This window comes from Dryobates pubescens, chromosome 15 (genome assembly GCF_014839835.1).
Source record: "Dryobates pubescens isolate bDryPub1 chromosome 15, bDryPub1.pri, whole genome shotgun sequence".
Classification (NCBI taxonomy): Eukaryota; Metazoa; Chordata; class Aves; order Piciformes; family Picidae; genus Dryobates; species Dryobates pubescens.
Window position 1 is genome coordinate 16,263,274 of NC_071626.1, and position 144,179 is coordinate 16,407,452.

The window sequence follows — 144,179 nt, forward strand, 5'->3', positions numbered from 1 at the left end:
AAAGTGTGACAAGCAAACAAATCAGAGATCTGGACAAAGAACAGAGCCAGGAACCTGGGAGCAGTGTACTTTCTGCAACCAGCTATTTCCCATTTTAATTAATTGAACCCCACTGTGTTTTCTAATGTTTGTGATGAGAACAGAATCCCTTAGTTTCAGTTGCTGCTTTTATAGCACCACAGAATCACTGTCTTGGAATCTGTATGGTCTGTATAGTCAAAGACAAAAGCAGGTTTAGGTTCAACTATCAGCACTCAAAAGTAAGATTCAGGTCAAAGTCAGATCCCACTTGCTTAGGCAAGAAGAATGTCCTCAGTGGAGCAATTTTTTTGGAAACCAGGCAAAGGATGCCCCAGAGCAGAGCGCAAGTTTATGAGCTATGCAGTTATGGAGAGCAATCACATCCTTGATGTTTTTTTTTTCAGTTCTCCTGAACTTTAAAATCAGACCTACATGTTTTTTTGCTGTGCTTTAGCATTCATTACTGCCCATTTGGACTTAATCTCTTCCTTAAAGATGATCTTCTTTAATTAAAGAATGTATTCTTTAATCCAGTTGGTATGAGCATGTGGTGGGTCGAAGTTTCCCCCAGCATTAACTTTTAAGCCAGACCAACTCAGTCAGAAGCAAATGAAGCTGTGTTTACAAGCAAAAACTACGCTCTACAATGGAATGCAATGAATATGTACAAAATATACAGTGCAGTAACCTAGAAAGAATTATAGGCTCTACATTTGATATAATAAGTGATTTTAAAAACATTTCTCTCATGAAATCATTATTCCTTCTTTGAAATGCTAGCATACGCTTTTACCATTAGAGGGCTGTGTTGTTTGTTACTTTTTTTCATCCGTATACTTATTCAGATCTGTCAAAAGCTGCCTGTAATAACATAACCGTGACACATCCAAGTGTCTTGCCTTTCACCCCATAAGTGGTATGTGTCTCGTTCACTATCAATATCAGGACTAAAGTAGAAAGAGATAAAGCAGTAAGTGTTCCATAAAATTCCTTGGTTAACCTTAGAGGTTGTTTCTGCTATATGCTGATAGCTCAGGTGGTGATTGGTTTACTTTGTCAAGGGGAAACAGACTTCTATAGTGAAATCCAAGAAGGAAGTCTCAGAATCTGTCCCCACTGAAGCCAGGGAGGAATTAAGCCACCAAACTGGGTTCCAGTTTTCTCTTGCTCCTCTCCTAATGCATTAGAAGTCAACATGGAAAATCCCTACCAATAACTGAGGAGGTTAAGATGAAACTTTCTACACATAAATGTATCTACCTGTAACACGCCTGGTTTAGGATTTATTGCCATTTCCTCTGATAGATTTGGGGTTCTGACCATCAGTATCCAATAATGGCACAGTTTGAATGGGGAGAGAGAGGACAGAGGGGGATTGCAACAGTTCATACTTTCTATCAAGAGGAAATCATGCTTTCTGCTGAGAAACAACTTCAAAGAGGACTTCAATGAATTCATACAGACAGATCAATGTTTTGGTATGTAAGCATGATTTTTATACAGACCAAAGGTGGTCTGGCTAAGCAATTCCATCAGGGATTTCTTATGGCAGTGGCTGTACTGTATTTTCTGACCATTAGGAAGCACAAATGATTTAAAATTGTGATTGAGTTATCACTGCCAGAGGAAGCTTTTTGCACAGTGGAGTTAGCAGAGATGTTCATCAGTTAGAAACTTCATATATATATATATACACACACACACAAATTAAGGTGAAGCAGGTAGCACTTTCCAAAGTTACCCAAGCAATGCAGTAGTAATCGAACTCTGTACATCTGGTTATATAAAAAGACAAAATTATTTGATATTTGCCATGACAGTGAGCTCACTGGGCTTTGTTAATGGACTTATCTCATGCATCCAGATTAGAAAATGTCAAACCATTGACTGCCTGCACTTCTGAGCAGTCAGTGTCAAAACAGCACTCCACTGTCTTGCTGGGCTTCAGGGGACGTTTTCAAAGACCAAAATGACACATGGATCATGGCTTTCATTATCTGGACTAGAAATTTTTTCAGAGGTTAGGGACATTAAGCATTGGTTGCTATATAAAAGGAGAAAATTCTATCAAAGTATCTTACTAACCAGGGCACACACATGAAAGATTATCGTAGTTCTTCATGTATAAACCTACGTTCTCAATTCAGAAAAATCTTTTAGAGACATGATTATGCCCCTTGGTGTTCAGCAAGGCACTTTAAGAGAAAACAGCAGCCATCTAGAGAGGCACAAATGTTGGCAAAACTATAAAATCAAACCTTGATATTCCACATCAAAATTAAACTAAAATGAAATGAAATAATTTCTTTTTAAAGCCAGTTGCTAAAAACACCAACATGCTTGGTGGAGCCAGCAGGAAAGTTTGCTCCTTAAAAGTGCTGCTCTTGGTGCCATGGTTTACTCATGAGGTCTGTGGTGACTTGATGATCTTTGAGGTCTCTTCCAACCTTGGTGGTTCTGTGATTCTGCTGGGTTTACCTTCACGGAAAATGGCAGAACAAAGGACACCAAGCTACCTATGGTCCCTTTTGCTTCCTAATATTAGACTATGCTATAAGAAACAAAGCTTTCAGAAAGAGAGACGCAAATTTAATGTACCTTCCCATCACATAGACCAAAACATGTCTACCACGAGCCATGGCATTTACTTCTATGCACACTAGCCACATAAAGCCATGGGTGAGGACAACAGTCAACCCAAAAAACATGTCCCTTTTGTTTGTTGCCTAAAGGCAAATTTATTTTTGACTTTGTTTTTGACTGACAGCATACTAACATACGGATTAACTCCCTCTTGTCATTATTGGCAGAAATGCTAATGTGTCCTTTTAACACTTGTTGTGTCACCACATTACAGATTGTTTTAGAGAAAATTTTCAGGAACTGTTGATAGAAAAATTCTGCCAGAATTCAGGGCACACAAATTAATGCTGATTAGTTTGTCATGGCAAAAAAAAACCCCAACACTAACCACATTAACACTGTATTGTCATCATCAGGAAAGTTAAAAAGGAAGAAAAAAAGCAACCAACAAAACCCACAACCCACCCCTTGGTAATATATTGGTTAAAATCTTCTAATAATTTTGTCTACTTTTGTTTTATTTGTTTGCATTACCCTAGGGTCTTCATATTGAAATTCTAGTGATAACTCAGAGTCCCAGTGTATCAAGTGCTGTAGACAGTGGTGTTGTGGACATATAAACCTGGCTTTTGCTCAGAGAGGCAAGAATTATACTATATGACAAAACAGATGGACAGAAACAGATGGGAGGAGTAAAGGAAAACAATGAAGCAACATTTGTGGGTGTGCTTGGCTTCTGATCTCAGTATTCCAAAAGCCCACCTATCCCCACTTTTGTCAGCACCACATCAAAGAAGAATGATGGTTTAAGTGGTGGTTTGAAATGGAATAACACAAACTTCTTTGGAAGATTGTAGGATATAAAAGATAGTTTGAGATGTTAGAATCATAGAATCAACAAGGTTGGAAAAGGTCTCAAAGATCATCAAGTCCAACTTGTCACCCAAGACTTCATGCCTACTAGACCATGGCACAAAGTGCCACGTCCAATCCCCTCTTGAGCACCTCCAGGGACGGTGACTCCACCACCTCCCTGGGCAGCACATTCCAATGGCTAACAACTCTCTCTGTGAAGAACTTTCTCCTCACCTTGAGCCTAAACTTCCCCTGGTGCAGCTTGAGACTGTGTCTTTCTTGTTCTGGTGTTACTCAATATCTGAATATATGCTGTTCAGAATTTAACATGAGTGTGATGAAAGTTGACCTCAAAGACCACCTAGAGCAGGGAAATGGCAACTTGATATTGTAATAGGACGTGAAGAGCTCGGAGAGTTAACAAAGTACTTTCTTTGGTGCGGCACAGAAGGGGAGAGCCATTGCAGAATGTGAAAGCAAAGGGATGGACTAGGAAAGTTATCTTAGCAGCAGCCTTTTACATGCAAAGTAAAACTGCCCTTGACAGAATAGACAACTTGATACCAAGCAATGGAACTGTAAGATGGCAAAGCTTTATGTGTTTAATTGACAATAAAACTGTATCTTTGTAGTGCTCTGCAAGGTCCCACTTCCACTGAAAAAAGAATCTGCCATGTTAATGCTAAATACATGTTAATGCTAAATAGCACTTGAAGATTAGACCCACCTTACAAACCTAAAAGATAGATCTCTTGCATCTGCAATCATACAGAAAAGGAATGTCTCAGAGGTAAAAGGTAACCATGCATTTGTAAGGAAAAACCTTCAAGGGTTGTAGAGAAAGCATTAGAAAGGGGAAGATAAAGAGAGTATGAGGAAGATGAGTTACATAGTGAGGCTGTTGGAACAAGCAAAGGGAAAGGGCAGTCAAGAAACCTCTGTTTATAATAGGCAAATGTAAGAGTTTAAGAAGATGAAGACAAAAAACAATGCAAAGGGACTCTGATCTGTTGAGAGGCTGAGAGAAATATTTGTGGAACAAATAAAACACTGGCTAATGTAGGGGAGTTCTTTTAAATAGTGACAAGGTTATTGATGGGAGAAGAGTTATTAGCTGGGGAAGACAGAAAAGATGTAGCAAATGTTTTGTGGCAATTCTTCCATAAATGCTCTGAGTATAGAAAGGGGAAAATGTAAGGGAGGTAAACCAGAGTTTGATTCTACCACAGATTCCAATGGAGAAGAAAAGGTTTAATTTAAAAGGTGGGCTGAGGAGAATCTCACGAGGTTCAGTAAGGCAGAGTGCAAGGTCCTGCACCTAGGTTGTGATAACCCTTGCTGTCAACATGGGTTAGGGGGTGATGAAATTAAGAGCAGCCTTGAAGATAAAGACTTGGGAGTACTGGTGCATGAGAATCGGACATGAGCTAACAATGTACACTTGCATTCCAGAAGGCTAATTGCACCCTGGGCTGCATCACAAAAAGGGTGGCCAGCACTTTGAGAGAGATGATTTTGCCACTCTGCTCTGGTGAGATCTCACCTTGAGTGAGGTCCCAGTTCTAGGACCCTCAAAATGAGAGACATGGACCTGCTGGAATGGGTCTAGAGGAAGGCCACAAAGATGGTTAGAGGGCTGGAGCACTTCTCCCATAAAGACAAGTGGTTCAGCCTAGAGAAGAGTAGGCTCCAGGGAGACTTCATAGCTACATTTCAATACATGATGGGGACCTACAGCAAGGCTGGGGAAGGACTGTTTAGAAAGGCTTGTAGTGATAGGATGAGGGGGAATGGTTTTAAACTGGAGCAAGGTAGATTTAGGCCAGACATATGCAGGAAGTTCTTCACAGTGAGAAGAGTAAAATACTGGAACAGGCTGTCCAGGGATGTGGTTGAGGCCTCATCTCTGGAGACTTTCAAGAGCAGACTTGATTTGGCCCTAGGCAGCCTGATCTAGTTGGTGGTGTTCCTGCTTTCTGCACAGGGGTAGGACAAGATGGCCTTTGAGGGTCCCTTCCAATCCAATGCAATCTGTGAATTTGTAAGTATGAAAAAAAGCTAAATCCTAACACCTATATTAACAGAGGGAGGAGCATAGAAGGGAAATCAGGAAGAAGAACAAGCCTACACAAGGGTACTCTACACAACTGTATAGAGTGGGAGGAAAGATGAATGATGGCTGGAGCCAGTAAGTGCCTATGTGACCTTAAATGAGCTATTTACTCCAGAAGGTTTTTATTAAAAAGTACCTAAAAAAGAAATATACCTAGTGATTGCCAGTAACAAATATCAAGGGGTAACTGAGTACAAGATAGACACCTAAACTAGAATACTTATGAACAAGACATCCTTTTTCTGACAGGACAATAGATAAATATTACATAGCACATTTTTGCCTACAGGACAAGGGAGAGACACAGTCTGGCATGAAAGCCATGAGCCCAGATCTGCTGTAAAGGTTAAAAGTTAAGATTAGATAAACAATGAAAATTTCATCATGAAGCCAGTATTAAGAGAATGTGATGGGCAATGGAATAAAAGATACTTTAAAAAACAAAAAGCAAAACCAAAAAAGGTCATTTTGTTATGTTCTGTTGCAGTCCCCATATAACACAGAAGAAAGGAACATTTTAAAATTAAATGTCAAAGATTAATCTAGGCTGCGCCAGCGAGTGTTTGCCACCTTATTATTTCTGGATCTCAAATTCATTGCTCAAGAGTTTATATTTGGAAAGAAATGTGACTCAGAGTGAAGTAGGTATAAAAGTGACTCAAAAGGGAGGAGACAGGGAAGGCAAACACTCGTGCTCAGTTTCTTTGGCGTGAGAATGTATCTCCTTGTGTGCAATGACAGTTGTATGAGATGGCAATTGATGTTTTCAGAAGTGAGCTCTACGTCTTCTCAAATCGCTCAAATCTGACCACTATCCTTCACTACCTGGATGTTATTCCATGCTTAGTCCATAGTAATTTCAAATTCTTCTAGTATGTTTTCCATTGACAGTGCTCTGCATTCAGGGTCACCTGCCATTGTTGTTCTCTTTTCTAGTCCTGCATAGCAAATTTTACCTCATTTTCTTGAACCATCCTATGGAATTTGTACAGAGGACATAAATGCTGGAAGTGAGAGGAAAGCAAATGTGTAAGTATTGTTAAAAGACTGACTGAAGATACTTCAGAAATATTCTTGCAATAATATTTCACAAATTTTCTCAAAAGGTTCTTAAGACAGCAGTCATCACTAATACATCACTAATACATCACTAATACATCACTAATTTCTGGGCATTTCTAAACACAGTGAACAGGAGAGGCTGATCCTTCTTTCTGAAATAATTTCTTCTTCTCTTTGGTTAGAATACCCATGCTGTCTCACTGAGCTAGTAGTTGGATGATAGGTTGGACTCAGTGATCTCAAAGGTCTCTTCCAACCTGGTTAATTCTATTCTATTCTATTCTATTCTATTCTATTCTATTCTACTCTACTCTACTCTACTCTACTCTATTCCATTCCAGCATGTGAAAAATCTCATTCTCAATACTAGTAGTAATTCTGCAGCCACACTTCACAGCCGGTCACCTAGGGAGGATTTGTTTTCTCTAGTTTGAGTCGCACACAGCTAAATGTTCAATCTTTAAACTGCTTTTCTAGGCTGCTTTTACAATTTCTGGAAACAGAAATATACCTTCCACCCTTGCTGTGGCACAGGAATTGTACCTGGGGACTTCCAGAATATTAAGCTATTTTCTGCATGTTTAACTTGATAAAAAATTAGCAAAAGTGCTGCTGTAGGAATTCTGCAATATGTAGAGTATGTAAGGGTATTACAATGAGAGCAATATATCCCAGGAAGAGTGGAGATAGGTTTTGGTTTTATGTTTCATTGTAATAGTTAGTAGCATTTTATGAAAGCATGCAATTACTGTTAACTACATCTTAAAGGTATCCCAATTAAACAAATAAAAATGTGAAAAATATCAAAAATTAAGTTTAGTGTGACTGTCTACTCAAGTTTTTTTCCTTTTTACAAATTATAGGGATAAAGAACTTTGATTTGGCCTTTCTGTCACTTCTGTAGGAAATCATTTGGTCTCACAGTTTTTATCTGTTATTCCTTCACAAAATAACAGATGTCAGCCCTCAGAGTTGCTGTACAAAGAAATTAATTAGTATTTATAAGTCACATATTATAAAAGCATAAAGAACATATAAAAGCAAACACATTTTCTTGTAGGCAATGTAGCATTTTCAGTACTGCTACTATCTGTGCAAAAAAAGAAAAAAGCTAAAATTAGGGAAAAAAAAGAGAAATTTGGATTTCTTTCAATTTGAAACTTCAAGCCCCAGCAAATAAAAGTTGATGATAATTAATAAGCATATAATAAAAACTAGTTTATAATAGAATATATATTCCCTTAGGCTCGTGAACTTTAATTGAAGTTCTGGTTTATGTACATGAAGTATGGAAACTCCTTGCAATTTACTGTCTAGTAGTGACTGACAAAAGTGAATCAAGTTTCAGGTTTGTGTCTGAAGGAACCTTTAAAGCAGCATTAGAAGCATTCAGTAGCTCATTCAGCACTACTCAGTGTTTTCTCCCCTCTTAATCAAACAAACAAGAACCACTAAAATCAATAGAAGGAGAAAGAAATAGCAATTTGTACTGATCTAGCAATTGCAGGACAGAAAGCATAGAATATGAACAGCAAGGAGGATTCAAAGTCATTCTGCAAGTTTTAGTTGCAGGCATAGGCTTTAAAAATGGGGATGCAAAATTAGGTTTCTGAAGTCTCTAGTCACATGCTTACTTGATTTTCCAAAACATTCAGAACTCAGCAGTTACTGATGAGATGCATGCCTAAAAGAGCAGATCCATTATCTGGACATGCTCTGTCCCATTGCTATGATCCCAGTGACTTTGAAGTCCATGGTAACAGTGGGCATTCAGGAATTTGGTAAATCATATCATTGCTTAAATATAGTCTTCAAAGTCAAAATTAAAGCTGCAGGTTTCAATGAGTGTTGCACGGCAACAGAGGCAGGGAAAATGCTCAGTGCTGAAGAAATATTCATAGACTGTAGTGACTCAAGCTACAGACACCGTACCAAACTGTGCAGTCCTTGTTGCTGGAGCCAAAAAAGTGGAGATATGATTAGAAATAACTACCAAATGAGGTTAGGAGAAAGGAGTATTGGGGAAACAAACCCTAAAGAATAAAAAGAAGATATTAATACATATTAAATATCTAATCTGATACCTTTCAAACACCTAAGTAACCACAGGTCAGGGAGAAAGAGTATCAAGTGTCTTAGGGAATTTATTGGCTGAAGGAGATGTTGATGAAATGTTAAATGTCTAGACTTGCACTTCCAAGGAAAGAATGAGAGACACATGCTATAAAAAACAGAAAATATTGTTTATTCTTTTAAGAAAAATTAAAATTGAGTTAATGTCTTAGCACATGGAACTAATAGAAAGTAGGAAATAGGATGGGGAAAATATTAAGTATATTGTAAAATTATCCTGAAATTTGTGACTGGACAACACAGAGCCATGACCTTAATTAGGAAAAATCCAGTTGGGAGAGAGTGGAGAAAATGTAGTAGGGTACCAAAACGCTGTGTTGTATATGTTTAGTACACAGAAGAATCAGTTTGAGAAATAAAAGTTGCTTTAAGAGAAAAATTGTAAACAAGGTGTTTTTTGATACTTGGTAATCATAGAACCCTTTAGGTCAGAAGAGACCTTTAAAGGCCATCTAGTCTAACCCCTCTGCAGTAAGCTGGGACATCTTCAACTAGATCAGATTGCTGAAAGGCCAGTCTAACCTGACCTTGAAACTTTTCAGGGATGGGGCTTGTATCACCTATCTGGGCAACCTGTACCAATTTGTCAGAAATGTCTTCCATGCATCAAGTCTAAATCTACCCTCCTTTAGTTTAAAGTCATTGCCCCTCATTCTGTTGCAACATGCCTTGCTAAAAAGATTGTCCTCATCATTCTCATATGCCCCCTTTAAGATCTGAAAGGCTGCATGAGTCTTCCCTTCAGCCTTCTCTTCTCCAGGATGAACAACTCCAACTCTCTCATCCTATCCTCTATTGCTTAGCACTAATTTAATTTAGAATTAAGTAAAGATCTTCCTGAGTAGCTAACAGGTGATTGACTTGTATAGAGGTTCAAGTCACTTTGAAAATAGCAAATCTGTAGCCACTGATGGTATTCTTAGTTACAGCTGGGAAGGAAAAAAGCTTCTCATTTAAAGTCTAGCTGCACTTACAGTTACTACAAGAACTACTGTAAATGACCTTTTAAATAGTTTGAATTAATTTTAAAAAAAGGCAATTTACACAAAAATTTGTTTTAAAATGCAAAGAGTTCTTCTAATTTGAGACATGGTATAGTCTTCTTTTTATTACATGAAATGTAAACCCAAGGTTGATTTCTATGTTTCAGGATCAAGTAGCCTGGTAGAGTGGACTCTCAATTAAGATATGCTATCTTTGCCTTTCTACCCTTTGTAAAGTGATAGGAGATGAAGTGTTAACACTAATTCTTAATATTTTTCTTTCCTACAGAAGAGACAGAGGGCAGCCACTTACTGTCTTTTGAGAGCATCCATTTATTTCAATGCTTTAGAACACTCCAACTGCCCAAGGAATGCAAAAGGTCACTTCCACATTGATTACGTTGCATGATAGGGGCAATCTGAATGTAATGCTTTCTGATATGCTGTACTGAAAGCACTGTTTCTGTGAAGATAAATGCCTACTGTATTCATTTCATGTTGCTTTACTGCTTTCTACTTCAAGCAGTTTCTGTCTGCAGAAGTGACATAGATCTCTATCCATTACTAACTTGAAAATCTGATCTAAGGCTCTGTGAACCTGGAGGCAGTGCTCACTAAATTGGTATTAAAACCCATATGAAGAATTACATAATCCTTTAAAGAACGTTTCATTTGCCAGTGACCTTTTCAGCATTGGAACTAGCTGTTTGTTTGGCAATGATTTTTGCTAGAATAATCTTTGATACTTGTGTCCACCCTTTATCTAGCAAGAACCCTGATGTTTTTTTCCACAGCCCTGCTGCATTATGCTATGCTATACCAGGTAGACGGCTTTCATACAACAAATATTACTAAGATGTGTTGGATCTGTTGTTAGTCAACTATGAAATGTTGTCAGTAGGTGCAGATGATGAAGCACTAGAAGTGGTGTGCAGTTTACTTATGAAACAGTTCCAGAAGCAATCTATTGGGCAGCAGCTTCAAACCCTCAAAACTGGAGTCTCATTGATATTAAATCTGTCTAAAAGAGTCCAATGGCATGAGATTTAAGACATCTAAATGCAAGGTTCTACACATCGGCCACAACAACCCCATGCAGTGCTACAGGCTGGGGTCAGAGTGGCTGGAGAGCAGACAGGCGGAAAGTACTGGGGTACTGGTTGATAGTAGGCTGAACATAAGCCAGCAGTGTGCCCAGGTGGCCAAGAGGGCCAATGGCATCCTGGTCTGGATCAGGAATAGTGTGGCAAGCAGGAGCAGGGATGTCATTGTGCCCCTGTACTCAGCACTGGTTAGGCCACATCTGGTGTCCTGTGTCCAGTTCTGGACCCCTCAGTTTAGGAAAGATGTTGACTAGCTGGAATGTGTCCAGAGAAGGGCAACAAAGCTGGTGAGGGGTTTGGAACAAAAGCCCTATGAGGAGAGGCTGAGGGAGCTGGGGTTGATTAGCCTGGAGAAGAGGAGGCTCAGGGGTGACCTTGTTGCTCTCTACAAGTACCTGAAGGGAGGTTGTGACAGGCAGGGGCTGATCTCTTCTCCCAGGCAACCAGAACCAGAACGAGAGGACACAGTCTCAAACTGTGCCAGGGGAGGTTCATTGGAGGTGTTTAGGAGGAGTTTTGATGGGGTGCTTGGTGCCATGGTTTAGTTGATTAGATAGTGTTGGATGATGGGTTGGACACGATGATCTTGAAGGTCTCTTCCAACCTGGTCTATTCTATTCTATTCTATTCTATTCTATTGTATTCTATCCTATTCTATTCTAAAAAAGGAAAGAATCAGATGCAACAGGTCTGGGTAAGTGTGTAGAACACTGGCTTATGCAAGGATGTTTTCCATGTGATTTTGCAGTATTTTCCTGCTAAACATGTCAAGTAAGCAGTCAGAGGAAATTAAGTCTGTGCTAAGGTGAGCAGAGATACTGAGCTATATGACATCTTGATTTCATCCTCCACTGATGGTTCCTCACCTTTAGTAGAATGCTTATTAAAATAATTGCTGGCATTTTGTTTCGAACTGAGATGCTGCAACAGCAGCAAGAAATATTTATTCCTTCTGAAATTGTCTGAAGGTCCTTGGCTGTGCGACCATTTTGCCAGAAGTGTCAGAATGAATCAAAATCCCAGGTAACTCAGAGTTCAGACCAAGACCTTTCTTTTTACAGGGACATTTTAGAGATTAAAAACAAACAAGAAAAAAAAAAACCCAAACCAAAAACAAGCCAACTTTTTTTCAACCTTGAGATCTTTGCAGCTGAAATCACTGACATACTGTAATGCATTTACATATTGAGAAAGACAGTGACAAATATTTTTTTCAGAGAGTGTTATGAAGGACAGCAGATAATACATTGTAATTATACCAACAAATTTAGCCTCTCCAACTATACAGGAATAACTGCTGTGCATGCTTCTAGTAGTCAAAACCCAGATCTAGTCTAATCATTATCTCAGACATGCTACAAGATCCTTCAAAAAAGGGACACAGACATCTATTTTCAACCCCAGTGAATATATCTGTCAAATGCCACTCCAAGTGTGTAAATCCAATTTATCTTGTTAAAATCTTCTCCTAGGTAATTTTTCCAAAAGGTTGTCCTCAGCAGAGAATTAGGGAATGAAATAATTTTGGTGACTATTATTTCTCTAATGTGAAAGCTCCCCAGTTGTGGAGTCAAAAGAATACTTAACACAATGCTTTCAGCCTTAAAAAGGTTTTATTGACGTTATCTTGCTAACTTTCCCACTACTTTTTCTTGGAAAGCCAGAAAAAACACCTCTCTCCTTATGGGAAGATAATATGTGCTATCAAGGAGGATAAAAGGTGAGTCAGGAGAAGGCACTTTTGAAATACTGTTTGAGAGCAGCTCACAGCCTGTTTTTCTCCATTGGCCTTTCATTTAGATGAAAATCAATTAAATTAATAACACCTAGTGCATAGGTAGTATGTACAGCATTAAGTCATTGATTTTACTAAGGTGTTATGTACCTGTGACAATTATATCACAAGTATTGGTTATCAAGTCCCTCATCATAGACTTCAGCTCAGTTCTAAAACACATATATTTGCAGTGTTTAAACAAGAAGCTATGAAGGTGAGCTTAAAAATCGCTCATTATTAGACTGTAAAACCACATAATAATTTTATCAGAACTTACTTGTTTTCTTCATTCATTTGGTAATATTCAATTTGGTTTTAAGATTGTTGAATTTCCCCCCTATTTAAAACCCCATGCTTTGTTCTCACTTGAGAATTAGGTTGGGATTCACTTCAGATGAATCCCTTTTTCCCTACCACAAGAGAAATCTGTATTAGCATCTTGTTGCCATGTCAAAACTGTACTGCAGAGGAATTGGAAATTAAATTCCAGTGGTTTAAAACAATCTCCAAAGTGTGACTGGTTCCTGCAAAAATGCCTAAATATACTTGAAGAATGTATGCCAGTCAGGTGAAATAATGTCCTGACACATGGCAGTCATTTGCACTGTGACATCATTTGCACAAGTCTCATACTTGGATGCTCTTTCTGTGGCAAAATGACAATGATGTCCATTACCTGTGAGTGTTAGCAAGTCAGACTTAAGACCCTTCTGATACTTTCATCAATGTCTTGAACCCTGCCAGCTATTTCTGATAGAATTGCATAGAGGGAATAAGTGGTTTGCATTTGTGAGGGCTGTAAGAAAATAAGGTCATTTCATATATTTCAGTATCAGGAAGAGACTTGAAAGGCAGTTCCTGAAGTGTGACAACTACTGGATGTCTATTCTATCTTCTCTCCACTCTTTTCCTTTCACATGCAGAGATGCTCTTCCAACTCCTCTAGGCTTCTATGTTATGCATATTAAAACCTGATAAAGACCACTAACTGAGGCAAAAGCTCTCCTCATTTTTCACCCCATCCAAGTTTCAGGGAAGAGCTGTCTCCCCAGTATCTAGAGGAACACAGCAAGGAAGACCTCAGAGAGAGAACTATAGGATAGGCAACAACGGGAGGAGGTAACTGGTGGAATACGAGGCCACAACACTGTTGCAGCACCAAATCCGTTGGGAAAAGCCAGTAAAAGGTTGCTGAATACTGTTCTTGTTATTAGACAATTTGGTGTGATAAAGATGTCTTGTTCTTTTCATTTAGCAATAGCAAAAATGTGTAGCATAGAAATGTTATTGCAGGCAGGAAATTGAAGGTTCAGAGTAATGGAAAGAAAAAGATTTAGGTTTCTTTTTTTTTCTTTCTTTCTTTTTTTTTTTTTTCTTTTTTCTTTTTTACATAAAATAACCAAGGTGGTAAAGGCTGAGGGGACGGGGGGGGGGGGGGGGGTTGGGGGGGGTGGGAAGGGTACAAAACAATCTAGCAACAATATTTTAGCAATGCACTAACCAAACTGGAAAATTCATGAAGTAGCAAAGCTCATTTTCATAACGGTAGAACAAAAAGCAGGGGAAAAAAAAAATGGAAGTGAATCCCTTCTCATCCAAAACAATGCCATTTGACTTTAACTTATCTATATTTCAATGTGGCAACAGAACCTCTGTTCTAACAATAAAATGAATAAAAGAGAACATTGGAGACAAGTAAGTCACCTAGAAAATTAGTCTTCACCTATTCTAAAGTGTTTTGCATTCTTCTTGGAATTCATTATGTGAAATGTTATTGCATACTTCTTCACAAGACAAAACCCATTTATTTCCATGTTTATGAAATGTTATTTTCATTTATTCTATTGCTCTCTTAGCAGCTTTTTATTTTCTTATGCCTGGAAAAGTACTTTTTCTGTCTAATCTCCTTCTACTACCTGTTTCACTTAGTATTTCTTTCTTCCAGTTAAACAGACCAATAAGATTTACCAGGAAAGAGAGGTGAAGTAGACTTGGGGTTACAATTCCATATATATCTAACTGTAACTACAGGGGACAAGACAAAACGTTTTCTGTCAATATCTGATGTTTTCCTTCACTGGTCTCATTCAGTTTTGACTTCAGGACTTGTTTGTGAAATAAGGTAGTTCAACATGTCTGGAAACTAGGTTGTTTTAATATCTACTGTCTCCAGTGTACCAACTTAACACACAGAGATGGAAAAAGAATCTGTTAGCACTCCTTATTCATCTTGGACTTGAACACTGTATTCTGCCTGCAAACCTGATATTTGTTTCTTGCTTTGTTGCCCTTTTTCCCATTCATTTGTACTGTAGTCATTCAATCAGCCATTTTCATCTCTATTTTCTTCTGACTATTTCCAATTCAAGTCCATGAGTCTCCAAGTGCAGGTTTGTCTTGATGTTTAAATCAGTAAATTGAAGATTTGACAAAAGATGCATGAGAAGGAAGGGTGATAGGACTATGCCACCAGGCTAAGATAAAGTGATGTTCTGTGAATGATATTAGGCCTCTTTCCAGTTTAATAATTACCTGCAATTCTCAAATAATATGGAAACAAAACTGTACTGAATTAATCTCCAAGACACTAGATACATTCTGGCAGTAGACAATTCATGCAAATATAGCTTCTTTAGTCAATTTTTTTATACATTTCTACAAAAAGCTTGTGGTAAATTAACCTCTGTTTAAAGAATTATTTTTTCTAACTGCTAGCCCTGTAAACCTGATCTGAGACAGGAAAGGCAAGTGAGTTCTTACCAAAAGAGGCATGGTCAGCCTCAGTAGAGAAAACTGTGATTCAGACTCACTTCGACTACTGCTTTTTCCCTGTTCAAGTGCAGCTCACTCCCCTGGAGGTGTGCTGGATCAGAAGGACTAAGTAGAAGTAAACAATGCCTTTAGGCTTTGATGCATAATCTCTATGTTCTGTCAGAAATGCCTTTCTTTCTGGGTGCTTCTCTGAAGGGTGCTCACTTCAAAGACCCATTTGTCCAACATCCTGTAAATAGATGCAGTTATATCTATTGCTACACAGATCAGTGCTGTTCATTAGTATTTGCCAGGGGTTAATATACAAATACTCAGTTCAACAGCTACAGCTGAGATAAAGGCTTCAGTATAAATAGTGTCTGCTGGGTACATTGAGCTCATTTGGTCGCAAAGCTCCCAGTGAGTAGTCTGTTAAGAAGCTACTTTGTGTACAGGACTTGAAATCCTGAGGTACAGAAATAAAAAGTTGTGTAGCCTGTGTATAGCTGAGGGTGGGAAGCAAGATTTTGGATGTACAAGGCAGGAAAACAGAGAGGGATCCTGACCATGGGAAGGATGGGTGGTAGTCTGAAAAGACAGAGAGGGGGATGTGAACGCTTGCAAGAGTCTGGATATGCAGTAAATTAAACAAGAAATGTCATGATGTAATATAACCTGGGACTGTAGGAAAATACGGCGTATCTCTAGGAATGAGCAACTGCAAATGGGAAACTGACTAAGCTATCTAGACTGCCCTTTAATTTGGAAAGAGAAATGAAATATTCTTTGGGAAAGTATGAGATACTTCAGGCTGCTAGATAGTCTTTGAAATTCTGGGCTCTAACTGTAGGAGAAGAATTTTCCTGTTGAGAGCATGTTCATTGAGATTTGTGAGCAATCACAAACAGTAAACACAAAAGATCCTTGAGTGGTGTTTCCTTATTAGATTCCTATCGCTATAATGCCAACTGATAGCTGGAATGTGTGAGATTGCAAAATGTCAAGTCCTAGTAAAACAAAAGCCCAGGACTAATGAAAGGCCTTAAAATTATGTTAACATTATTTATTATTCATGAGGTCCTTCTTACAGCAAAGAGGCAAATAATGCCTCAAAACATTCCACAGAGCATGAAGAAATTGTTACATCCTGTTCTGAAGAAATATTCTTTATTAAGAAAAAAAAAATCATATTCTGAATGTTTTGTATTTAATACACCAGAATTATGCCCAAGATAATAAAGGAAAGTAATATATCTTACTGTATCAGACTGCAATTGCTTAGTATCAGAGCTGACATCTTGCTTCAAAAATAGGCAAGTATAGCTGGTCTGGTTTGGCCATGCTGAAGTTATAAATGCTTATGCCCCTCAGGAATTAGTGGAATAGTGTTTCAGTTGTGAGGTGATCTTGCAGGAGGAAAAGGGAAAGACAGGAGTAGATATGTATTTTTTTAAATTATCTTCTTTCTGGCTTGTATTCTCTACTACATTGCTTTGAGTTTCTTACTGTTATACCACGATGAAATAGGTTCCTAATTGCAGTAGTCTTGGTTTGCAAACTATTTATGTCTATTAACTGGACATGAACAAAACCTGACACCTTCAAGAATTTTTACTGGCAAGTTACAGGCTGTGGTAATGTTTATAAAGTTGTATAATTTATTAACTAGATTGTTGGTACAAACAGCATTCTAAAGAGATTATCCAACCAAAGACCAAATTATCCATGTTAGACATGGCTTTAAAAGTCTGGAAATGTGTCTAGATTTTAATACTTTTCAAGTTAGAGTTATTTTTATTTATATTAACTCTCATTTCTTTATATTATGGCTCCAGAGGGGGAACAAAACATCAAAGCATCCAGAATTGTTGTCCTTACAGTAGAAATTAAATGTCAAGGTCTGGCTGTGATCTAAGTAAATGAATTTCTATTGTATTCCTGCTCTCCATGCTTTGCTAAGTGAATTTACTGCTTATAAAAGGTAACAGATTGACTGCCCTGTGAACAGAGATCTTCTATTGATCTTCTGAACAAATGTGTCACTGTGAGATGCCAGATGTTGTCTTGCTGATGTACCACTTTCTGACCGAATAGAGCACCACAAGGGATCAAACAGGTCAGCTGCAGTTCCTGCTTTTTATGCCCAGGTACTTGGTAACTCCAGAGGAGCTGTGGGTGCCGATGAGTTTCTGTCAGGAACATGAATGAGATAATGCTTTAATTTCACCACAGGTTGCTGACCTGCCCTAAGACCTGAACCACTCAACAGAAATTGAAAATAAATGTGTCAAGAGGTAGGGCTAGGCTGGCCACTAGGCAAATGACAAGCATTCTCTATTAACCTCTTTCCCTTTCCAGAAGGGGGAAGAGAAAGGGAATAAAGGAGAGACTTGTGGATTGGAAAAGAAAACTTAAACAGCTGACAACATAAACAGCTTTAATTAAAATAATAAAAATAAAATATATACAGCTGTATACAAACCCGATATTGAACCAAACCCCTCTGACAGAAATTATATCACCGTCACTGCTGATGCTGCAGGAAGGGCACTGGGCTCAGTGGCAAAAAAGAAATGGATTCAGGAAGCAGATTTAGGAACTAATTCACATGTACCAGGAACAAATAGTGTTCTTATCAGACACCAGACATTGGAGAAGAGGGCTTAACCCTTGTGATCCCTTGGCTATATACTGAACATGGCATGGAATGGAATAACTCATTGGTCAGTTCTGGGTCAGCAGTCCTATCTGATCTTCTCTGCAGCTGTGACCTCTTACTACACCCCCAATGCAGCAAAAAACCTTTATCGGTGACCTTATTCTCCATAGAAGCAGGTATAAACAAAAGTTCTGCCTACTAATCCTTAGTAGTGACTATAAGCATTGTGTTGTCATTTCTCGAAACAGAGACCATCTGCAAAAATATGCAGTTAACTTCAGAATGTGCAGTTGCTTAGAAGAGACTTAACTGAAAAGTAAAATCACTGCACAGAATTAATTCATTCTGCTCTAACTCAAACCAGGACATATGATTATATTTGTATGTGTACGTGCCTCTTCTACAAAGTCAGGCCAGGGGAGTTGGGATTGTTCCGCTGGAAGAACAGAAGGCTCCAGGGAGACCTTTATAGAAGCATTTCAATATCTGAAAGGAATCTACAAGAAAACTGGGGAAAGACTATTTACAAGGGCATGTAGTGATAGGATGAGGGGCAATGGTTTTAAATTGGAGCAGTATAGATCTATGTTGGATACTAGTAGGAAGTTCTTTACAATGAAGGTGGTGAAATACTGGAACAGGCTGCCCAGAGAGGTAGCAGATGCCCCATCCTTGGAGACATTCAAGGTCAAACTTCATGGGGCCCTGAGCAAGCTGATCTAACATTAAAAATCTTCCTGCTTACTGCAGGCAAGTTGGACGAGATGACCTTTGAACATCCCTTCCAACCTGATGCATTCCATGATTCCATCTGTTCATTATTTCATGTCTAGGTGTTCACTTTACCTGAGCCCTACTTTTAAAACTGAGGAAAAATGTCACTGTAAAATATGTGCCTTAACAAACTAAAGACACCAGATTTTCAGGTTAAAAAGGATCTGTGAAGCCTCTATCATAAAACTAACGTCTAGATGAAAATTCTAACTTGAATGTTTGGAGAGTAACCATGGTTGAATTCACAACAGAGATCTTTGATTTGTTTCTGTTTTACTGCACAAATATTTTTCCTAGTGAGTGTTGTGGGGTTTTGTTTTACCTGTATAATAAAGCTGCAGATTTTATTCAGTTTTAAATGGAAGATGACTTCTCAGCAATAAGCTGGCATTTTACTTTAAGCTTATTTGGACCCTTCACCATTCACACTGCTAAGAACTTGAGATAATACTTGGAATTATGATTTTCTGGGTTTGTCACCCTGAAAGCTACCTGAGCAAAATCTTGGGTCATTTGCTAAAGCAAGACTTAATCTCGCTTCTTTCCACATCAGCTGCATGGGACTAAGTCACTTAGGCTGAGCAATACACTGAGAAAGAGATACCTCACTACAGAATTGGCAGAGTTCCCCGGTTCCAGTATTGAAATTAGTTACTATCCACAAGGTTCTTTCAGCTAAATGGTTGTGAACTCTTTCTCCCCTCCTTTATGGACAAAGTTACTTTAAAGGTGAAAAAGTGTCTCACCATACCATAAAATACACAAGACCTCTTGATGTTGAGCTTGCATAGAGCATGAGAGAAATAGACAGACATGTGAGTCTCCTATACCATCACAAAAGACAAAGATCTTGATTTTTCTCTCTTTGACATAGTGTTTACTACCAAGCTACTGTTACACCAAAGTAAAAACCCAAAGGACCTGACTAATTGTGATGAATTGACATTAAACAGTAATGGTTTCTACCTGTACAGAGAGCTTCAGAAGTGTCAGTCCCTCAGCTTATCAGAAATGCTGTCTGCAAGGTTCTGGCCATCCTGGTATTTCCATGATGCTAATTGCTATCATTACCAAGTTGCTGCCTCATCAGAGATGCTTGTAAAAGATAAGGTCATGGGATTGTTTTTTGGGTGATAAGTGTGCCATCTGCTTTTCTTTTATAACCCCTAGACAGACAGATTTATCAGTGCTGCTTTAAAAGTGCCAAAGAAGGGGTTCTTTTCCAGATGTTACCAAATATTTTATGATAGGTGAAAAGCTAAACTGAAGGTGATTAGAAAATTGTTACATTTTTACTATTCTGGTTATATTTCAGAGGAATGTTTTCAATAATAGCTACAAACTTCAAAAAAAGCAAACTGTCAGGCTAATCAGGTCAACATCACATTAAAAGGACAAATTTATGCATTTTTAAGCCATTTCAGCTTGTGGTGGTTGAGAGGCTGCTTACCTGTGTGGTGTCACTCTGGCAGGAAGGGCTCAGCAGAGTGTCTGAAAATATCAGAGAAATAGCTGTGACTCAGCTGTGCTTCTCCTTTCAGTCCCATTTCCCTTACGCTGTAGTAACTTCGTTTATCTGCACTCCCCCAGCTACTGTGAGCCACAGGGGCAGTGATTTAAGAAACCTGAAATTCCACATAGGACAGGATTATCTGAAACTAAATGTCAGGCCACTGCAAATTCCATGACTATCTACAGGTACCAAAGACCTAGTGAGGGAATTGAGTTTCACTCCTGAAAGCAAGTGATGTCAACCCCCTGGCACACAAAATTAAGGGAAGGGCAGTGCAAATTGCTTTTTGGTTTTGTGGCAAGGTACTCTGCTTATCACAAGAGACTGTCCATGGAAGCTCAGGTAAGTCTTTTAAAGGGAGGTATTGATACTCCAGGACACCAAGGGGAAGGTACAAGCTTGCAAGTGCATTGAGTATTATTCAGGATGTTTGCTCATCTTTAACTACCAACCGCTGCTGAGCAGTGAATTGAATAGAGAATATTGTCTATAAAAGCCCGCCCAAAGATGGGTAAATTAAGGAGCAAATGTGGATTCAGATTCAAGTTTCACTGCTGCTGAATTGTCATTTAACTGAATATATGTAGAGTGAAATTTCCTGAGCTATGAAGCTTGCAGCTGGGGACATGAAGCTTAGACCCGAATTCAAATTTTCCAGGCTCTGAAAGCGAATTCAGGTTCTTAATGGGCTTGAGGACTCCCGCTACCCTGCCCATGGCCCAGGACCCATTTCAGCTGCCATGGCTATCAGCCCTTGCCCTAGCAATGCAACATCAAAGCAAAACTTCAGCTGCTCTGTCTGGCTGTGGGCCTCCTAAGACAGTCCTCTCCACACAGTCTGACACAGGCACCTCATGGATGTGTCTGACTGAGGGTGCCTCCAGCACATGGTAGAGTGTAACACATGCTCATTCACAGTAATAAACCTCAGTGCTTCTTACTGAGAATGGTGGAAAACCAATTTTCCTGCATGCAGTTTTCTGCCTGAGCAGGGCACTACAAGGGCATGAAGAAACTCATTAATTTTAGAGTTCTGCATTGACATGGTGCTGTTGAAATTTTATAACATTGAATGCATCTTTTCCAAGCACATAAATATTGTGGAGATGGTATGTGGGACACGAGTGGATATCTGCAAGAGAAGTAATCCTGCTTCTTTGTTCAAAAAAACACATTGCACAACAAAACAAAAGGAAAAAATATTATGTTTCTGATGTGTTTTAATGGTAGCATGACTCCTTCCCACAGAAAGTTCACACCTTTTGTAAGTGTTGTGTATAATCTTTAATGCTCTATTAAAGGTGAGTAAGTCTAAAAGGAACTAATTATTATTAAATGGTTGCTCTGGCAACACAAAGAGGGTTACCATAGTAGCCTCTTCTATGCAAATTGGAATATGGCCAGTCTAAAAGCATCATAGAACTGGGGATTTTAAAACCAAAGAAGAACATGTTAATTTCTTCCTTCACCTAATGAGCCACTGCTGTTACATAAAATAGAAGCTAGGTCAGACCCTGAGATTTTTGGTGTTGTCTTTTTCCAGCCGTAATATTTTGTTTGCTTGTCCCCTTCAGTGGAAGTTTGAGGAAGGAAAATAAAGGAGGTTAAATTGCATAGTATTTGGTCCTGCTCTGCTGGGGGAAATAGTTGGATTCAATGATCTTTGGACGTCCCTTCCAACTCCAACATGATCCTGTGATCATGTAATTTTCAATTTTGCCACACTTGCTTTGTGACAGATGAGGGAGGATCCAGATATCTGCAAAGTAATAAAGATTTGTGAGCTAATTATTTTTTTCCATGGGACAATACAGAAAATGATACATCTCTCTCTATTCCCACATCACACCAGGTCAGAGAATGGAAAACCCCCTTATTGCTTTGCCTTGTGATCAGTGCCTATCATCAGTAAATTATCTAGACACAGTTTGACAGCATTCATATGGAGCTCCAGAAGCCTCTCTGAACCAAGAAGGCATGCAGTATTTTTCACAGTATCACTGCGAGGTCAGTAAGTAACTTTGTCACTGGCAAGAGATGACTAAACCATTAGGAAAAAATAGTGTGCCCAGAGGGTCACAAACCCCTGGTGGGTCTGAATGCTGCTGCTTCTGTCACTGTGTTTTATTCATGTCTCCTCCTCTGTTTTCCTTTATCTGGAGTCAGTAATAGCGCATGCCACTGGTCATTTTGCAAAGACTTCAGAAATACAGCTAAACCATTTCCTAATGTCATGATAATGCCACTGCTGTTGAATCACATTTTTACAAATTCTTCAACATTTAATATTTTCCGTAAAGCCAGAGTATCCCAACTCAGAGGTCTATGCAAGAAGTAGTGTTTTTTTTGAAGCTATGAAATGGGTTTCTAGTCCATCAGGTTGTGGAGAAAAGCTTAGAAAACTTCTTCGGAACCTTAATAAGTGCTACATGCTCAGTCCCTCTTCTCTCGGTCCATGCCCTCATGAGAAAATGAAATTAATCCCCTATGCAACTGAAATAGCACTAATAAGCCCCAAATCACTTTGTTTTCCTAAGGACAGTGTCACACTTCCAGAAAGCCTGCATCATTTTGTAATAGTCGATACAGAAAAGCTGAAATTCTTAATTTTCGCTCTGATGTGCCAAAGTTAGCATCCCAATATTAACTTCAAAATTAATCTCTGTTTTCACACAAAGTTTCACACACAAGTCACTTCTGAACAATGTCTTCCTTCTTAGTCTATCTGCAGCAAAACAGTGAAATTTGCCATGGAGTACCACTCTTTAGGACTCTCATCACCAAGGTTTCATTTCAAAAGGTGATTTTCAGAGACCACAATCATGCACCAATCCTCTCTGTAACTGTTTGCATTGCAGCTGAACAGCTGCTGTGGAAACTGGTGAAGCCCCTGCAGCTAGAAAGGAAAAGCAGGTCCTCGTGAAACTCCAGTTGTGGTCTTCAGTTTGCTCTGACTTCAACGCAGGTGGAGGGGTTTGTGCTCCCTCAATGTCTTCTCCGAGTGCTTAATGCCTTCAGGGTAACTGAGCTGCTGCTGTCACATGAGGGAACCTGTTCCCATCAGCAATTCTGCACAGTCAGACAATATGCCCACCAGCAAGTGCATGTTGAACTCTTCTTTCTGGGTGCACTTGCCTTGATCAAACCCAGAGGCTTCTTATGATGGATTCCCATGAGAAATCAGCCTCTGACAGGATAGCTGTGGAAAGAATCACAAAATCATAGAACACATTGGGTTGGAAGATACCCTTGAAAGTCATCTTGTCCAGCCTCCCCACAGTGAGCAGGGACATCTTTAACTAGATCAGGCTGCTCAGAGGCCCATCAAGCTTGATCTTGAATGTCTCTGGGGATGGGGCCTCCACCGGGCAACCTGTACCAGTATTCCACCACTTCATGGTAAAGAAGTTCTTCCTAATGTCCAATCTAAATCTACTTTGCTCTGCTTTAAAACCACTGCCCTTTGTCCTAGTGCTACATGCCTTTGGAAATAGTCCCTCCACAGCTTTATTATTGCCTGCCTTTAAATACTGGAAGTCTGCTATAAAGTCTCCCCAGAGCCTTCTCTTCTCCAGATTGACAATCCCAACTCTCCCAGCCTGCCTTCATAGGAGAGGTGATCTGATCATTTTTGTAGCCCTCCTCTGGACCAACTCCATCAGGTCCATGGATGCAGTGATGCTACATGAGCACAGCTAAAAAGACACCAAACAGATAAGTATCATATTTATGCATTTAAATCTGGTGAAATGAAAAACTAAACAAAAAGTTTAGTCAATCATAACTAACCTAATCATAATTAATTACAGAAAGTTTTGCCTGTAATATTTTATGCTGCACATTAAGCAGACTGAGCAATTAGAATGAAGCAATTATGACTCGTGTACCTTTTGTTTCCTGAAAAAAAAGAGCAGGAGCTCCCTTTAAACCCTGTGTTTTCTAGGAAAGACTTAACATATATGAATGTAATTAGTTCTTGGGACACATGTAGAAGTTGCTCAGATGATTTTTGTGCATAAGAAGTACTAGTCAATTAATGAATCCAGTTTGCATTACCAGGAATTAGGACAGAAGTTAAATATATCCTAAGAGAACTTGGTGTACTGTGTGTGGTGTAAACGGATTCTGCCAAGAACCTGTAAAACTAGAATATGCATATATGATAGAAAGATAACAAACACATTTCTGCCACTTTTTTTGTTTGTTTATGGTGTTTTATACAATTGATAAACATATATATATATATTTTTAATAGTGGTATGTGTTTGATGAAGATGTCACAAGTCAGAAAAACTCACTGGAGATAAAAACAACCCCAGGCTGTTCTGCTTCTATTCTAGAATAGTATTCTCCTTAGCAGCTTCAAATATAGAAGAGACCATGTCCTCTGAGGGGAATAAAAAAAAAAGAAGATAAACTTGTTGTCCATCCCTAAGCAAAATGAGTGTGACTCTCAGACTCTGAGCTTTTAATGCACCAGCATAGAGAAGGGCAGTGGGTATGATTTTCAGACTCTTTTGTGCACTTCCAGGTTGCTCTGATAGATAGTTTCCATCTCATTTTTTCCTCTTTACCCAGACATTGACTCCTGCCTGACTTTACTGAGGTATCCAGGAGCTCACCACAATGGCATTTAAGTGGTGACATTTAAATAGCATCCTGAGTATCACTATTCTGAGATGAGGCTTTGCCCCACTGCACATCTCCTACTCTGGCACCACACCTGGAGCAGAGCTTGAGAGGCACCCCTATGAGCTTATCTCCCACACTGGCTGTGCTGCAGAGGCATTGTCCTGAATAAATAATGTTTTTTGGATGCCTTTGCATGCTGCTTTAGCCTTTTTATGCATGCAAATAGAGCAAGGATGCAGCTGAGGGCCTTACTCAATAAATCAGCTTGGAAGATTGACAGTTTCTAGCTAGTGTAGCACGCACTTGAAACTGGTCATGTGCTCGAGGCACTCAGACATGCAGCTGAAACACAAATAAATTGTCCAAAATGTCTTTTATGTCTGTCTGATCTATATATGCATGTGGAAAGTGAAAGTACTGTCAGAAATATGGCTAGGCTTTATAGTTTAAATAAAAATTGAAAAGAGTTCTGCTTAGAAGAAATCTTTTCTCTGAATTTTTGGAGAAATATGAGAATCTACTGCTGCTGATTACAGCTATCCACTTTGCTGCAGCTCAGGGTCAGCTGCAAGTGTTTGAATTGTGAATCAAATATCAAAAGTTACAAGCACTGATTTCTAGATCTAAGATTGAAAAGACAAAGGAATGTCTTTTTTGTCTTTTTATTCTGCTTGTGGGCAGATATTCAAGCTTTTCTCGGTGGCCAGGAGAGATAAAAGCAAATGTTAAACCAACAAAAGGTGGGGTTCTTGTGCAAAATCTCAGGTTATTTTTTTAAACCAAAGGCAGGTAAAATTTAAGAGAAAAAAAAAATATGAATTTAGTCTGACAGTGAAGGTGAAAATTAAAAGCCTTTTTAGCAGTCAATTTTACCAACGGAATTCTCAAAGGAATTGGAAGTAATGACAAAGTTCCTCTGAACCTGGAAGGCATTTCAAGTGACACAAGAAGAAAGAGAACTTTTCATTTGTTTAAGAATGAACAAAGTTTTTACTTGCAATATTAATTGAATCATTCTTTTTCAATCTTTTAAAACTGTTTGTTTGTTTGTTTGTTTTGGAAATATTTGGCTAATGTATCAAAGACTAACTTTTGTTCTTGAAATACCACTTTTCTTTTTAAATGCACATTATTAAATGGGTCCAAAACATTTCAGTTGGATCAAACTGTTTTGAGTTGACCAACTTTTTTTTTTTCCTCTTATTTCTCCACAACCTTTAAATTACAAGCTTAATTTCAGCCCAAGATATTCTTCTGTCTCAATCACTAAATTGAATGTTAACTGCTTGTCATTTCTGCCTATGGCTAATTTAAAAGAGTAAATAATACCGAGTTCTTCTATAAAGGCCATTATCTTAGATATTTCTCCAATAGTTCCTAATCAGATTCATCTGGAAAAACAAAATTACATGGTTTCAAACACTGTTAGTTCAGGACAATATTTAAAAATAAAGGCACTTGAAATACTAAAACAAAGGAGGATTTAATCCTATTCCCTAAAGAAGTATCATTTTGGAGCTGGTTGACATGCTAGAGCTGACACAGTTGGTTGTCCTTGCAGTACCAACATTTGTGAATGTACAGTGCTAGAAGATATTACTTAAAATACTGAGTTGTTGCTGTTGAAGGGCAGGTTTTCAATTATACACTCAGTTATTCAATACTACTATTCACCATGATGTAATTGAGATAAAAATCTGAACCAGGGCATTCATTAAATTATCACTTTGACTTATTCATTGAAAAAGAGACCAGCTCTTTCATACAACGCATTTCTCTAAGGGCCTTACAGAAACATATAAGTTAATTAGCTTCAAGTGTGATAAATGAAATGGAATAATGTGTGCTTGAATTAATTATGGAATTTTGTGAGAAATCATAGCTGAAGTACCAATGAATTAGTGGTCTTTACAGAAGACATGAGTAATTGTAAATGAATGACCTTGGTGAATACTTAAAAGAGGACAATCATTTACTAAGATCCCTTTAAACTGAAAAGTGTCTCACATATATTTTTTTTAAGTTCTTAATCTTATTTGTCTCAGAACTATTTCTGACATTATTTTTTTTGGTCCCTATTTTTACCATTGTGGTTTATAACACTTGCACTGAAATTTCTGTCTTCAAAGTTCTCCTTCTCCTTCTCCTTCTTCTTCTTCTTCTTCTCCTCCTTCCCCTTCCCCTTCCCCTTCCCCTTCTCCTTCTCCTTCTCCTTCTCCTTCTCCTTCTCCTTCTCCTTCTCCTTCTCCTTCTCCTTCTCCTTCTCCTTCTTCTTTTTGTGATAGGTAAGGTGAAAAAATAACTTGGGTACAGGGCAAATGGTTTCATTCTGTTCTTAAAGATATGAAATATTTTAGAACAAAGCTGAAGGAAAGAGAGCTGCAAGCCATAGTCATTTCTGTGTAAAGAATGATTTTAAACTAACCAAATTTGGGTATTTTATAAAACAAATAGCTTTTTGAAATTGCAGTGCCCCATTGGTTCTCAAATTTGTGTTCACTCCAGTACAGTAATGATCATCCTTTTCTCTTGGCAACCCTTACGACTTCAGAACTTGCATTTAACTATCCATATACCACCTATACATGTATATATATTTTTTGTTTTCTCTTAAATCACTTAATGTGGAAATGTCAACTGGTTCTACTAAGGATGAAACTCTATTTAATATTTTTTCCCCAAAAGAATCCAAAGCAATGTTACTAAATATTATACTCTGAAAAATAATTTTACAATAACCCAAACTCTAAAAATCCATAAAAGCCTCATTTTCTGTAGTGATTTGGCTACCAACCTGTCTTGCTACACCTAGTCTAGGAAGGTGTTTTTTAAACACAGCTTTCATCTCTGGTCATTCACAGGATGACACATAAAGCTACTCCTCCTTTCTCAACCTGTTTCCTTTTATTCAGAAGAAAATGTCAGCCTGTCCTGCCAGGATGTTAATGTCCAACTGTCAGGCATTTAGACAGATGCCTGGCATCCACCACCTTGAGGATTAGGTTAAGTCACAATTAGAGTGTCTGTCTGCCATTGCCTTATGGATCCTGTGCACTCTTCATTCTTTCCAGTGGACTCATTCTGGTTTGTTTGGGTTTTTTTTATGGTATTTTTCTCAACACCTCTGGAAAGCAGCATCACTATCCCCACCTCTGAAGTCCATAACCCACACTGAGTTTCTTCATCAGTCAGCACACACGCCACATATGGTTTGTTTGGCATAACCCAGCACCCTACTCCAGCCCAGCAACCATGCAAAAGAGCACAGCCGGGGGGCAAGTTCCGTCCTCTTGGTACTGCATACAGGTATTAACATGGGGACAACACTCACAGCTTCCCGACTTCATCATTTCTGCCTGTCCCTCAGAGCAGCCAATGCCCTTGGAATACTGCATCCATTCTGCTACCAGACAGGATAGTAAAGTTTATATGGCCTGCATTCCTCCCTATCCTGCTGCCCTGGGTCCTTCTGTCCATACTGCATCTCTCTCACATACCTTGAGGTCCTTCAGCATCACATATTTTTGTGTGGTCTCCATATACAACTGATGTTTTTATCGACACAGCTTAGTGGCACAACTTTCAGGGAAGGCGGGTCAGCAAGACTAAATGCTTTTTCATAACGAAATAACAGTTTTACCCAGAAATTACTTTTGACACTAAAACCTCCTACAGTCCTATTCCACATGTAAGTAGAGATTCCTTGCAAGGATGTCAGGCGAGGTCCTGTAATTCACATTAGCATTCACTTTATTCTCTACATTACAATTTAGTGTATGGCACATATCCTGTGAAGAGGTTTTCACAGGCCCACATCAGGACCTTGAAGAAATCAAAAGCTTTTAGTTGCAGGCTCATGTGCACTCCCATCCCTCCATTGCTGGCCTCCAGGGCTATCTCAGCCTCTCCCAGAGCTCTACCATGGAGTAGTGGTTTCCATACTCATCTGCTGAGTGGCCCTTGGTCCTGGCTCCCTGGCTTGCTGCTGACAGACAGTGCAAGCACAGGTGGTGGGAAGTCGCCCCTGATTCATGCCCTCCTGAGGCATCCCCACATGCTACTCCAAGGCACCTCCCACTCCTTGATTTTTATAGCGGTAAAGTAAAACAAAAGACTTGACAAGGACATAACCCTGATGAGTTTCAGCTAGATTTCTGTTTAATTGCTCACCCAGATGTTTGAAAGCAGCCAAAACACACTTCCTGAGGGCTGCCCAGAAACCCTGTAATTATCTCTCTGGTGTTTACCAGTTGTAATCTCTTGACATTGGTGACAACTGACATCAGTTAAGCAGAAATGACAGAAATCTATTCTTAGAGACACTGCAAAAAGTTCATTAAAAATACACCACCTGAATGTTACTGCAGAAAGAAGAGAGTCAGCCAGAATGAAGAATACATGGAGAACACATGCAACCTTCATTTTTTCTTTACATATGCCACCCTCATCTCAGGTTCCAGAGGTCAGGGGGTTTTGTTTGCTTGTTTGTTTGTTTCCAGAATTAGAGTTTTGAAGGTAAATTCAAAGTGATTTCTATCTGGAGTCCTACTACATAAATCCTTGTGATATAAGGGAAGGCAGTTTGCATTCAGGTCTTAAAGATCACTGAAGGTTGTGAAGAAAATTCAGGTTATTTGGCATCTTTTAGATCATTTCTTCTATGTAAAGTGCTCTTGAGATGACAGTGCAGATCAGGCAGTTCAGTGTACCATATAATGTTGATTCTTGTTTTTCTCATCAATTCCAGTCAACACCAACTATGGTTTAAACCAGAAAATTCAGATGTGTGTATGCACTAATCCACGCTCTTAGTCAAGTTGTTTTGCAAGTGGTATAAATTTGCTGATCACCACTTAAGTTTAGACTTCCTTGCTACTGCTTAATCTATCCTTTAGCTGTAAAACAGGTAAAATGCTAAAGTTGTGTTGAGATCAATTACAGCTAAAATATATCTCACACCACCATTTTTTTCTGTTGCATTTTGACTATGACAATACTGAATCTAAAGGTTAAAAAAACCACCAAAGACAATGCTTAAACTGTTATGGGCTGAAGCCAGTTTTATAAATCATGTAATATTAAACCCTTTAGAATTTCATGGGAATGCTGTTTTCTGACTGGATCCCCTTGAAACCCTTTTATCACTTCCTTTCTTCCTTGACTGCCTGATATGGCAAAGATTCCTAAACAGTCTGGCAATGAAAAATAACACATTGTGTTCTGTAAACCACCAAACAGTGTTTCTATAAGACTGACCTATTCCGTGTCTCCTTAACCTGTTTTCATAGGTATGAAATCTCAGGCCATTTTTATTCAGTTATTTTTAGCTGTCATTGAAAGAAGTCAAATATATCACTGTGCTGACAGGGGAGAATGAGCTGATAGAGATGTTAATACAATTCTTTCCATCACAATTTGGCATTGTTCTTTGTGACTAGAAGCTATTTTATCTATTAGATTGTAAAAGCTTGCTGATCTTACTAATAACAACATATTTATGCATATTCTTTAATGATTAACAAATAAGAGTGTATAGTTAAGAAAAGCTAGACAAGATCCATAATGAGAAAGAAGTCTCAAGTGCATTTTTATTGCCTGGACCATTACTGCTCATGATTAGAAAACAGAGCAGTGGCTCATCCTGTCACTGTCTCCTCTTGGAATATCATATCCCTATTAACTTTGATTCACTTATAGTGGTATCCTGAATCAGGAAGGGAAGAATTCTGCTTTCTGTAGCCTAAAGGAAGAACACCAAACCAATGGATGGTGTATCCACAGGAAGACTGCACATTTGCTATAGGAAATTTGCACAAACTGTTTTGTTGTACCTCTTAATGGAGCCTGTATCTCATATGACACAATAAGGTGTTTCTCACAAAAAGGAAAAGTACCACCCTGTATGCCTTTAATGGTCCAGAAATGGGCTGCAAAAATGATCAGAGGACTGGAAGTCTTGTCTTATGAAGGAAGCCTGGGGGAACTGGGTTTGTTCAGCCTTGAGAAGAGAAGGCTTAGGGGAGACCTCATAACCATGTACAAATAAAGGGTGGCTACCATGAGGAGGGAGACTCCCTTTTTACAGAGTCACATGGTAAAGAAAAGGGGCAATAGGTACAAATTGCTACTGGGGAGATTCAGACTGGATGCCAGTAAAACATTAGAACTGTTAGACATTAGAATAAACTCCCAAGGGAGGTGGTGGATTTCCCTACATTAGACAGAGTCAAGGTCCAGCGTTCTGGGCCATCTCATTTAAATTATATTCTTACCCTGAAAGATTGGACTAGATGATCCTTGAAGTCCCTTCCAACCTGGTATCTATGAAACTAAATTGCTTTGAATGATAATGCAGTAGAGAGATTATAAGAGTGCAACCAAGGGAAGGCTTTGAAGCTACACCGTTGAGTGCTCCAGAGATGAATAGAAGATCCTTCAGCTCTGGAACACTCTGTTACCACTCTGTGAAAATATAAACGATTTAAACCAGGATCTGGATATATTCTAAATTATATTGAATTGCTAAAAAGCCTTTTCTTTAGCCTCCTGCAGAACTGAGCAGATGGATTTGGCTACGCTTTCCTTATACTGAAGAAAAGTACCCTTCATGCCCTGCTGTGGGTGAGTGTTTTCCTCTGTCTCTCAATAGATCATTTAGCTTTCACAGCTCCATCAGAAATCCTTTCTTTTTCTTTTTGACACTTTGGTCTGTCTTCAGCTAGGTGGGAGTGGAGAAACACAGAGACAGCTCTGGGGTGAAATTCCTGAGGATTTATCAGATATGTGGCTATATGTAACATGAAATAGCCTTCTCTCCACCAAGTATTGACTTGCTGGTATTGACAGCAAAATTTACCATTGAGAATCTGGGTAATTGCTGAAAATAATCCTGACTTTCTTAAAGATGGACGAACAGGCACCCATACTCTTTTGCAGCAGAACAATGCTTTTCATGCTCTAGAGAGCAATATTCCAGTCTCATTGTCTTTCTAGTTTTCCTCTGTTCTCTCACTGATTGTAAAAGTCTCTGACCACTCTCCCTTGTTCACTGGCCAGTTTCCAAACTAGAGCATATAACCCTATCTGCTTGTATTTAGCATCTGTATCCTTGGAATCATACAGAGGGAAAAAAAGCATGGTTACAGATGGTAGCAAAACTGATTTTATTCTACATGAGACATTGAATACCTATCTTTACTGCATTATTAAACTCTATAGACCTTCTGTTTCAGTGACAGGAAGCTATTGAAACATATTCAGTATTGCTAATGCTTAACTAATACACCTGTGGTCAATCTAGAGTGTTTATAATTTATGCCCAGTTCTCTCACCACATTCTACAGCAGAATACTCTTACTTCTGTTAATGGCTTCCTTGCTTCACTCAGCACTGCCTTTACTAATAAAACCTCATTAATACTGCTGCAGTGGAAGGACTTTTGATGTTGTGAAGCTAGTTAGCAGGAAAACAGAATAGGCTGTGCTTATTCGTGAAGGCTTTTTCCTTAAAGATAATACATTACAGAACCTCAAATTACTTTTTTTGTGTTGTCATGACTGTTCAGCATAGCCCTTCTATAGTAGATTTTCTCCCTGTTTTATTCCATGTAGGACTCTCTGGCATGTCACATTTAAATGAATCCATTGCTAAGGCTTCTGTCTACTCTGAAGTCTTTCTTCCTTTGTTCTCTGCTTGTCTATCCATTCTCCCTCAGCTATGCTATTATGACAGTGATCAGCCCTCTGAAATGGTTTAGGATTTACCAAAGGCCACACTCTGGTAGGCTGACATAATTAGCAATGGTACCATTTTTCTTTTTCCAGGAACTGGTGGGGTTTAGCCTGGAGAAGAGGAGACTCAGGACCTTGTTGCTCTCTACAACTACCTGAAGGGAGGTTGTAGACAGGCAGGGGCTGGTCTCTTCTCCCAGGCAACCAGCACCAGAACAAGAGGACACAGTCACAAGCTGCACCAGGGGAGGTTTAGGCTAGATGTTAGGAAGAAGTTCTTCACAGAGAGAGTGATTGCCCTTTGTAATGGGCTGCCCAGGGAGGTGGTGGAGTCACCATTACTGGAGGTGTTTAGGAAGAGACTTGACGGGGTGCTTGGTGCCATGGTTTATTGATTAGATAGTGTTGGATAACAGGTTGGACTTGATGATCTCAAAGGTCTCTTCCAACCTGGTTAATTCTATTCTATTCTATTCTATTCTATTCTATTCTATTCTATTCTATTCTATTCTATTCTATTCTATTCTATTCTATTCTATTCTATTCTACTCTATTCTCCAACAGTCTAAAACAGGCACGTGATATCCTCCATTATCTAATAAATCACAGCTTGTTCTACGACAGGGGAGCTTTAAGAAAGTTCTGAGGAGGACAGAACAAATACTACTCTGGCATGAAAATTTAAGGTACATACTTACCAGTCCCCCCTAAACATCAAGCATATACTAACTTGCTCATGTGTAGTCACTACATGGGGAGTAAAGCTGCTGATTTTTGGATATATCAGTCCATTTAAGTTGTCTCAGAAAGTTTAGAAAGTGTGCTAGTCACTGAGAATTATAAAATGGCAAATATCAAGTTATGGAGTCAACATATACAAAAGCAGCATTGAGGGAACTGGTAACATTGCACACATACCTGCTTCCAGACTTCCAGGAAAGTGAAATAACATTTGCTATCTGCTCTCATGATGATCAGTTTCAGGAGTATGGAGATTAGATCCTAATCTTAAAACACAGAATTTCTGTTGACACATGGAGGAATGAAGCTTGTAACAGGAAGAAAACCCCAATGTAATGCGACCTTTGATGATATAATTAAATTCAAAACAACAAATACCCCAATCACTGAGACAAAAAGATAAAAGAAAACAGAAGCAGACAACCTTTAAGTAAACTTCAGATCTGAAGTCAACTGTGTTGGAGAAGAGTCTTCACCAAGAAATAAAAAATAGTTTGCAATAGTTAGAAGAATGTAATCTCCATTCACAAAAATTGTGAATGTTAACTATCATTACTAACAATGGACAGTTCATTAGACAACTCAGACTCCTTGTGGCAGTGACTTCATGGATAATGATAGACATTATTCCTAGGAAATACACCCCAAGGGCAGGCAAAAAGATAACTAGATGGTAGTGGACAGGAAGGAGCCTAGGGTAAGTTTGCTTTTTTATTCCAGGACTGTTTCATACCTTGTGAAGACTGTGAAACGCTCTAAATCCCAGACTATCCCTTCTCCTGTCCTGCTCTTGAAGACTCCTGAACTGGAACCAACTTTCCATATATGAACATTGATCAAAAGTTTTGCCAAAGCATTTTACAAAACCCCTTTATGAGAGTTACACATTTGTGTATCTTTATAAGAAGATAACTTCAAAACAGAACAGAATGTGACTTTTAATTTGCTCTTTCACTGAGAGAATTAACAATCTTTTCACACCTTGCTTTATGCAGGTTGTGCTAACCTAAGCACTCTCTCCCACTTTGTGCACTGTATATAGACTGAAAACACAATGAGCTGCAGACTGAGTATATTCTTACTCTCTGAGGAATTCTCCTATCGATTAGAAAGGAAAATCTCTGAACATCAAGATTCTCTGCTGGAAATCTTACATGTAAAAGCTTTGGTATATGCAGATTCTGCTGGTCTAGTTTTCTGAAGCAACAGAACATTGATTTCACAAGCAATCAAAGAAAGTATCACAAGTGATGTGTGTGGGTATGTTGCTGAAATGTTTAGGAACAATGCATCTGCATGATTACATGGTAGTCTGTTCAAAAGAAAGGCTTTTCTGGGGAATAATTTCTTCTTGGGAATATCATAGTTTAAGCAAAATTGCAGAAAGTGCTTGCTGTGACAGTATTTGATGTTCAGTCTTGTGGGTATGCAGCTTCTTTCAGAGTGCATTGCTGAACAGCTGTCTAGAAAACAGCTGGCACTGTATGTGTTAAAATCATACCAAAATAATCACACAAAATAAGCCTGAAAGAGAAGATTTGTGCTATATCTTCCTGTCATGAACTGTACAACATCCATCTGTGCTCTTTCATACTTACCCAGCCTGACATTCTTTGGGTGATGGAGACTCTACAACCTTCCTGGGCAGCCTAATCCACTGCATCTCTGTCTTACCTGTCAACTTTTTACTGATATCTAAATTTCCTCAGATTTTTCTTTTTATTTTGAAAGACTCTCAGCATGAAGGCTCATCTTTCTTCAACATATTTCTTGTAGTTGTTGAGTTCATTAAATAGTTTGAACCTGGTTTTGCCTTTTATAGTTTGGAGCCCTAGAATTGTAAGCAATTTTTGACATTTTCTTCCAGTTGCTGATGCTCCTCAGTGTTACATGCAACGTAGTAAAACCCATACATCAAAATAAGAACAGAGTAACAACTGAATTAAAACATAACATTTATGATAAAATTTGATGTTTGTAATAAAAAGGAATATAATGAAAAAATGGAGAAAAAATGATCAAGAAAAGACGAGTGATACACAATGCAATTGCTCACCATCTGTTGGAGAATGTCCAAGCAGCAATTCACCTCTTCCAGCCATGTTCCCTTGTTTATATACTGAGCATCATGTCCTACAATATGGAGTACCCCCTCATCCCTGTAATATGGACTATCCCCCTTTGTGTCAGTTGTGCTTGCTATACACCTTTTCAGCTTCTTATACTCTTGCATACCAGCAAAACATGGGAAGTTGGCAAGTCCATGATTTCCTAGCAACAAGTAAAAATGTCAGTATATTTCAACATTTTTCTCTTGCTGAATCCAAAACATGACACTATTCTAGCTATTAAGAAAGAAAATTAGCTATATCCCAGCTGAAATCAGGGCAACATATATGATACCTTTTCTCACAAGAGGAGAAGATCAGGTAGATGTTACCACATATCCTTTTATAAAGCAAACAGTCTGTTATTGTTTTAAGGATCATCTTCAACTACAGGACACAGTCTCAAACTGCACCGGGGGAAGTTTAGGCTCGAGGTGAGGAGAAAGTTCTTCACAGAAAGAGTTGTTGGCCATTGGAATGGGCTACCCAGGGAGGTGGTGGAGTCACCATCCCTGGAGGTGTTCAAAAAGGAATTGGATGTGGCACTTGGTGCCATGGTTTAGTCATGAGGTCTGTGGTGACAGGTTGGACTTGATGATCTTTGAGGTCTCTTCCAACCTTGGTGATTCTGTGAGTCTACAAATTGTTCTAAGGTATTGCAACAAGTCAGGTCCAAGGTCTAACAGACAATGTATTTTAGGCATACAAAACCCTGGTGGAGATAAGCTTTCAGAAAACATGGCAAAATTCTAAGCAAGGCTGAGAAAAGCGAATAACATTTTGGTGCTTACAAAAGTCTATTCTAGTACTGGTGTGTAGATGCCTAAAAGAAGCTTATTGGATATGAAAATGTTTCCATTATTTATCCTGTCATTAATGTTCTTTTTTTCCATTGACTTATATAACCGAACAGTAGTTCCACAAGTGCCCTTGGCCTTTTCTGCTTGAAAACCATTTATTTAACACAGACATACAATCCCAAATGAGCACAAACAATTTAATTTGGATTGCTGTAAGAGTTTAGAAATATTTCATAATAATACCAGCGACAACAATAACATTCATAATCCTCAGCTTCTCTTTCCTTTTGAAAACTGAGATCTAGGATGGATTTCAACCTTCACAATCACACAAGTTTAAAATAATTGAAAATAAAGGCTTAAAAGCTCCTGAGGACCGAGAAGAGCTCTCAACTGATATCGCCTCAATAGAGAAAATTTTATTGAAGCAGAAGATAAACATGAAAAATATGAAAATCTCCTGTCTTGAATGAAGATACTGTTATACTTTGGACAGGTTTAAATCCATTCCATGCCTGATCTCTTGTCTTGAATGAAGATACCGGTTATACTTTGGACTTTACCTGAATGTGAGAGTAGCTGTAGATTAGACAGATTGCACTCCATCCATTTTTTTCTCTTTCTCTTTTTGAAGGCAAAATGAAGTGGTACAAATCAAGTAATTCCCTCAGAATTTGTGCTGTGATATATTAGCCAGCAATCTCCAGGTAAAAGTATGAACTATTGCTTTTCTTTTATTTTTTCCTCACAGATAATAAGTATGCTGTTCAGGAAACTGTTCCTTCTATAATAAGGCCATGACTTCTTGAGATCTTGCCTGAATAATGGTAGAATGAAGGGAAAGGGTAATTACTTTTAGCATTTAAGAGAAAGCAAACAAAGGAATTGTGATATAATTTCACAGATATCAGTGGGGCTGCTCTCTAAAAAAGTCTGGCTGAGTTGGAACAATAATGGAAATAAGCCATAAAGTATTTCACAGAATCACAGAATCAACAAGGTTGGAAAAGACCTCAGAGATCATCAAGTCTAACCTATCAGCCAACACCTCATGACTAACTAAACCATGGGTTCAAGTGCCACATCCAATCCCCTCTTGAACACCTCCAGGGATGGTGACTCCACCACCTCCCTGGGCAGTTAATTCCAGTGGCCAATTCTTCTTTCTGTGAAGAACTTTCTCCTCATCTCGAGCCTAAACTTCCCCTGGTGCATTTTGAGACTGTGTCCTCTTGTGCTGTTGCTGGTTGCCTGGGAGAAGAGACCAAGCCCCACCTGGCTACAACCTCCCTTCAGGTAGCAATAAGGTCTCCCTCGAGCCTCCTCTTCTCCAGGCTAAACAATCCCAGCTCCCTCAGCCTCTCCTCATAGGGCTTGTGCTCGAGACCTCTCACCAGTCTCGTTGCCCTTCTGTGGCCACATTTAAGCACCCAGTATATGCTAATGTGCTCAGGATCACTATGCATTCTTACAGTCAGAAATCTCTCTACATTAAAACTCTGAATCATGACCAATATAAACTGACATAACTCTAAACACTTCAATAGATTTCTGGCTCTGGGGAAGAATAAAATGAGAATTCACTGTCATGCAATATGTATTGGAAGAATTCTTCTTATCTCACTCATGCAACTAAGGATCCAGTGCAAAATTCCCTCTTTTAAGAATGTTTATGTCTGTGTATCATGATAGGGAGTAAAGACTTCTGATATTGAAATGCAGCTACACTGAGCTCTGAGAAAAAAATGACATAGAGGTTTTTTGGTTTGTTTTGTTTAAAATCAGCTACATATTCTGCTTTAACTGATCATTGGTGTTTGATTGTCATATAGTAAAATGTATTTTTGGCTCTTTTTTTTGACCAGCCCATCAGTTACTATGGTATAAGTTCATTAAGTGAATAGTTTTTTAGACTGATATGCAAAGTTGCAAAGGCAATTATAAAAATATTATAACAAATATTAAATATTTTTCATAATAATTAAATATTACAACAAAATTATCTTTTGTTCTCTGGAACTTTCTGACGCTAAAAACAAGGCCGCATTTTATTCTGCTTGCAAACCCTGTCTTACTTTGCAGTAGTCAATCTAAATTATAGTTACCAGTCAAATATTAAATTGCACCTAACACAGGTAATCTTAAATAAAAGACAATCTAGCAAATTGTTCATTACTTAAGGGTGTTGTTTTCATTATATAACAGCACTGAAACATACCATGCAACAACTGGTCATCAAAAATAATCCTTCCAGAAAACCCCCACAGTTTATACGCACTCACTGCATAACATGGTTAAAACCAGCACTTTTTGAGGTACCTACAACCCACACGAGACTACAACAACAAATAAAACAGCATTTCACAGCACCTAATAGATGTCATTCTACTCCTAGTCATAGATGTACTTTCTGCCTACAGAACATTCATACTCAGTATTTATAGAACGCTGATGCAATTGCTTTTACTCTGGGACTGTTCATGTTTTTTCTGAACCTTCTCTGCATATTTAACAAACAGTGTTTAAAGTAAAAAAAAAATCTGATAGAAGATATTTGTAGTTGCTGAACCAAATAAACCAGTGTGAATTATGGATGATGGACCGCTGAAATTTAATGCTTATAACAATATTTCCTCTTTTGACATTTCTAAGCCTCATGATTTTAGCCCAAACAAAATAACAGCTTTCTCATCTCAACTTCCTGTCTGTGCACCATAACTCTGTAAGCTTGATAACCATACACACAATTATATGTTTCTTCATCCATTTGTAATGATGGAATTTGTATTGCCAGGAGCAGAAGTTGAAGAAGTATCTTTCATGTTTGTTCAGACATCCAAGAAGTTTGTGGCTTTTCACGTATCTATGAACACAAAAGGTTAATTCTTCTGTCTTAGACCTGCTATTTTTTTCCTGGTAAATTCAACAGTGTCATCACAGTAGACAACAGGAGCATACCTGAGCTGTGAAGTAACCCCAGATACCCTAAGCCAGAACCACCAAGTCAGTGTACACACACACTCACAGTGTAAATCTATGGACATGGGCAGAATCTTTGCATCTCACACTTACCACACTGAAACTCTTGACTAGCTCCAAAACAGTCTCCATAAGTAGCAACTGTTGATCCCTACACACATTTTGCTGCATGGGACTGATCGGCCCTGCATTACTTTATCCAGACTGGTAATTATGTAACTCAAATATGTGCAAATATATGCTACTTATGTCCTTAAACCCAATGAAAGAGCTGTCAAGATGCTGTCTAATTCTCCTGATCTCTCAAGTTATCAAAAATTCATCAGTCAAATCTCCATTCATATGAGTGTCAGATACTAATTTCTGAATGTTGGTGTTATTTGTCCTGCTAAAAAGAACTTTTTTCAAGGGCTGTTTGTGTTAATGCCATATGTGAGCCATAAATTTGAATATTTTTTTCTTTTATTTCATCCTTTAGAAACATCCAATTAGTTCTATTTTTGTGACTGAGTAAAAGTTATGTGCCAGCTTTTTAAATTCATCAGGATTATTTCACTAGAATAGAATAGAATAGAATAGAATAGAATAGAATAGAATAGAATTAACCAGGTTGGAAGAGACCATTGAGATCATCAAGTCCAACCTGTTATCCAACACTATCTAATGAAATAAACCATGGCACCAAGCACCCCGTCAAGTCTCTTCCTAAACACCTCCAATGACAGTGACTCCACCACCTCCCCGGGCAGCCCATTCCAATGGGCAATCACTCTTTCTATGAAGAACTTCTTCCCAACATCCAGTCTAAACCTCCCCTGGTGCAGCCTGAGGCTGTGTCCTCTTGTTTTGGTGCTGGTTGCCTGGGAGAAGAGAGCAGCCCCTGCCTGTCTACATCCTCCCTGTTGTAGACAGCAACAAGGTCTCCCCTGAACCTCCTCTTCTCCAGGCTAAGCAACCCCAGCTCCCTCAGCCTCTCCTTATAGGGCTTGTGCTCCAAACCCCTCACCAACTTTGTTGCCCTTCTCTGGACACATTCCAGCAAGTCAACATCTTTCCTAAACTGAGGGGCCCAGAACTGGATACAGTACTCAAGGTGTAGCCTAACCAGTGCAGTGTACAGGGGCACAATGACCTCCCTGCTCCTGCTGGCCACACTGTTCCTGATACAGGCCTGGATGCCATTGGCCCTCTTGGCCACCTGCCCACACTGCAGGCTCATGTTCAGCCTACCATCGACCAGTACCCCCAGGTCCCTTTCTGCCTGGCTGCTCTCCAGCCACTCTGACCCCAGCCTGTAGCACTGCATGGGGGTGCTGTGGCCAATGTGCAGAACCCGGCACTTGGATGTGTTAATTCACAGTGAATCAGGGAACTGGTATCCTTTCTTGTTCCTCCCCGTCATGACCAATAAATCATGTAGGGGTTTTATGTTCTTTTGGTCTTTTCTTGAACTGCCATTTATTTAAAAACCTAGCAATTTTATATATTTAGGAAGTGGGTTGAAATTTATGACATAATCATCAGTAAGATTTATGTGTTACAGAATACTTCACAGAGTGTGTATTTGCGTTGGCTCTTCTATTTGCGGGCAGGTACCTTCAAAACCAATACACAGGGATACTCAATCTACTCCATGCAGTAAAGATAAAAGGGAAGGCAAGTTAAATGAGATGAGATGTTTATCCTTCCAAAGTAAATGTAATTATTATTGGATCTCACTGGGTATAACTGGAAGCTAGAATTTCAGTTTCAGTATATAAACAAACCTCTCTGATTCTTTAACTATATTCATACTTTGGTTCCTTGCACCACATTCAGTATTATAAACCCATGTCATTTTGAAGTCACTTCACATGGCCATCTACCTATAGAAAAATAGTCTCCATGTGCGTTGCCACAGAATCACCAAGGCTGGAAGAGACCTCAAAGATCATCAAGTCCAACCTGTCACCACAGACCTCAGGACTAAACCATGGCACCAACTGCCACATCCAATCCCCTCTTGAACACCTCCAAGGATGGTGACTCCACCACCTCCCTGGGCAGCACATTCCAATGCCTAACGACTCTCTCTGTGAAGAACTTTATCCTCACCTCGAATGTAAACTTCCCCTGGCACAGCTTGAGACTGTGTCCTCTTGTTCTGGTGCTGGTTGCCTGGGAGAAGAGACCAACCCCTTCCTGGCTACAACCACCTTTCAGGTATTTGTAGAGGGCAATGAGGTCACCCCTGAGCCTCCTCTTCTCCAGGCTAAACAATCCCAGCTCAGCCTCTCCTCGTAGGGCTTGTGCTCAAGGCCTCTCACCAGCCTTGTTGCCCTTCACTGGACACATTCAGTGTCTCAATGTCCTTCTTAAACTGAGGGGCCCAGAACTGGACACAGTACTCAAGGTGTAGCCTAACCAGTGCTGAGTACAGGGGCATAATGACTTCCCTGCTCCTGCTGGCCACACTATTCTTGTCTTTACACTGGTTCTTTAAGTAGAAATTAAATCCTGTCAAATCAAAAGGGGCATATGGTTAAGCAAGAACAAAAGCAGTGAGAAATGGAATGCAGTAGCTGGAGGAAGCAAAAGTGTTTGTTTAACATGGAATGTGTGAGAGTAATTTGTCATATTGTACAAAGCAGTAATTGATTTGTTGTTGGTTTGGACTTTTTGTTGTTACTATAGAGTCACAATTTTTCTGAATTAGAGTAGGAAGAAAAAAATGTATGTATAGAACAAGAGTGTGGGAAAGTAGAGTTAGTAAGTACAGACACATACATACCTGAACAAGAAAAGGGAAAGGTGCAGCATGATAATGGTCATATTACAGTGATTGACCTATTGAGGATTGAAGTGAACCCAGAATGCAGGCATAGATAAAGTCTGAGACATGGATAGACACATTTTTGGCAGTCTAGTGCAACTCCTGACAATGATAGTTTATTGAAATGTATTTTTGGAGGTTCTACCTCTTCCAGTTTTGCAGACAAAAGGGAAGAGATTTCTATCATGAATTTTGGGGTGTACTGTGCTCTAATGGAAGTAATTGCATTCTACACATGTAATTATAATAGAACATACTCAATTTGAGACATGAGTCAAATGCTCAAGTCATACACTGCTTAAGTATCTTCATGAATCAGACCTTTAATCTATTCCAACAAATCAGGAAATCTAAATCCCTGACTAATTTTTACTGTGCCTTTTTCAGCAGTCTCTATTATGGAAATATCTACACTAATGAGAATGTTAGATTCTGTGCCCAGTGCCACCACAATGACATGCACAACTAGTACTTCCTGTCCTTTGCTGAAAGGCTCCAATTTAATCATTGATGCCTCTTCTTTATTTTTTTCCCCCCAAATGGCCCCCAAAACTGTTTCCAAGCCATAGATTGTAGGCAAAACCTCATTGAGTTTAATGAAAAAGATATTTTCTCTGAAGAATAAATTGTGCTTTCTGTAATATACCCCAAAATGAGAGTTTTTGTTTCGTTTTGTTTCCTGCTGGTTGCTCATATTTGGTTTGCAATTCATTGTAATTCACTGCACTTTTCCCACAATACTGCCAATAAGCACTGAGTTCCCTGTTCTGTAATTATGCATTTTTCATGTTGTTCTTAGAGATTTTACCCTTGTCTTTACCTAATTTTCTCTCCTTGATTTTAGACTATTTATACAACTTGCTGAGATAATTTTGCAATCTGATCCTGTCTTCTGAATAGTTGGGGTTTTTGTCTGTTCTTCTTTGGAGTCATCTGTGTATTTTACATTATCTTTTTCCTCATCAAAATCATTAATGCAAAGAATGGCACAAATTCAGGCATAGGAGAGACTATGATTTGCCTTCCTTTTTGACAGAAACTCTTTCATTTACAGGCTTTCCCAAAATAGATTTCCTTACTCAAATTATACTTCCTAATTCTGTGAACAGTAAAGTTAAGCAATACTGCATCTATGTTTATGTTTTTACTAGTAACTATGCTAAAATGAACTAATTGATTTGCTTAGAGAAATATCTTCACAAAGTGTTTTCTCCTTTAATTACTCCTTGCTGTCTTCTATATGCTTACATATTATTCACAGAGAGAGTTGTTAGGCGTTGGAATGGGCTGCCCTGGGAGGTGGTGGAGTCACCGCCCCTGGAGGTGTTCAAGAGGGGATTGGACGTGGCACTTGGTGCCATGGTCTAGTAGTCATGAGGTCTGTGGTGACAGGTTGGACTTGATGATATTTGAGGTCTTTTCCAACCTTATTGATTCTATTCCTATTCTATTCTATTCTATTCTATTCTATTCTATTCTATTCTATTCTATTCTATTCTATTCTATTCTATTCTATTCTATTCTATTCTATTATTTTAAAGAACATTTAAGTCAATATTCTGTTAATGAAGTTAATCTGAATCATCTTAATTTTAAGACTTTATCCCACCCTATATAGATTTTTTTTTAATGAAACCCCAAATTTATCCAGTCTCCTGGGCCCTCCTCTCCCAATAACAACAAAACGCTAAGTTCAAGGTCTAGTTTAACTAGTTCTCTCAATGATTTTCATCAGGCCTTTAACACTAGATAACCCCCTACCATCAAGTCTGTAATACATGGAAATGATCTATTCTTTTCTTCCTACTCTGTTCTGCACACCTGTGCATTGTTAATGTAATTGCATAAAGTATCTGGCTGCATCTGGACATCTTCATATAAAAATTGAATCAGGGAGTTTACAGAGTACATAAGCTTGCATCACTTGGTGCTGAGCTTCCTGCTCTATTAAGTAGTGAATCTCGTTTTGTTTTTTCTTCCTTTCACTTAGGGAGTATCTGCAAAGCCTTTTATAGGCCTTGCTGCTTATGAATCTTTTATTATTATCAAAGCTCTAATTGTCTTCCAGATCCTGAAACAAGTTTCAGTGATTTCCTGGCTCCCTCCTTCCCGAGGTCCTCTGCTTAATTATTAATATCCCTAGCTTCAGCACAGGGAAATGTTTTGCTGGAGGCACAATTTGAAGAGGTATATGGGATTTAATGTAAAATGTACGAATCACACAAACAAAATAAAGACCTTCCTAATACAGTCTTTGGGAGTTAGAAAAATAAGGGCTATAATAGTGTGTGTTCGGCCTACTACTGTTTGCAAGATGATCTGACTAGACTGTAAGACAGTACATGACAAATCACTTCTAAAGTCTTTTAAGGTATGTTGTATTATTCTGTATAATTTTGGTTTTTAATTATTATTTTTTTCTACTTTTCCACATTTACAAGAATAAATGTCAGCAAACCATGAAGCTGCAATGTTGATCATGGCATATTATCCTCATATGGCACAACTTTTGAGCTTTGTCTTTTCTTCTTTTGCGTGAACTTTGCAACCTATATTTGTGGAGCGTGAACAACTTGAATACACTCTGTCATGGGGGGTGGGGGGGAAACCCCTGTATCTCAGATTTGATCTTTGCTTTTCACATTTCTTTAGCAGTATGAGATGTATCAATAGCATATTGTTTAATCTGATTCAGTGTTGTGACTTTGAGAACTATGATGCCAAAAGTTTCATCTTCTCATTATTGTGCCTAGGTGAAATTATTCAAAGGATTAAACCCAGCCATGGAAGCCATCTCTTTTGCTGTACGTTGAATCAATACTTGCTCACGTCACAAACAATGTTCATAACAAAATCAAGTTCTGGAATTACAGTAAGGGTATTTATCCTAACAAACAACTTGTATCATCACTGTATCCATGACTTCACTGTGTTTAAATGACATGGAAATACTTTTGCTTTCAAGAAACCTAGAGTGATGGAAATTTGCTTTCAGGTTTTGCTTTTCTTATTAACAATATTGTCTTTCCTTTCAAACATGTTGCAAGTACTTAACCTTTCAGAATAGTGATTTTTCCTTTACACTTGTAAATGTCCTATCATTTTCCACTGTCTATCAATGAATGCAATCAACAAATTATTTTCATTTTTCCTTGGAAATATTCGAGACAGTTTGGCTTAATTCTAATTTTGACTTGGATATCTTATGAAGTTTTCTCTCATATTCCTCTGTGCATGCATGTTTACCTTCTCAGCTCTCCAGGCTAGAAATGGCAGTTGTCATGACAACATAACACATTTACTGCTCTTGTATTCCTATGATTTTTGCTTTCTTTTTTTTTGATGGTATCAGCTGACAGCCTTTTTTAAGAATCATAGGCATATAAAGTCATCCTCCTGTATTTTTTTGCATGTAGATGATTTCAAAAGTTATACAGTTAAGTAACTATAATTTGATTCCTTCTCAAATGTGGCCAGGGAGAATCTTTCCCGCAAACATCTAAAAAGAACACAGTATTACAAAAAACAAGCAAACAAACAAAAAACACAGAGGTAATTCCATGTACAAGATGAAAGTTTATAGCTATAGAATGGATTGTTCAATGCATAGATAGATACCTAAATTTGCAATTTGGTCTGAGTTGATACTGGTCCTGAAAATCCAGTTTGCACATGGAAATGCTGTTTTGCAGATATAGTTGGACACTTTGGTGAAAAATATCCTGTGTGTAATATTCATGGAAACCTCATGTGCAAGAATTGTTGCAGCTGAATTACAAAAAAGTTCTATTCAGTTTTTAACTTTGTTAGCTTACATTTTCTTTCTCTACATGATCCTTTATTCCTCCTCCTCTTTCATAGTTATGTTTTACTACTATTTCTAGAGAAAATGAGTCTATACACTTCATTGTTACATTTCCCCTTCATTGATTAAATTATTAGTTTCAACTAATAGTTCTTCACAGAGAGTGTGATTGGCCATTGGAATGGGCTGCCCAGGGAGGTGGTGGAGTCACCATCACTGGAGGTGTTTAGGAAGAGACTGGATGGGGTGCTTGGTGCCATAGTTTAGTTGATTAGATAGTGTTGGATGATAGGTTGGACTCAATGATCTCAAAGGTCTTTTCCAACCTGGTTAATTCTATTCTATTCTAGTCTAGTCTAGTCTAGTCTGGTCTACTCTACTCTACTCTACTCTACTCTACTCTACTCTACTCTATTCTATACTACTCTATTCTATACTACTCTATTCTTAATTATATATGCACCACAATATTTCTAGGACTAGTAATTGCTGAGTAATTTAATTTTTTTCCCCCCTGTTGTCTGCAAAGCTTTGGTAGCTTTAAGTCAAAAATGGGCAAAATTAAAGCAATGCCATCTGGTCAATTATCTTATTATCTTTCTAAAATGTAATAACTTTTGCTCAGACTATAAAAAAACAAACAATAAGGAAAAGGCAGAATACAGTTATATTAATAATAAAATTCCAACCATACAAAATTATGATAATGAACAAAAAAAACAACTTCAGGAAAGGCTGTAGAAGACTGGATGCATAATTCTCAGATAGCAAATTCAAACTTTTAAAGCCCTGCAACTTAAATCTTCCTTTAAAATACTGTTCTGTATACAGCAAAGACTCCATAATTTTTTACACCCTTGCACAGAAGTACCAAAAATACAAAGCTGTCATCATATCACATTTCCCAAAGGTTACTGTTCCCCTTCAGAGGTAGGTATACTAAACAGTACAGCATTGAGCTGCACGAGAAAGAGTGATGGATTGTGACAGGGTGACTTTTTTTCTTTCTTTTTAATGAATGTTCATTTTATCTCTTCCCACTCCCAGCCTGCAGGCCCCAAGGCAATTCTGAGCTCAGGTGCAGGGTGATTTACATGTTAATGCAGCACAAACAGGCCGTTGTCACAACTACTTACTTATTCTGCTGTAACTAAAGTGGCATAAATATGCTTGTCCTTCATATCTGAGGTTCACTGGTTGCTATTCAGGGAATAAAGAAACAATGAAACCACCAAGACCAAAAAGAGCAGGAAATCTTCTTGTCAGCAAGTATATGCATGTCTCTGCCAGCCCCATGGACTCAACTATTAGTTGTTTCTCTACACAATACTGAGAAGCAGCACTTAACCAAAATTCCAGGTGCCATGGTAAAAATATCCTATATAAAAATATTAAATCAGCAATCACTTCTCACCTTTCCAAAGCCAAGATGATAATGAAGTGTGGCCCAACCGTCATTCACTCTCCTTAGCAACAAAACACATCCTTATCCTTTATTATTCATCAAGATGAGCCCTAGGACAATGGTTTTCTTGTCTACTTGTGTGAGTACAGCACCATTCCCCGTGGTCAGAGCATGGCTCAGAAAGAAGCAACACATGGCAGGCTTACTGTTTCTCACTGTGGCTGAGAAACTAAAAATAGCACAAGCAGTTGCCTACCAGGCAGGAGATTAGAGTGGTCTGGCCATAATCTATGAGTTTTTCAGTTGTGTGATGTGAGGAAACACTAATGTTTTCCAAGTGTCTCTCTGAATAGGTAGTTCAGTTGAAGAAATGATCTGAAACGAAAGTTTTTCCTTTTTTAACTCATTTTTGTACATTTCAAATTGATAATGAACAGCTGCTGTACAAAACTGAAGCGCTGTACTACCTTACAATGTATGTCAGAATACAGAAGTAATCATTGTTCTTAGATATGTTTAAGTTTTGGCTGCCAAAACACCTGACAAATTACAGTGAAGTAAAAATGTGGAGAAAATACGTCAGAGCAGCCTGCTCCTGTGGAAGAGGTGAGCATATGCCCCCATGCCCCCCTCACTTCAGTGTTCAAAATTTGGCCAACACAACACTTCTGTGATATACAGACCTTGCATTTGGCTGCACAGAAATGAGTTTTGCTGTCAGCAAACACCAGCCTCTGCGAGTTTCAATTACTTGAGAAGGTGCAAGACAACTTGGCACTTGATAATTCCCTTGAAGTGCTTGGAAGCTAGATGTCAGGGAAGTGTACTTCAGTAGTTCCTTTTATATGTCAAATTTTAATCGTGGGTCACATTATAGCATTCTTTAGAGGTTAATACCACTGCAGAGTATAATAAGCGTATAAGTCAGTGAGTTCTTAGAAGGATTTGTAGCATTTCATGAAAGCTTTTGCATTTTAGTTAGAAAACATGCTACCATGAGAGTTTTTTCTGCTGGTAAATTTAAGAAACACCACTGATCACATTTGCTGATAATCTGTGTTTTCATTTGTCTGTGGTGTATTCAAAAAACAAAGAAGCTGAGGATGGCTGTGACATGCACTTTGTTATCTGAGACACAAAAGCAATCCTAACTGGGAGCTTTGTTTGCTTTAAATCTGTTTCCCAGAGGCAAAGAATTGTTACCAATTCAGTGTTTTGCAGGCTGTTTTGTCCTGTTTCTGTGAATAAGAAAGCTTTCTTCGAGGGATAAGTGTCAGCTCACAAGTAAACCAACTTGCATTTTTTGCTTTTATTTTGTTTCTTATGAGTTAATGGGGGGGAAAAAGTAATCTACATAGAATCTCGTTTTAAGCTTGAGGCATTCTGGAAATAGAAATAGCAGTGAATTTTATATGGCATGCTGGCATATTTTGTTTTCTGAAAGACTTGGGGCTTCTTACTCAACTTCTCATGCCCTCTAATTTCCAGTTTAAAGGAATAATTTCTCAAAAATCATAGACAGAAAGGCTGAGTTAAATAGACCTGTGAATTACTGACTCTTTTAAAAAGTTTTCACAAAATCTAAATAATTCTGTTCCATATTTCCAGCTTCGCAAGTAGCCCTGTGGAAAAGAGTTAATTACAAATGAAGGTGGAAAACCACTTACAGATTTGCCTTAATTGCTGTTAGATTTGCTGTATGTTTTTTGAGGTACTCAGGTTCTAAGTATTCTGGAAAACAAAGGGATCTCACTCTTTTGAAGGTCAAATTCTCTCATAGGCTCTGCAGTGCTTGAGCACTGCAATTCACTGAGAGAATAGAATAGAATAGAATAGAATAGAATAGAATAGAATAGAATAGAATAGAATAGAATAGAATTAACCAGGTTGGAAAAGACCTTTGGGATCATCAAGTCCAACCTATGATCCAACACTAATCAACTCAACCATAGCACCAAGCATTCAGTCTCTTCCTAAACACCTCCAGTGATGGTGACTCCACCTCCTCCCTGGGCAGTCCATTCCAATGGCCAATCACTCTCTCTGTGAAGAACTTCTTCCTAACATCCACCCTAAACCTCCCTTGGTGCATATCTAGGCATCATTTAATTTAAATTCAGATACAAAAACATAGGAAATTAATGTGATCCAGTTGTCCAGGATCAGCTATAGTCAAGATATATGGAAGTGAACTTGTAGAGCATAATGCATTCCCTCTCAAGAAAAATGTCTAAAACAGTTGAAATTAGTTTCTCTTTGGTAGTGCAGATCTCCTGCTAGTCCCCAATTAGCTTGATTCCTACTATAAAGACTTAACTTTTAAATTACTGCAGTTAGGTGAGTCTGGAAATTCATCTGACTCCTTGATATGTCTTTTGATAACTCTGTACCCAGTAATCCTTAATCTCCATAGTAATATCAGATTCTTCAAAGGAAAACTTTGCTTCTCTAAATTATATAGCTTTGATATAATAACAGTGTTATATCCAAGGGCTAGCTATTATGTCATGATGGCTAATTGCATATATTATACATACTAGCATGTTTGCATTGGGGCTGAGTTTGATCTCTCTTCGAGTACACAAGTTTATTTATTGCACTTGATTTCAGCAGTCTCACTGGAGCAGGAGTGATGTTGAGAATCAGATCTTTAATATCTATTATAATGCTAAGTACCATGGAAAAGTAGTAATCTAGCTCAAATTCTCAGCACAGTAGGGCATAACCTTGTTGATTCTATTATTCTATTCTATGATTCTATGATTGGTAAAGCTATTATATTAATTCTCTTCTCAACAAAAGCAATAGTTCTGAAAAGAAAATAAATTATTGTTTCCTTCTCTTGTTCATTTTTCCCAATTTTTCATTTTTTTATAATACTTAAACTGAACTCTTTCTTTCAAGGAGAGTTTTTCTTAAACATTTTTAGGATTAAAATTATATTAGCTGCATTTGAATCTAAAATAGTTGCATCTAGCAAAATTGTCAAAATATTTATATAAAAAACAACAGGGGAAAAAAGGTTCCACATAAATCCCCAAATTTATCACCTTTTCTTCACAAATTAACCCATTCTTCAATAGCTGTTATTTCAGGAAAAAAACCAACATAAAAACAAAGACAAATCAATCAATCAAACAGCAAACAACTCCCAGAAAACTCATTCAATTCTATATTGTGTAAACTAAATATAAGGCCATGCTCTAAACTACTCCTCTGGAGTGTATATGTATGTGGAGAGCCAGGCAAAACAAGGACCTCAAAAGTTACTGGCTTATTTCTTTCATAGAATCATAGAATCAATAAGGTTGGAAGAGACCTCAAAAATCATCAAGTCCAACCTGTCACCACAGACCCCATGACTACTAAACCATGTCACCAAGTGCCATGTCCAATCCCCTCTTGAACACCTCCAGGGATGGTGACTCCGCCACCTCCCTGGGCAGCCCATTCCAATGGCAAATGACTCTCTCTGTGAAGAACTTTATCCTCACCTCGAGCCTAAACTTCCCCTGGTGGCTTAAGACTGTGTCCTCTTGTTTTGGCGCTGATTGCCTGGGAGAAGAGACCAACCCCCATCTGGCTACAACCTCCCTTCAGGTAGTTGTAGAGAGCAATGAGGTCTCCCCTGAGCCTCCTCTTCTCCAGGCTAAACAATCCCAGTTCCCTCAGCCTCTCCTCATAGGGCTTGTGCTTGAGGCCTCTGACGAGCCTTGTTGTTGGTGAGAGGCCTCAGTAGCCTCAGTTACAATAATCGTATGCACATCAATAAGCTTATTTGTATTTATTATATAAGAAACCATTCCAGCTGCAAAGTTCAATAATAATGCACTCTGTAAACCTTCACTTAAACAACTAGAGGATCAACACAGTTAGAATTGCTAATGTTCAGCAGAGCTACTAATAAAAGATGAGTAAAATTTACTGGAATTACCCTGCCTGCAAAATATAATCTTTATTTTTTCCCCAAATATTTTCATTTCACATTTTCTGATACTTAATTAGCTGTGTTAATGAGATCTGAAACCAGGGGTGTTTCTCCTCTGACAGCTAATTATGCCACTCTATTTTTTCCTTCTGAGAGTGACGCATCCCCTGCTCTGTATGTGGGGTCTGTTTCACCATGTCCTCTTCTCAGATTCAGAGCCTGTGATGTTAAAGGAAGATTCTAATGACACCCTTCAGGGTAGCCTCCTTTGAAGGCTAGGACCAGGAGCTTTAATTTCAGGTCACTCTCTATGTGGCTGCCTTTAAAGTTCATTTGAATTAACATTTAGTGATATTTTTGGCAGCTTTGACTGCCAGGAAAAATCATTACAGTGGAATAATAATGCAAATAAACTTTGCATAGTCCCATTAAATCATTAAATGCCACATTGTTCTGTAATGGGAATGACATTTCATTATTTCCAAAGTATCGAATGTGTCTCTCTGCTCACTGCCAGTTTCCTAGCATTAATACTAGGGACAGAATGCAGTAACACTGGAACAAAAAATGAAGGGGTCCTAAACCCATATAATGCCTGCAGATACCTGAAATGACTGAAAAACACAGAAGTAAAAGTGTCATAAAAGATCTGTGCTGAGTTTTTACAGCATGTTGAAATATTTGGTCCAGATTGCCAATGATATTCATGTTTTCTTTTGTTCTCTTTCAGACAAAAGCAAAAGGGAAAGATTAGTCAACTGCCATCTAGATAATATCATCCATATTTTCATTGTGATTTTCTATTTTCTCCTCCATATTTTATTCTTTGTAACCTTTAGACAGCTTAAAGAAACCCTTCATAAATATACTACACCATGCACTTGACTGTATAAGGCATAACTCCAAACATAAAAATCTATCTTGCTTTCAGACAGAGCTCTCTGAAGTCCAAAGGCTTCTGAGAAGAATGTAAATTCTTAAGAGATACAAAAGCTTTACTTTATCCTTTTGATGAATTGTTAAAACATTTGATAGAGAAAAGAAAATAAAAACTATATCTAAAGTATGGCAAAAAATAAAAACCACAACAGTTTAGGAAAATCAGGAAATAAGTGAGAAAATCTCAACAGATAGTAAAAAAATAATAAGAAATAGCATATCCCAGGGGAGTAAGCAGAGAGAGCTTCAGAAACTATACAGTTCCTTCTCTGGCTGCTATGGGAATGCTTCTTTGAAGGAGCATTCCTGATCAGGACCTTCAGGAACAGCAAGAGTTTATATTGCTAAGATTCATTCAATGGAATTAGACAGAATAAAGGAAAAAAATACTCTGGATTCATCAGGATATCTACTATACTGTAAGCACAGATCTGCAGATCAGAAGGGGCCCTTCTGCTGACAGTTCATAGGATGTCTCAGCAATTTCACCTCTGAGGAAAATATTCTCTATCAGTGAGCACATTCATTTCCCTTATGATAGAATCCCAAACCCTACCTAGGTGGAGAGGAAATGTGTTGGAGAGCCAGTTCTCTGCAGAGGGACCTTGACAGGCTGGACAGATGGTCAGAGTTCAACATGATGGCATTTAACAAGTCCAAGTGCTAAGTTCTGCACTTTGGCTACAACAGTCCCAAGCAGCACTACCGGCCGGGGTTGAATATCTGTTTTGAAAATGTCAGCCTGAAGTTCTCCAGGTAACAATTAGGGTATCACAGTATCACTAAGGTTGGAAGAGACCTGGAGGATTAGGAAACCCCCTCCTCAAATTCTTCCCCTTCATATCTCACAAGGTTTTGAAAGCAAGCAAGCTCAGGTCTTCTGAGTCCATTGATCTCTTGTGCTTCTTAGTGCAATTCCTTGCCATATATAAAGGTTCTTTCTTCTCTTACTCCTGTCATGTCAATATCTGAGGTAATGTACTGAGTCAGAAAGTTCATATGTCTGTTGAACTGTTTCTAACCAGCCATTAAGACCACTCAAAAGAATATATTTTAGCCATCTGAAAAGAAGCTCTTTCTGAAGAGTAATTTCTACTTATTTAAAATTTGTTTTCTGTAAGCCTGACATGGTCTACAAAGCACTACACACTTTGGACTCAGGAGTGTACTTAGGTACTTCACCCTTGTATTTTCCTGGTCACCATGCTGCTGTTCTCCTTCACTTTCCTTAATGTGAGATGACAAGAGCAGTAGTGCAGTCACTGACTATTCCACATCCTCATAACAAGGAAACTTTCACAATCATCCTTGCTATGACAGAAATTCATCATAAAGTATAACTCAGGTCATATATTCCATTCTAGTGTCAGCCACAAATAGGGTCCTTAAATCCCACAGAATATGTCTGGTTCCCAAGGCTCAGTGATTTCAGTACATGGCATGAATTTGAAATCTAACTTGCACCTTATATCTCTGGTAGATTGCTATGCTCTTAAATGAAGCTGAGGTTAAGGAATCAGTTACAGTCTGTGCTCAGTGCCGTGGAATTTCCAACATAGCCTTGTGAAGAAACACACAGGGAAAATTACCTCAGTGATTAAAACTCAGCCAGTTGGAAGCCTTTGGGTCTGCAATATCATTCAAACTGACGGAATGAAAATGTTTGACCTGATCTGTCACATTACAGCACTCAGCATCTATTTAGGACAATCTGACTTCATCCCATCAGACAGCTTCTCTTGCTTGAGGAACTGCCAGGAAGTCCTGCATTGTCTGTAGGTATTTAGCTTGTGGTGCTGGAAGAATGGTTCTGAACCACAACTGCAGCTCTTCATCTGAGAGAAAACTGAAAAAGGAAAGTAATAGGAGGTTCACAGAATCAGGAACATATAAGAACCTCAAGTGTTTATATTGCTTACAAAGCAAAAGTCAATTTGTAAGTGTAACTGAGTTGTGGAAATCCAATCTCTGCTGCCTTTCTTTAGAAAATGGAACTAAGGGTTTTCAAAATGATAACTATAAGGAAATTAAGTCACAAATCTTGCTTTGTTGGTCACCTAAACTGCCACTTGCAATAAATATCTAAAGTTAAGAGGCAATAGTCACATAAATCTGGATAATTGTCCAAGGGAATCTTTTCTATCCTCAAGTGACTTCCTCGGCAAAAGTGCACTCTTACATCCTTGGGGCCTCAAGGACAGCAGTGTCAGTCTGGTACAGCCTATTTTTCACAGAACAAATAATTTTGTAACTGCCCTCTCTCTTAGGAAGTTACTGAACCAGACTCCCATTTCCTCTCTGTCCCCTTATTACCTACCTGCTTCTTTTATTCAAAAACGATTTGCCAAGTCTGGTGTGCCTTAACACAGAGAGAATTTGGGTCACAGGATTCATCACTGGCAGGAATACTGAATTAAATTGTCCTCTCTCAAGGCTGCTGAGCCTTCTCAAACAGAGCTAATTTTGCATAAAGTGAAGGAGAGATTTTCCTGCTACTCTATATGAGTAGGAAAAACCTGCTGCTTTTATTGTCTTTGGGAGTATACCAAGATCTTTGGTATTTGTCACAATAATGTAAATTGCACCACAGTATAAAAGTATACAACTAGTAATTAACTCAGTATTGTAATGGTATCTGGTGATATGTGTCTGATATATTAGGACCGGATATGTTTGTCTTAAAAAGCACAGTGAAGTGCCTCTGATGGGTGAGAATTTTGGCAATGACCTGTCTGCATATTATTGATTCATTGCTAGAAGTTTGCCATCACCAAATTGGGTACCTGGCTTTTCAGTAGCAGTTGTGAATGTGGTCACTGCAACCTAACGCTTCCTCACCTGTAGGTAGAGGTGAGATCTGTTCCATCTCACAGTCTCTGGCCTTCATCCACTCTGGGGGATGCCTCAGCACACGAGTGACATGTGCAGCTGAGCTCAGGGAGAAGCTGTAAGTTTTATCTGATCACCACTGTCTATAAAATGAAGTGTACACATTTTAAGTGTCTTTCTTTTTCATTTCCTTTATTCCCCCCCCAACTGATTCACACTTGGAAAAAAACCACATAAGAAACACCCACCTATAGCCATCAGCTCCTCACTTTGTGCTGCTGTAATATTAAGATCAGAAATCATGAGCACAACAGCAGAGGATGTGGCTCACAGCTAAAAATGAAGTGAAAAACATCCTATCTTTCAACTTTGAATTCTTTTAACCTAAACACGAAGCACCAGAAATAGTGTGTATGAGCTCATAGTGCAACTGGAAGAATATTCATACTGTCAGAAGAGAAAATTAATTATCTCTTCAAAATTCTAATTCATACATAATCATGATGGCTGTGAAATTATCCATGAAAGAGAGTAAAACTGGGAAGCATTTCAATATGGCTCATAAGCTGTAGTTGACATCCTTCTCAGTTTCCAAATAGTTAAATGGACTGTTCCTTTAGCTGATGTGCAGAAGATAAGCACAGCTTACTTCTGCATTTGTGCACCATTGCTAATAAGGTATTGGTCCTCCAAATCTGCAAGTGGTCAAGTGGCGAGCTGACACTGAGCACATTTGAAGCTTTCCTCAGCTGAGAGCACTCGAGAACAGTTGTTCACAATGGGAGCTCCAAGATTGTCTGCTTTTGTTTTCCTAACCTAGGAAAAACAAATAAACAAAACCCAAAACAAAACACAGCACAACACCAAAAAAACCCCAACCAAACAAAAAAAAACCCCACACCAAACCACCAACCAACCAAAAAAAACCTCAAAACAAACAAACAAAAGGATAAAAACAAAATAAAACGAAACAAACAACCAAAAGAAAAAGGAAAAGAGAAAGGTAATGTTTTATATGAACTGTGAAGCCTGAAGGAGAGCTGGCAGCTTCAGTTGTTTAGTCTCATTACTCCAAATCAGTTAGTGCGTGTTGACTTTTCAAAGCCTTCTTCTCATAAAGGGGTATTCTCCTCTCTACTTTTAATCCCAGAGGAAAGATCTGAATTATGCCCATGCAGTGAATTCAGACTCTACTAAAGAATTAGTTAGAAATCTTTAGACATTTTATGCTGATTTTTTTTTTTTTTAAATGACAAAGTAACCAGGTTTAATTAGTCTCTAGACACAAAGTGACTGGGGGAGGTCTCAGTGTTTATAAGAAAAAGAAATGGACAAGCTAATTGACTACAGAGATTAAAATGAGAAGCCTTTAACAAGTGGATTGCATAACTTGTGTTCCTGACAATAAGTGTTTGGGGCTTTATACCTGCCAGTGCAGCACATTTTTCACTTATCCTTGGAAGAATTTTAAACAGAAATGAATAGAGATTAGGTTTCTCCCTAGCCATACAGAGGTGAGCCAGCAGGGAAAACAGTGGTGAAAAGTAAGCGCTTTTGGTTTCTTACTTGGTATTTCTGGGGCATACTTTGGCCTTCTTCAGCACTTTCCACAGTCATCTCACTCCTGCTCAAATATCTGCAGATCATAACAACTGGATACAAGCTCAAATGCATTTAAAAGCCTAGAGGGGAGGAGAAAAACTAAGAAAGACTGATTGTTGAGTGTCATTAACTCATTTCAATCGGCAATGCAGTTTGAAGGTTAGCCTTTTAGTTCCAACTAAATGCTATTTTAAAATTATCTTCATATACTTCTTCAGCATTAGGCATCACTGGTGGCACAATTGCATGAGCACATTGAATTTTACAGCTTCCTAGAAGATAGAGCCCTACCTAGAGGTCAGCACAGTATGCTGGAATTTATATAAATTTAACTGCAGACACAAGCAAAAATCAAGAGTACACAGAGCCTCTGAGGAATGATTCACAAATAAGCTAAAATGAGTGCTTAAGTAAAGAAGTGACTTGAAGAGTGAAATCTAAGAGTAAATGAAGGCAGAAAAGGAGTGGGTGTGAAATTAAACTGAATCAAAGATGTAGGTGACACAAAGTTTGCTGAACTTGGATAGCAAGAATGGAAAGCTCAAATGTAATGCAACAAGCCCTCAGACTCAGCGAGGCACTTTTAAGCAGACTGTTTGCAATGCAGAGGAAAGTGATGATGCCCCTTCTGCCACGAGCTTTGAAGGCTAAATGTCTGCAGAAACATTTCCATAGAGATGTTGCTCTGATTAATCCAAAAAACATGTCAACAGTCTTGTCAGTCCAGATTGTCTCACATCACCTGACATTATTTTTTTCTGTTTTTCTGTTTCTTTCTGTTTCTTTCTTTTTTTTTTTTAATTTACCTTCTTTTTTAGAAAGTAATCTTGGTTTCACAATGTGGCACATCCAAACAAGACATTCATAGCTGTAGCTCCCGATTAAGCGATCCTCTGTATTTCATACTAGTCTTGAGCCAAAAGTACAGTGTGCCCATTTTGTTCAAATGCATCACACTTGTAATGAAAATTCCTGCCTTGTACATCTGGTTACGACTTACAGATACAAGTTCCATCTTTGACCTTCAGAATCTGACACAAGTGTCTCTGCTTCACTGTGCAAGAATCTGACATGAAAGAGTCAAAATAGAGCAGCTCTTTTTCTTCTCCTGTGTCACCAACAGACAGTCTATCAAATATTTACAGTTCTTAACAAATTGCAGCTGCTGCCAAGTGCTTGTCATGCTAAAAAACCCTTTCTAATATATTACTGAACCATCTCTAAAAGCCAAATGTATAATTAAACCCTTTGCATTTGTACAATAGATCTGTTCATTCCTTCAATCTTCTTTTAATGTGTGATATACATCCTGGCAGCTACATGAAAGATGCAAAGGATGTGGTCCATTTACAGCACAGACTGCTTGCTATTTAATCTCCCATCACTAACACAACTGTCCTCTTGAAAATAAGGAAAATATGTTATCATTAAATCACAGTTTTATAGTCATGTTGTTAAACAACTAAACAGCCTGGCTGTCACAAAAGAATAATCATGCATAGATATGAAATTCTGTTAAACACTTTGTATCCAAATATTGACAGAAGGAGTGAAGAGGAATAATTTTACTTTATGATTAAAGTTTCTGAGAGCTCATCATATGTAGGACTGAAGAGCAGCAATTAACAATGCTTAAAGCAACTAAAGAAATTGTACTTTAAAAAAATCAACCATAAATCTGTGGTTGATCATACACTTTTACGTACAGTTCATGCACAGCCCACAAACGTCACAGTTCAGTGCATGATTTATAAAAGGCTGTCAATAATATAATATGAACACAGAATCACAGAATCACCAAGGTTGGAAGAGACCTCAAAGATTATCAAGTCCAACCTGTCACCACAGACCTCATGACTAAACCATGGCACCAAGTGCCACATCCAATCCCCTCTTGAACACCTCCGGGGATGGTGACTCCACCACCTCCCTGGGCAGCCCATTCCAATGGCTAACAACTCTCTCAGTGAAGAACTTTCTCCTCATCTTGGAAAGACTAAATCGATAGTCATGAATGTATTGGAAGTAGGGCTGAACAGAACACAAAATCAGGAAGACCTGGAAATATTTGGGGGAAAATTCAAGTTACCAATACTACAGCCATGTCTGTCCACTGAGATTTAAGCAACTGATGTGGGTTAAGTTTTAATCTGCTGCTATTTATACCATCCTGCCTCATGCCAGCTTCAAAAATGAAAGTGCTGGCTGGAGCAAAGTATAATGGGGCTTGAAGTTCAGATTGCAACATGAGAGGCTTCTGTTCTGGTTGCTGCTTTTGGGTTCTGGAGTTTTTTGGGTGTTGGCTTTCCCACAGGAATGGCAGTGGGACAAGTGGGAACAGGGTAGCTGCTGGGGTTTTTCTATGCTTTTTTTTTACTGTATTTCACTGCACCACTTCTGCAAATAGGTCATCATCCATTGTACTATTAGATTAGTTAGATTATCAGCTAAGGTAATTGTGCATTTATGTTATGTCATTTATTTAGTAAACTCTTATCTCTTTATCTCAACCCTAAGTTTTTGTGTGTTACTTTCCCCTCACTTCTGTATTGGAGGAGCAGGAAGGTTAACCCTTATGTTAAACCATTACAGAAACCAGACTAATAGCTGATGCCAAAAGTTTATTCAAGAAGTAGCCTCCTACATAGAGAGACTACATTGATATGTCTAGAACAGCAAACTTATGTTGGTTGGTATTACCTACGCATTCTTGTGTTCTGAATAATAAGATGCCATCTAAAGCCAGAATCTGAAATAAATGTAAAGAGGCCTTGGTGATTGTGTGGACAAGCAGCATAGTGTCTGAATTGACTACATTAATGTCAACAAAAAAAAGAAAAAAATGTTGGAAAAGTCTGTAGTGGAGAATTAAGATTAGAAATCTGAATAGAGACACTTTTAAGAAAGTCTTAGAAAAGTGAAGTGTTGAGTCTGACTGCAGGGAATAGTGTGGGGGAAGGAATAAACTAAAAAGGCCAGTTTATTCTTCTCTGCATCTCAAGGCAAGCAGCTCCCACCTCATTTGCACACCAGATGCATTATGAGTTTCCCACAAAGTTTTTGACAGTTTTATGGGACAACTAGAGGTTAGAAAGGCAATGTCACAGCTTCAGCAATTATATAGCATACGTATTGATCCTTCAGGAGCTGGTCCTGCTAAGAGTCATATTTTTCTCCTCTAAAATGGAGTTGAACCATTTTGAAGTCAAAGGCATTTTCTGCTGTGTAAAAAGCGCTTTCTGTGTCACTCTGATTTATCTCATCTGCCACATGCCACACTAATTTCAGCCCAAATTAGAGATTTCTTTCTACATTTTAATTAATTTGGTCACCTTTCATCTTCAATATTTCTTTCATGAGTTTAGGATTTGAAGTGTCACTTGTACTTAAAAACCAGTACATTGGATTCTTTTTTGCCTGTGGTTCAAAATCTGGGGGAAAGAGGTGTCTCACCAATTTACTAGTCCAATGTATCAATACTTCAAGGGGTTCATTTGCCTTTGGGCATTCATTGTCATCACCAGCTATAAGATTGCTGCATTGCTCATAGGCTTGTTTATTTTTAGAAGGATATTGACAGCCTGAAACCTCTTCAGGGGGAAATATATATCCTGGAAGCAGCATTAAATATGATTACATCCCTTCTCAAACTTCACTAGTTTGCCATGCTTTTGACACCTACACAACTTGCTCAGGTATGCAGAGAGCCATGGCTCATTTTCCAGATGAGGTGGAGAATGTATTATTAACAATCACAGAGTTATAGAATGGTTTGGGTTGGAAAGGACCTTTAAGATTATCTGTTGCAAATCCCCCTGCCACAGCCCCATCTGAGCTGTCTTTGAACATTTCCAGGTTTGGAGCCTCCACAACTTCTCTGAGTAACTTATTTCAGTGCCTCACCACCCTCACAGGGGAAAATTTCCTCCTAGTGTCTAAACTAGCTTCTTTCAGGTTGAAGCTCTTGTCCCCTATCCTATCACCACATGCCTTTGTATAAAGGTATCCTGTAGGGCACCTACAGGAAGGCTGCCATTCAGTCTTGCTGAGCCCTTCACTTCTCCGGGCTGAACAGCCACATCTCTCTCAGCCTGTCTACCTAGAGGAGGTGCTCCATCCCTCTGACCTTCTTCATAGCCCTCCAATCATCTCCATAGCCCTTATCTGGACCTGTTCAAGCAGGTTCATGGCCTTCTTTTGCTGGGGTCTCCAGAGCCAAACACTGTACTCCGGACGGGGTCTCGTGAGAGTGGTGCAGAGGGAAAGTATCACCTTCATTGACCACACTTCTTTTGATTAAGCCAATTATACAATTTGCTTTCTGGGCTGTAAGTGCCCATTGCTGGCTCATGTTGAGCCTCTCTTCAACCAGCACACTCAAGTCCTTCTCCTCAGAACTGCTCTCACAGTCTGCAGTCATGCTTGGGATTGTCCCAACACAAGTGCAGGACCTTGAACTTGACTTTGTTGGAACTTTGAGAGGTTGGTATCGGCCCACCTCTGATGCCTGTGAAGGTCCCTCTGGAGAATGTTCTTTTCCTCCAACACATCAACCACTCCACACAGTTTGGTGTCATTAGCAAACTGGCTGAGGGTGCACTCAATCCTGCTGTCCATGGCACCGACAAAGATGTTAAACAATCAGTTCCAGTACTGACCCCTGAGGAACATCACTCATCACTTGTCTTCACTTGGACACTGAGGGTCTCATCCTCTCTCTTCTTGGTCAGGTGGCCTGTGGCAGATCTCCACTACAGCATCACCTCTCTCTGCCCTGCTTTTAATTCTGACCCACAAACTCTTAGTCATCTCCTCATCTGTCATCGGGTGGCACTCCATGGACTCCAGTTGGTCATTGATATAGAGGGCGACAACCCCTCCCCACCTCCCCAGTCAGGCCTTCCTGTAGAGCTTGTCATCATGGGTTACAATGTAATAATAATACATTCATTTCTAGTTTCTGTTGGAATTTCTCCCTAGCTGACTGCACACCAGGAGTAATTTCAGGTTGGCCAGTGGATATTACTGCCAGGCACCTGAGCAGGGCTTCCTGGGTTAGGGAGCAACTTTGAAAAAATCCAAAAACACACAACCAAAACTGGGCCTTGTAAAAATAGTGGGCTCTAATTTGATCTGACAGCACACAGCATGACTCTCACAGACTTTCTCCTCCATAAAGCTTTTTCAATCTTTAAATTGCAAAATTCTATTTTGAAGGTGTGGTGGTTTGAGGCTTAACTGGGGCTTAAAAGCTCAGATGGGGGCAAGGCTGAGAATGCCTCCCCCATTTCCCCACCTCCTCTTCCCTAATAGAGAGAGAAAAAAAGGGAGGGGAGCAAATCCACCAAGAAAAAAATTGGGTTCAGCTTGGAAGTAGAGAGGAAAAGAATTTCTCTTTAAACAGTGCACATATATATATATTTATGTAACAATGACAGGCAGAGTTCACAAGAGTAAGGAACAAGGATGGATGGGAAAAGGAAAAGAAAAATATAAGATCCAGAACCAGTCCTTTGCAAAGTGTGGATGCAGCAGGGAGGAATAGAATAGAACGGAATAGAATAGAATAAACCAGGTTGGAAGAGACCTTCAAGATCATCATGTCCAACCTATCATCCAACACCACCTAATGCAACCAAGCACCCTATCAACTCTCCTCCTAAACACCTCCAATGATGGTGACTCCACCACCTCCCTGGGCAGCCCATTCCAATGGACAATCACTCTCGCTGTGTAGAATTTCTTCCTAACCTCCAGCCTAAATGTCCCCTGGCACAGCTTGAGACTGTGTCCTCTTGTTCTGGTGCTGGTTGCCTGGGAGCAGAGACCAACTTCCGCCTGGCTACAACCTCCCTTCAGGTAGTTGTGGAGAGCAATAAGGTCTCCCCTGAGCCTCCTCTTCTCCAGGACCATGTGGAAGGGGAGCAGCAAGCCAGCAGCAACTCTCTCGTCCCCACGAAGCAGAAGGAAGAGAGAGCAATGGCTGCAATGTCCTGCCTCTTTTACCCCTGCTGGACAAGGCAGGGGGGGAGTGGAACAGACTAAGTCAGTTTCCCGGGGGAGAAAACACCCTCCAGGGAGGGCAAAAAAACTTTCACAAGCCCTCCCCCCATGCTGTTTTTTTCAGGATGGGTGTAGCCCAACACAGAAGGGCAAAAAAAAAAAGGTATATGGTGTTTAAGAAGACAATCCATTAAAAATATTTCATTAGTTTTAGTAGAGAAAGAGAAACAAGAGGTTTAAAAATGGTTTACTTTCTGTTTTTTTCCCTGACTTCTTTGATCTTTATGACAGAGCTGATCAAAAACAAAATTATATAATTGACAAATGCTTCTCTGATTTCTCAACTTATTTTGAAGGGAACCCAAAAGTCGCTGGTCTTTTCATAAACTGAATTTATGGCATGACATTTAGAAGAAAATGCAAAAAAAAAAAAATATGTTTCTGTCATTTGGCTGAGTTCTAGTCACTCATATCTGTATTAAATTACAGCAGCAGAATCACTGCCAAGAGTTTATCCTCCTTACCACAGCTCTTACTCCGTTCAGCCAGCCATTTTCAGCTGGCAGAGTTAAAACCAGGATCACTAAAGTATTTCTGTCATCTCTGAAGAACATCAGGTCTGTTCTCACTTCTATATCTGATCAGATAATTTAGGTCTGTTTTGGAGTCCGTAAGATAATGTGTTAACGCTGACGCTGGAGATGCATCTGCCACATCTACCTTCATAATCTTTGGCAATCAGGCTGCCCAAAAAAACCCCAAATAAAATGTAGCCATACAGATTCTCATATATAAATCCACAGATAGCTGATAGTAGCAAAAGAAAACCTGTTTACCAGGCTGTGTATGTGTGTGTGAAGTTAAATTACAGAAAAGAATTTGCAGGAGCTTTGATATTTATAATAATATGTATGTAATATCAGTGAGGTTCAGGACGAAGGAGCACTCCATTCAGGCACTGAAGTACAGTGCAGAGTAGTCCTTTTAGGCACTGATTTGGTAACCAACATGGAAATTATATGCTTTCCTTCCATGAGACACACTTTCAAGCACAGCATGGCAAAATCACCACCTGAAATGCTCTTTTCTTTCCAGTCCCTTATCTCTGCTTCATTCCTTTATTCACAAGCAGGCCAAGTTGCACAGACAGCAACCAGATCTCTAAGTACTGCAGACTTGGCCACACACACTGCTCATTTTTTGGGAACATTCCTTCTGCTGGCAGCAGCAGTTCTGTTTCTTATCCTAGTCAGTGAGGGGAAAAAAAAACCCAGCTTGCTTATACAGAAGCATATCAAGTCATACACCTGTCCATCCTGTTCATTATTTGCTTACTGCTAGAGATATTCCAGTTTTATAGCAAGCGTGCTGCTATCAGAGGTAATTCAATGCTATGAATGTACTTTGAGAAATTTAAAGAAAAGAAAACAGAGATCTGTATAAGAAAAGAAAACAGAGATCTGTATAGAGGACTGAAGATAATTTAAACAACAATAACAAGACAGAAACAAAACAAAAAGTAGCTGTGTCTTTGACTGACATTTAAATATCCATTAAAAAATAATAGTTGATAGGATTTGACTGATGTGATTTAAAACAAAACCACTACAGTCAAAGATATTACTCAGGCAGGAGACTGGGAAGTAATACAGAGCATTTCACAAAACTTAGAATGCTCTGTTGAAATATAACGTTTTATAGTCAATGGTCAGGTGCTCAGATATTTTCTGTATTGCTGTTTGACGTAACAATCAGTTAGGTGATAAAGAAAAGAGATTTGTTTAATGAAAATTGGGGGATAGGGATGAAAGTGAGGGAAAGTGAGAGTCTTCTCACAAAACATCTTGTCACATTTTAGTGTCTTCCTTCTGCAACTCAGCAAGCAGCCACACATTGGAAAGTTTTTTTTTCTCTTCAGCAGAGTCTGCTGAAAAGGAGTGGGCTGCTAACAGCAAGAGAGGTAGGAGGTAGGAGAGGTACTGCTGATGAAGTGGAGGTTCATTAACAAGAGAAATGATGTACTCTGCTCTTGAGAGACCCCGCCTGGAGTACTGCATCGAGTTCTGGTGCCCTTAAAAGAAGAAGGACTTCAAACTGCTGGAGCAGGTTCAGAGGAGGTCGTGAAGACAATCAAAGGGCTGGAGCACCTCTGCTTTGGAGACGGGCTGCAAGAGCTGGGGCTGCTCAGCCTGGAGACAAGAAGGCTCAGGGAAGACCTTATAAGCAGCTTTCCAGTAACTAAAGGGGGCCTATAAGAAAGCCAGGAAGAGATGTTTTGCAAGGACATGTAGTGATAGGATGAGGGAGAATGGGTTGAAGCTTAAGGAGGGTAGATTTAGACTCGACATTAGGAAGAAATTCTTTACAGTGAGGGTGGTGAGACACTGGAACAGGTTGCCCAGGGAGATTGTGGACATATCCTCCCTGGAGGTGTTCAAGTCCAGGTTGGACAAGGTCTTGAGCAATCTGATCCAGTGGAGGGTGTGCCTGCCCATGTCAGGGAGGTTAGAACTCGATGACCTTTAAGATCCCTTCCAGCCCAAACTGTTCTATGAATTCTATATGCTTTTTAAAATACGTGTTTGCCCAGCATGTAGGTAATTATGCCAGCTGAATGTGTACCCAGGATTTTCTGATCTAGGCTGCATACTTGTCAATGGAATGATCTTGAAAAGTCTTGGAGATTTTGTTAGTGATTTTGGATGAGCATTTTGGAACTATTGCTCATAACTGTAGGGGCAAACTCTTCTAAATGAAATGATGTATCTGGGAAATTAAAAAATATCTCTTCATATTCAGAGTCTTCTATAATATGAGGTGGAAATAGCACTCAAGCCAGGTGACTTCCAACTGGGAGCTCTTTTGCTGTGGTATTATTTGCCCGTAAAGTAATGACTCCTTAGAAAAATGTTAGGCAGAGGCAGCACACATCACGTTACTGGAATGAGAAGAAACAGACTGCTCTATTAACAATAGGCATTAACTTTTATACAGTGATGAAGTATAACCAGTTTGCCACTAATTGTATCATCTGATAAGCCAGTTTTAAGGAATCAGAGGGAATATAAGCTCCCTCATGAGGATCACTTCCAAATAAATCCGCTGAACTTCAATATCTCCATCACTTAATCACCATGCGATTATACTGTTGACAGGGAAGGCTTTGAGTGATCATACGATCTGTAAACAGCAGAATTATCACAGATGGCAACAGGCACTTTGATTTCTTCGGTGTTTTGAGACCTTGCTCAAGGGCTGTATTAGGGTTTTCATTTCATGTATCTCTTCTATTGTTTTTTTTTTAACCTTGGAAGGAAATCGAATTATTAACAGGATAAGAAAGGAAGGTCATTAGAGGAGATGAAATTAATAAGAAATAGATTTCTTCTAAGTGAGTTATACTTTAATTTACAAAATACCTAGTTCAAAAAGATCAGCAATTTCTCTTTTTCATTTAACTCTACTGTGGTATTTTCTTAGTCCCAGGTATAAAGAGCTAGGTACACAATGTTTTCCATGTAAACATGAGGAACAACTTTTTCACTGTGAAGGTGACAGAACACTGGAACAGGCTGCCCAGGGGGGAGTTTGGAGTCTTCCCCTCTGGAGTTATTCAAAACCCACCTGGTTACATTCCAGTGTGATTCTGTGAATAATCTGTACAGATCATTTACCTTCTTTCAACAGATGATTATAAAACATATATATTTAATATGCACCTGAACAGTCTGATCAGACTTTCTTTTTCTCCTCCTGAAAGAAATCTGGGAATTTAAAAGATTTTTTTTTTTTACAGGTTACAACACCTGTAAAATTTAAATTAGAATAGTTTCAAAGAGAGTGGCCTTTTTGATAAGATTAGCTCATATTATTTCGCCTCAAAATCATTAGTAAGTCTAATGTTCTGTCTCCACTCATATGTAGCAGCTCCACTGCCTTCCCTGAGATCACCCGGCCTATGAGGTGCAAACGTGAACTGAGAAGAAATTGGTTGAGAATGTTGGGGTTTTTCCCCTCTTACATAACTTTCCCCTCTTACATATGCTTGTCTTCCCCAGGCAAAAAAAATCACCTTGTTTTATTAAACAGACATGAAGGACTGTTTGCTCTTCTTTCTTGCGTAGCTACTTACACCAGGACTGAACAAACCTGACATGGGTCGAGGTAAACTACAGATTTTCAGATCCATTCATTTTTGCACTTACTGTACACTCACTTTGTGTGTATGTGTGGCTGTGTACAAGTAAAACAGGACCTGTTTGACTATGTCCCATCTCTGCAAACATTCAGGCTCTGATGTGGTTATGTGAAATCAAACACATGCTGCCAGCTTAGTGAATTAGATAGCTAAGGGTAATTGAAATTAACAATTTTCAACAATGGTAAATGTCCTTATGAGTAGTCCAGCACTCTGCTGTAAATGAGCTATTTCAAATACCTTTCAGGAACTTATTTGGCCTTCTTTTCTCATTGCTTTTACATTTTCTGCTTTTGAGACTGGGAAAAAAAATAATTAGAAGGTGTTTGTTCAAAGATATTGGTAAACAGACTTAAGGATGTTACTAAATAGAAAAAAACCCATTCTCTTTTGGAAGATCTGATCTTCATAAAGCCACTGCTTTTTAGTTTTCCAAAGTTTTTAAAGACCACTTTAATTCAGTTAACAGCCTGGCCAGCAGTCCTCTTTATGGAATACTCATTTGTTTTGCTTAAATGGCTTATAAACCCCTGATTCCAACTTTAGAAACTAATTAGCAACCTAGAGGTTTTACAAGAAATGGGTAATTTTTTAATATCCAAACCCATGTTGAATCTAAATGTCAACATTTTTTCTAATTATGGAAAACACAAAGGGATGTCACAGGGTTAGAAAGCATATTGTGTCTTAAGCTGAGACAAAATGACAAGCAGTGTATCATTCAGCCACATATTTGCTTACTTAACTACAACAGAAAAACTCATAATTAGTTCTGGTTTTTTGGAACTGAAGAGTTTAGGGATTAGGAAGGCAAAAAGCTCTCGCTTGGCTTTGATGGAAATGGTCTTGCAAAGATAATCCTGGACCAATGCCATCGCTCTCCCTTGAGTTTCAAGTGAGGAAAGGTAATTGAAGTCAGGAGCCTTCTTTTCACCAGGCTGCTGGTACCCTGTAGAGTAGGATTTGACCCTGGAGACCTACCAGGGAAGTCATCCAAGCCCAGGCCTGAGTGCTTACACGAAGCAGAAACTTCATCTACTCTCAAGTGGACAACCTGCAAACATACTGCTCTTCCTCCTCTAGCTGGCAAGGGCCAGCAAAAACCTCCACTGGAGTCTGTGCTCCTGCTCTGCACTGCTTGGATCTGTTCCACCTTCCTTTGCTAACAAACTCTTACCTATGTGGGGCTTTCAATTCTCAAGAAGTACTTTTCAGTTCAGATGTTCTTGTGGCACACTGATGTGTCACCCATGCTTGGATTTTTGTCATCAAATTAAGAGGTTGGTTCAGAATGACTTTCCTCCATCTCCTTTCATGATCTGACAGAATGACTTATGACCAATACCTGTTAAAAAAAGAAGTATGTGGGATGGAGTCTTGAAGATAATTTTTTCCTGTTAGGCCTGGCTAAAACAGCTACAAGGGAAAAAATGAAAATGGACAACAAGAAAGCATCCAGAAGACAAACTGAGACTGTTCTACAGTCCACGGCCTTTGCCCCTTTCAACAACTTCAGATTTTCTGTGCTGAGCAAATTCTGATATAGAACCTATAATGATTCACTAAAATCTGAATTTCAACTCATCAATGGTTTCACAAAAATATAGTTCATTGATGTTGGATCATCTGATGTTACTGACTCATTTCCTGGTGTATTTGAGAAAACTGCTTGCTAATAGAGCAGAGAAGTCAATTTTATATAGCACTTCTGTCCTGTTCCACTGAGGAATTCTTATAGAGCCCATTAACTCCCATTGAAGCTTTTTCATTGCTAACTCCAACTTTGAGACCTTTTGAGGTTTCAGGAGAAATAGATTCTTGATGGAGCAACCCCAAATTTCCCAGATAAAACTGCATCAAAAAGCCTATTTTTAAATTTGAAAGTTTAACTTTAAGGTTTCCTATTTTTTTCTTTCTCCCAACAGAAAGGGCCAGAGATCCCAGAGCCTTGGTCATTGCTTTTCTTGAACTTTTCCAGAAATGACTAATCTCCACAAGTTGCTTCAACTTTGGCAAGCAACATAATGTTGTGTAATTATTAAAATACTCTGACTAAGCTTGATTCTTTCTGCAGTGCAGCACTTCAGGGTACACAGCATTCTCATGGGATTGTTGTTAACTCGGTGCCCCTATCAGCCTTCCTAGGTGAGAGACAGTATAAAGCTATGAATAAGGGAGCAGAAAAACACATGAACCTGTGAAAATGAAATTTTGTCCCTGTCCAAAGGCTTTCACACTGCAAAAATGCAAGCTTGAGGAAAACTTAGTGTTATTTCCATTAGTTCTCATTTAATACAAATGGATATAAATAATGTGAACATTTTCAGGAATTTTTCACCTATGGCTTCCAGAAGCTGTCTTATCATCTCTGCTATGACTCAGGATGGGCATTTTTTCAATTGGGATCAAAATGACATGCCCTGAAAACTTATTGTCTATCTTGTTTATGGTCTAGTTACATGAAAAATCAGGAGAATTGGGGATATCAATATTTGGTAGCTGAAAGGCAGGTTTTGCTTATCACAGCTTGTGTCCAGTGTCCATTGAGAATTAAAAAGATTCAGAATCAGCTTGCAGTAACAAAAGACCTGAGATTTTCCTGGTGATTCTTGTGCCTTTGAGAGAAAGGTAGGCTTAATGATTTTGTACAAATCATATCTATCGCAGGGCAAACGTGGCAGAAGATTACAAAGACTTTGCAGACTCCAGTGGGTAGACTGGGGAGAATCTATCCTGAGTTATGACTTATACGGTAGGAGTCCTGTGGCCTGACATTTGAGCTATTTGGAAACATACCTGATACATTACCTCATCAAGGCTTGTTGAGAGGCACCCAGCCCTGACTCTGCCTCCAGACACCAAGGTGTTCAGATATGACCAAGGGAGAAAAAAAATTCAGAGATTGTTTTGATAAAATATGTTTTATAATCTTAACAAAAATAACACCACTGAACTCATCACCAGGCAGCACTTTTGTGTCTAAGACAGACATACCAATGAAATGACAAGATGCCATTGAAGAATTGCCAGGAACACAGTGATCTATATAGATGTATAGAGGGAAATAAAGTCAATTTGTCTTTCTTTCCTGTCAGTTTTATAGATGTGTGTCTCAAAAAAAGAGCACTGCATGATGGAAAGTTTTGTCAGGGAATTGACACAGGAGTGCTCTAGAAACTCCTTCAGTGTGTTGATAAGGGCATTGCTATGAAGTTTTCCTTCACCCTACAGAAATGTCCATTGCAACAGCTGGCACAATATTCTCAGGTTAATATTGAACAGTGTAAGAACTAGCAGTGAGTAAGCACCTTCTCTATTTATCTTCACCTAACATTCCAAAAGGATCACATGCTTGCTTTGGAACTATATATAAGCTTAATTCATTTCTTGTTTCACCATGGGATAAGTAGCTGTTAGGCACAAAACATAGCAGTGGCTTATATGAAATGAAATGAAGAATTATATAATCAGCTGAAATTATCAATTCTGTTTCAGAACTTATTCTGCTTCTGGAAGGGGTATGAAAGCAAGTGCCAGTCACTTCATGTAGGAGTTTTAAATATGAGAGTTCTATTTCAAGCTTTATTCTGAAGCTTTATCTCTGCTTCATCTCTCTTTGGAACACAGTTCCATTATGTGAATTCATAAATCCTCCGATGGTGAATACATAGAATACATAGAATACATAGAATAAACCAGGTTGGAAGAGACCTTCAAGATCATCGCGTCCAACCCATCAACCAATCCAACTCCGCCCAAGCAACTAACCCACAGCACCAAGTACCCCGTCAAGTCTTCTCCTAAAAACCTCCAGTGATGGTGACTCCACCACCTCCCCAGGCAGCCCATTCCAATGTGCAATCACTCTTTCTGTATAGAACTTTTTTCTAACATCCAGCCTGTATCTCCCCTGGCGCAGCCTGAGACTGTGTCCTCTTGTTCTGGTACTGCTTGCCTGGGAGAAGAGACCAACATCCGTCTGTCTACAACCTCCCTTCAGGTAGTTGTAAAGTGAAGTAAATCCAAATGTTGTTTTGTCTATTTGTTTGGTTTTATTTATACAATTCCCTACAAATCATGACCTAAAATGAAAGTACACATCTAAGTGCAATCAGTGGAAACAAGCATGATCAGTTTTCTGTTCATACACAGTAACTCACCTCATGCAATTTCAAGGGCATGTCAGACTATGAATAGAATAGAATAGAATAGAATAGAATAGAATAGAATAGAATAGAATAGAATAGAATAGAATTAACCAGGTTGGAAAATACCTTTGAGATCATCGAGTCCAACCTATCATCCAACAAGACCTAATCAACTAAACCATGGCACCAGGCACCCCATCCAGTCTCTTCCTAAACACCTCCAGTGATGGTGACTCCACCACCTCCCTGGGCAGCCCATTCCAATGGCCAATCACTCTCTCTGTGAAGAACTTCTTCCTAACATCCAGCCTGGACCTCCCCTGGCACAGCTTGAGACTGTGTCCTCTTGTTCTGGTGCTGGTTACCTGGGAGAAGAGACCAGCCCCCACCTGGCTACAACTTCCCTTCAGGCAGTTGTAGACAGCAATAAGGTCTCCCCTGAGCATCCTTCACTCCAGGCGAAGCAACCCCAGCTCCCTCAGCCTCTCCACACAGAGCTTGTGCTCCAAACCCCTCAGCAGCTTTGTTGCCCTTCTCTGGACGCATTGCAGCAACTCAACATTTTTCTTATACTGAGGGGCTCAGAAGTGGACACAGTAGTCAAGGTGTGGCCTAACCAGTGCTGAGTACAGGGGCACAATGATTTCCCTGCTCCTGCTGGCCACACTGTTCCTGATACATGCCAGGAGGCAAAATGCAACTGCCTCAGTGCATATGCAATATGGGAGAACTTGTTTGTTGGTGGAATCGTGTTATTATTGCTATAACAACACTGAAATAACAGTAATATGAAGCAGAAAATGGCCAGAGCATCTATTTATCATCTTATGTATGTGGCTACATGCGGAGAAAACAAAATTAGGCCTACGGGCACCACATTTCTTGTACATTTGTTCCTTTTTATACCGGCATTGACTGTGCCTTTGCAAGAGTCTTCCTTAGGAGGGGATCAAACAAGGACATATGGTTACTTCATTACTGTCTCAGTGGAACTTAACATCTAGTTTTGACCTGAGAGCCACCACTGAGTGTTCATTATTGACCCATGCACAGTTTTGCACTTGCTGTCCATAGGAGGTCTACAGACATAATGAACCTGTTTTGCCCATGAACCAAAGGTGCCTGTCTTCAGCATAACTCCCATCTCGGCTGTCCCTGATAAAGAAATACCAAGGGAATGTATCCAGGGAGGCATGTCATATCCTGCCAGTGATATGTCTCTTCACTACAAAAATGGAATGTCTATTTTCAAATAGTCCTAATGTCAAGCCTTTGGTAAAACCAGCTCCTGAGGACCAGTGCAGAAGCATGTATCTGCAAGTCTGCCCTTGGTTTTGTTTTGCTAATCCCCTTATACTATGATGTTTAGTATAAACATCAATGGGCAATCACTCTCTCTATGAAGAATTACTTCCTAACATCCAGCCTAAACCTCCCCTGGTGCCGCTTGAGACTGTGTCCTCTTGTTTTGGTGCTGGTTGCCTGGGAGAAGAGATTCTCAGTGTCATCTCAAAAGCTGCATGTGTACTTTATCCTACCAGATTAGGACCTACTGCATTAAGAAAGAGTGTTTTACTGGTCCAAAGTTGTAGTCTATGGAACAAAAAATTGCTCAAGAATCAGGAAATCTGTTAAATAGTGTTACTCACTAAATAAATGTCACCCAGGATCACAGCTGAAGTGAATCAGTCACATTCACAATGATGAACCATAGAGTTCATTTCAGGGTAATGTCACAGAAACACAGACTCTATCCAAGTGCAAGAAAAAAGGCCTCACATTTGTACTTTAAAGCCTGTGACAAAGAGTACAAGCTAACAAGTGCTAGAAAATCTTGTAAACTAATAACACTGATCTAAATTCAAGATCCAAACTATTTATTATAAAGGTGCAGCACTTGCTTTTCCCTGTAAATATCCCAAAACTATGCCACAAGAACTTTCCCTTGCCTTCAGATAAGTCTAAATAATAGGGAGAGGCAGCAGTTTCAAAGAGTGTTTATGGTTTCTTTTAATATCTTCATACAAAGTCCACATCTGATATTAAATTCCCTCTTCCCAGCATCAGCTGTTTAGCCTCAAGCAGTCAACAGGAATTCCCTTTTAACAACACAATACTTCATTTATGTAAAGCAGGTGTACTAGGGGCTGGTCAGGAAGGCTGTGATGTTCACATGTACTTAAGTATTCACAAGTATTATGTCTGAGCATTGAGAATGTTTTACTGCATCTAAATTATAGTCTAGAGGGGTAAAAATTCCTTCTTAGTACTTAGAGGGAAGACCCTACACAAAAGGAAATGTTAGCTGCCAAAAGTGTCAAACTGCTTAGGGTCACCACCCGTTAAATATAACACAGTTCCTTCCACTTTCACTTAATACCTGCATGATTGATTTTTAAGTTTTTCACCTTTCCAAGACCATTTTGGTCCAAAACTAGTCTGGCAGTCCTGCCATAAATCCTCTCATTCACCTGTTGTCTGATTTTTGCAGACTGAATACTAAAAAGTGAGTTTAAAGCAGTAATCATCCGTTCCCTATTCTGGCCTTGTACCTTGAGCCACATCTGCTGATCATGCTTGCACAGCTCTGAGTTTCTCAGCAGATATAACCTAAGACCTTACACTTTGTCCCTCAGTGTGCAACTAGCATTTGTATATGGATTTACTACAGTAACTACAATTCCAGTACAGCCTTTAGTATGACATATTTGCTTTGATGTGTTGACTTTTTTCTTTATGAGTGATTGATCATTACAATCATAAACATTTGAATGACCTTTTCACCACACACTCTACAGTTTCTCTTTGAAGAATACATTATAATGATGTTCTTTTAAAAGGAGTAACCTAAGTGACCTTTGAAGAAGCCTTTCCCCCTTTCAAAGCACTGTCTGATAACATCCTTCCTTTGAGATGCCAGAGGTACCTAAAAAGGCAGCTGGGAAAGTGCATATGCAGAATGGGAAGGAAAGAAACAAGGAGGAGTCCATCCCTTACTAGCCCATGTCAATACATTCTAGACAATACAGTGAAGTTTTCTGTAACAGCTGCAATATAATCCTTAGAGCAGGAAACCTACTCCTATGACAATTAGTTGCATAATGTACAACCCTAAAAATAAGTAAGATAGCAAGGGAAAGGGAAGGGAAGGGAAGGGAAGGGAAGGGAAGGGAAGGGAAGGGAAGGGAAGGGAAGGGAAGGGAAGGGAAGGGAAGGGAAGGGAAGGGAAGGGAAGGGAAGGGAAGGGAAGGGAAGGGAAGGGAAGGGAAGGGAAGGGAAGGGAAGGGAAGGGAAGGGAAGGGAAGGGAAGGGAAGGGAAGGGAAGAGGGTAACCTGTAGTAACAATTTCTCTCTGTGCTGCATCTCCTAAAATGAGAAAAACATTCTGCCAGTGCTGGGAGTAGGTGAATCCAAAGCTATGAAAAATATTTGTAAAGCATTTTCATCTCTGGAAAAAATAATATTATGCAAATGTCTCTTTTTCTGTGAAAAAAATACTTGTCTCTTTCCCCAAGGTGTGGGAGCTAATTCTTGATCTGTGTCCATATCTGTTCTGGAAACCTACACCTATCAAGATCACCATGCAAAGACACCACTGAGCTAAACATGTGAGTAGACAGTTTATTGCATAAAGATTGATTTTGCACTGAAAAGCCTTGGTTCTAAATGAATAATACTTGGCTTTAAGAAGGCTGTCTGCTCAGTTTGTTAACAACACATTACTTCTTAGCCCTTAGACCTGCTGAGATAATCTCAATTAGCACTGGGACATTGCAGCCCAGGACTGTGTGTCAGAATGGGAAAGACAGAGTATTCACCTCTGAGGGAAAAGAAGAGATCATGCACCCAGACCTCAAGTAGGAGATCAACAAGTACCAGAGGTGCAGTTAGATTATTAATAATAATAACACTTTGCTTGAAAAAAACACATAGTGGTTTTTGTATAGTATGGTAATTGTTCCTTAATAGGTACCAATTGAACCAATATTAACAAAGGAAATGCAGAGTAACAATAAATCATTTAATAGGAATAATAAGAGCAAAACTGAAGGAAAGGCCTGCTCTATTATTCAGCAAGATGGAGAAACAATAGCTGATGATGTTGGGAAGGCTGAAGTTTTTAGTGTTATTTAATGGAGTCTTTCCTCAAAGGGTTAGTGGCCTAATATCAACTAGAAATGTACAAAAATTTTGGATGGGAGAAGGAAAAATTGGGATATGAAATATTCAGAAAAATCAGATGTTTATACACAAGGTGATTTGTTGAAGTTCATCTTAGAACACATAGAGAGCTGACTGAAGCAGCTGCCTCTGAGAACCTGAAGGAATGGTGAATTTCCAGAAAACTGAAAAGATCATAGAACCATATAATACTAGATTGGAAGAGATTTCAAGGATCATCTGTCCAGCTTTTCTTGTCAAAAGCATGGGCTAGACAAGATAGTCCAGCACCCTGTCCAGCTGATTCTTAAAGCTGTCCAATGTTGGAGAATCCACCAGTTCCCTGAGGAGATTATTCCAATGGCTGATTGCTGTCAGTGTGAAAACTTTTCCTATTGTATCCATTCACAATCTCCCCAGAATAAACTTGTATCTATTACCCTTCTTCCACTCGACTCCATTTAAACAGGGAATGTCCATCTTCTTTGTAGCTACCCTTTCAATACTGGAACGAGGTGACAAGGTCTCCCCTTAGCCTTTTTTTTCTTAAGGTGGAACTAACTCAGTTCTCTCAGCCTTTCTTTATATGGCAGGCCAGATGCATAGACCTCTCCAGCCTGTGCACAGCTTTTTCTCTTCTGTATAGCAGGCACCAAACCTCATCAAAGATGTAGCAGTCTTCAAAAATAGAAAATAAAAGACTACACAGGAAATTTCAGGTAACTCCCTTTGATGGGAATCTGGCACTGTGGTGGTTTTAGACTATGCCTTTAAAAATCTAGTTACAGAGCAGAAAAGTAGAAAAATATAAATAAATCATTAATGGGTGTAAAAAGGAAAACAAAAGATTGTTCTAAACAAGTTAATTGGATAAATATCTGCCATAAACCAGGCTGTACCTAAACAATTCTTTCTTGTTTTCTGATCTCTCTGCTTTGCTTTGCTCAGGAGAGACTAATCTGCTTCTGGCTGACCTTGGTTTGGCTGCATTATTTAGCTTTTCTCTCTGCTCCTCTTCTCTCTTGGGACAGGGGGATGCAGGAGGGGGCAGTGGAATGGCTTCCTTGGTCTCTGCCCAGGGGGATTTTCATATTGTTTGCTAATTGTAAATATCTGTATAATATTGTAAATCCTGTATATTTTGTACATATTCATTGCATTCCATTGTAGAGTGTAGATTTTGCTTGTAAATACAGCTTCATTTGCTTCTGACTGAGTTGGTCTGGAAAAGTTAATGCTGGGGGAAAACTTCAGTCCACGATAGGCCCCTAGCCAGGACCACACACTCTCTACAATTACCTGAAAGGAGCTCGTAGTGAAGTGGTTGTTGGTCTCTTATCCCTATTATCAAGTGATAGAACAAGACAAAATGGTCTGAAGCTCCACCAGAGGAGGTTTAGATTGTATATCAGAAGAAACTTCTTTACTATTATCAAACACTGGCTGCTTAAGGGAGGTGTTTGAATCCCCATCACTGATTGTGTTTAAAAGACACTTAGATGCAGTGCTAAAGGACATGGTTTAGCACCAGACATTTAGAATTAGATGATGGTTGCACTTGATAATCTTAAAGTTCTTTTCCAAATTAAAAAAACACCAAAACCAAACCAAACATAATCTATGATTCTATGCTTCTATGATTCTGATGCTTCTGTTCTTTGAAAGACATGAAAAGCAGGAGAACAAAAAATATAATGCAAAGGATGAGGCTTGGCTCAGATTTCCAAAAGCTCTTTCTCATCAGAACAGCTCATCAGAACATAAGTTTTGGAGGTTTCTTTTGCAGGAGACTGATGGCCCACCTGCTGGGATGTGTAGTCCTCAGCAAAAAAAACCCATGCCAGTACTTCTGGTGATGAGTTTAAGTGCTGAAATGTATTAGACCTCTTGAAGGTGATGCCAAGTAAGAGTGTGCTTGAGTCCTTTTTAACTGCAAAAATCAGAAACCTTGAGGTTTGGTAATGATAAATTTTATTGTAGGTTGGTTGTACATTTTTTTTCTATTTTCTATAGCTCTCTGCAGCCACCTATAACATTTGCACATAAACCATCCCTGAACAGAATAAATTCAGAAGGAAATCCAGAATATATAAAGGTGCAGAAAATTGTGCTGTTTCAGTACTCCAGGCAGTTCCTGCAGCCCCACTCGTACACATCACTTCCAATCTCAGCTCCTGTGTAAACACATCTTGTTCCTATGGAAACAGATACATCAAGTGTTCCTTTCATTAAGTGGTATTTTTGAGCTATGGAACACCTTGGGTGGGAATAAACATACTGCATTCTTTGCAATTTGAGAAAGGGATGTTCTCAAAAACTAGAAATCATGGAGGCTTGTATACTGGGGTTTTATTTTAAATCTCTTAATATTAAAGCAGCCATTAAAATTTCTGCTGAAAGAGTTTCTCAAGGAAACATCAAATCACTGGCTATAGTCAAGGGAATCCTTGCTACATACAGGGCAGATCATATGTGGATTGCTTATTAGACATTACAGACCTTGTAAAGGCAGCATGCCAAAAGTCTTTGGAGTCCAGCAAGGTTTAAGAAGCTCAGTTGAAGCCACAGTTGTCACTATTCACAGTCCCTTTTTCTGAAGAACTGAAAGTACAGGACTGGGCATGTATTCTTAGGGCCTGTGACTCCCTGATGGTATGAGACAGGTCTTGCATGAGAAATGCTAATTCAAGGGAAAACTGACAAATGATGCTGCTCACTGAACAGACCTTGGTTTGGTTTTCTTTCTATTTCACAATTTATAGTTAATCTGGAGTGAGTTTTTGAGGATACTATGATTTGCTTATTCAAAAGAAACAAAAATAACCATCTATTCATGGAAAATACAAGATTCAGCATATCATTTATTGTGTAGATATCTTGCTGTTAAGTATAGCAGAGTACCTTGGGTGTTGTCATTAACAGTAATCCGCTGTAATCTTCAGTGTATTTTAGGCTGGCCACTCCTGTGCTGCGATTGTATAAAATGAAATCATCAGACATTGACCTTGAGAGGTACAAATATTAGTAATTTCTAATTTTCCTGGATAATGTATTTCCTCAGTTAGTCCTTTTTTTTTTTTTTTTTTTTTAGTTATTAAAAATAGGTACTTATTTTATAACTTGAATGTATCTGACTTCAGTTTTTAGCAACTTGTCCTGGCTGTGCTTTTCTGCAGAAACCCCTTTAATTCCCCATGTTTCCTTCCCTGTGTAAAGATACACATACCCTGTAAGCAAGGAATCTTACAGTTTTTATTCAATAAACTTAACAGATTGAGTTGATTTTCATCTCTGTTGCAATTTTCTAAATAAAGTATCACTTTTATCATTTATTTCTCTACTCTGCAACATTAAAAGTACAGGCAGGGGAACTGACATGTTAAGGGAAGCTCCCGGGGGATTGTTTTGTGCAAGAGTAAAGGAGGAAAAGAGAGAGAGTAAAGATTGTTTCTGTATTCATCCCACTTAACAGAAAAAGAGAGAGTAAAGTTTGTTTCTGTATTCATCCTACTTAACAGAAAAAGAGAGAGTAAAGATTCTTTCTGTATCCATCCTACTTAACAGAGGTACATGGGGTGATCTACTTTCACAGATGTATTTCTTCTATCTGAATGGAGTCTATGTCGTTGATCAGTATCACAAAATGAGCATGTATGACTCAAAGTCATCTAGGATATGAGGAGCACTGCAAAGATTTCAGTGCAGCTTTGTCTTATTTGTGCTCGTAGTTTGCTTTAAACACCCTCTGGCCCTACCCTCTGCGTCTGTCTGCTGTGGATTTCAACAACCTTCACAAGCAAGAGAAGTGTGCAACTTCCTCTCCCTCCTTAGTGCTCACTCCTCCAACGGATTCTTTGCACCATCCACACACAGCAGCAGCTTTGATAGTCACATTTATTTCCTAGTCAGCAATACAAACACATGAGGTCTAGTGCAGCATTATGTCAGTTTGCATTAATTGCATTGCTATGATTTCATTTCTTCAAAATTCAAGCTTATATCAGTTTGGTCTTGATTTAACCTGCAACAGATGTCAAGCTTACAGTTTATTTATCAAACAAAGTTTTAAAACATGCCATTTTTAGTTAGTTACATGTTGGTCTTCCAGTTCTCTGAAGTATATCTATAGTTTTAAGATTTTTATATTAAACAAATTAGAGCTCTCTCAGATAATTGTTATGCAATGCTGTATCTTTCTTTTTCCTTTATTTTTTTTCCTAGTTGATAGTGTATGTTTAAGTTACTATAACATGTTTCCCCTTGTTTATGTAATAAAAGTACAGCTGGACAGAGATTTGCAGCAAAGAAAGTGCTACCTTGGGTGTGCTGATTTGATGCGACATAAATGATTCCATGCTGAGACTATTTACATGAAATATCAGACACCTTAGCTGAGCTCTTTACTTTCCCTAATGTCCTCCTTATCAGTTTCAGTCCTTATTTTCCATGGTTTGGAAAAATTATTTAATTTGAAGAAAATGTCTGTCCCAAAGTGGAACAGTCTTGTGCTCTTCCTCTCTTACTGATCAAATAAGTCTCCCTCAGCCTTCCCTCTTCAATCACCACATCCTTTAGCTTTCCTTCCATTTTGCCTTCATCTTATTTGGGGATGATGAGTGAAATTAATGTGCCATGGTAACACACTGTTCACCCTGTTTGCCAGATCTTTGTGTATACCTGCTGTCTCTGTCTCTTTAAGATCTAAGCTCATAGAGAAAGGAAATAATTACCATTTTGCCGAGATACCTAGCACAGTGATAGATTGCTACTTATCTGAGACACATCCTATTCCTTTTCATTTGTTTGCAATATGAAAGCAGACAGAAATTTGCTTGCCATAGTAGGTTTTTAAAAACCAAACATAATGGTGACAAACATAATGATGATGAGGATGTTTACTACAATAATAATAACAACTATAACAATATCAGACCTTTCCTGTCCAACTCAAACAAATCTTCCTGTTAAACTTCTGCGTCAGGGCTTAGAATCCGCTCAACATGGTTTTGACTACTTTCATTTTGGTTTTCTTTTTTACTTTTATTATTTTCATTCAGCTGCTCACATCAGTGTCTTCATCCACATAATGACACTCCTGTCTGCTTCAGCTAATGTTATCTTTAATCTGACTAAATTATTGTTATTTCCCCAATTCCTTTCAGATTCTTTCCCTGCTTTTCTTTATAATGGTGCCTGCAACTTCACATACCTTCACCAGGTCATCTCACTGTTTCTTGTCCTCCCCTCCGCCTCCCCCCTTTGTTTTTCCAGTTTGGACTCATCTTTCCCTCAGCTCCTTTACAAAGTCCTTAAAGTTTTGACTATGTGTTACTCCAAATACTGCCACAGGTCCCAATGTGTGTTAACATGTATGCAAAGTTTTCAAATACTTCACATTTCTGTCAAGTCTTCCATTTTTCTAACACGCACTTTCAGGACAGGGAAACAAAATACCTCTTTTATGGTTTTCTTCCTTTGCCATCACATGTTCCCTAATACTATTTTTCTCTGGTCATGACAGAAACAAACAGTCTGCAGTGGACTTCTTCAGTATTTTTACTTTTTTTTTTTTTTTAATATACTTAAAGTAGGATATATCTTGGGTCTCTTTTTCCTTTGAATTGCAGTTGCCACAATACTGTCTCTCTGTGCTTTATCAACTGTTTACCTTTCAGCTTCTTCACCTTTTACTTCCAGACAAGGTGTTCCGAGAAATATCGTTTTCCCAGGTACTATGAGACATGCACATTTGCAAAGCTAAAACACCTATCTTCTGCAGTAGTGTTAGCAATGTTTAGTCTTAGAATGCCAGACAGCTCTCCTGCTATCTGGAAGAAGATTTCATAGCCACTATCAGTCACAGCAGCAGTGTTCTCTTTTTCTCTGTTATTTATATTCTTGGATGAGGATTCATGACAGCTGACTTCTCTATCAAATGCAAGACACACAAACACTTGGCTGCTGTGATGGCTGTAAGACATCCTGTCTTACAGCGAAATGGCCAGATAACAGAGCAGGATCTGCGGAGGTTTTGCACGTGTACATGAGAAGAATATTTATGCTAAATGAATCTGTTAGGTGGAAACTGATAGAAGAGCACCTTTGAGATTAGGCCTCTGCAGGTGCTTATGAACACCAAGCTATTAGAGAGAGACCACTGTAACTTTCTGAATCTCACTCACATTGCAGGTCATCATCTCTGTGCACAAATGTCCTCAGGAAATAGACTTTAAGTATTTGGTTCAACATTTGATTGAATCAGCCAAAGAGTCTATTGATTCAAAGGGGAATGTATCGAGGCCTGATTTACCTACTTCTTAAAACACAACCCTCATCATTCATTATTTTCACCATTATTTTATGATTAATAAGCCTGAAATACATTTATTGTGGAGAGTCTGAAATAAATCTCCTCAGCTAATTTATAGGAAAAAAGTCCCTAGTGTCTCATCATGAAGCTTTTAAAATCTGCTGCTAGAACAGATTAAACACTGAAGTATGAGGGAAAATATTTTCACTTGCTCTCAAACAGAATCAATGAAAGGAATATTTTTGTTTAGGACTGGTACAGTTTGTACTCTGCCATTAATCACTTTAATGTCCTAGAACATTCTGAACACATGTCCTGTTGTCTCTAATTGGTAGTGAGGCAACCTAATCATAGGAAGATACACCCAAAGCTATGTCACTTAAGGTAAACTTATCACAAGGTAAATCTAGAGGTACTTGAATGCAATGAAATAAAGATTCAGGTCCATAGATTGCCTGAATTGCTAGGAGGAATACATAGCATCTGGAAGACATCTTTACAGAGAGCAGGGATAGGAGAAACAACCTTATTGCAATGGGTATTCAGCACTGAAAAAAACCCAAAACATTTCAGCCAGAACAAACAGAGAGTTCACTGATCCAAACACAAACAAATCAAGCTGAAATTTTCAAGGTACATAAAAAGTTTATCACAGACTGACAGAATCCAGGTACAGAGAGGCTTAAATCAAAAGACTAAACTAGGAGTCATCTGCTTTTAGAGGACTTTTGTCTCAGAGTTCTTCAAATAACCCCATATCTCTGGATATTTTTGCATCCTAGTAGGCTCAGCTCCTTATGGTTTAAGGAGTTCTGGCTTTTGCCAAGCATGTGCTGTCTTAATTCTCAGCAATTTGACAATACTACATCCAGCATTCGGTGCTCGCCACTGTCAGTGTTGACTGGTGAATGGATTAACTGCAAGATGTACTGAATAGTTTCAGCTGAACGTCTTATTTGTTCTATTTGATGATTACACACATGATGTTGACACTGGACAGTATATCTACTCAAGGAAGAAGCATCAGGTTATATTAAATGGCAAAAATGTGAGATCAGATGCATATTTGTAGCCAAATAACCACTTCCATCAGCAGTAGGTGGGTCACCAATCCTTTTTTTTAATAGAGGGAAGTATTACTAGGTTGAAATATTAATAACTTTTTCTTCTGGAGCTTGGGTGGTGCAGCTACAGCCCTTGCTGATGAACACTGAGGCAAAGCAGTCATTGAGAACCTCAGTCTTCTTCCTATCCCTTGTGACCAGGTCTTCATTTTCCTTTTGGAGAGGCCTCACATCTTCCTTATCCTTCTTTTTGTCACTCATGTACCTGAAAATATTCTTAGTCCCTTTTATATCCCTAGCCAAGTTTATTTCTATCTGTGCTTTTGCTTTCCTAACGTGATCCCTGGCTGTTGGACAACTTCTTTGTAGTCCTCCCACCTGGCTGGCTCTTGTCCCTTTTTTACTCAAACTAAGTTCAGCAGCACCTTGTTTGTCCATGCCAGCTTTCCGGCACTCTTGCTTGCCTTCTTCCTTTTAATCCCATATATGTCATATTTCCACAGTTTCTCATACATCTACCTTTTAAAAGTCTTACTGCACAGTCTGCTGCAGAAGAACCTCACGGTAACTGAATGGCTTAACCTAATGTTTTGCTTAATGCAAAGGGCTTAATGCAAAACAACATGAAATAAGCTGCCATTAGTCCACCTATTGTAGCCAAAAGCAGAAGTGCCCTTCAAATGTAACAGGTTATAATGACTTCTATTAAAATGGGGAACTGGCACCTGGCTGAATTTCAATAGTTCTTCTGAATGCCCTGAGTGACAACACAGACCTATTGTGTCTTTGATGCAATGTTGAGGCAGGCAAAGTCTAGAAAAGAGGAACATTACCCAGGGAGCAAGGGAAGAATGTGGCTGGATATTTTGTAGGTAAAACTAAATGTAGCTTTGCCATCTGTTCCAGTATGTAAACAGATTAGAGGTGTCATGCTTTTTATGTGGAACAGCTCATTTCTCTCCCATTAAGTCACTGATATGCTATGTAAATCCAGCTTTGGTTTGAATAATTTGAATTTAGAACAATATCTTATCTCACTGGGCCACCCAGGCAAAAGTGATAACATAAAAGAGAGGCTTTTTTCCATGTCCTGTAATTAACATTTCATTGCTTCTATCTGCAACAAATTATCAGTTTAAGAGTCCCCTCTGTTTCTGTGTTCCAGCCTTCTCAGGCAACTAGCAGTCAATGTGAACACAGACTGTTTGAGATACTGTGGTATCCTATCTGGACTTTATGAATAAATCTGTACAAGCCATCATCCAAACCTAGCTTTAAATGGTCACTGAATGCATACAATTTTAATATGGTTACTGTAATAAACAAATGGTGGTTTGTTATTTTTAGTGCTTAGCAAGCAGCCCACTCTGTTCTGATTAGTGGTGAGATTTACTTTATTAGCCTTTAAAAATTACAAGGTTTTTGTCTTGCTTACCACGACATTGCATATGTGAAGAGCTTTTTAAAGCAGTGGCCAGTGGCTTTCTTCCAAAGGAAGCTCTCCTCCTTTTTATACGACTGACTAGCACAGCAGAAGGCAAATATTCCAGGTAAGGAAAGCACCATCTGATCTGCTAGGCAATAAATCACACCCTTTCCTAAGGCTTACACTCCATTTCTAGGTGCTTCTTTAAAAACTGATCACCAGTTTCTGGACAGGACTAGCAATTCTGTGATGTAATCATGGGAAACTTAAGAATAATCATTTGCCTCTAAAGGGCTTGATGTGCCAGCAAACTTAAAACATAGCACAAGGTGGTGTTAACAATGTAGGAAGTTCCTACAATCACCTTTCCCAACTGATGCAGGCGAGCTCAGGTCAGTTGGATTGTCTTTCCTCACACGCTGTGCCTTGGTCACTGCTGTCACAATTCACAGAAGCACATTTCCCTTGTGAAAATGCCTTCTCAAGGGTGGGTTAATGCATTACTTTGCATATCACTATGGAAGTCACATCAAAATATTTCTTTCCAAGTCAGTGTAGTCATAACTAGTAAAATTCCCTAGTTTCTTCTTAGCCTTGTAACAAAGGAATGATGTCTTTTCGATGTGCAGCCTGAAAGCAGTAGAAGAGGATATTGTAAAATTATGTGAGATTTTTTTTTACTAAACCAGACATCATTCTCTCAGGAATGTGGTTCATAGCTGTTCAGCCACCATTGAACTTTTCTTTGCTGAGGTTTTGGGTGATTTTCTTAATTCCAGGGATTTTAATGATGCTATCCAATGAGTCCCAAAACAGTTAGATTAATAATAAGACTTTTGGGGTTTTTTTTAATCTGTAAACCATAAAATCCAGCACTTTGTGATGATAACTGAGCCCAAAGAGGACATGTGATTTCCCACTGAAGCAAGAGATAATTTCAGTTCTGATTTCTCTGGAGGGATTATTTTACTTCTATGACTGGCTCCAGGTAAAATCTCTTTTGAAGAAATACTTGTATCTATTCACTTGCCACTGAACTGAATGTAGTGGAGGATTTAAACATGCATGAACACCTATAGAAAAGAGTTCTTTTTTTTTCCTAGCAAATATTCTAGAAATACCACAAGATAGGCAGCATAGCCATGTCTCTCATGGTCGTGCTCTCAGAGCCAGATTTTAATCTCCTCTAAGGCACTACGAAGAAATTGTATTGCAAACAAGTATTCAAATGCTGTCTTCCTGAAGATTTGTGGTATTAGAGAAGAAACAAGTCAAAGAGAAACATGGGAAAAGACAGAGAAAGCTAAAAATGTAGCTTTTTGCAGAAACTGGCAGATTGGGGAAACAAGAAAGGTTTTGGTAGCTGTAGATAAGGTTTAAAGGAATGCACACAGTTTGAAGCCTGGTTAACAGAAGGGTGTAATGTAAAACAGTTATATCACAGACACTGATGACAAAAGATCTTTGACAGTAATGATATATGCCACAAGAGATGGTAAGGCAACTCATGTCACTTGAGATAGGATGAGGAAAATCAGAAATAATTGATTCACTGGAAATGGTGAAAGTCAGTTTTGGGGTTTGTGTACGTGTCATTCTCTGGCTTTCAAGTATGTGTTTGAACTATTCTGAAATGACAGACAATCTCTGGATCAATGTTGTGTTTGAGTAAACATAGCAGCTTGCCAATAACCAATTCAGCCTGCTTTCTGGTGCTTCCCAAACAGGCCTTACATGCTGTTGCAGTTGCTGCTCATGGGCTTTACAAAGGGATGTGCAGTTTGACAGCAGACCCACTTCCCAGCATCAGTTCAGTTAAGGGGGTTAGTCTCTTCTCCCAGGCAATCAGCACCAGAACAAGAGGACACAGTCTCAAACTGCACTAGGGGAAGTTTAGGCTCAAGGTGAGGAGAAAGTTCTTCACAGAGAGAGTTGTTAGACGTTGGAATGGGCTGCCCAGGGAGGTGGTGGAGGCACCGTCCCTGGAGGTGTTCAAGAGGGGATTGGACGTGGCACTTGGTGCCATGGTTTAGTATTCATGAGGTCTTGGGTGACAGGTTGGACTTGCTGATCTTTGGGATCTTTTCCAACCTTATTGATTCTATGATCTGCCTTTCTGAGTACAATAACTGAAGTGTAAGGAAAGTCACGGAATGTACAGGGCATACAGAGATGGTTTATAAAGAAAATTAATTTCTAGACCAAAACTGACTCTCATGGTTCTGTCTCTCACCTATATAGTGCTTCAGTAATGGTAAATCTTCTAACTACTCACCGTGGTGAACAGTTATCTTGTGGTACCCCTGTGGATGCAAATAGGAATGGTTTGAAAAATATCATTGACAGTCACTGTGGAAAGCTCAGCTTAGATAGCGAGTCTGCTGTGATTCTCCCATTCCTTAAAAGACAGAATTAGTACAATTTTGACAAGAGAAGAACAAAGGAAAAATAGGTGACATTTTCCTTCAATACCACCCCGATGGACTCCTAAAGTGCAACCAATTCTGCTTCTTCATACAGCTTGGTGTGTTGTTAGACAGCAGCGTGACAAGTAAATGATGAATTTGGGTGTTTAATCAATCAGAAGAGATTAGGTTAGCCCACCTTTAGCTTGCTGACATGACTGCTTCTGACTCTTCGTGACAGTTATTAGATATCTTATTGACGAGAGGGACATGAGCACTGTTCAAAGGTAACAAAAGATACTAACTTTCCTTACAACAAACCTAGTCCTCTGCTCAGCTCCAAATGTGCACTAAATTTGTTTCCTTTTTTTGCATGATCTACTTTACTTTGCAGATAAACATTTATTTATTTACTTATTTACTTATTCTAAGGATATACATTTGTGCAATTGATAACAAAAGGTCATAGTTTCCCTCTGCAGCGAAATAATACATTAGAATTGGGAGGTACTAAGTCATGTCAGCTCTAGCTGCGATAGAAAAAAAATCAATATTCTCTGGTAGCTGGGACAGAAGGAGTAACATTATCTCTGAGCTGAATAATGAGCTTAGATACGTTATCAAGAACATTCTTTAAGATTCTTTGTATTTCATGGAGCTCACTTGCAGCCTAGTGGTCCCTAGGCTTAGCTCAGTGGTGCAAATATTATTTCATTTACTCAAGAATGGGGCCACAAGCTCAGTTTATATCTCTCTGCTGCATGGTTGTGTTCAGAGATGCTATTGCAACAAATACCCATGCAAGAAAGTTCACTCTTTAGCATAGCCAAACAATGCACTGTCTGAAATTTGGTAAATAGCAAGTATAACTAGATTTCACTGTAGTATGCAATATTATTTTAAACTAGGAGAAAAACATATGGTTCTATTATCAAAACCTCCAGTCCTGTACTCAATGGAAAGTACTCAGTTCCTAAATTTAAAGTCATGGTTTTTTGGATCTGCAGTTTTAGATATAATAATGCATTAAATTTATTTGAGCATCATGATTCACTCTTGTACCCTATCATGCCATCAGAGAGCATCTTTTCCATATTGTTTTGCTTTTCCTCCCTAGAATAAAGAGAGAGAAAGAAGTGAAGAGCTCATGGCTACTTTTGTACCAACTATTTTGAAATACTTATTTAGACATTAGTAAAATCCTTACACCCTTCAGGTCAGTCATTAGAACACAACCTGACCTGGAGATAACTCTTCTTGTTTAATGAATAGAGTTTTGAGAAAATCAAAAGAAGGATATGCTAAGTGTAATTATAGCAGATTGATTTGTGATAATATCAATAGGTTCAACACTTTCATAATCTATTATGCCAAGACAAGAGACAGCCAATTCATATACACTAATGTAAGATGTTATTGTTATTAGCATTGGTTTAGCTGCATTATTATTGTTTTTAATAATATTTCCTCACTGCTAAGATATTTTTTCTCATTTCAATAGCATTCAAAACATCATTCAAGTCTGTGCAATATTCCTGTACAGGATATTTATACAGAAAAAAGTGGGGGTGTTTGTGAGGAATGACGTCTTTAGGCAAGTGGGGCCAGGAATTTCACTTGCCTATATGTAATATGATACCTAATATACTTAGCTACTTATATATTATATACTTATACTATAATATATATATATATATATATAAAGTATACTTATAATATACTTATACTCTAGTCCCAGCTGAATCAATTACCTTATTCAGCCATTGCAGAGATTTGAAGAGTGTGCATCATCTTCCAACCACACCTCATTTATTTCTTCCTTTGACTGGTGAAAGGGAGGCATGGGGGGAAGGTTTTTTAAAGATTTTGTTATATTTTCTTATGTTTTGCATACTCTGATTTGACTGGCAATTTCCCCAAATGGAGTCCATTTTGCAATACTGTTGGCTATGTCTGCACATTTACCAACAACAAATCAGCTACTGAGGAGTTGGAAGAGGAGAGGGAGGGATGGGAAGAAAGAGAGGCTTCCTTAAGGCAATGTGTACTGAAGGGGATCTTTCTCTTCCCACCAGAAGATTTCTCTTCCCTGTTCTATTCCAGTACAGTACTTCAGACTTCAACATACTGTTATCACACCCTGCTGACATGTTTTGACCACCAGAGGAATGCATTTTGTAAGCAGCCCTTGTCTCCCCTCTGCTCTCTTTCTGCAAAAGAAGAGGAGAAAATGTGAATTTGTGCAAGATCATGCTCTAGGAAGACAAGAACAGATGGAAGCTGTGCCACAATGTTGGAGGACATCACTTAAGGGAAGGGCTTTCTGCTGTTGTAAATGGGATGTAAAAGAGGAGAGTGTCTTTTGGGGTTTGTGAGGCTCCTCTCTTTCAAGACTAACCAACATCCTCTGCCACACCTGAGCATCTTTTTTCATAGCAAGCATATCGGCAACAGACTGCACAGACAGATGGTGAGATATAGAAGCCCATCTTCTGTGACCTTTAGCCAGCTCTACATAGAATGAACCCACCTCATATACAGTTTACATTTGAGAATGATAGAGATTGCAGCACAATGGACTACTATCATTCAGATAGTTTATTTCTCAAGGGCCACTTTCTCAGGAAGAAGAGTACCATTCCTATTATTGGAGTGACAAAAGGCCTCAAGAGGGTCCAAAGTCAGTGAACTTAGCACCAAGCAGTAGAAGAACTCTTCTCTAAATATGGAGTACAGGAAATATTTTCTATTTCTGCAGCCAGCATTAGTTCTGACACAAGACAAAGGCTCTGCCAAGGTGCCACATTGCCTGACAACAAATAAATAAACAATACTTTACAAGTCACTCTGAAAGTGAATATTTGTGGAAGCTGTGCTGAGAGAGTCTTAGAAAATACTCAGGGGGTGAAATGACAAGTAATTAAGGAGCAAAGTATGAAAGTCACAAATCTGCCAAAAAGCAGCAAACTAAGAGCTGGAGCATTGTTAATCAGTGTTTGGATTAGAGCACAAGATATGGGAATTCATTCAAGAAAAGTCTTGACTGTGTCTTTCTCCAGATAAAACTGCTATTCTTGGGTTGGTTTGGTTTTGTTGTGGTTTTTTTATTCTTCCCATTTCCTCATTAATTCTTGACAAAACCTGAGAAAGCTGCAAAGGCTGAGTTAGAATAGTATGCCCTAATGTAACATTTTCTCCTTCTCTTTCTATACTGAGGAGTCAAGGAGCGCATTACACATTTTATTTCAAGGTCTCCCTAAACAAGGTTTCAAAGAATTACCACTAATCAATCTAAATTAAGGCACCTCATTATCATCCTCAGGAGGTCACTGCTAAATAGTCTTTTTATTAGCATCAACAATCCCAAACACATTGGGCCTCTGTAAAATATGTGCTCCAATTTTGTCTCCCTCTTTTTTACCAGAAAACATATGCTGTTTGGAAGGCTAGACGGATCTCACAGTTTTTTCATGTGAAGCAGACATTTTTCTTAGAAGAGAGGTAATAGGTCAAGTGAACACAAAACTTTCTGTTCCTACTGGCCAGTCCTATTGTGAGTAACAGGTCAAGCAGGTTCATCTCAGCCTAGTACAACTCAGGTGCACATCAGAAACTACAGAGGGAGCCTGATATGAAAAGCTTCTATGTGCCAAGACAAAACAGAAACAAAACTAAGAATTCTTTATGCTGCTTTTTTCCCCATAAGAATTAACTGCAAACAGATGGGTAGTTTTTAGCAGACCCTGACACTTTTCAGCTTGTACATTCCCTTGTAGACAGTGACTTACAAAAGTCTCAGGGAAAACAAAAGAAGTCTTATATAAATAGCATAAATAAGAATGGAAAGAACATGCCCCTGTGTTGTTCCAAAGGATACCACCACAGTCTTCACTATGAGTAAGAGTTGCAGCTACCACTTTGTGTTGGTGTGATGATTTGGATTATCAACTTGCACAATAGGTGTGCAAGGTTATCAACGCTTCAGCCTGGATTCAGAGAGATGTTTAGCACCTTACTAAAATGAGTGGCATGTACATAGTCCTAAATATTTCTGAATCTAATTATCCAATACACCTTTTTCAAGCAGCTGGTTTCATTTTTCGGGTACACAGCCCTTTTCTTTCTCTATTATCTAACATTTAGTCTATTGTTGCAATGGCTATACATATGTTAGCAAATAATGCAGACCAACAGGAACAGCCCAACAGAGCCAAAAGGTTTGCTACTTAAAACAAACTAGGTGAGTTGGGGTTTTTTTGAGGCACTGTTTCAAATTAGCTCTAAAGAGAAGCACATAGGACTGAATCCCCATTAACAGCTTGGATGCACTAAATTTTCTCCTGGACACATCACCTAGCTTAATTTCATCCAAAAGAAATCCAATGTCTGTGTTTTGAGACTGCTTCGTGATGTGAACCAGAACACAGTTAGAGGAGACTACTGAGAGATTGGATTCCAAAGTGAATGCATGACCTTTCCTCAAACTGTAATACAGGGATTTCTAAGAATGCCAACATGGATCATAAATGAACTACTGTTAGATCAAGGTGGTTTCATCATCAATGAAAAATAAACTCAGACAGGATGATAAATAAACTCTTACAGGAGGAAGATGGCTTCTGAAGGATCACTTGGCTGTGACAAATGTCAGCTAGCAGGAGTTTGTGATAGTCTGCTGAAGCTTGCCAGGAATTTCCTGATAGAGAAGCTGTAAGATAAACACAAGCCATCTATTTTTCTGCAACAGGCATCCCAATCCACTGAAACTGAGTGATAGCCACACCAAGCTCCTCAGGTAGTAGGGAAACCCACAGGTATGACTTCCATTGCTTCCTGCAAGCAGAGATAGCTGTAAGGAAGACAAGCAAGAGTTTGGGGAGTTTGGAGAGGAGACTGAGTAATCAGGAAGCATGTTTCTGTTATGATAACAAAAAAAATAATATGCATGGACCTGTAGGTGATTGTTCAGTATCAAGTGACAGACAGCTTGCTGTTCATAATTGCTTTTGTTTTTGCCTTATTCCTCCCATCTGGCAATACTGGGCTTCTGAGAAATTATGGTTTTGCTGATAAGAAAGAATGCACTTGAGCTGCATGAAGTGGATCCACAGAAATGCACTCAGGAGGCTGGGGGGCCTTCTGTTCCTATTCCCTGACACAGTCATAGGCAGCTGGTCTGTGCCGTTAAGTGCTGTCCAAGACCAGACAGGACAGGATGAACCTCAGAATGTAGAAACCTAAAGCAAATGAGAGATGAAATAAATTAATTCCAAGGCAGAAGCCTGAATGGTGGCCACAATGAAAAGCCTGAACAGATTGGTCACAGGCAGTTAAAAAAAATCAAGCATACTGGAAAATGTTGCCAAAATAACATTTTAGCATTGTTTGATTAAGGATGGATACTTCCAGCTTTGAGAAATCTCTTCTCCAGTGCATTTACTGGAGCAACCATATCAATTCACCGAACTCTTCTTATGTCTGTGTATATAGGGCTCTCCTTCTACTACTTAGTGGACAAGCTGCCCCATTTTTCTCACAACTGTAAGACCTGAGGTTACACAACCTTAAATCTTCTTGTAATAAGTGCTTCAGTACTAGGGATTTAATTAACAGCATTCCAGAAGCAGCTCCTTGACAAAGAAAATGGTTGAATAGCACCATCTTTGCAGAGTCTGTCCTGCTAAGTTTATCATAATCATGACACTGTAGATTTGTCTGTACAATTCACATCAGTTTATTAAACTGATTTAAGTGTTCTCCCTTTGTTTTAACCCTGAATGATGTGTTTGGCTTGCAGTTTTGGACTGCTAAATTTCAAGAAGCATTATTTGGCATAAGCTTTTCCAGTAATGTGAAAAAGATGGGAAGCATTTAACTCAGAAAACATTTAATCTTGTTAATCTAGCTAAACTGATCCTTCATGATTACTCTTAACTCCCACCTCTCAGCAAGAGCTTTCTGTTCAGGCCTTTTCACTGTCATCCAGCTTGTGTTGTTTACTAGAGCAGCTGTAAACCAAAGTGTGAATAATCCAAGCCTTACACAGGATGAAAACAATGTTGAGCTCATAGCTTTGTTGTTGCATGAAAGAGAAATCTTATGACTTATTTTTAGTTTATTCATTTGTGTTCTATTTTCACACCAGAGTAAATAGTATTTTTAGAACAAGGAGTACACATGAGCCATAGCAGTGTGTTTAACTTCATGAACAACCCTATCAAATACAGCATTATTATCTGTGACTCAGTTTGCAGACTGTTTTTTCCTGTCAGAGGAAATGCAACTGTAACTTTGCAAATGTATACATGTTATATACCCTAAATTAGCAGATCTTTTCCAGTGCTTATATTCACATAGATAAGCACATTTGAACTTGCAACATTCACCTGCACACAACAGCTGAATTAAATAAACACTGCATTAACTGCAAATAAATTTTTGCCCATGTGACACAAGAAGTAAATATTATTCTGTGAGGTGAAGTCATGCAATTCGGTTGGTGCCCAGGAAGTCTGGTTTTGGGGTTTTTTTTGAGTTTGTTTCAAGAGATTCGTTACAAGGTGAAGAAAGACCAGTATCAGAAATTCATAATTTACCCTGCCTGAGGTCACCTTGATTTTCCACCATATGGTTGCTTTGCATGGAAAGAAAGACTGGAAGTTAGAAATGCTGTTTTCAGAGGAGCTGTTAAATTCTTTCCAGACAAAATCATTATAAGCTAAAGCATTTTTCATAACTAAATCTCAACTTTAAACCAACAAACTATTAGGAACCACTCAAAAAATTCCTCTTTCTTACTATCCTGCTAAACAGTCTCTCTTTCCCATACACATGCATGTATGCTGATTATACCAGCAAAATGCCAATTTTTTTTTCTCTGTCTCTTGGGAAATTTTTTGATAATCTGGTTTTCTGTGTGCTGTATCACATATGCTGAAATTTGCGAGGGGCTCTCCTCTTCAGTCTGCCGCTGAGTGGTTGTTTCTCTACCTGTGTTACTGGCTGAGTCCACGCTACACCGAAGGAGTGTCTCTCAGCTCCACCAGACACATGGTATGATGTGACTCCTGCCTGCCAGCCCTTCATCACCAGGGCTGCCTTACAGGTGACCTGTGCAAGTGTGCACTATGGTATGGTCAAATCTGTAGCACTTGGCCATGTGACATTATGTTCCCACACAGCCTCTGGCTATTCTTGCAAATCTGCTGTGCAGCACAAGGACGTGAGACACATCCAGAATGCTGGATACACAGCTGAGAGTTAAGACTTGACACTGTGAGGCTTGTGAGGACAGCTAAATATTAACATGACTGAACAACCTTCACATGCAATCTGGCTTGCAACCCACAAATTCAGAGCAGAGACTGAGCTAACATATGACTGCCTCTACCTAACTATTTAGACCAGGGATGCTTTAACCCTGGGAGCATTTTTTATCGTGTGAGCCAGGTAGAACCTAAATTACATTTGCTAAAAGGAGAAAGTGCTTTGTTCTACAAATATAGACCATAAGCTACAGTTTGCTAGAAGGGGTACTTTGTAACAGAGAAAGCCTTGATCCAAAGGGTAAAGAGCCTCCTGAAAGGAAAACAATTTTTCTATCAGATGAAAAAGTAATGTAGCCTGCCATTGATTTGTCATAACAGAGGGGGGTAAAAGAAAATCGTTAGGAGGAAAAATTTCAAACAGATAATTTAATTTAGATGGTGAAACAATAGCAACACTGAAAGTATTTGTATCCAGCTGGAAATCGGAGGTGGCTTGCAATTGAATCAATGTAATGAAATGTACTTTAGATGGATAACATCCGATATGTACAGCTTAACTCCACGTTGTGCTCCAGATCCTCATTCCTGTGTTGTTTTGAATGACCCGGAGATCTCCCTTCCCATCTGGTGGCTCTGACTTAAACCATTTCTCTACTTCATACCTACTGGCATATTTTCAATAGGAAAAAAAATATTAAATCAGCTTCTGAAGCAGAGTTAATGGACTGTTGGTGGAGGGGCAATCAAGCAGTTTTCTGCTCACATGCTGAAAACGTTGGCTGACTGTTGTGTGTTAACTCCAGTTGGTGGCTCACTCCCCCAGTGGAACAGGGGAGAGATTCAGAAGGGTAAAAGTGTGAAAACTTGTGGGATGAGATAAAGATGGCTTAGTAGGTAAAGCAAAAGCTGCATGCACAAACAAAGTGAAACAAGGAATTCATTCACTGCTTCCGCTCAGCAGATGGATGCTTAGCCATTTCCAGGATGATTCTCGAGGTCTCTTCCAACCTTAGTGATACTGTGATACTGTGAAAGCAGGGATCCATCCAGCATAGTGGCTGCTTGAGAAGACAATAGCCACAACTCCAAACATCTCCCTTGTATGCCCAGCTTTTATTGCTGAGCATGACATCATATGGTCTGGAGTATCCTTTTGAGCAGATGAGGACAGCTGTCCCAGTTTTGTCCCCTCCTAGCTTCTTGCAAATGCCCAGCCTGTTCAGTGGCAGGGCAGCATGAAAAACAGAGGTCTTAATACGGTATAAAGACTTATCAGCAACAGCTGTGTGCTATCAAAACGGTTTTGGTCATAAATCCAAAACATAGCACCAGATGAGCTACTGTGTAGAAAATTAATGTTATCTCAGAAAAACAAACAAACTGTACACTCCCTTAAGATCTGCATACCTGCCCTCAGGGGAGACCTCAGTGAAAACACCTGTTTACTGTATAGAGAGATGTTCTTCAAAGTCAGTATATGCAAGATCTCTGCCTGCTTTGCAGATTGGATCTTTGTGTTGCAACTTCTTTATGCTGAATTTCCTTGTAGATATATTGTTTACACTCACATAAGTTGCCCTAGATCCTATGTGACTACCCTGTGTTCAAAGCAAGCCACTGAGGCCTGGAGTAACAACTCATCATCAGTCTTGGGAATATTTCTGCTTTTCACATATGTATATGGGAAATACACACACACACACACACACACACACATATATATATAAAACATTAATTCTGTTTCTGCATATCTGGAACAGAAAAAAGAAAGGCAAACAAACATTTCTCAGTTTGTCCTTTGGATCACATCTAAAATTTTGTGACCCCCCCAAACCAATTTGGAGAAACTCCCCCCACAATAAATTGCCAGACCAGCTCAGTTTGGGATGGAAGCAAATGAAGCTATATTTACAAGCAAACTAAAACTGTAGAAATATGAAATGCAATGAGATGTACAAGGTATACAATATATGTTTTATATATATATATATATATATATATATATATATATATATATATATTTACAATTTTATAAACAACACAGAAACTCCTAAGATGCCCCTGGAGGGATCCAGGAAACTCATTCACCTCCTCCCCCCAATCCCTCCCTCCTTCCCCTTACCTCGCACAGTAGTCAAAACCAAAATACCCTGGCAAGGCCACAGAAGAGAGAGAGAGGAAAGTGGCAAGCAGAAGCAACTAGAAGGAGAGAAAAAGTTTCTATGCCTCTTCTCTGTATCCCCATTAGCAACCCAATGAATTATATAGACCTTATCATTAATTTTCTTTTGCATCCAATGGTAATTTATTATACTTTCAGTCTTTGCAGTCAGGGACTAGACTAAAGTTCCACCTTCAAACTGTAACAAGATACATACAAGGATTTTACACTAGGTCCATAAATGGCTTACAAACATTCTAACGAATAGTTAATCAATAGCCATAAAGGTTGAGAATGTTGAAGGAAAGCTATTACCTACTGGACTGTCTACTGCAGTGCTTGCAGTTACCTGCAAGACATTTAGAAAATGTTCACAGATGCTATTTCAACATTGATTTATGTTTTAAAAACTATTTGTCCTTAATACAAAGGATAAAGGGGTTGAATTAATGTTTAAATACATCTTTATTTAATAATAGGAGATGTGCTGGCAATTCTTAGCAGTCCCAGTGTTTGCTATCTATGCTTTATATGAAATCTTGCAAATATCTTTCCCAGTTTCAATGAGGAATAAGATCTCATTTTTTAAAAGGCATGCATAAGACTATGAAATCTCTTTCAGCTTTTTGGATGAAACAAAATTACTAAGCAAGACATAATCCAGACCATACCCTCTTATTGACCCATCTGTTTTCAAATACACAAAGGCCAAGTCTCTTTTCATGCCATAGAACAATTTTCCTTCTATGTTTATGTAAAACACATTCTCCAAGGCAACTACTGTTCATAGATCCAAAGCATATTCCATTTCAGAAGTAAACAGATGCTGCTGGCAGATAGGCTGGAAGTAGGATTTATTTTATGTTCTCACAATTAGACACACAAATAACCACAGAATTATTCCCAGTTGGATTATTACTGCTGCTATTATTATTGTTGTTGATGATGATCCAGAGAAAAAAACCAACAAAATGTGGATAATAAGTAGCTTGTGTAAGTACAATATTTAAAACCTTTGAGTGATTTAACTACCTTGTTTACACTTGGAGATATCCAACACCTATGAAACCCAATTAAATAGATAATGACTGCATCCAATAAAGCTTGCAAAGCCATTGTGCTTGCTTATTGCCATTGTCTCTCAAGCAAATGCAATCTGTCATTTCTGTTTCATAGGTTAAATTTTCAGACCAATGCATAGCAGGATTGCAGTTGTATGCATCTGAATTTCCACAGCATTTTTCATGTGGCAGAATTGCATTTACTTTGGTACAAATAACTGTCCATAGTGCATAGTAGTTTGCAAAATAAAGTAGTAATTAGTTGGTTAGCTAGTTTTTAACTAGCTGGTGTGGTCCCAAATGAAGCCCTGTAGGATTTATTGGTGATAGAAAATATACAGCTCACTTTTGTTAAAGTTTCGTGATCCAAAACAATAGTCAATAGTTCCTGCTATCTTTTCATATCCAAGAAGAGAAGGGCAAGCACTCACAGGCTGCAAAACATTGCATGCAGAAATTGCAGTAGAACCATCGAAGTTAATTAGGACCAAACATCCTGATATTTTATTGTCTTTTGTATGCAAGTAGCCTTAAATAGGGCAATGACACTAAATGATTATGGAAGAAGAGGGTTAATAAATTAGTGTAGATTTACAGATAAGGCGACAACTACAAAAATAATCATTAATGAAGTCTGCTGCAGTCATATAAGTAAATGAAGAGAGAAACTGGACTTTGAAAATCCTTGTGAATGAGGATTTCTTTTCCTTCCTGGTCAATGCTTTGCCTTAGTCTCTTGTATATAGGGATAACTTTTTTTTTTTTCCCTTGTGAAAACATTGACTTTGACAAATAAGAATTCTACCTCAGTACCTATTGCTTAAGTTAGTTAGGTTGCTACTTTATGATTTCAATAACTTGGACAAGCTAGTGTAAAAATAAGCACACAGTGCATCTTAGCTATGTCACATAAGAGGTTGAAGTGTGGTAGATAACATTCTGGGTATGTCTGCTTTGTACAGGGTAATGCCATGCTGTTACACCAACTGCACTGGAGACAAGCAGAGCAACTTGTAGAATCTTATGTTTAGCCTTCCAAGAAGTTTGCTGACTGTTTCTAATGGTACTCTGCACTGATTGCATTGCCTCCAGACCACTCTTCCACATGCAGTGCTCATGAAAAACTATTACCTAGTATGATACAATCTACTCTCACAAGCAAGCTCCCCACACAAAGATCAGGAGAGAAACTAACACAAAAAGCCCTGGGTGTGCCTGTTTAGCAGAAAAGCAGCGCAAAAGCAGAAGGAGCAGCAGGAGCTAGCAACAAACCAACTCTCCCAAAGCCTGCAGCCAGCCCAGCGGAAAAAAACCCAACACCCCAAAGCTGCAAACCAGAAGCAGCAACTGGAACAGGAAGCCTTTCATGTTGCAATCCAAACTACAAGCCCCATGGTACTTTCCTCCAGTAAGCACTTCCATTTATAGCTCGCATGACCTTATCATGGTGCCAAATAATCATCAGTATATTCAATTAGCTTTGATGATCACCAAATAGACTAACCATAAGGTCTGTTGGTCTCACAAGGTTAAATTCAACATATGACTGTTACACGTGGCAATCTTACCAGTATTTCAAGAAGATAAATATCTTCAGTCATTGTGCCCCTGTACTCAGCACTGCTTAGGCCACACCTTGAGTACTGTGTCCAGTTCTGGGGCCCTCAGTCTAAGAAGGACATTGAGACACTTGAATGTGTCCAGAGAAGGGCAACGAGGCTGGGGAGAGGTCTGTGGTAGTCATGAGGTCTGTGGTGACAGGTTGGACTTGATGATCTTCAAGGTCTCTTCCAACCTTGGTGATTCTGTGATTCAGTCTTTAATTTATTCTTCTTAATTTGATCAGCTTTATTCTAAATTCTGGGGATTAAAAAGAGTCATAAAGTCGTGGCTGCTTCCTGACCTAGAGAGTCATTTTTATTTAGGTTTTTTTTGTTTGTTTGTTTCTTTGTTTATGATATGGTTTTGTTTTCCAGTGGATATTTCCAGGCTTCTTTGGTATTCTCCCACAGTCAGTTTTTCACATAAGCTTTCTGAATGAAATATTTAGGTAAATAATAAAACAGTTTCCACAGAGAAGCATCCAATATTTAGTAGCAGATAGCTGAGCTGCAAGAGAGCATTTAGATCATGAGTTAATCCTAATGATGTGGCTGCAAACCTTCACAGCTGGAACAATTTTTTTTTTGGGGGGGGAGGGGGAAAAAAAGACAAACCCACCAAACATTCAGCTGTTAGTTTAACTGGTATTTATATTACATCTTCTGGAAAAAAACCAAAATATGTATATGAAGAAAATGTCAGATTTACCTTTTCTCCCAGGATTTTAGCACCCTATATTTCTACTCGGATTATGACTCTTGCTATACATCAACATTGTCAAAAACAGCTTGGAAAAGTCTAATTGTCTAATTCCTGCTGAGTACATAAAAATTAATTATTTAAAGATGAGGTTGACTGACCTTCAAAATTTGTATCCATGTAAGGGTCAGTTACAAACTGTTTACCATCACATTGATTAAGATATTAATTCATATTATTAAGTTCAGGGGTTTGCAGGAAACAAAGTACAAAAAGGCCCAGTTTCAAAGAACTTACACCTATAAGAAAACAACAGAAAGAGTAAAAGGCTTCAGAAAATTCTAAGGATTATTTGGCTATTTTAAATAATTTTAGAAGTTTGGATTTGGGGGAGGGAACTGTAGAAGTGTATTTTACAGTGTATGAGGAAGTGAGGGAAATCAACATGATTAAGGCAGGCAGAGATGACTTTTTTCTGCAACTCAGACATTGCTTTTTGTTCCCCCTAGAGTTTGATCTACACGTAAATATCTATTAAACAAAAATATACTAACTGTATTCTTTTGACAGGGAGCATTCCAGTTTATTATTCTGCTTAAGATCTTCCTTTCTCATCTTGCCTCTCCCCAGGTGGTCCGTCTTCAGATGTCTGCAAAATCTTGGACACATTGTCAAGATAGAATAAATGAAAGTGTGAAAGCAGGAGCTTAAGAAGGCATCAGGCTCCTTTCCAGGCATAAACAATATTCTCTAACATCACTTGATCTCTTGGTCCCATAAACCAGATATAGGCATCCAGAAATGCTCAATCCCCTCATCCAGGTAATTAATAAAGATATTGAACAAAACTGGACCCAGTACTGGTCCCTGGGAAACACCACTGGCCACAGGCCTCCAAGATGACTCTGTGCCACTGATCACAACCCTCTGAACTCTGTCAAGTAAGTTTTCAATCCACTTCATAGATCAATCATCTATGCCACATTTCTTGAGCTTTGCTATGAGGGTGTTATGGGAGACAGTGTCAAAAGCCTTCCACTGTTCTTCCTTCATCTACCCATGGCCATGGTTTCATAGAAGGCTATCAGAGTAGTCAAGTCCCCTTGGTAAATCCATGCTGGCTACTCCTGATAACCTTCTTTTCCTTCATGTGGTTAGAGATGACCTGCAAAAGTAGTTGCTTCATCATCTTCCCAGAGATGGAAGTGAGGCTGACTGGTCTGTAGTGTCCTGGGTCTTCCTTCTTGCCTTTTTTGAAGCCTGGAGTGACATTTACTTTCTTCCAGTTGTCAGGCATCTATCCTGTTCTCCATGATGGAGAGAGGCTCAGCAACAGTGTCCACCAGCTCTCTCAACTGCACCCTAACCCTAACCCATGCACCCCAGGGACCATGGATTTGTGAGTTTTCAGTTGGTACAAGTGAACTCTAACCCAGTCCTGACTGATGGAGTGTCCTCCTCCCTCTAATTCTGTTCCCTTGCTTCCAGAAACTGGGGTTCCTGAGGGCTGGTCTTAGGAATAAATACTGAGCCAAAGAGGGCATTCAGCAACTCTGCCATCTCTACATTCTCTGTTACAGTATCTCCCACATCATTCAGTAGTGTGCCCACCTTTTCCCTGCTCTTCCTTTTGTCATTGATGTGTTTGAAAAAGCTCTTCTTATTTTCTTTCACCTCCCTGGTAAGACTTAGTTCCATCTTTACATTCTCTGGCAATATTTCTATAATCCTCCCAGCTGACCAGACCTTTTTTTCCACATATTGTAAATCTCCTCTTTCTTTTTGAGTCTTTCCAAGAGCTCCCTGCTTATCCATGCAGGTCTCCTGCCTCCCTTACTTGATTTTTTTTTTTTTTTCCAAAAAAAGCTTGGAGGAGGTGACATTTGAATATTAACCAGCTCTCTTGGGGCCCCCTTCCTTCTAAAGCCCTAGCCCACTGTATACTTCTAGGCAGAGTTTTGAAGAGGGCAAAGTTAGTCCTCTTAGAGTCCAGGGTTGAAATTTTACTTATCACCCTGACAAAGAAGCCTAAGAGAAAATACAATTTCTAGAAAACAAATAGAAAATATTAAAACATTGGGTGACATTTTGTCTTTTATTCCAGGGTAGCTAACATAGCTTACTGAAATAGTCGTTTGGAGCAGAAACAGGAATCCAAATTTCCATTATTAAAGTTCAGAGCCTTAACTATTGTGGTAGAGAGATCAAATGAATATACTTCCTCTTCCCCCTCTTTGGTTCAATATTTAATAACTTCAAGCAGAGGAGAACATTTTTTGATGTAAAGAAAAAAAAATAATAAAAGGCTCTGTTTCAGAACACTGCGTAGCTTGGTCATTCCCACACTGAGACAGGTGGAGATTCAGGTAAGAACTGAACCTGTTTTTTCCCCGCAGGGTGCTAGCCTCTGAACTACTGGGTTAAAAAACCCCCAAAACCTTAGGGACCTAACAGCATATTTCCCTTCGGTGCCTTGAGCAAAGCTTGGCTCTGTAATATAATCTGAACACCTAACAGATGAAGCCTGGAATGCTTCTGCTGCAAGCAGAACTTCAGCATCAGTGGCTTTGATACTCAAGGGTGAGGCAGCAGATAAACAGGATTTGAAGATTCTAATTTTTCACAGTAGACACCCTAAAGCATGGCTGCCTCCCTTGCCTGACTTTGAATCCCCTCAGTTCACTTATCTGTGAAATATGGATTATTTGCTTCTCTTGAAAAAAAGCTGTGAAGGTTTTAATGTGTTTATTTAGCTATTTATTTTTCACCTAGGGAAAAATTGAAAAGAATTTTGTTCAGAAATCCTGTTCTTGCCCTTTTATACCGCCTTCTGCTTCCATTTTTGCCTCTCAAGATAAATTGGTGTTATTTTACTTGTACCTCTCCTGCCAAACACAAATTACATATTTGTTTATTTCCTTGCCTCTTTTAGCCCAGAGATCCCCCATTTCTTAGGTAAATCACATTATTTGACTTTCTCTTCTTTTTCCCCACTGTATGCAGTATATGTATTCAGATACTTTCCAAAAGAGGCTGTTATTTTTCTTTCAAAATTGAAGCTTTAATTCCTTTCTAACTTAATGCCAGTCTGAAGTCAGTTTCTGAATAACTTCAATATACACTGAGTTAGGACTCGTAGGACTAGCATCCATCATAAGCTGCATCACAATAACAGAAGTGATAATACTATGATATATACCAAAATTTGTACAGCTAGATATTTCTTTTCACTTAGAAGAGTTTATAATCCCTGTACTAAAATGAATGTATCTCCATATTTTCATTTATGTTTTTCTTTCTACATTATTTTATTATGCTCTGGTTCTTCATCTGCATACTACATTTTTGTTTCTTAAACCCCTTTGCAAGCACAAAACTCTGCCTTCATCCCCAGTGCAGTGCAAACAACTACTTTGTAACTATGTCTCATCTAAGTCTGATGTCATCCCTTGCTTCCTCCCCCAAACCTGCTGACAATCACAGAATCACAGAATCACTGAAGCACCAAGGTTGGAAGAGACCTCAAAGATTATCAAGTCCAACCTGTCACCACAGACCAATATGTATATTCTATTTGTTATGAAGCCTACAAAGTGCTACTTCCCAGAACATTGAGACAACCCTTAAGTTTCATGCAAGGAGGTCACTATTATAAGGAGTTTCATTTGGTTTGCCTGCTAATTTTTCACCATGGCTTGAAAATGTGTTTGTGCTGTTTCACTACAAAGGGCAATTCCAGTCAACAGGAGACAAGAATGTGTCAAATCAGACAATATGTATTTGTATTTTCAGGTGTTTTTCCACTGTTATTAAGAGACATAAAAGAGACTGATCATCCGTTCTTAAAGATAATGTGATGGCTGATACATTTGTTGAAGAGTCGGTACATCTGTGTCCTGTTTCTTTTCAATCCAGGAATCACTGACCCCATTCAAACAAGAAAGACTCATTGTTCAGTAAATTAGGGCAGTAAATAGTGTCCTGACTGCTGCAGGTAAGAAAAGCAAATGGCAGCCTTGACAAGGAATGACATTAGAAAGCATTTTGAATTGCAGAATGGAATTAGACTCATTATGGAGTCATTAAAAACTAATTGTACCTGACATATGCTTGAAAGCATAACTGAAGTTGTTAAAAAATAAAGCCATGAATACATTTCACCTGGATAATTTCAAAGCTTCTCATACTTCACTCTACAAAAGGCTACTCTTCAGCCCCCTTTTTGTCGGTAGGAGTTTTCTTTCAAAAATAAATTCATCACAACCTAGCACAGAAGGAATTACAGCAAGTTATTCAGATGTCTTCTGCACTGAATCAGCTTAACTGTAATCAGCATGTTCTTGGTACATATCAGTTCAGAATTTTGCAGAAAGAAGAACTCAACTTTCCTGGGTGCCAGAGTGTCAGCTCTTCTTTGATTAAAAGCCAGTGAAATTTCTCACGTATAATAAACTTTAAACTCTATAGTAAGTATATATTCCTTTCCAGAGTCATTTTTAATAAAATTCACAAGTACATATATTAATGTAATATATATATAATTGATAGATTGATGATAAAATAGGATTTTACAACCTGATACCATGCCAAGAGGTTTAAATTATTTAATCCAGACATCACTCTGGTCTTGGGAAGTATCCAGAGTCAGTGGCCATAATACCTTAATCTTTGCTGATGCTCTCTTGTCTATGTTTAGAATCATATAATTGACAGAGTTGGAAGGGAACTCAAGGATCATCTTCTTCCAGCCCACCTGCCAACACTACATCAGGTTGCTCAGAGCCACTTCCAGCCTGGCCTTAAAAACCTCCAGGGATGAGGCTTCCACCACCCCCCTGGGCAACCTGTTCTAGTGTCTCACCACCCTCATGGTGAAGAACTTCTTCCTAATATCCATCCTGAATCTACCCTCTTCTAGTTTTGCTCCATTCCCCCCACTCCTATCACCACCTGACACCTTAAAAAGTCCCTCACCAGCTTTCTTGTAGCCCCCTTCAGATACTGGAAGGCCACAATAAGGTCTCCTTGGAGCTTCTCTTCTCCAGACTGAACAGTTCCAACTCTCTCAGTCTGTCTCTATAGAAGAGGTAGTTAACATATGTAGATTTGGCCATTAGAGACTTGGTTTAATGGTGAATTTAGCCATGTTAGCTTTGTGGTTAACTTCAATAATCTTAAAGGACTTTTACAACCTAAATAATACTATGAAATAGAAATGTCGACTTTCTCTCTTCTCTTCCTTCATTAACTTCACATGTCGACTGTCACAGTATGAACAGCATAAAATAGACCATTTATATTCTGAAGGAGTGTCCAAACCTATGCTGGAAATCAAGAAGCAGACTCAAGATTGCTGCCAGGAGCTACTGATAAACTGACAAAACCTCATACTTCCAAAATAAATTGATAGTATCTTTAGAGCCCTGGAAATCTCAAATTAAGCATGCCCAGCTACTGTTAATTTTGCACATGCTAAATATGTTTTTGATTGAGATGACAGTGTCAGAATGGGATTTTGATACTTCTTTGTTTTTTTAATGTATGCAAATAAATTACAACTGTGTTTTATGATTGTTTTATTATAGTCTAACAGTATTATTATAGTATTATTATAGTCTAACCGTAGTTCATAAAGAAAGAACTTATAACAGCAGTATCTCAGCAGAATGCTTGATGACCTTTATTGCATTTATAAGAAATATGAAGGGATGGTGCTCTGTGTTCCTGTTATATGGTGCCTTTAACTAAAGTTCAGTTATTGCTTAGCCCAAATGGTGAAAGCAGAAATAAAAAGTCATTCTGACATGTTACACAATGATCTCACACTTTTCAGGAATGCAGCTGCTTCTGTCCTTGAATCAGGAACATATTTTCAAAGGCCATTTAGGGTGTTAAGAGAGAAATGGCTAGACTTGGTGTTGAGAGCTCTTTCTTTCTTGATAACAATGCAGAAAAACCTCGCTCACCATGGCTGCTTTTATGAGAGTCATTTAATGCCATGGCTAGTGTAAAACAGGCAAAAGAGTCCCAGAACTTTATGTGCTGAAGGTATCCCATCTGATGTAACTGGATGTTGTGATGTCATTAATACACAATTAATTATACCCTGACATCCAGGTATCAGTGTTCGCATGAGGAAGTGTTCACATGAATCAGTATTCACACGAACCACAGCCCCTTGCATCTCCTTCACCCAGGGCACTCCTAAAATGGTGACAACTTTCTGTTCTGGATAGAGTTAAACTTAAACCCACTGATATTGAGGCTCTGGACGCTGCATCACTACAGACCTCATGCTGAGGATTACCTCCAGCTACCCACTGTTCTGTGGTGTTGATAATACTTTTAGAGAAAGGGAATTATTTCTCATTCAGTTTCAGCGCAACTCTGTAGCAAGTATTGGTTTCAAGTGAGTTACCTAGAAAAATTAAGAGTTGACTAGGATCCAATCTTTTTCTAGTGTTCATTTTCCAGCCAGTCAGCCCCTGCCTTTCTGGCACTTTAAAAATATTTCCCAGCTATGACTAAAGGTTGCTTTGTTTTGCCTTTCAATTGTGTCTCTGCAAGACTGTAAATGCTTTTATATGAGAATTGTAAAGCTTTGAGTATGCATCTGTTTTTAAGCTTGGAAACTATTACAGTCATTATCTGCTTCTATAATTTACCCCTTTTTATACTAATACTTTCTCAGCTTGAAAGGCATATTGCTCATGTATTGTTTATTTGTGCTTCTATGTCTGATTTACACAGAGTGGCACAGTAGGTTTGCTAAATTAAGGATTAGACTGACAATGGCCAGGATAATTCTCCATTCTCTGTTTTCTGTGCACTTCAGAGATGCAAATGAAATCTTTAATTTCACTGAATGTATGAAACATATTAAATTAAAAAAAAAAAAAATAATCTAAGAGATGAAAGTTGAAGCTATATGGCTGTATATGAGGCACATAATATATGACTTTTACTTTTTTTTCCCCCCTGATTTGTGTTAAGACAAGTCTGGTTCATTGCAAATCCAGCTTTCACAAGTAGATAAAGCAGCAACTGGTATCGGCCTACAGGGAAATTATAAAGTTCCAGGTATAACATTTTATAGAATACATAGAATACATAGAATAAACCAGGCTGGAAGAGACCTTCAAGATCATCGTGTCCAACCCATCAACCAATCCAACCCACCTAAACAACTAAACCATGGCAATGTTTATGGTATGTGTGAGTCCTGTTTCTGAAACAAAGGTGGTCAGGACAGCACACTGGCAGTCATCACAAAACTGACCTTCCTTACCAGTGCTCAGATCACTAAATTTATTCCAGAACAAGAACAAATTTGATGCACACAGGAGCTGATTTTCTCTCTCTGTCTTTCTTTCCTTCCTTCTTTTTCCTTCCTTCCTTCCTTCCTTCCTTCCTTCCTCCCTTCCTTCCTTCCTTCCTTCCTTCCTTCCATCCTTCCTTCCTTCCATCCTTCCTTCCTTCCTTTTCTTTCTTTCTTTCTTTCTTTCTTTCTTTCTTTCTTTCTTTCTTTCTTTCTTTCTTTCTTTCTTTCTTTCTTTCTTTCTTTCTTTCTTTCTTTCTTTCTTTCTTTCTTCCCTTCTTTCTTCCTTTCTTGTTTCCTTTCTTCCTTCCTTACTTCCTTCTTTTCTTCCTTCCTTTCTTCCTTTAGTTCTTCTTTTAACACAATCTTCTAGTCAGGACATCATTGAACACTGTGAGGCCTTCTCCACAAAAATAATATGCTGTGTAACTGAGGAAAAGATTTTCCTTAAACCGTGTGTAACAATGTCAGAACATCATTTGTAACACAACAATGCCATTGTGTTCGTATTCTCACAAGGTGAAACATTTTTATTCAGCACTTCCCAGGAGCACCAGACCGAGGAGAATTGCTGAATGCAACCTGATTTGCAAACCATGATTCTTTTAGATCATAGAAGGCAGCAAGAAAGAACTTTGAAAGAAACAAGGACTGCAGCTGAATAAAAAAATTGAATTGTTCTGCTCAATAAATATGTTGGTTTTTTTTATTTTAAGTATTCAGAATTATTGAAGCTATTTGTTTAAATCTTATGATTCTTTTATTTCTCTCTTCTACATTCTAGTGGTCATATGAAAATGCTATTTTATACCAGGTTAAAAATTATCAGTGAACATTTTTCCCTTGTCAAAAGGTAAGAAAATAAGAATTCTTTAAAGTTGTTTTTTTTCTTGGAATACTTATGATTAAACATATGCCTAATTACAACTTCATGGTCATATTGAAATGAATTATGAGGACTCTAGTTCCTCACATGAGTACAGATTATTCTTTATTGTCATACTGTTGTCCTGAGAAGATTGTGTATGAATGAGTTTCTAGGCTATGAGACACTCTGGATGTCCTACATGATATATTAGTTGCTATGAGTTTATTCTTAGGTGTTTTTTCCCTTCTTAGAATTTAATCTCCTTAAGTACCTTGTCTTCACAGCTCAGTTTTCCATTGAACATCCTGACTTTCTCATAACAGTGATTGGTGGAACAGAAATTATTAACTATCTGTCATTGGTCACTTGGCTGCTAATCTCAGTCAGCTCTTGCTCCCAACTACAAATGCTGCACAGAGAGTCTGTATCAAGGTCTTTTTCTAATGTAGCTGGCATCTCTATTATAACAAATGAAGTTTTGATTAGCTGAGAAGTGGCACTTGATTAATATTATTTAAAAGCAAAAGAAAACATTTTTTTCTGTTGCTCAACAAATGTATTTCTCTCTATACTACTGATGACAAGTATCTCTTCTCCCTTCTTGCAAATTTTTTTCCAGTTCATCTTAGACTAAAGGGAAAAAAATATTATCTGAGGGGAATAATGGTAAATAAGTGGAAAGGTGCACCACAAATCTCAGCAGAATTCAATCAAACAAAGAGACCATGAAGTTTGGAATTTATTAAAAATTATAAGGGAGATGGTTTCATAGAAGGAACTGAATGGCAATATTAATTCATGTTTCAGGTGTAATTCTGCGTTAGGAAAGTAGAGAGTTTACAGTCCTACTATATTGCCAAAATACTCAGGGGCAATACCTGAAGCTTGAGAGATTTTTTAGGAGAACGCTTGTGAGTTATAAATTAATTCACTGCTTCCCATTGGCAGGCAGAAGTTCAACCATCTCCCGGAAAGCAGGGATCTCTCATGCATAAAAATTACTTCAGAAGTTAGATGGCATAATTTTGAATGTCCCTGCTACCTTTTTCTTCTCTCTGTTTTATATATTGAGTATAGTTTCATATGGTATGGAATATCCCTTTGGTCAGTTTGGGTCAGCTGTCCCAGCTGTGTCTCCTCCTAACATCTTGTGCACCCTCAGACTACTTGGGGTGGGGAGCAACAAAGGTCTTGGCTCAGTGTAAGCACTGCTCCTCAGTAACAAAAGCATTCCTATGCTATCAATAACCAGAAGGCTGAAACAAAAAGGCAACTGTCTCTCTGAAATGGAGAGGGGTTTCCTCTTTGTTGTACTTTTGTGTAAACTGGATGGGCCAACTGTTGAGTCACAGAAAAACCTGAGAACATGTGGAGAAGGATGTTCTGCAAAATGGCTGAAGTGGATTCAACCTTGCAAGTGGCAAGGAAACAAGCTGGAGAAGAGATAGGGGTTGTAGAGACAGAAGATCATTTTTGCCAAGCATCATTTCTAAGCTATTTGATGTCTCCTCATTGGGATTCAGAGATGGGAAGATGCTTCAGTTGTGCCTTCGTCTCTTGGTTGCCACCATCATAATAAGACTTAATAATATAAATAATAGTCATTAGAGTTGTTTTTCCACCAAACACTGGGCTTTTGAAAAACCTGAAAATTCATAATGAAAATGCAAGCTCTGTGTGCTTTGCTTCAACGTTATATGATTGAAAACTGACATTGTCTACAGGCTCTCAATGTTCCTAAATTATTATGGAAGAAATATGAGGAAAAAGGCTACCTTCTCTGCATGAACAGGCATGAAAGCTTAACAGGACTCAGGTGGTTTTCCAAGTACTCACTGTGCTACTGGTGTAGCCAGTGTCACTGCAGAATGATCACTGCTGACTGACTGGCAGCTATTTTAACAGCCATTTCATTTGTCCTAAAAGAAATCAGCACACTATTCACACCAACTGACATGCTGCAGGTTCGTACTGTTTAAGTGTGTCTCACCGTGAATAAACAGTGATTTGTGCTTGGAAAAGGAAATTTAGTAATTGCAGCGGACATGCCCAAGTGTCTTCTGCCCAAGAAACAAAGGGTGCATGTGACTTCAGCTGTCTGCAGTGGATGACACAGTAAGAAGTAGCATTTCTTTTATTTCTTTCACCTTACATGTTAAAACAAATCCTGATGCCTTTAAAATACTGATGTTGAGGGGAAAAAGCCCCAGAGCTCCATGCAAAGAAGTGTGTTCCATACAAATATTTTCAATATTCTTTCCACAACATACATGTCAATGAAAGATTGCAAAACATCTCTCAAAATCTTCAAATCATCCACAGATGCCAGGCATGAGAAGTGGACTTTACAGCCTGCACAAAAGGAAAGAGGTCAAGGGAAGTCATTATGCCCCTGTACTCAACTCTGCTTAGGCCATACCTTGAGTACTGTGTCCAGTTCAGTTTAAGAAGGACATTGAGACTCTTGAATGTGTCCAGAGAAGGGCAATGAGGCTGGGGAGAGGTCTTGAGCACAAGCCCTATGAGGAGAGGCTGAGGGAGCTGGGATTGTTTAACCTGGAGAAGAGGAGGCTCAGGGGAGACCTTCTTGCTCTCTACAACTACCTGAAGGGAGGTTTTAGCCAGGTGGGAGTTGGTCTCTTCTCCCAGGCAACCAGCACCAGAACAAGAGGACACAGTCTCAAGCTGTGCCAGGGGAAGTTTAGGCTGGAGGTGAGGAGAAAATTCTTCACAGAGAGTCATTTGCCATTGGAATGTGCTGTCCAGGGAGGTGGTGGAGTCACCATCCCTGGAGGTGTTCAAGAGGGGATTGGACGTGGCACTTGGTGCCATGGTTTAGTCATAAGGTCTGTGGTGACAGGTTGGACTTGATGATTTTTGAGATCTCTTCCAACCTTGGTGATTCTGTGATTCTGTGATTTTGCCAGACCCAGGAATCTCAAAACTGTCTTTCTTAGACCATGTAAAAAGGCTGAGGTTTGTAGTTTCAACAAGGACAGTCATTTTTTCCCTCAAGGAGGCCACCTTTCCTTCTGCCCCTGTCACTGAGTGGCTCTGATTTGGGGGAACTGACTGAACACTTTGGTGCCACAGTCACCCTCACTACAAAATAAGACACTTAGAGCACTACATTCCTTAGGATTGTGAAGCTTAATTTGATACACTCTGTAAATAACTCTCAGCTTGACAGATAAAAAGTTTGTTTATTAATTGTGATCTGTATTGATTTGTGTATTTGGTTGAAGATGACACAAGCTCTCTAATGTGAACATGGAAAGGGTAGAGAAAGTATGATATCCCACTCAGATGGGATTCCAAGACACTTATTTTTAGGTCCAGAACTACTTGACTGGGGCTAGAAGAATAACATGCAGTTGCCCAGTATTGCCCAAACTTCTCCTCCAGAGAGTTAAGAAGTGGGACTGAGGAAAACACAATGACATGCAGAGAGATATTGGAAAGTGAGATGTCCAGATACTTTCCTGAAGTAAAAAACAAAACAAAGCAAACAAACAAAACCCCAACCAACAAACAAGACAACAAAAAAAAACCAAACACAAAAGCTCACATTAAAATGCTTCAGTAATGTAAAATATATTCTACATAAATACGTGCCTACAATGCTCTTAGGAAACACATCTTGTTTTCCACATGAATTACTTTTTCCATCTGAGTACTATTGGCATCATTCAACACTGCTTTTCAGTTAACTGCCACCATTTGCATCTGAGTGTAAATAAATTTTTCTACACATCTAGCTAGATCCAGCATGTACCTACTTTGCACAGGTAGGTAGAAATGACTGTTAGGGATTAGCCAGAGAACAGATCTCTCTCCGAGAATATCTCTGTGTGAAAAGGACAAAAGCTTACACAGTCAGTAAGAGAGAAATAAAACTGCACTTTCCATTCTAAATGTGCAATCTGCTGGGATGCACAGCTGGAGCTGTGGTTGCATAGTTATCAGCAATCCATCAGTGGGCCTGTCTCCAGTGGTTAGCATTTGTCTCAAATCTCAGACCTCAACAGTGGGAATTATCAGGAGGCATCTGTCATACACTCATTCCTTTCAGTGATGCCTTCTGAAATGTTCACTCCAACCTATGTCACTCCTCCTACTCCACTTCTTAAGCATCATCTGGACCTGCTGAGAAATCATTTTGGGAATTGTTACACTGTGTGCTGGTAGGAACAAAAAAAATAAAAAACACAAACTACTTGGAAGAAAAGCCCTATATAGGATGAAAAGTGTCACAAAGTGGTACATAATAGATCAGCTTTTAAATCCCAATTTCCAATATTCACTAGTGCCATTACCTGCAGTGGGTATTAAAACGGCAGAGTGCTTCTGCACACAGCACTTGACTCCAATCTTTTCAACGTTGCATACTTTCCCTTTTATTTATATTTTTCTCCCCTACTCCTTTTATTCCTGTGTTTTTAGAATGTGTGTGTCTACACCCCATCAAATGTTCCAGACTGTCACAGTTCTCAAGACTGGTTTATATATGGTTTATAAATGAATGAGCTCTGTCCTCTCTTTCTGAGTTTGTTGGGTTGGGTTTTGGGGTTTGGGGTTTTTTTGAACTGTGGAAACTGGAAACATATCTTGTGCTCCTGGTTGCACTGCAAGAGTAGGTATAACTTCCTCAAAGAAGAACAGAATATCCTTTACCCAGATACTAAGGCTGTAAACAAAAGCAGTAATTTGACTACCATCCTCCTCTCAATATTGTTTCAGCAGGACTGCCTTGTACAGTGTAAACTGGCAAGTCTGGGCTATAATTACCAAAGCTTGTGAAATATTTATGTATTTCATATAAAAAAATACTCTTTTTAAAAAGTACATTTGCATTTTGGTTGTAACTTTTTTTTTTCATTTTTCTTTTTCAGTGAATATGAAATTCAATTTACAAAAAAATTGTCATCCTGAAACAATTTGTGAATTCTTCTCACAGTCACCATGTGAGATTTTCCAGGACAAAAGAGGTAGAAATAAGCAGCTTTGTCATTTTTCATATCCTGCATGTATGTGCTGCATGTGATGCACCAAGTCTTCCTAACGGGCACAAAGGAATCATCCCCCTCCCCACAGAAAGTCTTGCAAGATGTCTCCATGGCTGCTAGAAAGATCTGCACTTTTCTGAGCCTTTAGGCTGTCAGCTGTCCAGTTATGCTGACTCTTATATTTGTAAACAAGGACCTGTGGAGGATATGAAAATCAGGAGCAGCCTCAACTGCAGTGACCAAGAGATGGTGACATTCAGGATCTCAAGAGAAGGGAACAAGGCAAACAATAGGATCACAGTCCTGGACTTCAGCAGAGCAGACTCTGGCCAGTTCATAGATCTACATGGAGGAATTCCATGGGATACTGTCTTGGAGAGAAGAAGGGTCCAGAAGGATGGGTTGATTTTCAAGGATCCCTTTTTCCAAACTCAAGAATGGTTTCTTATGCAAGAAACCCTGCTAAGGTGGTAGGAAGGCCTGCACAAAAAGCATTCAAAACATGAAAACAGGGACAAGGTAACTCAGGGATAAATAAAAAGACACTGTTCAAGTTTGCTGGAATAGCATTAGGAAAGTCCACCTGGAGCTGAATCTGATATGGGCTGTGAAGGAAACTGGAGTGGTGACTACAGCAGCAAAAGAAAGATCAGGAGTAAAGTTGAGCCTACTGAATGGATCAGGGTACCTAGAGACAAGGGTCATGCAAAAGAATGAGATATCCAGTGAATTGGCATCAGACAACAAAGTCAAGTATTAAATGCATGGTCAGCAACATTGTGTAATTTTGAGGACATTCTCAAATTTTCTTTTGGTGTCATTCAATTAACCTTCTCTAAATTGAATCTTGGAAATCATTTGGGAAGCAACCTGTTCTGGGCCCTGCTAGTAATTATTTCTATGGATGAGATCACAGAAAGTTTGATTTGTTCAGCATTCTAGCAGACTTATTGGTCTCACATGCACCTTGTCCTCACACCACATCTGAGAGTACCCTATGCATTCTTGATGTATTATGCCATTAAAACTCTGTTTTCATTGATTGCAAAATGAAAATAACTCAAAAATGGGTGCACTCCAGGTGTAGGGAGGTGATGAGGGCAGCTCTCTTATTTTAAGTCCCAGGAGTAATGGAAGCAGTTTTTTACTTCTCATTTGAGTGCTTCTGGCAAGTGGTAGCTCACTTGTCCGCGTTCTTTAGAGACTGATTTGTGGGGTAGAGAAGGTTTTAGGGTTATCTGGCATGAATAAGACCAACAGGCACAACTGTGGAAAGACCATCAAGATCATCATTTGCATGCAGCTATGGAGAGCAGTGTCATCAACCAGTAAAATCATGCATGCACAGAGTACTCTGTCCCTTTTCTGTGCAGTCACATACCATCCGTGCAGTAATTAAAAAGGAAGATGTTGTGTATGATATGCTAGAGAGGCACCCTGGTGAGTAGGCATAAAACCAGTAAAATACACATAAACCCAAAGATGACTCCAAATAATGTATAGTACAGATACATCCACTCTGAACTGAGTGGAACAGGAACCTTAGCAATGTGCTGATTAAGTGCTCTCTGCTACCTGGCTGTAATACTAAGGAGTAGTCTCATATTAATATTAATCAGTGTTAGCAGAGCCACTGAGGATGGCATCCTCTGGGGTCCTGTTATTTCTAGGAAGGCTTTAGTGGTTGCCTTCTTTTTAATAGTTTATTAGCCTGTGAGGGCAATGAGAACTTTTTTCTGCCTTTGACAAATATGACTCTTACAGCTTGTATTACTGGGAGATGTTGGCTTTTGCTTACCTGGGTCTACAAACTCTTTTAGAAGAAAGTCAATCCTCAGGATGACAAACTGCAAATAATATTGCATCAACATAATGAAATTAGAGGGTGAAAGTAGTAGATAACACCTTCAAGAAAGAGCCTCAAGAAAGAGAAAACATTGGGAAGCCAGTTTACTGGCAAATCACCCACTTATTTGTTACAGTATGCTGGGTACCTCATACAGTTTCAGGGAGAAGGTTGATAGAGCTCTCTACACTTACGAAAAAGTTATGTTTGAGAGCCTTAAGTCTTATGCAGGACAAAATGAAACTACTCAGAATGAGCAGAAGATGAGAAAATTACTGAAGAGAGAAACTGTAAATGGCAAACAGTTTGGGAAATCCAGATAACACTTGTTGATAATCATAGTACCTTAGTAATGCAGAGCCTGTAAATTCCCACAAACCTTCCTCTCTGGGACCCTGGTAACATTCTCATCACTGCTCAGAAAAAAGATGCCAGAGTGGCCCAGCAGGAACATGTCAAATGTAGATCATGGAAGGATAATGTGTGTGGATTGTAATTTGTGATTCTCAAGCCCAATATGATGGATTTGTGTCTCCTGTAAGCCACACTGTAAGAGGCACATTCAGCAGACCCATTAAATGAAACGTGTATCCAACAAATTGCCTAGTACAGTTGAGTATGACTTTTTCCACCTGGAACATCTTGTGAAGGACTTAATAAAGCAGAAGATAAAGGACACTTTTGGATCACGGGAAGGTCCCAGGAACAAGTGAGCTCTTACTCAAGGAACAGTGCCAACTCCTTGCATCAAGCAAAGATGTGAACTTTAATGTCTTAAAGTTAGCAGCCTGTTGACAGCCCAAATGTGGGTTTATGTCCCTCTGACCTTCGTCTGCATTTGACTGACATTTGAAATGAGAAGTTCTCCAGGATGATATTTGTATCTCCAATTTATAGTGTGCTTGTTTCAATGTGTTAATCATAAACAAAGCATCAGGATCCCGGTATGCAGTTGTTACAAAATAACTCTAATTACTATGATGAAATATTATTGTTATGCATTTGAGTCAAACTAAACATTTCATGCTTGTTTTAGCAAACTTTGTGCAATTTGCAGGGCTTCTCAAATCTCATTATGTAAACTGATTATTCAAATAACAAAGCAGCAGGGAACTGCAAAATATAATGACCTTTTTCCAATTAACAAACATTGTTATTCATTTTAAAAACAGTGTTGGTTTCCATGTCTCTGTTCTTTGGCCTTCCACATCAAACAAGAAATGTTCAATGCATTGAAAATTATAGACAATTTTGAACCCAACATGCAAGGCTGATGAATGAGAAGACATGTTTTAAATACAAATACAGGTTTTAATTACAGCTAAGCCTAGATGCATACATATATGCAAACACAAACACAGGTACATAACACACAAAGTTGGTCCTTCACTGGGTTAGCACTGCTGCAGTTCACTCTTTAAGGATATCATTGTCATAGATGTAAACTTTCTGTGTCCAGTTAGTTCATAACCTGGTACTTCCTACGCCTGAAAGTTTGGCAGATAAGGTCAAATTAATGTTTTATAGATTATATATTACCCCACACTAAGAAAATTCTGGAATAGGCAGATACATGACTTTTGTTTTTATTGCATCATGAAGTAATGACTGGGATTTACAGTAAAAGGGAGCATCTCTACTCTTAAATAAAGTGAAAAACATACTAGGCAAAAAAACCCCTCAAGTTCTTGCACATTAAACTCCCTTTTGTGACTGTGTAACAGGAAACTTTGGCCAAAGCCTGAGTAAGCGTACTGAAAGCTCTCCCTGCTTACATGATGTTGAATCACCACTTTCAGTCTTACAGTCAGGTTCAGTGGGGAAAAGGTCCCACAGTTAGTTACAGAAGTTAAAAAATGTGAGACTTCAGGAATTATCAATAAGTTCAAAAAGCAATATGGCTGGGAAAAGGGTGCAGTTTCAGTGATAAAGAGGTGTCAGATGACAACAAACCATAATTGAGGGTAGAAAGTAGTTTGAAAACAAGTCAAATTCTCATGGACAGGCATCAGCCAGGAGGATGGAATATGAGATTCTTTATGAAGATAGAATACAAGATCATCTAAAGTAATTTTCGTGTTGTTGAAATGGATTTCTTTCCTCTAGTTGTATCAGAATAAACAAACGTAATTGAGTATGACTGCTGCATGTAATTGCATGTTACTGGAACTAATATGCTTTAATTCACTGTAGTTTTATTCATCACAACATCTGCAAAGCCGCTGAAGTCTGGGAACACTTGATGCTTAAAATTCGATCCTAGCTGCTAAATTAATGAAATGAAGATGTTTTATAAATTCTTGCAGCTATTAGAGAAATTTAATTAGTGAAAAATATTAAGAAAACGGAAAAAAATGTGCTTTACAAGCACTAGGGCACCAGGGGAATTAAATCATTTTGCTGAGTGCACATAACATATCATTGTGCTGCTTCATAATCACCTCAGAGCAATCAGTGGGATGGTTGATTTTTCAATGAACAATGGAATTGAGTACAGAATCACTGAATCACCAAGGTTGGAAGAGACTTCAAAGATCATCAAGTCCAACCTGTCACCACAGTCCTCATAATTAAACCATGGCACCAAGTGCCACGTCCAATCCCTTCTTGAACACCTCCAGGGATGGTGACTCCACCACCTCCCTGGGCAGCCCATTCCAATGGCGAACGACTCTCAGTGTAAAGAACTTTCTCCTCACCTTGAGCCTAGACTTTCCCTGGCGCAGCTTGAGACTGTGTCCTCTTGTTCTGGTGCTGGTTGCCTGGGAGAAGAGACCAACCCCTTCCTGGCTACAACCACCCTTCAGATAGTTGTAGACAGCAATAAGGTTTCCCCTGAGCCTCCTCTTCTCCAGGCTAAACAATCCCAGCTCCCTCAGCCTCTCCTCGTAGGGCTTGTGCTCGAGGCCTCTCCCCAGCCTCGTTGCCCTTCTCTGGACACGTTCAAGTGTCTCAATGTCCTCCTTAAATTGAGGGGCCCAGAACTGGACAAAGTACTCAAGGTGTGGCCTAAGCAGTGCTGAGTACAGGGGCACAATGACTTCCCTGCTCCTGCTGGCCACACTATTCTTGATGCATGCCAGGATGCCACTGTGCACACTGCTGGCTCATGTTCAGCAGACCTACTGGGTCCTCTAGTGAAGTTCCTTGCTGCTACAGGTAAGCATATCAATAAATATTTTCACGCATATACCAAGTTCTCACCTAAAATCAGTTAGATTTCCACTGTATGAAGAATATTTCTGTCCTCTGAATCTTTGAAAGTGTAAACTGTCAATATAACTGTACTCATAGTTATTTAGCTTCTATTTTCTTCAGATCACTATTAATGAACAAATTCATTTTTCTCTTTCCCATGCCTAGCACATGTAGTTTTAGAAATTCATTCACTCAACTAATTAAAACTTAAAGGCTTTCCTTTCCTCTAAACTGTTGAGAAGTCTTTGAGCTCCATGTCACAAACTTATGTTTCCAATTTCCTTTAATATTATTATTATTATTATTATTAAAATCAGAACTCCAAAATTCCATTTGTCAATATCTTGTATGAACATCAAGACTTACATCTTGACTGTATAGCAACTGCCAAATTGACACAGAAATATGGTCTTTTCTCTGTCCCACATCACAGCAAGGAAGTAGAGAGACGGCACAAAAAAAAGAGTCATCTTCTGATCTATATTCTGATCCACTGATGCCTCTAAGCTTTTCAATACTTTTGTGCTCTATCTTGAACAAATGGCATTAATCCACTTCTGTTCTTTATTAGTTACTCCAAAGAAAGTATTAAAGAAATCTTGTAAACCACCTTTCTAGCACAGTAGTTCCTATTTAAATGCCATATAAACATCTTTCTTTAGCCTGTTTCATGCTCGCTTTGTTACTGATGCAATAATCCTCATGTTCTTTAGTTTCACTAACTGTCCCATCTTTGTATATGAGATGTATATTGAATTAATAGCTTGGATCTACTATATTTCTGTTGTCTAGAAAATACCCACAGTTCAAACAGGGAGATATCAGACTAGCCAAGTATTATGTGGCATTTCTGCTTTCTAGCTCATTTGCTTCGACACCTTGGTTTTTCCCTTGCATTCTTGTGCTTGCTGATATCTGGTTTCAAAGCCTTAGCACAGAGTGGATCAAGAATTAACTCAGACCTGGGGTTCATGGAAGATGGGACAAGAAAAACTGATAGGAGATGTGAAACTTCCCTCTGATAGGCCATCCTCAAATTTTTATCATTTTGCACTAATATCATGCATTAGAAAATGGATCCAAACCAGCTAATAGTTTTGAATTTACTGATACTGGAGATAATTGGGATTCCACACCAAATTCACATGTAACTGTGGATTTTAATTCTTATTTGATATTGAAGTAAGTTAGAACTCATGATACAAACAACACATCAATGGCTGTCCCAAAACTGTGTACTTTACATATCTGATCTCAGTCTGCATATCACATAGTCATTAAAATCTCTTGACTCATGAAAACTAGTCTAGTATACATCACATAACTTGATTTTTTAGGTTAAATCTTAACTCTTTCTCATTCTTCATCATTAATCACATGAGAAGGATTTATAGAAACTGTGTAAACTGCAAAGGTATTATAAGGTTAATTGTAATTTTATTACACTATGGAATTTGTCAAAGGAATCAGGAAGCCAGGTCCAACAAATCGCAGTGAGATTTATGTAGCTAGTCTCATCCATTTCCTTTGAAAAATCCATCTGTAACAAGATCATTGAAGTTAAGAAGTCTTTGTGACAGATCAATGGGAAGAGTTATACCACATGTCCTTGGGGCTCACTACCTGCTGAGTCTGTGACTTCATTATTTCCTTATCCTGAAGGTGCAATTGGCTTCCATGTATTAAAGATGCAGACTATGGAGACCTGGGGTCAGTCTCAGAAGAGATGAGTGCCATTTTCTTTAACATTCTTGGTGCGCTGACTCTGGGCTTTGAAGAACTTGACATAAAAATATCCAGTTTAATCTGGAGCTAAAAATATCTACTCTGCTTTGTTGTACCATAGCAGGATGGACAAATTTGCAGTAACAGACAATTATTATTATACTGTGATACTGTGATCATGTTCTGAATGTTATCAATTATTTCTTTTAGATAGCATGTATCTGTAACTGTACTCTCTTACTCACACATTTAAAGAGCCTGTTGTCTGTGTGTCTGCAATAATAAATTAACTTAATATTAAAGGCATTAAGTAGCTGTCTTGTTTATAATGTGATTATCAGGAAGGATGTATTTTGTATAAATAGCATTCCTGGGAATATTTTTGTACCAATGGAAGATGTCTCACAATTTAATTTTCATTTCATAATTTAATTCCTCCCCACTCATAATCCTTAAAGCTACCATCAAGAACTTTGTGTGCAATATAATACTTTCTTGTTGACAAATATAAAACAAGCACATCACTTTTCTTTTTTTTTTTTTTATCAAGGAAAACATAGAAGATATGAAAATTCAACTTTTTTTCCTTTTTTTTTTTTCAATAAAAGGGTTTTATCAACATGTTTATCACTCCAAGATTTTAGTACATTTGGGTTATTTATAAGCAAATTAAGTAGATGATTTTTAAATGTTATGTGCCAAATTTTACAACAGAAAGTTCAAGTTTACACTTGAGAAAAACAAAAGATAATAAAAATGTTAGCAAATGACAAAAGACAATACAGGAAATACTTTCTACACTGCATGAACACTTTTTTATTGACCTTCATATATATATTTGTTAATGGAAGTTTTACAATTAACTTTGCAGACTAAATAAGACCAAAAGTTCAGCTTCAGAAAGCAGGTATATTTGTTTTCCTGAAGGTAATTTTAGGCTTGTTTTTGGTATGGATTTACTGACTCCAGCCTCACAGAGCAGAAACAGCTGCACTGAAGTGAATGAGGTTTGAATCCTTCATGCACATCATCAAACAATTGTTTGCTAAATTCTCAGCTGTAACTTCTAGACAACCTCTCTGCTGTTGATGGGCTGCACCAGTTGCCACTGGAGATAGAGTTTAATGGAAATCTAAGTGAGGACCACACTGCTTTTATTAATCACTTGTTTTCTCAGGAAAGCAAGCCTCAGCTGCAGTTGTGGATCTTGCATCCTGATGTCTGGGTAGGCAGAATTGCTTCTCTAACCTGAAGAGATTTGATGCCAGAAAAATATACCAAATATCATTATGCCAATTAAAGAGTTTCTTTACAAGAAATAACTGCATTTTAAATCCTGTACTACTATGAATTGTTCTTTATATAATATTTTCTACCAGGTTCAATATCATACCATAGTTGTCTTCATAACTCATGGTGTAACTGAAGCACATGTATTGAATTACTATAAGCATTACAAACTTGGGTTCCATTTTGTCATTCTTTGGAATATGGGAAGTGTAAGGTAAAAAAAAACAACACAGGAGGAGCCTATGTTAGAATTTTAGATCAAATTAACTGTGAGCATTTATTTTTAATTTCTTCCTCATTTTCTGTTCTTTTGTTTCCATCACAGAATTTTGGCATGCATGAGCTGCCCTCTTTTCAGATGAACCCTCTAAGTCATTCTAATTTTTTTCAGATTAAACTGAACTGGAAAATTCTCACCAACATGAGTTAATGAACCACAGGTTAAGAGTGCCACAAGTCAAAGCCAAGGCATCAGACTGGACCCCATCTTGTGAAACCCCCCCCCATAAAATTCATGGGTGGTATGTTCATTGTATCCTCAGTACTGACAGTTTCACCTTTAAAATCTGCTCCTTTTGAGTCACAGTACTTTGTGACGTGTATATAGCTTCTTTTGTGACTTTAACCTGTATCTTGAATGTGTGGTAGTGCATGTGCTGACCATATACAGAGTGGCTTACATACAAAGGACTACGCTGCAATTACCAGCTTCTAATGGATTTTCCTATAACAGTCCAGTGCATCTTAAGTGGAAAGGACACACCAAAGGATAAAAATGCTTTAACTATTTCATTCTTCTTACATTTACTCTTGTCATCTCAGACTCTTGAATTCCTTCTTCCCTGTACCAGTGTTAATTCCTGAGGTAGTTGATCTTTACTTCTTTTTCTGTGTCTGGGACTAAAATTTACAAGACATTTTGAGGTCTGCAAGACTGGTATCAGTTCTAACATATTAGACTCAGAATTCCCTTTTAGGTATAACTTATTCTGGTCTAAGAATAACAGCCATTTATTCAGTCATCTGCTTCAGATTTCAAATAATTTTTGGCAAGGGGATATAAATCAGTGTATTCCAATTGCTCTTTTTTTAGTAAAATTGAGTGATGCTAAATATGTGAGATTCATAATATGTATTACACATAGGATTAATAATACCTTGTCATGTGAGATTAGCATTGGTATAGGCATGTGACAAGTATGTGACTCTTCTGAGACAAGAACTTTAATTTCAGGAAACAGCTCTCAGTATAAAGCACTAAAAAGCTAGAATGGGCAGGCAGAACACTATCACTGCCTGCTTGCCAAGGCACAGGGCCAAAAGGTGTAATATTTCATCTAATTTACTCAAAAATGGTTACTGAATTCCAAATAAAAAATCTTATTCCAGACTCTCAGGCTCATTTCCTATTAAGCTACCTAAATGAAGTCAACAGTAAATGAGAGAGATAGGAGTTTTAAGTACTGCTCCTATTAGCCTGAGTTCTCATAGCTTGTTTAGGATTGTGAAAGATGAAAGCAAAATTTGGTTTAATGTGAGCTGATCTGCAGAAGCTGATCAGGAATAAGAAGTCACATAAAAAGTAGAGATGGAATAAAGAAGCAGGGAGGATGGCACCAAAAATACCACACTGTCTTACTACATCAGAAAAATGTTTATTCTCCATGCCTACTATACAGTTACTGAAAGCCAGGAATATCTACAATCCTGTGGTTTGCAAGGAATCAATATGGCATTATTTTTGTGTCAAGACAAAAGAAAAACCCATACTTAAAATATATCATAAAGCTTTGAATGTGGAGAAAGTTTTTTCCTAGTTCAAAGCAAAGGAGCAAAGCAATCATCATTCAGAAGGACCTAAGTTTTGCCACAGCCTTTTGGGGTATGACCTCACTACTGCCACTGCTCTGTATAATGTTTGCATTGATTAAAATGAGCAAGCATTGCACTGACATAGGTACTGCCTGCCATGCATTCATGGTAGTGTGGAGTTCAGTGTGGTCATGAAAAACCCAAGAAATAAAGCTTCTGTGCAATCCATACTGATCTCTCTGTGCAATCCATATGGATCTCTCTGCTCCCACAGTTAACTTCTATCAGCAAGAACCAAAAGTTTAAAGCTGTAGATACAGGTGACAGAAGATCAGAGCCTATTACCAAAGCACAAGTTTGTAAATCTTAACTGCACTCAGAAATCATGAGGATAAATATCTTGAAAGCTACAGATAGAAGCAGCAAATATTCAGAGTTTTATTCTGATTATCTCACTGTCAAAATATATTCAATTGCAAAATTATTTAAAATTTGTGAATATTTGCATAAGGATTTTGTTTAATAATTTGGGAAGTTAATAGCTGCCTGAGCAACTGCTTTTTTTGTGAACAACAAGACTTGTTTTGCATTCATCTGGAGAAAATTATCCCTACAATGTAATTTTCATCAGCATTTTAGCAGAATGTTAATGTAGTAACATTTTATTGTAATAAACATTCATTAATCACTATTTCTCTGTGCTGCCATTGACATTCTGCTCCCTAATATTTGACATTAATCTAGGAATAAAAAAGTGAAAAAGCAGACGTTAATGGTCTATTCCAAGTTTGTCTGCTGAGCTGCTGAAATTTGCTCAGACACAAGGGAAAAGCAGAGATGTTCTTTAAAAGATGAAAAGTTTTCTGTGAATTGTGTACCACAGTTCGAGTATAAAAAACTTCAAAATCCCTAACAAGAACCACCCAAACAAACAAAACCCATAAACACAAAATCTAAACAAAACACTTGCTGGAATGTGTCCAGTGAAGGGCAACAAGCTAGTAAGAGGTTTGGAGCACAAGCCCTATGAGGAGAGGCTGAGGGAGCTGGGCTTGCTTAGCCTAGAGAAGAGGAGGCTCAGGGGAGACCTTACGGCTGTTGCTGTCTACAACTACCTGAAGGGAAGTTGTAGACAAGGGGGAGCTGGTCTCTTCTCCCAGGCAACCAGCACCAGAACAAGAGGACACAGTCTCAACCTACACCAGGAGAGGTTTAGGCTGGATGTTAGAAAGAAGTTCTTCATAGAGAGAGTTATTGGCCATTGGAATGGGCTGCCCAGGGAAGTGGTGGAGGCACCATCATTGGGGGTATTTAGGAGGAGACATGATGGGGTGCTTGGTGCCATGGTTTAGTTGATTAGATGGTGTTGGGTGATGGGTTGGATGCGATGATCTTGAAGGTCTCCTCCAACCTGGTTTATTCTATTCTATTCTATTCTATTCTATTCTATTCTATTCTATTCTATTCTATTCTAAAAATTAAAAATCATTTCAAAAAGCCAGAAACAAATCTATATACTTAGTCTTCTAAAGAAAATGTTGGTTCCATAATCCCACACATATTTGAACACTCACAATCACTTCTGATCCTTTCTTTCCAACTGGAATAGCAGTGTTTAGTACCTTACTACCATATGGTGTCTTAGGAGTTTATAATTCAGCTCGTACTTTTATTGCCACTAATTTTTTCAGGTTTAATGGGCCTGAATCATAGAATCATCATAGAATCAATAAGGTTGGAAAAGACCTCAAAGATGTCCAACCTGTCACCACAGACCCCATGACTACTAGACCATGGCACCAAGTGCCACATCCAATCCCCTCTTGAACATCTCCAGGGACGATGACTCCACCACCTCCCTGGGCAGCCCATTCCAATGGCTAACAAGTCTCTCCGTTAAGAACTTTCTCCTCACCTCGAGTCTAAACTTCTCCTGGTGCAGCTTGAGACTGCATCCTCTCATCTCAGACATACCTGAAGGCTTTTTACAAAACATGATACCCTGAAACATCAAAATCACTCATTTTGATGTGATAATAGAAAGTGGTTAAGAAATCTAGAAGAATATTTCAAGACAGGGCATCCATCTAGCAAACTGCTGTCTGCTGACTACAGACTTCAGGGGAAGAAGGTTCTTGTTCTGAGAGATGACAAATGGTCTGTGTATTAGAAATTGTTAAAACATGGCCTGCAGTGCAGCACTCAAGTTGTTATAGTTAATTAAGATACCTAGCTAGCTGGATTTACTGGATACACAAAAATGTTACTGGACCTGCTCAGGCATACCAGCCTCCTGCTTTCTGGCCATGGTTGCTAACATAGCCATGAAGTGGGACTTTTTTAAGGTCCAGGAGTATTCACTTACATTTTTTTAACAGGTGCCCACATGTCAGTATTGCCCATTACATACAGCTTGCTTTATGTGGATACTGTGACAGTGCAGTGTGTTAATATGGGTTCTTATTTCATAGAATTATAGAATCATAGAATATTAAGGGTTGGAAGGGACCTCCAGAGGTTATCTGGTTCAACCCTCCTGCCAAAGCAGGATCACCCAAGGAAGGCCACCCAGGAATATGTCCAGGTTGGCTTTGAAAGTTTCCAGAGAAGGAGACTCCACAACCTTTCTGGGCAGCCTGTTCCAGTGTTCCATCACCCTCACAGTAATTTCTCCTCATCACCCTCACAGTAGTTTCCTGCATTCTAGTTTATATCCATTATTCCTTGTCCTATTACAGGGTGCCACTGAAAAGAGCCTGTGCCCCTCCTCTTGACACCTGCCACATGAAGATGACATATTCACCAGGAAACAGTTTTCTAATTAGCCATTTTTTCAGACTTTGTCCACCTCAAGTCAGCTATATTGGTTATGCTGTCCCCAGCTTGCACTCCTGCAAGCTCGCAAAACATGAGAAGTAGGAAAGTCCTTGACTTTCTTGGAACAAATTAAAACATCAGCTTATTATCAGCAGTTGTGTCATACTGAATCCAAATATTCTAGCTACTAAAAAGCAAGATCCAGAGTTGGGCCACAAAAATTATCAGAGTGCAGGAGCACCTTTCTTATGGGGACAAGCTGAGAGAGTTGGGGGTGTTCAGCCTGGAGAAAAGAAGGCTCAGAGGAGATTTTATAGTGGCCTTACAGTACCTGAAGGAGGCCTACAAGAAAGCTGGGAAGGGACTTTTTACAAGAATTTGTACTGATAGGATCAGAGGGAATGGACTGAAGCTTGAGGAGGGCATATTTAGACTAGATATTAGAGAGAAATTCTTTATAGGAAGGGTAGTGAGACAGTGAAACAGGTTTCCCAGGAAGGTTGTGGCTGCCCCATCCCTGGAGACACTCAGCCAGGCTGGATGAGGCCTTGAGCAACCTGGTCTAGTGGAAGGTGCTCCCGCCTATGGCAGGGAAGTGGAACTAGGAGATCTTCAAGGACCCTTCTAAGCCAAAACATTCCATGATTTACATAGAGAAACAATTCACCATGTACTGCCTTACTAAAAACTAGAAAAGCACCTAAAATAAAATATGCAATCATTACAAAATGAAAGATCATGTAGTGTTTTTATACTCTCAAAGGAGATTCTGGGGAATTTAATCTGAATAATCTCTGAAGTTTGCATGGGTTCTTCAAAGCACCTTAAACCATATGGGTTTAAAAATAAAAAGCTAAAACAACGTCTTTTGCAGGGATATCAACAAATTCATACTGTCAAGAATTTATAGCTTGTCCTTTATGGCCAGAATTTCTTCGTGGAAAATTTACAGCTCCATTTGTAGTAGACTATTCTATACTAGATGATAAATTGGTGACAATAAATGATAAAGCTCCCCTTTCAGAGGGAGTTAATGTCCTTCACTGGCCCTTATAACCTAAACCTAGGTCTAAAGACTGGCAAAGAAAAGAGGTAGAGAAAGTCAGAGAGAGATCTGAGCTACTGGATGTAAATGGAAGTGGAAAATCAAAACATTTTTGAGAATGCCCCTATGAAGGCTATTTCCTTTCTCAGTAACATTCAGTATTCAGTGTTCCTTTGGCCCACTTACTGAAAGTGCGGATAATTTCTTCACTGAAATGTTCACAGATCTGACCTTTAAAAAAAAAAGTAAGATATGAATTCATTCCTAATTAGACAGAAGAGGGCTTACAGTTGGTGGGGCTTTTTTTCAACAAAATGTCTGAAAAAGTTCAAAAGGTTTGGGGGAGGGAGGGAAACCCCACTGTGGTGGGTTGAAAGGAAAGACCCAGCTTTCCCTCCCCCACTAAGAAGAAGTAAGGGAAAAGAACCACAAACTAGCCCAGCCGGTGTAGTGGTGTATTTACAAAGCAATGCTCAGCAGGGAAATTATGTACACGAATGTACAGAATTTTACAATATATACAGAAATATACAGCAAAGAAACAAAACAGAAACCAGACCCCCAACAGAGGGGGCTTCCCCCTGTGCCCCCTTCACCCCCCTACCTCCCTTCTTCCCCAAAGAGGGTAGAGAAGAGAAAAAAGGGAGTTAGCAAGGCAGATAAAGGCCTAGGTATAGGTGGTTAGTATCTCTTATCTGTTATTTGGCCAGAAGCCCAGAAGCAGTCCAGCTAGAAGGGAAGAGCGAAGGGAGGAAACTGCCCGAAAGTTCCAGCCACTCTGGGTTTAAGACCTCACTCCCCCAGTAATTCACCAATGAAATTCGTTTAGAATACAGAATATTTATAAACATTTAGCCAGAGTGCCCCCTTCCTTAAAGGCAAAGCCTCAAACGGTCACACCCACCCACACAAAACAAACAAACAAACAAACAAACAAACAAACAAACCCAAAACCACACACACACACACACAAAACAACCCAGCACACAAAACCCAACAAACAAATCAAGAAAGTTGAAGAAAGCAAGTTGAGGGAGTTATGGTGCCTTGAGCTAGATAGCAACTGTGGCTACATTAATACATCCATGGCTGGCTGTCAGTTTTCACTCTGTCATAGGAATGCACCACATATGAAACTTGTATTCCCTTGGCAAATCTGATTTAAACTAGCAAAATAATTCAGAATTTATTATAGACAATAGATATGTGTGCTTGCAGACACAGAGAATAGGAAACTAGTCTGAAAAAGAACAAAAAAGTAACTGTAATAAAAGTGTAGCTTTAATGTAAGTTGGAAAATTCTCTTTCTTGATGCAATGAGGTTTTACAGGATTTTTTTTTTCCCTGAATCTTTAATGCATCTAGGAAAACAATTCCCAGAAGCAGCACTTTTTGGCCATTTTCTGATAACACCTTTTCTTCTCCCTCTTTAAGTGAACAAACGCTGTAACCCTTCTTATCAGACACAAATACCTCATCTTGTAACCTCTGCAAATCTCCAACTGAATGCAACTGATCAACACAACTCTTCATTATCTTCCCCTTTGATCTCTGCTAACTGTGCTTCATGTACTTTAACAGCTATTTTGTCCACGCTATTCTTCCTCTGTAGCACTTTACCACTACTGCCTGTTTCACGCAGAAATTCCTACTGAATGTACCATACAATTTCTTTGGTATTTAGAGATTTTATTTCCTACTTGTTTATGCTCCAGCACTCTTGGTAACCCAGGTCTTTGTAATTAAAACTATTTGACAGCTGGCATTTTAAAAGCAATACCTCTGGCACTGTCCGCAGAGCTGATTTATACAGAAACAAGATATTTTTATTACAATGCCTTGCCTCAGTTTTAACTAGAGCTCCCATCAATGTTTTCTCAAAACATTCTCCCAGCTCACATAACACTGGGTGATAGACAGTAGATCTCCAGTGTTATACTGCCTTTGCAGCCTGTAAGCAGCAAGTATGGTTCACAGGGTTTTAGATGTTTCCATAGCAGAGGTTGCTATTACATGCAGCACTTCTGGGTATGGGGAATAGACCTCAGCCACAGCTAAATAATTTAGTTTTTTTCTTTCTTATTTTTTTCTCTGCATAGCCAAATTGCTACTATTTCTGGAGCTAAGTAGCACATTGGTATGGATGTCAAATGCTGTTTCTGTTATAACTCCTACATAAGTCATACGTGACACTTCTATTTTGTGGCCTTCTGGCCCAAGGAAATAATTTCCAGTTTTCCATACTTCCATTCATGCACCTGGATAGTACATATATAAGTCTATTAGAATAGAATAGAATAGAATAGAATAGAATAGAATAGAATAGAATAGAATAGAATAGAATAGGATTGAATTGAATTGAATTGACCAGGTTGGAAGAGACCTTTGAGATCATCGAGTCCAACCTATCATCCAACACTATCTAATCAACTAAACCATGGCACCAAGTTGCCTTACTAGCAAACCTTTTTTTTTAAATTACTTGAATTCCTGCAGCAAAGAGTCATTCTCAGAGTTAACTTCAATTTCCTGTGCTAGTAAAACATAATTTGGTCTTTGTTTTTTATTGTCTCAAAAGTATATAAAGTATCTTCCCCGCAATGAAGCTTTCCCTTATTTCCAAAGACTTTCTTAGCTGTCACAGGACAACCATTAGGAAAAGTTCATGCAGATACAACACTGCAATGTCCTTACCTTTTTAGAGAGGTGCAAGCAGAACACTACAATTTCACTTCACTGTTTATTTATGGTGTCTGAGAAGAAATGTGCCGTTGCCAATGCTAAAATCAAGAACAAAGTCTTAATCCTGGCTGTTGGCAAAATCTTTATTTATGATTCTATCATTTTAACTGTGATTTGTGACATATACTGACATGAATATTCTTGAATGCATATTCATGAAATTCAGTTATACCCTCTTGTTCCGATTTCTCCAAGCAATGCCTAAGACTTCCATACGAGTTTAGTTTTCCCCCAGATTTCTACAATGTTCTGCAAACAAACACTGGGGAGATTTCACTGCCATCTTTGCAAAGCATTCATTCCCTCTTTTTCTTCCTCCATTATTCTCTTAAACTCAGAAAGTTTACCTGTTTTCTGCCTTTCAGAGATGAGTAGGCGGGTTGAGTGTGTTCACTGTCAGGAGCCTCTCTGGCTCCAGTTGGTGCTACCTGCTGGCAGGTACAGGACAAGTTCAATTCAGAAAACCTCATCTCCTTGCCTATTTTCTGAAGAAGTTTTTGATTTGGGAACTCAGTGTAGATCCATGATCACAATTTAATACTATTCTCAAGTTACAACTGTTCTAATTGCTCTAGGGAACATACACAGATGAACTAAGCTTTACTGAATCATTCCCTGATTTTGCCATTCATCCAGCTGAAATTCAGAGACCCAGCTTCTTGATAGGGACTGAACTTCATAATTTCTCTGCCAAGTCCATTTTTTTGTCTTCTTCCTGAAATATCCACTTGACATGTTCAATCTTCAATTTAATCTAATAGACTCACATCCTGCCCATCACAGAGTGGAGGGGACCATTGCTTTTCGGTTATCAGCTGAGAGGTGCTTACATGTTGCAGTTGTTAAGGAAACCACTCTGCATGCTATCTTTCTTGCTGTTTGAAAAAAAACAACAAACCCAAACATTATTTTATTTTTATCTTAATATAAACATTGCATTTCTATTACATATATCCTCAAATCTAGGTATAGGTGGTCTCATGCTTATTTTCATTTTCAGTAGGGGATGTTTCAGATTCTTAAAGAAGTCCATAAGCAGAATTTACAGTAGAGGAATTTATTATAGCTATTAAAAATAAAACCAAAAAAATCACAAGCAGAGTCCATTGACTCAAATATATTCCCCTAATAGAAAAGAAGTACTCAGACTTCACTGTACTCCTCATTACAAAACCCTTAAGGGAATATATGTTCCTTGTCTTCCCTTTTTATGTCTAGAAAATTGCCCCATAACAGTCTATTATTGTACTAATATGAAACACATCCAACTGTCTGCACCATTAAATAGTGTCCAGTAAGACTTTTTCTGAGTAAGACGTGGGCTTATTTCTTCAAGAAAGCATTTGAGCTGCTGCTTGTTTCTGCCAACATCTTTCGTGGATCTACATAGTCCTCACTTTACTTGTAGAGGCTGTTTCTTCAGGTTGCACATCTCTCTACTCTCATGCTAAACTACATGCAGCACAATAGAACACCTTCATTATCCACTTCACACAATTCTTCTTAGCATTACAAAGCTTTCTTCCTCACTTCCCACAACCACCCTCATAAACACCAGCACCCACCCCTCCACACACTCCACAGTGTGCTGCCTGCAGCTAAATGCAGCTTCTGAAGACATGCCTCAGACCACTTGACTGGAATCTGTGGGTTTTTCAGAACTCCGCCATTGTGCTCTTTACCTGGAGCCCTTTTGCCACAGCTGGTCAGTTTCTTTCCAAGCACTGGGGCATTTTCTTTGTGAGTTCAAATGAAATGACTGTCACTTTGAGTCAGTAAAGCAACGATCCCTTTTGATAGACAGCATCTAACAGCTTCTCTCTAGCTCTGTCACACCCCAAAAACATCAAGTTCGACATCAGAAAAATGTTTGGATAAACGGGTTACAGAATATTTTGGAGGCTACCAAAAGACCAGATAGAACTATTTCCTGATTGCTTTCTGATGTATTATTTTATTTGCATGAAGTATTATTAGATGTTTATTTGTTATATATGAAGTTCATAGCTTTTTTGTAGTTGTTCATTACATCCTTCTTCTTTAGCCCACTGAGGAATTCTTTAACTCACTGGAAATGGCATATAAAGGCAGAAATTCACCCTTTTTGTATCTATATCTTCTATAAAATTTGTGCACAGGTATTGCTACCCTAAATACACAGAAAAAAAAATAATCCTGGTTTTAATAAAATTGTCACTTTCCAAAATTACAGCTATTTCACTTAAGGGATCTTTCTTTAATGTTTGTTTGGGTTTTTTTCCTCATGATAGAATTCATCTTTTTGCAGTTTTTGCAGAGAAAAAACAAACAAACCCCACCAATCCTTAAAGGATTGACAGAACAATCTTCTATTTGTACAGAGTTTCAGCAATGACTTCCACCATCTCTAACTGAAATGCTGCACTGCAAAAATCCAGACTGCAACAGAAGCAAAAATCCTGGCCTTTGCAAGATACTTCCCCAGAACTCCTTAAATTGTGGGGGAAAAGACAACTTCTTAAAATGTTAATTGTTATCTCTGTTTTTTCTCAACCTAGCAGTGAAGAGACACTGAATATGAAGACCTTTTGATAAAGTCATTTCATTACTTCTGTCACATAGATTTCAAGGTAGCCTGGCTCTGGAATTATTTTCACGGACTGCTCTTATCTGCTGTACAAAATAATAGTAATAAAACTCCTTTTATTTCTTCAGAGTGAAGCATCTTTTAGCTCCCAAAAATAGCTGAAACATCTAACAGGAAAGGGATGGAAATAACTAACATGTTGAGCTGAGTGAAACTAAAACAATTGGAAAGTAATTTACACAAAATTATTGGTTATATTGAGCTTCTATTTCTTTCATCTTTGGGAAAAAAAGAATCAAAGCACTTCTTATCTTTCCAAGGTACCTCTGGCGTTGTACATTTAATTATCATGCAATCATTCTGTTCATTTTAGTTGCCTCCTTTTCCTTCCCAGAACCCCAGGAAGGATTTATGTTTGGGGAGCTGTGAAGCTCAATATAAGCATATCAGTCCTGCACACGTGGTGCACAAAGGAAGAGCTTACTAGCAGGGAGCAGATTTTACTCCACTGTGACTCCTCTTCACTGTGCTCCAGTGCTAAGGTAGTGGCTGTGGTCTGACCCTGCAGCACAGCTGTGTTCAGTGGTGCACCAGGGGCCCCGAGGGTCCTTGCACTCCAAAGCTCTGCTGTTTCCTTTCACCAGACAGCAAAAGCATCTGCTTTCAGAGGCTTTCTAATTCTGGATCTGTTCTGCCTCAGAGACAAGTGAAGTTTAATATCTGCTCTTGAATATTTGATGACGTACTGAAAATGAGCTGATGCTTTTAATTCTTTGAGAGTGAAATACATATCATGTAATTAGTGTTAATTGGTCACCTTTGTAGATATTTCAGGACCTCAGTAGGCATGCAGGTATCTACTGCCACATCCTTAGATCTGAAATATACAAAGACTGCTAGGAAAATAATCTTCTGCTGTCCTTGAAGTACTTCTTATAAGGTCACACACAGTGACTTACCTCAAGGCTACAGAAGACTGTGTGTTACTTCTGCCTTTAAAAATACTGATTATTGCTCAAGCTTCTAAAAAAGCAGTGATACATTTCATAGGAGGGACTGTAGATCAGTTCCTATTTTCCATTATAATTACCAGACAGTTACCTAACTGAAAAGTCTCATTTAACGAATGAAGTAATTTTGAATATTGGGGAACAATATACAGGCTCTTGCTAACCAAATTAATCCCCTTCCTGCCCAGGTGAGCTTCACAGATTTCTTTTAGGGGGAAATTTCTTGCTGTGGTGTGCATGGTTTGGGATAGCTGTTCTCTCCCATGTGGAAGTCCTGATAGACAAGCTGTGTTCACCTGCTCTGACCCAAGACAGCAGACAATTCATCCCTAAACAAGACAGCAGGTCAGAGGATCAATCTAAGGGTATTAATGGCTTAAAGCATAGTATATAGGTCTATAAAGAGATGCATTTCTACAGATGTAAAAATGCAGTTAGTACTATATCTGGCAATCATCTGCTCTTTGTGGGGTTGCTTGTAAGTGCTGACCCTCTGGTTTATAATAAGTAATCTAAATTAATTCCAGCAAAACAACTTTTAATTCAGTAACAGGCAAGAAGAAATTATAGTTTCATCAATGAAACCATCTTCCTCTGTCAAGCCACATAATATATCAAGGGAATATGACCTCTATATCCTCTGAACCATCCATGAACACATCCTCTTGATGATTACTCCTGGCAGTATTTTCTACTCTCTCATTTTTCATTTATATTGCAAGTTTATATCCTTCCTGCAAGCACTTTGACACTGTATTTTTAACTACACTCTGTATGGCTGGCCACTCTTGCATAAACTGTTAGAATCTAGTCATGCCCCTATAAAGGAGAACACATGGCAGACATAGGAGAATTGCTGTTTCCTAGAGTCTTTATGAGGAAATCAGATTATTTTAAGGAACATAAAATGCTGGAAAACTTGAGGTCATGACAGTTAGGAGTCCTTTCAATTGGAATATGAACTCTACTTTAAATGTTGTTGAGCCAAAAGACTAAAGGTCAGTTTGTTTCAGTACTGTTCTCCTTCTTAAGTCCTTATCTTCCAACAGATAAGATACTCCTCCTCAGTACTTGAAGATGGCATAGTTACAGCTGCTTCATTGTTGATATGTGAGTGGGGACAGGCATTATCAAACCAATTTTACAAATGAATAACCTCAAACATGAAATGCCTAAAATTCACTGCAATCAAAACTGAGAAAATTACCTAGTTCTCATAATAACCAATTTCATGTCACACCCATTGAACCACACTGCTTCCCTGAGACACAAGTGAATCTGTGTGCTTAAGGTTCTCCTGTCATTATACATTCACGTCTTCTCATAGGAAATATTTTGTTTGATAATTATAGAAAGGACAAGCAGCCTGTTGCAAAAATCCATGGGGATGTTTCTGTCAACTTTGTGTCATTGAAACTTCACATACCATTATAAGCATTTTAAGGAACTGTGAAGTTACACATATTTCTTAGAGAATACAGTGCAGGTTGATAATGTTTACATTCTAATACTTACGCATCAAAGTAATTTTCTTTTACCACCAATGATAATTACTTTTAAAGGTATTTTGAGTGACTAGCAAGCACTTATCAGTGCCAGTTTCAAGCCTAAAAGCATTCATGAATTATGCTTGCAAGAACAGGAGAAAATGTCTCTCACAAAGATAAAGAGAACTTGCAGAAAAGCAAGAGTTTTTTGTCTCTATATGTTAGAACTCTTTGGTGATTTTCCTGTGCAAGTACCTAAAGACTAAGAGTAGTAATAGAAAGAAAACTAAGAGAGCAAGAGGAGTAATGAGAGAGTAATGAAAGAAGCAGTTGAATTAATAAGGAGAAGACTCAAGGTACAGGACCCCCTTGATTAGTGCTTTGATATAATGTATAAAGTCAATACCAGAGTGCTCATACAGGATAGTTCCTTTCAAGAGGATAATCTTCTTCGTGTTGACAGTTCCCATCTCCAGGTTAACTCACAGGAAGACAGAGGAGGTTGTTTTCCCCATCATATATGCAAGAGGCCTCCAGAATGTTAGTAGTATTATCATTAGTAACATTATTGTTATAATTTAAGCAGAGATGGGCAAAAGCAGATAATATATCAGATATTGATAAAATCTCCCCTGGTGAAAATAGATAATATGGAAATTCAGACTTCAAAAATAAGCTAACTTTCCTCATTGTTTAAAGTGACAAATATCCATTTTATCTTAATCTGAGTTTTGCTGGAAGATGAAAGCTGTGCAGAACAAAGACTCTCTGAAGACGAAGCTCTCCAGGAAGTTTGCTTTGCTTTTCTTGACAGCTCATTGATACCTGCTGAGTTAACCAAATTTTAATGCCATTTATAAAGTCATGCATGTCAAAGAATGCTCAAAAAGTAATTAAGAAAACATCTAAAATACAAGTTAGATAAACAATGAATTTATTAACTGATGCACTGTTGCTTGTAATTATTAAAACCAATAATAATAATCGTGTAATGGTGTCATGAGACCCTGCATATTCCTGGTCTCAAAGACAAGCTGACACTTTTCCTCCTCTGTGTCTTATTTCTTTCTAATTGAAGTAAGTTACTTTTGAAAATCAGCAGAATTCCATCAATAAGAACACTTTCAACAGTAACTTGTCAGTGGTCCCCCTTTTGAAGAGTATTTTGTATTCATTGCCACAGGAAGAGCTCTTGGACGCGGGTATTTCTATATGAAGAATCACATTTAAAACAACACAATCAGAACAGGATTTGGAAGCACACTGTAACGACCTCATTTATACTAGAAGGAAATAGAAATTAGACAATTTTATACTTTGTTTTGTTTGTCTTGGACACAGGGCAGCCTGACATAATTACCAGGAAAACAGATTTATAAACATGCAGAAAAATGGAATGTTTATGTCACATATCGATGGAAAGCACTGCAGAAAGTTTGAGGAAACGTCAGCATCGGTATCTTTATCACTGTGTGAAGCTGCAATTGTAGGATTCTGAGAAAGCAGGACACACTTTAATCATGGTTATTTGCACAGTTCCAATTATTTCACTGCAAATGTATATTAGCAGACAAAAAACCATGGTACAATGAAGTCTCAAAATGCCAGGGTGTGCAAACTCAGGCTGAGGGAGCTGGGGTTGTTTAGCCTGGAGAAGAGGAGGCTCAGGGGAGACCTTATTGCTGTCTACAACTACCTGAAAGGAGGTTGTAGCCAGGAGGGGGTGGGTCTTTTCTCCCAAGCAACCAGCAACAGAACAAGAGGACCTAGTCTCAAGCTGTGCCAGGGGAAGTTTAGGCTCAAGGTGAGGTGAAAGTTCTTCCCAGCAAGAGTAATTGGCCATTGGAACATGCTACCCAGGGAGGTGGTGGGGTCGCCATCCCTGGAAGTGTTCCAAAAAGGAATGGATGTGGCACTTGGAGCCATGGTTTAGTTATCACAAGGTGTTAGGTATTAGGTAATAGGTTGGACTTGGTGATCTCTGAGGTTTTTCCAACCTGGCTGATTCTGTGATTCTGTGAAATCACACATTAAGACATGCGATGCAATGACAGGAGATAGGCCCTAGAACCATAGTAATGCTGAAGGAAATAATATAGAGTTTTATTCCTGACCTTTTGGATTCACTGAAGGCCCCTCAAAGACATTTTGTGTGAAAGATCAAAACAGAATTAGCTACTTAATGATTGAGTCTCCCTAAAAAAACACAAAGGGCTAAATTTATAAATATATTTAAAATGTCTTTCTTTGTGAGAAGTGGTTCATTGTGGAAGTCAGGATTATTCCTTAGGAAATTTTGACCTGGAATCAATTTCAAGAAATCAAAGAGAAAAAGGAATTGTGTGCCTTTGAGTCATTCATTTGGTTAGTGCTAATCTTCTGGCTTTTCCAGTGTACTATTAAGTCTTCAAACAGTTCTGAATACTGCATCTATAGCTTCTGAGGAACTGGACCTGTCAAACCTATTCAATCACATAGCTGTCTAATGGACCTCGGGCTCTGTTGTTTGTGGCTCTTGGATATTTATTTGCACTTGAAAGGACAAACTTGGCTTCCATATAAGCATGATTCTGCATGCTGTAATTCACAGATGTACTTTACAACACTTATATTTGCAAGCCAGATTCCAATACTGGGCAAATAGACGACCTTGAGTACCAGTAGCTTCATCATCTACCTGCTGGATTCCACTACCTTTTTTTTTTTAACCTGATGAATGCAACTATATATAGTTATGTTCACATTTTCAAAGGTCTCTTACTCCTGTTTCTGGAGGTTTGATGGACTATAAGACCTTTTCATGTGAGGAACCAAGCTGTGCTGCTGTAGAATGTCAACTCCTTTGACAGCAAAGGAGCAAAGGAAAAGCTGATTAGAGGGAAACTGTCTCTTTTCAGGTAGTGAGAACCCATTGTAAAACTTCTTACCTGACTGACCTGTTTTGGTTCATGTTCTCCAGTAGGAATGTCACTATATCTGTATCCATGGATTATAAATTGTTTCTCCACCTACGCTGTTTTCTAGTACTTTAATCTGCTGGGCATGTATGAACATACCCTACACATTCCCAGCAGATGTCAACTAACTGCAGCAAGCTCAGTTACAATGTATGAAACGTACTGATCCTTCATGTTTGCTTGCCCACTTAGCAGCATAGATTCCACAAAGCCTGACATCCACAAATCCAGAAGCTGAGCAAAGTACACGTTTTATTCTAATGTCTGTGAAAAGGAAGCCTTTTCAGTAATGACACTGTAAGGTGAAATAATTTGATACCAGCTTTCTACTGGCACAGTTGACAACCTGTAGTACTTGAAGGAAGAGAATTTTGTTAGACCTGGCAAGCCTCTCATCTCTCTCTCTTTTCTAGTTGGGGATGGAAGCTTTGAATGTATTTTCCTACCGCACTGATCCTGCCATAACAAAAAATATTAGATTACTGATAGTCTGAGGGATTGGGATGCCTCCCCTCAGCAACAGATAATTAACCTTCACATACAAGTACAGCATCACTCATTTGTGGCAATATTTTGGAAAGTGTGCATGGTAACCACAGTGCTAATAGATCACGTGTCAGTCATTTGTGTTTCTTACCAATCTTTGCTACTGCATTGCTGCACCCAGATCTCTGATATTTTCTGCTGGCACAGCTTGGTTCAGGTGTTTGAAGGGTTAGTGACTGAAGAAGTTTGTGTTCTGCCAAAGCTGCATGGATGGTTGCCTGGTAACAAAACCTGTGGCACAAAAGTATTGTGTCAGGCATATGCCTGTCTCTACCTCTTATTAGGGGACAATGAAGAATTATAGAGAAGACACATTTTACTCAAGGAGACTCAAAGATCTAGAAAAAAATGTTACTTGTGAGACAAAGTTGAAAGAAAAATGCCGTGAAACAAATATATCCTGGGAGACTGCCTTCGGTAAACCATGGTAGAATTAAATTCACTTCCATTTTAAGACTCTAGTTAGCTGCCATGGGAAAACAGTCTGCTTCTAGCTGCATGCTGAGAGTCCCGCTCCATGCTCAGAGTCCCACTCCAGCAAGGTAGCCAAGTGCTTTGAAGAGCAGTTAATATCATCCATGTTTTAGCCTCAGGAGGCCTTCCAATGTGTTTAAACATCAACCAGATAGACCTTATGGTGCTGTCTGCAGAGGTAATACTGACTGGACACTACATCAGTCTTGTCTCTCAAGAGGAGACACAACACCACACAGCAGCCTGAGAGCTTGGTGACAAGTTCTGTACAATTCCCATTGCTGCCAAGAACCATGCAAGCTCCCTGCAGCAAGACAATTACTGCCTCTGATCAACAGTACCCAAACCCACAAACTGAAGCAGTATCAGCTGTCTAGATAAGATCTCCATTAAGTCTCTGTCAGGACTGGATAGAATCTCTGTTATTGTTTCCTCATCTTCTCAGCTCTTCCATTTTGCTACTAGGTTTATTCTTGGGAGTGGGAGGGAAGTTACATTGAGTAACTAATAAAAGCTCAACAATTAATAAGTGACAGAAATGTTCAGATAGGCAGAAGGTGCATTTTACCTGCCCCATTAATGGCATCATAGGCTACTACTATGGCTGTCAAACTGCAGACTGGAAAACAGTAAAGGGTCTGAGAGTCCTTGTCAAAGAAAGACCTTTACAGTATCCCCCATTCTACTCAGTTTGAAGGCAGGCAGAGCTATGCTGATCCCAAATGTTAAAGATTACTTGAGTCTGGATAAAAATGTACTGCATTACAGAAGCACAGAATAGCTGAGGTAGAAAGGGACTTCTGGAAATTGCCTAGCCAGGAAGGGGTTCATCTCTTCTCCCAGGCAACCAGCACCAGAACAAGGGGACACAGTCTCAAGCTGCACCAGGGGAGGTTTCGACTCGAGGTGAGGAGAAAGTTCTTCACCAAGCGAGTCATTCATCATTGGAATGTGCTGCCCAGGGAGGTGGTGGAGTCACCATCCCTCGAGGTGTTCAAGAGGAGATTGGACGTGGCACTTGGTGCCATGGTCTAGTCATGAGGTCTGTGGTGACAGGTTGGACTCGATGATCCTCGAGGTCTCTTCCAACCTTAGTTATACTGTGGTACTGTGATACTGTGTGATACAGAAATTAACTACCTAACTACCTAGGTCAACCCCATCATTCAGATCAGGGTCAGCTAGAGCACTTTGTCCAGTCCTTATCTCAGAGGAACTCAAGTCAATAGCTGTAACTATTTCCAAGAATCTCTTGCATCCTCACAAGTTTGCTCTGCTGACACCATAAAGCTAGGTGTGCAAGGCCAAAAGGAAGAAATAGGGTCTTGCAGCCAAACTTTCTGTTTATTACAGTCAGATATGTTTGCCTATTAATTGTGGCATTAAGTCCAATAATCTCTGGTTGATGAGAAAGAATCTTTTAGGCTGATATTTTAACCCTCATTTCAAAATTCCAAGTGACAGAGAAAACAGAACATGCCCTAGACAAATTATTCTAATTATTAATTATAATTTCTATTGAAAAAATAAAAGTGCAGTATCTGAATTTTGCCAGGAAGGTCATATGCATGTCTGCCAGATTAAAAAGATACAGGTTGTCAGATTTTTTGACCCCCGGATTAAATATTTGTGGACTGTGATATTAATATTTTTATATGCTCTTGGATAATATATATCCAGTAACAGTCATAACATAATAGTTTGTGCAGTTTTAATAATTATTGAGTCACCGTCTTGTTGTGCCTCTACTTGAGTGGGTATTATAAGACCTATTAGAGCATATTCCATAAAGAACTGAAAGGAAAGGAAAGGAAAGAGTGCTGGTTAACTACTGTGAAGTAGGGGGGGGAAAAAATCTACCTCCTTCAACAAAGCTTACCCTCACATCACCTATAGGCACAATTCAGATTTTATACATTTTGTTGCCATTAAATGGAATCTTAACCTTGGAAAGGAAATTATTTCAGATAAACAGCTGCTAAACACTAGAGAAGCACAAGGTGGTGTAGTGCTCCTGTGCTCAACTCCAGCAGACTTGGCTTATTTTTGTATTGTTAAACAAGTCTAAATCCAGCTGTAGTCATATTTTATCATTGCACAACCTGAATGGCAAAATGTGTGCATATCTGGGGATAACTATATGCTGTCTAGTGAAATGACCTATGCAAGCAGAGCCCCAAATCCATCATACTCTATCACATGTCATGCCTTTCTTTCTTGACTTCCTCCCCATGCCAAAGTATTTCAATCACATCAACAGAATCCTGAAAAAAAGAAAGAACCCAGGAATGTATTAAAGTTACAAGAGGAAACTTCCTGAAGTGGTCTGCTCTTTCCTTGTGAATTAGCTGACTGTTTTTCTACCAGTCCTAGCTTCAGACTGCAGATTCATGGCAACAGCATTATGTTTGTTTTTAGAGAGCTGGAGGCTTTGTATACCAACAGCAGTAATTTATTCCTTCTGGAAACACCACCAGGTAATGAATATTGGCTAGCTGAATTCTTCAGAAATCTGTAACTTCAGAATAATGTTGATGTTATTATAATCTCTCAAATGATTTCTTATTTGAAAACAAAAGCTTCTAGATAAGAAGATGCTGAAACTCTTAGCTCCAAAATCCACAAATAAATAGGGATCTCACAGTAATCCAGAACTGGGAAACTCAATACCAGAGAGCAAGCATATCTGACAGCGGACGTCCTGTCATCTGATCTTCATGCCTGAATACTAAGCACTAACAGCTGTGCTGCATGTTGTTGAAGCACATTTCTGCAGCTAGTTCTTCTGAGAGAAAACTCTTTAGCTTCTACCACTGCTTGCTGCTGGAGATAGGTTACTGGGCTGGATGGGATGCTCTGAACTTGCAGCCCCCTTCCAACAAAGACCCCTTCAAGACAGTTTTCTGAAAAAAAAAAAAAAAAAAAAAGTAAGTAACATTCCAAAACTCACAGAAGGCTCTGAAATTTCACCTGTTGGAGGCTGTGCTTATCATTTTAAAAGAAAATTAATTAGGCTTCCTCTAAGCCAGTCTCCAATGAGCACCATCTGATGAGCTGCATTGGTAGGCTGCCTGCAGCCATAGCCTGCCTGCCTCCCTTCCAGCTGCATCCACCACATGCAGCATCACAAGTGAGCAAAACCTTACCTCTGGGAAATCAACACCAGCTAATTGCAATTTACATTTTCATTTACAGGTGAGTAGGAGTAAATTTCTCTACCCCTCTTTGAAAATCTTTAGATTATAATTAAGAACTGTTGTTAAGAACTTCCCTTTCCATTCTCTACACTGAGCCTAGCAGTTTACCATTAACACTTCCCAACTGATCATGTTCCCCTTACAGCTGTGCTCTCTGTATATGTGGTGAAGGTGGTTTAAACAAAAACCACAGGAGAGGAACATTATAACCAGTCTGGAATTATACATAGTTGGCTGGAAGACCTGAGGTACTTGGTACTGCCTGAGATAGAAAAGCAGACATAAATGTTAATACAGCTAAGGTCTTTTTTGAGGCAGAATAGAGGAACACACCAGAAAAATGCCTATGAAAGATGGCCTCTTGAGAGAGGCCAGAGATGGAGGTTGCATGTACTATTTACATTCTCTCCTTTTTTCACACACACATTGATTAAGCAATTTTCATGGCCTCAAACATAAACAAGTATTAGTGTTTGGGGTTATCCCTAATGAACTTTTTTCCTTTTTTTCTTGACTGTGGATCTTACTACCCTGGTTGTACAATGTCTGAGAGAAGAGGGAGATTTGATTCCTCCATTAGGAAACCCAGTAGGGAGGACAGGGTTTTCAATTTCAAAGGGAAAAGTATAGCTGTGGTTCTCTTTGTCACTGACTGTCTACTTTTCCTTCCAATCTTCCTGATCATTAACTGAAAACTTCCAGGCATGTTCTTCCCTGTGGAACTGTTACTCATAAGGTGCTGCTGACTAGTAGCAGAAATTCATGGGAATAGGCAGAAGTGAATGTTTGTGCTTAGATCCTCTTCATCAAAGAAAGCAGAGTAGTTAGACGAAAAGCAGCAGCAAACTGATAGGGAAGTAATTAACTAGTGATAAGAAGAAAGATCCAGAAGTGCTCAATCTGTATGTGTGCATGGCAAAAAAATAAAGATAAAGAAGATGCTCCATGAGAAATTAAAATGGAAAATATTTCAATTTATTATTTGCTTGCTCTATATGAATACAAAAATCCTGCCTTTGCTTTATCTTTGCAGAACATGAACAACCACCACCATGTAATGACTCACCTGCAACTATCCTCAAAATTAAGAGTACTGTGTGCTGTACTAAGATATGTAGGGTTTTTTTCTACTTCAGAATATCTCATCAAATGTCCATGCATAAGATCTAAAGCCAGCAGCCAGTCATATAATAATTTAGGTTGGAAAATATCTTTAAATCATCATGTCCAACTACTAATCTAACACTATCAAATCTGCTAATAAATCATGTCCCTAAGCACCACATCTACATGTCTTTTAAACACCTCACAGGGATGATGATTCAACCACTTCCCTGGGGAGCCTGTTTCAGGGCTTGACAACCCTTTAAGTGCAGATTTATTTCCTAATGTCCAATAGAAACCTCCCCTGGAGCAGCTTGAGGCTGTTTCCTTCTGTGCTGTCACTTGCTACTTGGAGAAGAGCCCAACTCTCACCTCACTACAACTTCCTTTCAGGTGGGAAGTTCTCCCCTCAGCCTCCTTTTGTCCATACTAAACAACCCCAGTTGCCTCAGCTGCTCCTTATAAGACTCATAGTTCTCCAGACTCTTCCCCAGATTTGCTGCTCTTCCCTGGACATGCTCCAGTATCTCAATGTCTTTTGTGTGGTGAGGTTTCCAAAACTGAACACAGTGTTCAAGATGCAGTCTCACCAGTGCTGAAGGGAACAATCACCTCTCTGGTCCTGCTGACCACACCATTCCATATACAGTCCAGGATGCTGTTGGCCTTCTTGGCCACCTGAGCACACTGTTGACTCATATTTATCCAGCTGTCAACCAACAGCCCCAGGTCCTTTTCTGCCAGGCAGATTTACAGCCACTCTGCCCCAAGCCTGTAGCTTGCATGGAGTTGTTGTAAGCCATGTGCAGAGCCCAGCACTTGGTCTTGTTCAGTCTCGTACAATTGGCCTTGGCCAATTGATTCAGCCTGTCCAGAGCCCTCTGTCCAGCCATTCTACCCTCAAGCAGATCAACACTCCCACTCACCTTGGTGCCATCTACAAACTTGTTGAGGGTGCACTCAATCCCCTCAGCTCTGGAGTCCTCAGCACAAGAAAGACTTGTTGGAGTGGGTCCAGAGGAGGGCTACAACATAATCAGACAGATGGAACACCTCTCCTGTGAAGAAACACAGAGAGTTGGGGTTGTTCAGCCTGGAGAAGGAAAACTTCATTGCAGCCTTTCAGTGTTTAAAGGGGACTTATGAGAAAGGTGTGGGCAATCTTTTTTTAGCAAGGCCTGTTAGGACAGGGCTAATGGTTTTAAACTAAAAGAGGGTAGATTTAGACTGGACATAAGGAAGGCATTTTTTACAATGAGGGTGATGAAACTGGCACAGGTTGTCCAGAGAGATGGTGGATGCCCCCTCCCTAGAAATGTTCAAGGGGAGGTTGGAGAGGGTGCTGAGCAAGACATCCCTGCTCACTGAAGAGGGATTGAGCTAGATGGCCTTTAAACATCCCTTCCAACTCAAAACATTCTATGATTCTTTTATTTTATATGCATATGAATTAAATACCATCCATATCCTCCTGTTAGCATAAATAGCACATTATAACACCTCCAGTACTTAACTGTTTCCTTAATACATACGTGCATGATTCAGACATTTAAATTTGTCATCCCTTCTTTGCCTGTAACCCAGCTTAGGTGGAAATCCAATGAATTTAACCTCTCTCCCCAAACCTTCATTGAATTAATGGTATATCACATCAGGAATTCTCTCTAATCTCCCCACCTCACAAGCACAGAGGGTGTGCTGGTTGCACCCAGGGTTGAGGAAACAAAGTTGTCAAACTCATGGGAGAATAACACAAGGACTCTTGCATAAGACACCTGGATTAAACCAGCATTTCCCCAAGTGATTATACCAAGGACTTCATTGCAAAAGAATAAATTCCTTTCCCAGTCACATTTCCCTCTCCTGAGAACATGCAAAGTTTAAATGGCATCATTTCCCCTGGCAATGTAAGATGCCACAAATGGGTGGACATACTTTCATCAGCATATGTAAGAAGCTGAGAATCTGAATCAATGAGTCCAAAGTACTAATTTTCTTCTCTAACTGCTTTAGGTAGGAGTGTCATAA